The sequence below is a fragment of the Micromesistius poutassou genome (genome assembly GCF_964030765.1).
Source record: "Micromesistius poutassou genome assembly, chromosome: 3".
NCBI lineage: Eukaryota > Metazoa > Chordata > Actinopteri > Gadiformes > Gadidae > Micromesistius > Micromesistius poutassou.
The window spans coordinates 19,385,238-19,529,416 of record NC_140273.1 but is presented as its reverse complement, the minus strand read 5'-3'; the positions used below and the strand labels follow the sequence as shown (position 1 = coordinate 19,529,416).

The window sequence follows — 144,179 nt, the reverse complement described above, 5'->3', positions numbered from 1 at the left end:
GGTACACACCCAGGTCACACAGCTGGTACATACAGGTCACACACCTGGTACCCAGGTCACACACCTGGTACCCAGGTCACACCTGTTTCCTTGTTGGTTCTCAGGAGCTGGAGCTCCGTTCAGGCAGCCTGTCCTCTCTCTCCAGCGGCTCCAGCACCTCCTCCCTTCACCCCAGCTTCGCCTCATCCGCCTCTGCTATGGCGGCCATGTTGAACCCGCCCCTGGTCTCCATGGTGACCACGCCTCCCGACCTGGAGCCCTTGAGCTTTGCGGAGCTGGAGGACCCCCGGGGAGCCCCGCCCGTGTTCTCCCTGGACCTGCTGGGTCTGGGGGTCCTGGAGGACCTCCTGATGGAGGAGGCTGGAGGGGCCGCCCCCCTCCCCCACGGAGCGTCCAGGGGCCGCGGCAGGAGGAGCCGCTTCAGTGTGGAGCAGCAGGACTGAGGAGCCGCGGTGCCGCGCCGCGCCACCAGGGTTCACCTGCAGTGCGTTTACGCGGGGAAGCCATTGTTACCTGTACACCGCCATAGACATCTTATAAGTAGACGCAGCATTGGCTGCTGTGACGCGAGAAATTCGGCCGCCGTCTTGGAGTGGTGATGAGCAGCCTGAGCTGACAGCTGACAGGTCGCGTCTACAGAAGAGAACAAGGATGCCGGACTGGTGTTCCTGCTCAAATGAGCGGACCGTCGAAAATAGGAATCAGGGGATTACTTTTCACAAGTAAGATTTAACATTAACGTACTATTGGTTGTATTTTGTGAAAAAAATATTACCACTGAGTTGAGAAGGAGCGAAGATCTTCAATAGTACTGAAATCGTAGCCGCTAGCAAACAAGAGTATGACCATAATTGAATTGTTTGTCAATGAAATGAAAAAATTACGTAGGCCTACTTCAGTGTTTCCCACAGACCAGGTAGCAATGTGCCAGTTCAATGTGCCAATTCAGACCAAAGATTTGCGACGCAACTGCTTGCAACTCGCAACTCCTTGCGACTCCTTGCGACGAGACGGGCTGAGACGTTCTAAAAACCGGGCAGTTCACACTGCTGCACCGGGCGGCGATTATTTTTATTTTGGTTGAGAGTAGGCTAGAGTTGCTGTGTTTCGCCATTCTCCACTACTTCTGCATTTTAGTAATTCGCTGGAGCTTAGTTTGTTTAGATCCTGCTAGTTGCATTGCATTCTTTCGTAGTGGCGACTTCTCGACTGCAAGGGAAGCTCGGCTTCACCTAAAATTTCGAAAATTAAATGGTCAGAATTTTTTTTTGATTAAAAATGCGTTAGAACACATCCATCTCGAAGACGAGTTCGTTCAGAATCAGCTGCTTATCGCAGGTCGACTGACTCGATTTCCTTCTCATACACTTAGGCCCTACCCAGCAAACATTTTCTCGACCTGCGTCGAAGCGAACAAGTCCAGTCGACGTTGAGTCACGACGTGACTTCATTTCGACATGAAAACATAATCATTAGAGGAAATAATAAAGTCACAACGTGACTTTATTTCGACCATTTGGCGACATGAAAACATATATGCGTACGGAAATGTTGTTTTTGATTAAAGCTTGTTTGACAGTGGTGTAACTGAATAAACACTGTTTATATCGCTATTTAACTTAACAACGATGTAACTTTGTAACATTAGTGTGAACGGTAATGTTTACACATTAATTATGTTATTAAAAAGTGTTATTAATCCAAACGCAATATGCTATCATGTATATGGCCAATATTGGTGCTAAAATGTTTTATTCCAGCATTTACTCAAGTTCCATTTAGGAACTATTTTTCCTTGCGCACCAACACGTAATCCCAACAACAAATTATCACTTTGTCCTCTAACGCGTGCACACAGTCGTCACACTGCGCACCAGGTGATTTGTTCGCAGTCAAGGCAAGCGTCGAAGTTCCAGGTGAGTTCCGAAAATACACTCTTATTTAAAATGAAAATGTATTTGTAAAGACATTATCCTTTTTTCATTTGCATGCTTAACTGTTTAAGTCTACATGGCATATTCTCATGGATAGCTTGTTTTCGTATTTGTAACGTTACATACGAACGGGGAAGGGAAAGCTAGCATGCTAACATTAGCTTAGCTCAAAAACGGCCCGCTTTGGAGCCCCAAAGCGGCCTGCTGGGGGGTAGCAGCATCCCGTTTCGGGGCTAACGTTAGCTGTGTGTTCTTGAAAATAAAAGACGTGCATAGTCGGGTGGGAAAGCACTTTTCTCGTGCATTAGTCCTGTGAATGTGGTTAATGTGAGGACCGATTCTTCTCTATTTATTCGTCATTATTCAAAGAGGGAGGGGTGATAGCTACTGATGTTGCTAGCTAAATGGACTTGATGTAGCAGACAGTTGCTGTTTAGGCTGGGGGGCTAGAAGGCGCATGCCCTACACCTTTTACAATAAATCACAGGAAGGTGCATTATCAGGATTTAACAGATATAGTTTATATTCATACAAATGTAATTAAATAGTCTGCTTACTGTTTTGAATATTTAAGTTGATGTTTAAATAAAATGTGAAAATGTTAAAATGTGAGATTTGCAATTATGAAACACATTTTACAAATGGGTCTATACAGTTTATTCATTAAATATTTTTTAAATGTCTGCTATTAAAGGTAGTATTCAATGTGTTAATTCGGATTTAAATATGCAACTGTTTATCATAAAAAAATATTATAAACATGGATAATAGGCTATGCTACATGTAAAGCACAGTCTCCAACCAGGAAGACCATGGAAGCTACTGATGAAAGACACTGATGGCACCAGTATAAACTTGTATCTTTTGTATCATCTTTTGTTTTGGCGTAGCGTTGCAGCTTTGTTTTATAACATAGCACAATGGCTTCAAACTACTTGCGTGACTGGAGAAGACTGAAGTCGAGAGCAAATGATGAAGCACAAGACAGTGATGCAGAAGATGATGCTGCGGAAGATAATGCTGCACAGGAATGTACCTCCTTGCACGACTCTGAGGAGTCACTGGAAGCAACCACTTCACAGCAGGGAGAACTGTCCCTGGTACAGCAAGGGTTGTCAGATGATTCAGAACTCCCTGGTACTTCAACTGATGAACAATTGATGGCTACATGCAGTCATTCCGATTCTGACGAAGAGCAAACATTGGACTTTGAGCATGATGTCGTTGATTCGAGTCAGTCTGATGTAGATCATTTTGAGACAGACGATTTAGATATTGAGACTGGAACTCTAGCTGGAGATTTGGCTCAATGGGCAACATCCAACAATCAAACTCTAACAGCTGTTAATGGTTTGTTGACTATTCTGAGAAAACATGGCCACCGTCTTCCCAAAGACGCCCGGACACTTCTCCAAACTCCCAAAGATGTAGAATGCCAGTTCAAGTGCAATGGGCAGTATGCATATTACGGTCTTGAGTCAGGCATTCTTGACTATCTTACCAAAAATGCAACTTTCACAGGAGACATAGAATTGACGTTCAACGTTGATGGGGTTCCTGTTTTCAAGTCCAGCAAAAATCATTTTTGGCCCATCTTGGCCACTTGTAATGGTGCAGATCCATTTATTGTGGCGCTGTATTTCGGAAAGGGCAAACCCGAACCACTAACTGACTACGTACAAGCCTTGCTCGAGGATTTAGCTGGTTTGCTGGAAAAAGGAGTTGAACACCAGAACGTAGTTCACAAAGTGAGCATTAGGGCATTTATCTGTGATGCACCAGCTAGAGCTTTTCTCAAGTGCATTAAAGGCCACAACGCAAGCCAAGGTTGTGAGAGATGTGAAGCTACAGCAACACGCATAGAGAGTAGGATGGTTTACACCTCTACAGATGTCAGTCCCAGCAGAACGGATGAAATGTTCAGCCAATTGAAGTATGCGATCCATCAGAAAACGCCATCTCCTCTTCTTGATGTGGGGATTATGTGCGTAAATCAGTTTCCTCTGGATTACATGCATCTGGTGTGCCTTGGTGTTGTGAAACGCATCCTGGTCTTTCTAATTCGAGGACCCTCAAAGTGCAAACTGCTACGGAGGCAGCAGGAGGAATTATCAGAAAGGCTGCTTAGCCTTAAGGGAGCAATGCCAGGGGAATTTGCAAGGCAGCCCCAGGCTCTTGATGAAATTGACCGTTGGAAGGCAACTGAATATCGCCAGTTTCTCTTGTACACAGGGCCAGTTGTCTTGCGCAGTGTTCTTCCACAACCCCTCTACAGCCATTTCTTGACATTAACAGTTAGTATGTCTATTCTGCTAGAAAGTGACGCAGAGAAGAGAAATGAGTACTTGGATTATGCAAGGGATCTCTTGATTCACTTTGTCGATGCAAGCATTGACTTGTACGGACAGATATTCCCCACGTACAATGTTCATTCTTTGAAACACTTGCACGAAGACGTCAGATTCTTCAAGTGCTCGTTGAATGATCTGTCGTGTTTCCCTTTCGAGAACCATCTTCAGGTCATTAAGAAAATGGTTCGCAACAGCCGCAACCCTGTAGTGCAGGTCACAAAAAGGGTTGCAGAGAAGGCAGAGACCCATCAACTGCATAAACGGCGAAGACATACTCGTGTCATTTCTGCTAAACCACAAGACAGATGCTTTCTGCTTCGGAACGAGGACTTTGCCTTCATCAATGAGAAAAGAGGGGATGGAACAGCAGTGGTTGACGTTCTCAGCCCAGATGACACGGCTGATCTCTTCCAGGATCCCTGCAGTTCTAAACTCTTTAACATTGTTTATGTGGGGAGCTTTGAAAGAGCTAAGCGGAAACTCATGAGGATTGAAGATCTGGACAGGAAAGCGGTTTGCCTTCCCTATCAGGATGGGTTTGCCATCTTCCCTCTACTGCATGCAGTGGAGAAATAAAGTTTGCATTTGGTGGTATGTTAAATGTCACACCGTCGTTAATAAAGCATCTGACCGATGCTTACCTAACCCTAGCATGTTTTCTGTGTTAATGAATTATCCCCATTATTTCTGTAATTTTTATTTTTCTCTTTGATCTTTCACTAACCCTTTCTGTACCACTAGGTAGCTTGTGGGCTTTCCCTAATGAGTATATTTAATTAGTGGAATGCCTCAGTAGGTGAATTGGTTTGGTGACTTTAATAATAATTGTTGGGATACTGGCACTGATGATGTGGTGGAGCACAGTCATTTTTCGCATGTCCTTGTCTATTGTTGTGCAAGCATGGATTGCTGACGTTGATTAACAGCTTACTTGACTCGTATGGCATATGTTGTCTGTATACTCACACTTTGTCTGTCAATGCTATTTATATTTTTGTTTAGGCTGTCATGGAATTTGTCCAAGCCACGTGGATAGCAAAAGGTGTCACACAACAAGGTGCGGTGCCAATTACCTGGATTGATGAAGAAAAACGAACATTGAGATGGCCCAAGTGTGGTGCCACCACTGCCCTCAATAGGAAACTTGAACCTGATGATGGCTGGAATGCTTTTCCCCTCATCAAATATAAAAAAGATAAGGGTAAGGACATTGTTTCTACATCAAGGTACTCCTGGACTCTTGTACTCAAGAGTTGCCTGGCACACAAGTGAAGAAATGTTACATAACACATCACATCTCAAGTCCCTCATCACCCCTTTAATTATATTTATTTATCTTTTGAGTCGTTTTTTTCTTTTGGTTGCTGTGTTATGTTTTAGGGAGGTTAACTCTCCTGTGCTTGCCTCAAACGGTCTGATGAAATATATTTTTCCACAGATTCTGCAGAAATCGAGGTGAATACTCAACTTCTATTTGAGGAACCTGAAGAGGAGAAGCCCAAAAGAATCCGAAAGAAACGTCTTTTTGAAGACTTCGTTCAAGGTGAGTTTTTGGTATTTGTAGTATTGCTTTTCACTTGTTGTTGATGACGGAGTAGGGATGCTTGTCATGTCTTTTAATAGTGTATGACCCATGTTTAATGCTAATTCAAAAATGCTCATGCTGTGATACATGCAGATATGCCTTCTCCAGAATCCCCAACAGTTTCTGGTAAGCATTAAAGTGGAACCCCCCCAACCCCCCTGTTATACTTTATACATGGCATAAGTAACATCTTACTTCCAACTCTTAACATTTGTTCAGATGCCTATGTATGTATATGAGAAAATATATCTTCTTCCACACAGAGAAAAAAACTCTAAAGCCGTTACCACAACCACCGAAGAAATTTAAGCGGAAGGTGACCGACATGGCAGGTAAAAGTTTAATGTGGGTGGACATGGAGAGCATTGTTAAGGTTAAGTTAATGTTTAGCTTCGGTAGACTCAAATAAGAAAGCGAAGCAAAGCCTTCAAATGCACTTCAGGCAGACAACTCGAGTCACGTTGCATGCAAGTGATACACACACTACTCCTACACAACTTATCAAGTGCCCCCCTCTCAACAAGGCAGGCAAGATCTATTTAAGCTTCCCGTACCTGCTAACGCACTTTCACATTGCCATGTTGCCGCTACACTGCTCAGACGGATAGTTACTGATGGTTACTGCTGCACAGTATTTCTGCTGCTTACCACACATCATCTCACCCCCCTCCACCCCAGCATCCACCTGTAGGCTCTGATTAAGGTTTCCGGGGGGGGGGGGGGGGGTCCCTATTGTCACTCCCTGCTCTCTTAGGCTAGACAGGTGTGTGCTGCAGGGACTGACAGGATCAGTGCCTACACACCAAACTAAACTCTGTATATATTTGCATTCATTCTCAATATTCTTTTTACGCAAGTTGGCAGACTGAAGATATTATTTATTGTGATGGGATTTTAATTGGAATGCAGTATAGGATCTACATTTCACCAAAATGTATTGTGTTACAAGGTGTGCTAATTCACATTGTGTATTCCAGGTCAAAGATACTCTAAAAGGCAAATTTTGCTTGTTTGTTTTTGGCTTGAGCTCACTAGTGATGTGTGTTACGGTAGCGTCATCGCACAACAACATTCATAAAGTAAAGATAATTTATATCTATAGGTTCCCAAGGGCTCCAGAGACCTTCATTTCAGACCGCCACATCATCCAAAACCCCAACTGCCAGCTGCACCGCAGTAAAGGATCGCACACGTAAAATATTTTTTTGATGATTGTGCAAAAGTGAACTTGGCAGGAACCGTGTTGCAGTTCTATGTAGTCATCCTTTATTTATTTGAAATTGTTTGTTTTCATGTATGCAGATAGTAAGAGTCAAATGCAACACACAAGCAGTACAGGTACTTTGGGAATTGCCCCTAGCAAATACAACCTTCAAGGTAAGTGCAATTTTATTGTTAAATCTTAATGCTGCCGTCACAATGTTTGATATCCAGATTTGAACATTCCCCAATTAAGGCCAGTGTTGTATAAAAGATTTTAAAATTATGTATAGCCACAGGTTCCCGAGGCTTCCAGAGACCTTCAATTCAGACCGCCACATCATCCGAAACCCCAACTGCTAGCTGCACCGCAGTAAAGGATCGCACACGTAAAATATTTTTTTGATGATTGTGCAAAAATGAACTTGGCAGGAACCGTGTTGCAGTTCTATATAGTCATCCTTTATTTATTTGAAATTGTTTGTTTTCATGTATGCAGATAGTAAGAGTCAAATGCAACATACAAGCAGTACAGGTACTTCGGGAATTGCTACTAGCATATACAACCTTCAAGGTAAGTGCAATTTTATTGTTAAATCTTAATGCTGCCGTCACAATGTTTGACAGTTTACATCCAGGTTTGAACATTCCCCAATTAAGGCCAGTGTTGCATTTATTAATTTAAAATGATGTATAGCCACAGGTTCCCAAGCCTCCAGACTCCTTCTTCAGACTTCTTTTCAGATTGGTCATCCGTTTCAAAGACCAACTGCTACCTTTACAGCAGCGGAGGCTCTAGCACATAAATCGTCTTTGCTAAAGATGTGCACAACCTTATTGTGCTGGATTTGTTATTGTTTTTAGGCTTGATGTAGTACTTTATTTGACCTGTTTTGTTGTCAGAGCTTGTAAGGCGGTCCCCACGCCTTGAAGATAAGAGGACCCTTGCATCACCACCTACTCGTGGGAGAGTCACCTTAAGAAGTAACCATATTTTCTTTACTGCCATATCCATATCATTTAATGATTTTTATTGGTATTTGTTGAATGACATATTTCTCTAACTGCAGTATTCAGTGTATGGTATGCATGTTTTGTCAGGGTCACCAAGACTCCAGACTCCTTCGCCTGTGATTGGCTCACCATGGAAGAGTGTTGCAGTGGAGACCCCAATACGTAATTACTTTTCAGTATAGGAAGTGCACTTGCTAACCTAATGTTGCTAGGTTATTTATTTTTCTGTGACAGCAGATCTGTTATGATTATTCTAATCTGCGTCAATGCCAGGAAGACATGCGCACACCCGACATCAGAGCTTGAGAAGTAGTTCATGTGATCTTTCATTATAAAGCTGGAGCATTTACTTGTGTGATTTTTGTCTTTTAACCTGCTGTGATTTGTTATAGGGAGCCCAACTCAAGGAGAATTTGATTTGAGCCAGGGCAGTTCCACTCCCACACGTGACTTCTCATAATGGCCGAATTGCAGTTAGTAATGGACTTTTGAAATAAGTTTGGTTTGTGACCCACTTTTACTTTCACTTTTACAAGCTACTCAAGTGAGGAAATGGTTATGGCTGTGAATTCTGAGTACACCACAGAGCTGCTTCATAGGCTAATGTTTGTAAAGTTTGTCATCGGAAATACAGCTTAGATAACACACTCGTAGCTCTACAAATATGTTGGTGTCTTCCAAATATTATAATTTTCGGTCGTGTACTAATTAGTAATTTCTTTTCCAAGATTTGAGCATTGCCTCCCCCAATGTGTTAGCGATGGGTCCACCTTCGAGAGTCCAAGAAGGGGACACCGAGACGTAAGTGCTATTTTAGCTCCTTCAACTTTAAGAAGCATGAATGTTTTCAAATCTCAAGCTGCACTCAATTGTAAAGGGATCCAAGTCAGACTGTTTTAACAAAACATCATACATGTATGCAGCTGTCATACCAGTAGAGTTCTTTTGTTTGAAGCACAACACTAACTAACAACACTGTCAATGTCAATCGCAGTTAAGGTATTTTGGATGATTGCTCTGGGTGTGAATGTATTACTGATTTGTAAGGGAAGGTCAAGATGTTATGTTAGTTCTTGTCTTGCCTTGGTATATCTACAATCTGTCCTTTTTGTTTCAGGTGGTGCGAGCCAATTTCATAGACGTACTTCAACCCCAGTGTCTGCATTGAAGGGGAAGAAAAGTAGGTGAAACTTCTCCCTTGTTGCAATTCTGCTGCCATTTCATTGTAATTTGGATTTATTTTTATTTTACATATCCACTTATGTGCTGTATAAAGTTATTGTTCCTGCAATGTGGGTCTTGTAGTATTACAATGTTTTGGTAATTGTACTTTGCCTGTGACCCACAGCAAATCTGAGAAGCAACCCATACCCAATGTCAGCAGAAAGTAAGACAATCTTTATGTTGCTGTGTCATTACTCATGTTGGAATAATATCTCAAAAGCTTTGCTCTGGCTGAGTAGTTGTTAACGTCTTATAACATTTCAGAATTCCAGAGGAAGGTGATGACGATGTTTATCCAAGTGAAGGACCAGCTGCAGCGCATAGAAGCCTCACTGGGGACACACACTCTATGCACAATTCAGCAACTCAAAACAGAACAGGAGGTTCTGGAATTTGAGGAAAGCCTTCAAAATCGGGAGACACGAGTGACAATGGCAAGTTGAAATAAGTGCTGATACTAACGATTATTTTTATTGTTGATTATTTTATCAATGAGTTGTTTGGTCTATAAATTGTCAGAAAATGGTGAAAAATGTTTATCAGTGTTTCCCAAAGTCCAAGATGACGTCCTAGAATGTCTTGTTTTATCCACAACCCAAAGATATTCAGTTCACTGCCAGAGGATGACATTCTTGTTCTGCCATTACAGATAACCTTGTTGTCCAAAGTTGGGGGAAGCAGCATCAAGGATTGCACTGCGAAGTGAACAGTGAACATGAACAGGTATGTGTAATTTGAATTATTTAAATAAATATGATTTAGTGTGCCGTATCAATTGAATTACAGTAGGTAATAAAGGTAAAGGGAATATGTGGAAATTTGGCTAAAATTATAAAGAATTTAAGCTACACGTCTTTAAAATGTTATGTATATATTACACACTTTTTATATTCAGTTATTGTCACTGATTCAATGATGTAAACAGAACACCTTTTTGATGCATTGCATTTTTAGGGATATAACATACAGCATACTGACCAAATGTGTCTTACAGGCTCATGTCCAACAGAGTCATGTCAATCTTCAACATGCTTGGAGGGGGACAGCGTGACAAACGCTCCTTTCGGCGAACAAAGCTGTTTGAGTTGATCTTGGGTAAGACAGCAAAGATTAACATTACTAAAATTAGGTTTCTTTTGCCTCCATCTATCTGAGACTGCTTCATAATGCCACTCCTGAGTTGCTCCATTGTTGTTATTATATCACAAGTTATTAGTAAACAGCAGCTCCGGTCTAAAGTGTGGGTTAGAGAACCGTCTGTGTGCATCTGTAGAAAGAAGCTTCCACAAATATCTTCATTATTGCAGACAATTCTATTGAGAAATGATTGTTTTTATATTTCAGCTGATTATGCTCTAAACAGTTAATTACATAGATTTCAAAGTAAAGCCTGTATGTACTTAGACTTGTCATCGTATGTTATAGTTCAAATGGAATTTATTAAGTTCTATGTGGGGCTCATTGACAAACACTTTTCTATTTTCAAATATTGTCAAACTTCTTACTATCCCCCATCCTTGTACTGGTGTTTTCATGCACAAGATTATAGGCAGGAAATCTTTCTTTCGGGGGTTGACAGACCAAAATTGCAACATCAGAAGAGGTGCTCTGTAAAGATGAATATTAACTTTTTGTTGTGACTTCTTTCCAGCTGCTGTTAAGAGATGGAACTGTAAGGCCACAGACACGGAGATCGAAGCAGCCATGGGTCTGCATCTTAAACATGCGCCAGCAAGGACTGGGGGCATGGAAGTTTTGTCTTACTAAGTTTTATTTTCATTTTGTCTTGTTCTTGTTCATCTTGTTCTTGTAGGCCTTGTTCTTGTAGGCCTACTTTGGTAATAATAAATGTTTTGTTAGTGCACTTTATACCCTGAAATCCGTCTTTCTTTTAAGAGTATTAGGACATGTATTAATGCTTGATTTAGAGTATTCATAACTAAACAAAATATTATAGATGGATCTATCTAGCCAAATATTGCTATCCTTTTGATGTGACCAAATGCTCTAGGCTACATTTGGTTATATCATGTCTCATGTCGGCAAAGGGTCGAAATAAAGTCACGTTGCGACTCGACGTCTATTGGACTTGTTGACGACACGGTTTGAGGTAATGTTGGCTGGAATTGGTCGTTAATATGTTTACAACAGATTGAGAAATGTTCAATTATCTACATGCAGCACAAGAACTGCTTGTAGGTTCAGTGGGTAGCTATACTGAAAACCGTAAATTGGGGCACACTACAAGGTAACTGAAATGTAGCTTAATACTACTACTTTTTTCATAATTAAGTGTATAATTTAGTGTATTGGCTTAAAAGTAAATTTCATGTAGGTTGAAATGTCGTCTATACAACGTCGAGACGGCGTGGATTGATGTCGTCTATGAGACGTCGAAACGACGTCGGTCGAAAGACTATGGGCTTAAATTTGTCTCATTAATATCTGTAAACGCACAGATGGTGATCTACAAATATTTTTGATTTGCACACGTGGTTTGCTATCCACAAATACAAATTTATAATTTGTAACTTGTATTTTGGTTTTTACATACTTGTAAATATATTGTGTTTTTGTAAATACACAATTTTCCATTTGTAAAAACAAAAAGCCATTTGCAAAACTGAAAATTCTGCTCGTGAAGTATGACTCAGCATTTGTGGATCACTACTCACGCACGCGCATCTCTTTCCTCACTTACGCATTTTTGAGACATTCTTGTCGAAGATCCGCACAGATCCACAAGCAAATAGCTCGTGATTCGCAAGTGGCCTGCCCCTCCTCACAAGTAGGTGGCAGTGTTGTTGTATGCATACAAATATTCCTTCCACAAACACAAATTTAGGATTTGTAACTTGTGTGTTGGTTTTTACAAATAAATGTGTATTCGTAAAAAAAAAAAGGCATTCGTAAAACTGAAAATTCTGCTCGTGAAGTGTGATTCAGCATTTGTGGATCATTACTCACGCACACGCATCTCTTTCCTCACTTACGCATTTTTGAGACATTCTTGTCGAAGATCCGCACAGATCCACAAGCAAATAGCTCGTGATTCACAAATGGCCCGCCCTCCTCAACCAGTAGGTGGCAGTGTTGTTCTATGCATTGATGTAGCTATGGTTTGCACTGAGGGAACCTGACGTCGTTGAAACATCCTTAGCGAGACCGAAAAAAATAAATCAATTATCAAACTAAAGATCAGACACATTCACTGACTGAAGATTATGCAAGTTAAAAGTATATTTTTCGCTAGAAATGTTATTAGAAACACGTTTAGTGAATCTGCCCTAAAATATTGCATTTCCCCGTCAGATAATAAAGACTACGTAAACATTTCACCAAATGTTGGGAGAATGTCTCGCCCCCTGTTGGTGCTATTCCTCCATTCATTTAGATGGGCGGAAGAAAGCGTGTACTCTTCACGCTTTGATCAGGCAAGACGTTACACGTACACGCTTTGCGAGGTGGACCAACGTATCTATTTCACGCTTTGGCGTGATACCGGGTTGCTCCATCTTCAGCCATGGTTTTACAGCGAAATCGAAAGTCCGCTTAAGCAGAATGCAAACCATAGCTACATCAATGCATAGAACAACACTGCCACCTACTGGTTGAGGAGGGCGGGCCATTTGTGAATCACGAGCTATTTGCTTGTGGATCTGTGCGGATCTTCGACAAGAATGTCTCAAAAATGCGTAAGTGAGGAAAGAGATGCGTGTGCGTGAGTAATGATCCACAAATGCTGAATCACACTTCACGAGCAGAATTTTCAGTTTTACGAATGCCTTTTTTTTTTTACGAATACACATTTATTTGTAAAAACCAACACACAAGTTACAAATCCTAAATTTGTGTTTGTGGAAGGAATATTTGTATGCATACAACAACACTGCCACCTACTTGTGAGGAGGGGCAGGCCACTTGCGAATCACGAGCTATTTGCTTGTGGATCTGTGCGGATCTTCGACAAGAATGTCTCAAAAATGCGTAAGTTAGGTTAGGTTAGGTTAGGTTAGTTTATTAGTCTCCACCAGGGAGAAATTTGTCGTGGAGACAGGGAACATGTTGCATACATAAAAACACATACAGTACAAAAAGAACATCAAGTTAGAAAACTGGTGGAGTAAACAGACCACTGGACAATCCTGCACATGCAGCAAGCCGACATGAACGTCATTCACATGCATCCACACCGCTACTCTAACTGTAATCATAAATATACATTCATATCAGCATCACATAACCTCAAGCATACATTAATCAATTCACTCACATATGTCCATAGTTTGACTCATAATACATTCATTTCCATATACACATAGCCTATGTTCGTATGCATATACAGAGACATCGCAATCATTTCCTGCTGTTGAGAAGCTTGGTTGATACAGGCACAAAGGAATGTTTGTATCGATTGTGCCTGCACAAGGGAAGCCTATATCTCCTTCCAGAGTTCAGGAGAGTATATTCACTATTCAGCACATGAGAACTATCTGTTAAAATGGCATTTGCCTGTCTGATCGTCGCCTGCTCAAAAAGGTCCTGTGGATTTAGGGGGGGTGTTATTCCCATAATCTTGCCAGCAGTTTTGACAAGGCTTGAGATTTCAGCTCTAGATTTAACAGTTAAATTACCAAACCAGCTGGTGATACCATAGCGGAGTATTGACTCAATTGCTGCTCTATTAAAAATTAGCATAATATTTTTGCAAACTCCAAATACTCTGAGCCTACGTAGGAAATGGAGACGTTGGTGAATTTTGGCACAAACATTGGCCACCTGTGTGCCCCAGCTCAAATCGCTGTCAACACGGACACCAAGGTACCTAAATGTTTTAACCTGCACAATGTCCTGGCCGTGGACGGCCACAGGGCTCTGGTCTCCCATTGATCTAGGATCCAGCAACATCTCAACAGTTTTAGTTGTATTAATGAGCAGCGAGTGGGCATCACACCAGTTGACAAACTTGTCAACCGCAAGTTGATGAACACTCGAATTAGTATGTTTGGTGAGCAGGCTAAGTATGACAGTGTCATCAGAAAATTTTATTGTGAATTGATTTGGCTCAGAACTGACACAGTCGTTGGTATACAACGTGAACAGAAAAGGTGAACTAACACACCCCTGGGGGGCACCAGTGCTGCATACAGCCAGGTCAGACAGAGCTGAGTTAAACTTAACCTGCTGTGGCCTATTCGATAAAAAATAATAGTACCACCGAATTAAGAAAGGATTGACATTTAGCTGAACTAATTTCTTCAAAAGAATGTGTGGTTGAATGAGATTAAAAGCGGAACTAAAATCAACAAAAAGAAGTCTAGCATATCCAGCTGGATTTTCTAGGTGCTTCAGAACAAGATGCATTACAGTCGCTATGGCATCACTTGTGCTGCGGTTTTTGGTGTAGGCAAATTGATATTTATCAAGCGCTGGTTGCACAGCTGTACGGAGCTTCTCTATCATGATCTTCTCTAATGATTTAAAAACATTTGAGGTGATGGCCACCGGCCGGTAATCATTGTCCTCCTGGGGACTGACCTTTTTAGGTATGGGTAATATAATAGATTTTTTCCATAGTCTTGGCACTGTATAAGTGTCCATGGAAAACTGGAATAGTTTCACCCAGACCGGGGACAGTTCCTCAGCAAAAGATTTCAAAATAAAAGCTAACAGGCCGTCTGGACCTGTTGCCTTTTTAGTCTGAATAGTTTTAAAAGTTTTAAGGACTGTTTCCAGATCAATTTCAATTCTATCCACATTTAAATCACAAATCACAGATTCTAAAACATCAGCACAATCTGCACTGTTATCAACATTAAAACGCATATAAAAATTGTTCAGTTCATTTGCCCTGGTAATTTCGTTATGAGCAAACAGAGGTTTCTTTTTCGCGTCCATGTTCGTCATATGTCTAATTGAGTCCCAAAGTTTCTTAGTATTGCATTCCGCCAAGTTTTGCTCTGCCCGTTCTTTATGTTGATGGCGCGCTGCTGTTATCTTCAGATTTAGGTCCTTTTGGGCCGCTCGGACCGCCGCTTTATCCCCCAACTTGAAAGCGCCTTTTTTCCTTTTAATACAGTCCATAATGTCAGGGGTAAAATAAGATTTATTGTTGGGATACCGTTTAATTGTCTTTGTGGGTATGACAGACTCAATGCAAAAATTGATGTAGTCAGTAGTTGCTTCTGTAGCACTGTCTATATCCGTATCCTTGAGAAAGATATCCCAATCCGTACAAAGGAAGCATCCCTTCAGCTCCTCCAATTTATCATTAGTCCATACCTTCACCGTCTGAGTGACCGGTTTGGTAGATTTAAAAACAGACCGATATGTGGGAAGCAGCTGAATTACGTTATGGTCTGAGTTTTTAAGTGGAGGTCTGGCTCTGGCAGTATATGCATCTTTTATATTCCCATAACATTTGTCCAGTATATTATTATTCCTGGTGCTGCACTTCACATATTGGTCAAATCCTGGCAGCGTTTTATTTAAGCTGCAATGATTGAAATCCCCAAGTATCATCATTGGGGCATCAGGCTTGCTTTCGAGATGACGGTGAACACAGTCTGCGATTAGATTTGCTGCCCTGCCCGCATTACCGCTGGGTGGGACATAGACAACGCACACAAACAAATTGGTAAATTCCCGGGGGAGATAGTGTGGCCGCAAGGTGACACACAAAAGCTCTAAATCAGGGGTGCATATTCTGTCCCTCACTGCAAGGTTTCGGCACCAGCTGTCATTGATGTAGATACACACGCCCCCTCCGCGGAGTTTACCTGAGTTTGCGTCTCTGTCCAAACGTACATGGGAAAACCCCTCAATCTGAATAAAATTGTCCGGAACATCCTTACCGAACCAAGTCTCCGTAAAAGCCATAATGCCCGACTCCCGATATTCATAGCAGGCTCCCACCTGTTGACGCAGATCATCCAGCTTATTTTTAAGGGAGCGGGGATTGCATAGGAGCATTGGCGGTAGCGGTAGCTTGGTGGCTGATCGTATGCGCCGTCTGATGCCACCTCTCCTGCCACGCTTCCTAGCCCTGCTTCGCCGATACTTCCCCCCTGGTGTCGGCACAGTCCGCCAGGGACATCCTGCAGAAGACCAGGCGATGGTAGTGCGCCGCTCTCCCGCAGTCCCAGCAGCTCTGAACAGCTGTATGTCCTCAGGCCGCTGTTATTGATAGGATCCTCCGCCATGCATTGGGTGACGGGTCCGGCCAGGATCATCCACGCCAACACCAGTGCCTTAATTCCTCGCCAATTCACTCCACATACACGCATCCTACAGCTCAAAGCATGAGCGGTCATCTCCAATAAATCTGCGCATTTAATCCACCGAAGCCAGACATTAAACAGGGACATGACAAACGAACAAAGGACATGCAACAGGTGAGGAAAGAGATGCGCGTGCGTGAGTAATGATCCACAAATGCTGAGTCATACTTCACGAGCAGAATTTTCAGTTTTGCAAATGGCTTTTTGTTTTTACAAATGGAAAATTGTGTATTTACAAAAACACAATATATTTACAAGTATGTAAAAACCAAAATACAAGTTACAAATTATAAATTTGTATTTGTGGATAGCAAACCACGTGTGCAAATCAAAAATATTTGTAGATCACCATCACCAACAGATATTAATGAGACAAATTTAAGCCCATAAAAGACCGACGTCAGAAAAACTTTCATATCAGCCCCTCGACCTCCATGACCAACGTCGATTAGACGTCTAATCGACGTCGAAATGTTTGCTGGGTACGTGTTTAATTTGCGTGTGTTTAGACAGATGGGCGCGCACCAAGCATCACCCGCATTCATTCATTCTATTAAATACTCACTCGCGGTAAAACTATGTTTTCTCACGATCAAATACTCATCAATCCTAAAAGTTAATTGCGCCGGTCACAAGATAGGGCCCTTCTTCTGTTTGGCGCACATGGCTAATTTGCATACGCGCACAGGACTGTTGGAATGGGAACATGTCGGACTGGCAGCATTACGGGGGCGCGATTACGGGCTGGCGGAGTTACATTTAAAAATCGCGTTCAAGTAAAAATAAATAAGAAAAGCGGAATCAATTTGTGGCGGTTGTTGTTCAATCTGTGGCGCAGCGCCACACATTGGCCTATGTGTGGGAAACACTGCAATCAATTCGTTTTTTTTATTTGTTTGTCCATGCATTATGTAACAGGCAATAAATGTCTTCGTTATGAATTGGGTGTGACTGTACGGATATTTGATGTATGACTATAATGTCATCGCCTTGTTTTTGTTTGTATAAAATATGTACAGATATAGATTTAATACATGTAAATGTTTGACTAATATATTGGAACACTGTTCAAATATACAATATAAGAATATTAAAGTAACAATATAATGTATTCTTTTATTAATGTCATTTGAAACATTTAGTGTCATTTGGATTTCTGTACGTTTTGATAACTTCATCACTTTGACAATAAATATCTGAGCTGATTGATTTTATTATTTTTTATGCCGTTATAGCATTTCTATTTTGTGAATAAACAAACGCAACTATAAAGACTTTCATAGTTGCATAATTTGCCCAAATGTTGTAATTTGCATATTTAAGTTAAGTAAGTTGTGTTCTATTTTTTTATGTTCTATAATAGTAATTGTATCAATACAGTTATAGTTAATTAGTTATGTTACACATTAGGCATTTATTTTTTTATTATTTGTATTACTTACATCAAAAGGAAATACACCATCATACGGTGTAATTTCATACTTCAATCAGCATACAATTCCTGGTAGTAACAGTATTCCTCTACTCCATATGGTTTTAAGCCACACTCACACATCCACATAATATATACCATTTATTCCCACTCATCCACATATCGTTCACCTTTTAAACACACAAACCCAAACACACACCCACAGTTTGTAACCCAAACCCACCCACCCACTCCCACCCCCGCTCAACACACACACACACACACACACACACACACACACACACACACACACACACACACACACACACACACACACACACACACACACACACACACACACACACACACACACACACACACACCTATGGCGGCGCACACCTGCATGTAGTTCCGCTGATTATTCGCTGATTATTTCGCGGGTCTCGGTGCGGTTCGCGCTGCGTCTCCATTGAGCCTCACTGTGCTGCTGCTGCTCGCGCTCCGTCAGCTGTTGGCTCCACCACATCAAACAGGTTAGATTGAAAAAGACGCTGAGCCGTCTCCATTACACGGTTAATATTGACGTTATTTTAGTAGTTTAACCGAAACATGGTTAGAAACGTCCGGTTGAAGTTATAAAAGTAACTAATGATCCGTCTGGTCCTTTTGTTTTCCAGGTTGACCGTCGGGTTAATTAACGAACACTTTTTGAAGTAAAACGGCCCGCTACATCCGGACCTGCTGTGAGTAGGACACTTATTTATAATTTATCTTATTGTTTTTTACTCTAGGCCTACTTGATAAGTTGAATAATAGTAGTTCTGGATGTATGTCGTCGTAAGCTGTTTTTAATTGAGTTAATTGATATTTTTCGCCGGGTGACGCGGCTGCAGATATTTATCAATGACTCGATGACTGAGTTGGCGGCTGAAGACGTAGGGGGGCGGGGCCATGACGTCACACAATGAATGCACTCGGTTACCGTCGTAGTTAGATGGGAAAAATAACTTATTTTAATAATTTATTTGGATTTATTGGATTAATCACTAATTAAAACACACACACACACACACACACACACACACACACACAGCCACACACACACAAGCCGTAAAACTAATCTTGTTGCTCTCCTTCACAGCTCAAGAAGAAGAAGATTCTGTGAGTATCACGATCGAACCACGAAGAAGAAGAAACTGCGAACTGTAAGTCACAACATTTTCTTTTAATGCTGTGGGCTGACAGTGTTTAGTTTGAACCGCTTCTCAGGCCCCGCCCCACGTAGGCCATGCCCCGCCCCACATAGGCCATGCCCCGCCCCCTCTCTGGCCCCGCCCCCTCTATGGCCCCGCCTCCTCTGGTCTCTCTCTCTCTCTCTCGCTCTCTCTCTTCCCCCCCCCCCCCCCTCCTTTCTCATGCCTCTCATTCGTCCCTAGTAGATACTTTATCCGTCCACTTTCCTACTACATTCCTCATCATTGCAACACATCCCATGTGTGTTGTCCTGCTGATAAGGGTGTGTGACTGACGGGTTCTGCACTGTTTGAGGCCTTCAGTTGTGTAGACGTTCCCCCTCAGGGGAACCTAGTGTTTAAGAGGCCGTCGTCACGTCAGTTACATGAACTGGAACGTCCTTCAGGATGGAGACAGGGACTCCTCAAGGAGACACGCCAAGGGGTGAGATGTGAGGGCTGTCCCTCTCAGCAACTAGAACCCAACCTAGTTCCTGCACCTGAGAACCACGGAGCATGTTCCAACGCTTCCCTCCGTTCGCTTTGAAGCCCTAGCCCCCCCACCACTGGTCTCTCCATCAAACCCTCCACTGGTCTCTCCTCTCTCAAAGACCTACAAACCCAGCGCTGGTCTCTCCGTCAAACCCACCACTGGTCTCGCCGCTCTCAAGTACCTACAAACCCACCACTGGTCTCTTCTCTCAAAGACCTACAAACCCACCACTGGTCTCTCCGTCAAACCCACCACTGGTCTCTTCTTAAAGACCTACAAACCCACCACTGGTTTCTCTTCTCTCAAAGACCTACAAACCCACCACTGGTCTCTCCGTCAAACCCACCACTGGTTTCTCCTCTCAAAGACCTACAAACCCACCACTGGTTTCTCCTCTCAAAGACCTACAAACCTTCCACTGGTCTCTCGTCTCTGCGGGGCGATGGCCTCCGTCGCCCCCGGTCAATCGAAAGGGAGTCGGGTTCAGATTCCCAAATCTGGAGAGGCAGAGATAGGCGCCGCGAGGCGTCCAGTGCGGTAACGCAAACGACCCCGGAGAAGCTGGCGGGAGCCCCGGGAAGAGTTCTCTTTTCTTTGTGACGGGCAGGGCGCAAAGACCTACAAACCCAGCACTGGTATCGTCTCTCAAAGACCTACAAACCCAGCACTGGTTTCTCCGTCAATCCCGCCACTGGTCTCGTCTCAAAGACCTACAAACCCAGTGCTGGTCTCTGTCAAAACCTCCGCTGGTCTCTCCTCTCTCAAGGACCTAAAAACCCACCACTGGTCTCTCAAAGACCTACAAAACCTCCACTGGTCTCTCTGTCAAACCCAGCACTGGTCTCTCCGTCAAACCCTCCACTGGTCTCTCAAAGACCTACAAACGCAGCACTGGTCTCTCAGTCAAACCCTCCACTGGTCTCGTCTCTCAAAGACCTACAAAGCCACCACTGGTCTCTCCTCTCTCAAAGACCTACAAACCCTCCACTGGTCTCTCCTCTCGTTTGGCTTTGTATTCCTTTGAGTATTGTCATTGTTTGTGTAAATACACAATCTAATAACTGAAAATAAAGAGGTGTGATCTTTAACCTGGTACTGGTCAATCTTTGCGTGTCATGGGGTACTAAGTGTGAGGGGCAATCTTTGCATGGCATGGGGCACTACTTCATGTGAGGGGCAATATTTAACCTGGTATGGGGCACTAAGTGTGAGCGGGGCAATTGTTGACTTTGCACGGGGCATTAAGTGTGAGAGGGGTGATCTTTAACCTTGCATGTGGCACTAAGTGTGAGAGGGGCAATCTTTAACCTGGTACTGGGCACCACATGTGTGAGGGGAAATTTTTCTACTTGGCTTGTATTACCTGAACATTTTAATTTTCAGCTATAGGAGGATGCTACTCTTCCTGAAACACCCTTGAGTGTCAATTGGTCGGATGTTTCTGATGACTCAAGTCTGTGGCCTAAATCAAAGAGGATAACAAAGTGGGTGTTCAATACAGCAAGAGCCTGGAGCGATCTAGCATCTGGATCTCAATTCGACCTTCTACACACTGGACAGGATGACTTGAGTGTCATGCAGCTTGGACTGTAGTGTGACTGAATCATGCAAACAATGGGAAGCGACAATGGCTACTTGGTACAATGGATGATGGACTAACGGCATTCCGAATGGACAGAATCGGATGAGAAACCAACCAACTAACTGAAGATGGAAGATGAACATTCTGCAAAGTGGCTTCCGTACCTAACCTCAACATGATGGACTGCTGGCAAGCCCTCTGGATCTCCTGTACTCCTGCCGAGATCCAAGTATTTCTCGGGCTGAATGGGAAACCATCTTGGAAACATCCCAACTAGCGTCCCTGTCGAGCTGCAGTTGTGCTCTTCTTCAGAAGAGGTGAAGAAAGCCTCACTGGGGCTTCAAGGTCTATGAAGAGGAACGTTGAAATGTGCGCCATGATTCCCTCCTGTAAGAGCTGTTGTATTCTAGTCGCCGAGAGGGGGAGCCTCACAGCCTACCCTTTGGCGTTTCTCCTTGGAGAGTCCCTGTCACGGTCTTGACGGACGTTCCAGGTCATGTAACTGATGTCACGACAGCCTTTTGAAAACTTGGTTTCTCCTGAGGGGGAACCTCTACAGAACTGTAGGCGTCAGATTGCACAGTATCCCAGCATGTATCTCTGGTCACTCGGATCACACCCTGATCAGTAAGGCAACACTCATGCGATGTTTTAGAGAGTAGTAAGGAAGTAGACAAAAGGCATGAGAACAGTTTGTTATTTTGTACGGTTGTCAGCCTTGTTTATGGGTGGGAATTATTTGCTAAATGGGGGGGATATGAAATGTATAGTCAATTATTTGTACATGAACCAACAGCAACAAACTACTAGATCTGCTCAAGGTAAGTCTGTTGGCTGTATTTTGCAACAAGACGACCAAAGCACCCCAAGATCTCCATCGTCGTTCCAGCTCAAGGTAAGGGGCTCCTGCGGGGGGGTTGGTAGTTAGATTCGAGACTGCGATGTGCACGGGTCTATAAAGATGCTGTCTGACTTCACAGGATCTCCTGGACCAGGGTGGACCAGAGGCTGAGGACCAGCAGGTGACCAGATCCCACTGGACCAGGTATGGGTAATGGATAATAATAATAATAATTATTATTATTATTATTATTATTATGTGGATGTGTCTAGTGCTTTTCTCGCACTTAATTATAATGTAGGGTAACTAGATCCCCTAGACCAGGCATGGGGCACCAGGCTGGACCAGAGGGTATCCAGATCCCCCTGGACCAGGAATGGGGCACCAGGCTGGACCAGAGGGTATCCAGATCCCCCTGGACCAGGAATGGGGCACCAGGCTGGACCAGAGGGTATCCAGATCCCCCTGGACCAGGAATGGGGCACCAGGCTGGACCAGAGGGTATCCAGATCCCCCTGGACCAGGAATGGGGCACCAGGCTGGACCAGAGGGTATCCAGATCCCCCTGGACCAGGAATGGGGCACCAGGCTGGACCAGAGGGTATCCAGATCCCCCTGGACCAGGAATGGGGCACCAGGCTGGACCAGAGGCTGTGGACCAGAGGGTAACCATAACCAAACCCTTGACACCTGGAGGTTCTTTTTAATTATTTCAAACGATCGTAGAGGGTCTTCATTCGTTTTTCCTTCAGATTTTTCATTCTGTGAATTTTAGCCAAAGCTGTGATTTGAAGTAATTAAGGTCACATCAGCTGCTACTACTATAGTTTATCCAGCGTACATCAAGGTGGACACTAAAACGTAACAGCTGGTCACACTCACACTTGGTAACGTAACATCACCCTTTTAATGTGTTTGTATTGTGAACAGATTAAGCTGACGACCCACCAGGAGCGAGACGAGGACTACGATGGGACTGCTCAAGTCTTTGGAAGGTTAATACCAACAGGTTTTTTTTTTTACATCGTTTCACCACCAAAGCTATGCTGTTAAATTCACAGAAAGTTTTACTATATTCCTGAATTACAAATTCCCAAGTGTGTGCATGTTTCATGTTGAAGTTGATTTGATTCAGAATTATTTAAACAAGGTGTCCAAAGAATAATAAACTACTACCACTGTTTCTAGTGTAGAATTCTCAAAACAAAAGTATTTTCTTCAACACAAATTATATAAACTAAAAAAATTATGGAGGAGGAGCCACCTATCTGGAGGGAGACCGGGAATCTGGTTAGCCGCCTAGCTGGACATCATTGGCCTCCTAGCATAATGGATATCGTTAGCTTCATAGCATAATGGGTATTGTTAGCCTCATAGTATAATTGATATTGTAGCATAATTGACATTGGTAGCCCCATAGTGTAATCAACATGGTAGCTTCATAGCGTAATCGACATAGGTAGCCTCATAGTGTAATCGACATTGGTAGCCCCATTGACATTGTTGGCCTATGGCTAGCAACATAAATTATGCTACGAGGCTAACGATTTGTGTTTTTCCTCTTGCAACTTTTCAGTGACCCACTGACGGCGCCTTGTCGGCGCTGGACGGTGGAGACTTCAGATGCAACTTCTACCTCGCAGGACGTGACTTAAGTCACGGGTTGTCAAGGGTTCCTTGTTTCTCAAGGGTTCCTTTGCGGGTTCCTCATGGTTCAGTGTTAGGGACAGAGTTAGGGTCAGATGGTCTCACGATGAACCATTGTTTTTTTTAATCACGTCCCAGAATTGTTTCACTGTGTGCACAGAAGTTGAAATGTATACTGATGTTTTATGATATAAAATCATTTAAAATGACCTGGTTGTGTGGCTTGTTGTATGGTAATTTTTATTATACACATGCATGTTACCCTAATGAGGTAAGGTTACCTCTCCCCTATATCCTAACCTCCCCCATCCCCCCTCCCATATCCTCTCCCAACCTCCCTCCCCTATACCCTAACCTCCCCCTCTATACCCTGACCTCTGTCCTCCCCCCCCCCCCCCCCCATACACCCTTACCTCCCCCTCCTTTACTCATACCTCCCCCCCCTCCTCTAACCCTAACCTCTCCCCTCACCTATACCCTAACCGCCCGCCTCCCTTACCCTCACCCCCAACCTTACCCTAATCCTCACCCTTATCCTCATCCCTAAGCCTAACCTTAACCATAGCAGCGAATATCAAGCCAGTAAAAGCACGTATGATATTAGCTAACTAGACAATCAGATGGACAGTGGCTATACAGTATAGCTAGTTTAGCTTTCCAACACAATTTTGTGTAGTCCACCTTCGTGAAATGTGTGATAAACAGGAAAAGGTCCTGCCACACTTACCTGACAACTGGAATGGGGTATTTTCTTGGGATTACTGTTTAACTACTGTGTTCACCCGGCTATGAACTGAGACTTGATAAATCATATTATCAATATATAACATTTCTTGCCTTTTCTCTCTAGTGTAACACTATATAGTACCATTGATACACTTAATACTAACGAATGTATAGCAATACTAACCCACTCTATATCTCTCTCTTCCCCCTTACCTCACTTGTGAGGTAAACCATTACCAGTCATTAGCCATCCTTGTATTTGGCCCTCATCGCACCTGAAGTCCCATCCCTATGACTGCCCTACCATCGCCTGTTGCTGTCCCCTTGACCGGATTCCTGGCCTGCGCTGCCTAGCGATCCACTACTGCCCTATGACAATTCCTAATCCCTATGACAATTCATCCCTACACTAGACTATTTGAACTTTCTGACACTAAATGGGATTCATGCATTATCATACTGGTAAGGTAACCATCCCACCTCTTTGTAACATACACCCCAGGTGGCTCTAAACACCATGTTCTATTCTCTACACCTAACTAACCTATTCATTTATCATGTATACAAACCTCACTGCCCTATAACTGACCCTAGGCAGATGGGTCAGGCCCTCGGGTCGTGGATCTGCTCGAGGTTTCTTCCTATATGTATCTCCAATTCTAGGGAGTTTTTCCTCGCCCCTGTTACTCATGGGCTCTCTCTGAATGTTCAATACTGTGTAAAGCGCCGTGAGACGTGTAATGTTTTGGCACTCTGTTAACTTGTGTATAATTCCCAATTTTTATTGATATATTTGCACTTTTAATCTTGCTGAATTCTACAAGGCAAATATTAAGTTAAAACTTAGTTCCCCGGCCCCATTCGTCTTTGTAAGGAAATGTTCTATTTTGTCTAATTTTAGGCAAAGTATAAGACAATACTTTCTTAACAGTATAATTGGAACCATGAATAAGTCGTTCAAGTAACAATATTGAAAACTAACATTGTTGGGTAAGACAGATTTTGGTTTTATTCTGAATCCAGTGAAACAGATTGGTGGTTTTAGCTGATATAAAAACTTTCAGGTGTTTATTTATGTTTAAGTATTTGGCAGACGCTTTTATCCAAAGCGACATACATAAAAATTACATATAAAACAATCACTCTAAACTTAATTTAAGGGAAGAATGTAATACAAAATATCAATACAAAGTGTCAAGACAGAATAAACTCTGCTGCTGCAGCAACAGAGATACAGTCTATAAGTCCCTAAGATATCTAATGTATTCATACATTGTTTATGTAGGATATACGTATATGTATATATAACCTAATCATATTGTTTCTTCTACTTAAAAATAGCTGACCGTTTTTTTCCCCTTCTCGGGGAATATATTCCCAGTTTTGATCTCAGACGTCTGGTCACTTATAGCATATAAGAATATTCTATTACTGTTAAGCCAACTATGAATAATAAAACACGCCAAAACATGTGTCCTTTATCATAGCTACACGTATGACAAAAAAAACGCGTGAAAATCAGTGGTATTCAGTGAGGTAAGATTAATTAAATGAGCTAACAGTTCATTGCTCCTGCCAAATGAATTACACTGAGTGGAGCGGATCACCACTCCAAGATGGCGGCCCCGCGTCTCGTCAGCGCCAGTAGGCAGTAGCGGTCGATGCTGCGTCTACTTATAAGATGTCTATGGGTGTGCCATGCTACAGGCTTCTGCCCTGACAGGGTGGTGGTGTTCTGGAGGAGAGACGGCCAGGAGCTCCATGAGCAGGTGGACCCCAGGGAGGTCCTCCCCAACCACGACGGGACCTTCCAGCTCAGCGTGGACCTGGACCTCACGGCCGTCCCACTGGAGGACTGGGGGAGGTACGAGTGTGTGGTCCAGCTGAAAGGCATCGAGGACATCCCCACCCGCCTGGACCCCAAACTCATCAGGACCAACTGGGGGAAGACCGGTAGGGACCGCACTATTATATATATACATTTCAATCTGTTATCATTGTTTTACTCCTTGTTGAATGTTATTGATCAAATTCCATTTAATTTCAAGTCAGATTAATGTAACTATAACTTTATCACAATAAAATGAAGCGCGCTCTCTCTCTCTCTCTCTCTCTCTCTCTATGTATATATATATTTACGCAATAGATCACAGGCTGTGGTATACTCTCATTAGACCACAGTTAAGGGGCGTTGTCCGTCCCGATGCGCAGCGGAGTTGGGAACCAATCACATCGCTTGATTTAAGCCACCCGTTTTATAATATATATATATATATATATATATATAAATATATATATATAGGCCTATATATAATTATATCAATTTGTATATAATATAATGTATATAATATATATATATATTTATTTATTTTTATATGTAGGCCTATATACTATGCGTACTATGTATATATATAAATACATAAAGACACGGATACAAATTGAGCGTTCCCGGCAGCCAAATAGTAAACTATGATTGGATCGAACAATGCTGGTTGCAATGTTTGGTGTAACCAAGGCCGCCACTAGATGTCGCTATAAACGCCGCGAGCCAAGCTTCGTCAGAGATCTTCTTGAGGTAACTTCTGCAGTTTGTTGAGTTATTCAAGATTACTTTTGCCGCGTGACCATGTTGCCCAAAAAAATAAGATTCATGTGGAACCTGTAAGTATAAGTTAATTTAAATGTAATATATTATAAAAAAGTAAATGAACTTGAATGGTCAAAGCGTTGTGTTCTGTGCCATCACCACAGCTGGACGCTCACCCCCCCAGAGACCAGCAGCAGTCATAGGGAGGAAAATAAGATTCATGTGGAACCTGTAAGTATGTGTTAATTTAAATATACATTGTATTTTCCTTTTTTTGTGTTGTTGGGTTAACCTAATATCAATGCTAATGATTCATTATGATGTATTCATTCATTATATATATATATATATATACTCTCAATCTCACTCTCCCCGTGCTGTTTGCTTGTTGCGTTGCTAAAGGACTGGTCCTCTTTTGTGCCCCTCGTTTGGGAAATGATGTGTTTTTGGAGGGTTAAAAAAAAACTATTGCTGTCGGTTCTTGCGAGTGACGTAATAATGGGTTTAGAAAATAAAAGCCCCCTACTTTTTTCATGTTTATATTTGGGGGGACAAATGCATGTGTTCTAAAAAGTTCCTACAAAGGACCGTATCCCTGTGTCCCCCTGAAATCAACGCCTGTTTGTGTTTGGGTGTGGATGCATGCATGTATGTAGGTGTGTATGTAAACACACTTATTGCCGCACAATTTAGTGATTGGGTGAAAACTGGAATTATTTGTGGTATGTCTGACAGTTGATGTGAACTGAATGACAGTTCTGTTAAAAAGCTGTACTGTTCTGACACCGTTGTGCTTTCCCTCCCAAAGGTCGAGGTCCTTACTCCAGAAGAAGAAATCGACGGCCCCTCGACTCACTGTGGCCCCTCCTCCGCATTGTGGCCCCTAAACTCACTGTGGCCCCTCCTCCACAGTGTGGGCCCTCCTCCTCACTGTGGCCCCTAGACTCACTGTGGCCCCTCCTCCACAGTGTGGGCCCTCCTCTTCACTGTGGCCCCTAGACTCACTGTGGCCCCTCCTCCACAGTGTGGGCTCTCCTCTTCACTGTGGCCCCTAGACTCACTGTGGCCCCTCGACTCACTGTGGCCCCTAGACTCTCTGTGGCCCCTCCTCCACAGTGTGGGCCCTCCTCCTCACTGTGGCCCCTAGACTCACTGTGGCCCCTCCTCCACAGTGTGGGCCCTCGATTCACTGTGGCCCCTAGACTCACTGTGGCCCCTCCTCCACAGTGTGGGCCCTCCTCTTCACTGTGGCCCCTAGACTCACTGTGGCCCCTCCTCGTCAGTGTGGGCGCTCCTCTTCACTGTGGCCCCTCGACTCACTGTGGCCCCTAGACTCACTGTGGCCCCTCGACTCACTGTGGCCCCTCGACTCACTGTGGCCCCTAGACTCACTGTGGCCCCTCCTCCACAGTGTGGGCCCTCCTCCTCACTGTGGCCCCTCGACTCACTGTGGCCCCTCGACTCACTGTGGCCCCTCCTCTGCATTGTGGCCCCTAGACTCACTATGGCCCCTCCTCCACAGTGTGGGCGCTCCTCTTCACTGTGGCCCCTCGACTCACTGTGGCCCCTAGACTCACTGTGGCCCCTCGACTCACTGTGGCCCCTAGACTCACTGTGGCCCCTCCTCCACAATGTGGGCCCTCCTCTTCACTGTGGCCCCTAGACTCATTGTGGCCCCTCCTCCACAGTGTGGGCCCTCCTCCTCACTGTGGCCCCTAGACTCACTGTGGCCCCTCGACTCACTGTGGCCCCTCCTCTGCATTGTGGCCCCTAGACTCACTATGGCCCCTCCTCCACAGTGTGGGCCCTCCTCCTCACTGTGGCCCCTCGACTCACTGTGGCCCCTCGACTCACTGTGGCCCCTAGACTCACTGTGGCCCCTCCTCCACAGCTTGGGCCCTCCTACTCACTGTGGCCCCTCGACTCACTGTGGCCCCTCCTCCGCATTGTGGCCCCTAGACTCACTGTGGCCCCTCCTCCACAGTGTGGGCCCTCCTCCTCACTGTGGCCCCTAGACTCACTGTGGCCCCTCGACTCACTGTGGCCCCTCCTCTGCATTGTGGCCCCTAGACTCACTGTGGCCCCTCCTCCACAGTGTGGGCCCTCCTCCTCATTGTGGCCCCTAGACTCACTGTGGCCCCTAGACTCACTGTGGCCCCTCCTCCACAGTGTGGGCCCTCCTCCTCACTGTGGCCCCTAGACTCACTGTGGCCCCTCCTCCACAGTATGGGCCCTCCTCTTCACTGTGGCCCCTAGACTCACTGTGGCCCCTCCTCCACAGTGTGGGCCCTCCTCCTCACTGTGGCCCCTCCTCCGCATTGTGGCCCCTAGACTCACTGTGGCCCCTCCTCCACAGTGTGGGCCCTCCTCTTCCCTGTGGCCCCTAGACTCACTGTGGCCCCTTCTCCACAGTGTGGGCCCTCCTCCTCACTGTGGCCCCTCGACTCACTGTGGCCTCTCGACTCACTGTGGCCCCTAGACTCACTGTGGCCCCTCCTCCGCATTGTGGCCCCTAGACTCACTGTGGCCCCTCGACTCACTGTGGCCCCTACACTCACTGTGGCCCCTCCTCCACAGTGTGGGCCCTAGACTCACTGTGGCCCCTCGACTCACTGTGGCCCCTAGACTCACTGTGGCCCCTCCTCCACAGTGTGGGCCCTCCTCTTCACTGTGACCCCTAGACTCACTGTGGCCCCTCCTCCTCACTGTGGCCCCTCGACTCACTGTGGCCCCTCCTCCACAGTGTGGGCTCTCCTCTTCACTGTGGCCCCTAGACTCACTGTGGCCCCTCGACTCACTGTGGCCCCTCCTCCACAGTGTGGGCCCTCCTCCTCACTGTGGCCCCCAGACTCACTGTGGCCCCTCCTCCACAGTGTGGGCCCTCCTCTTCACTGTGGCCCCTAGACTCACTGTGGCCCCTCCTCCACAGTGTGGGCCCTCCTCCACAGTGTGGCCCCTCGACTCACTGTGGCCCCTCCTCCGCACTGTGGCCCCTCGACTCACTGTGGTCCCTCCTCCACAGTGTGGGCCCTCCTCTTCACTGTGGCCCCTAGACTCACTGTGGCCCCTCCTCCGCACTGTGGCCCCTAGACTCACTGTGGCCCCTCCTCCACAGTGTGGGCCCTAATCCTCACTGTGGCCCCTAGACTCACTGTGGCCCCTCGACTCACTGTGGCCCCTCCTCTGCATTGTGGCCCCTAGACTCACTGTGGCCCCTCCTCCACAGTGTGGGCCCTCCTCCTCACTGTGGCCCCTAGACTCACTGTGGCCCCTCCTCCACAGTGTGGGCCCTCCTCTTCACTGTGGCCCCTAGACTCACTGTGGCCCCTCCTCCACAGTGTGGGCCCTCCTCTTCACTGTGGCCCCTAGACTCACTGTGGCCCCTCCTCCACAGTGTGGGCCCTCCTCCTCACTGTGGCCCCTCGACTCACTGTGGCCCCTAGACTCACTGTGGCCCCTCCTCTGCATTGTGGCCCCTAGACTCACTGTGGCCCCTCGACTCACTGTGGCCCCTACACTCACTGTGGCCCCTCCTCCACAGTGTGGGCCCTCCTCTTCACTGTGACCCCTAGACTCACTGTGGCCCCTCCTCCTCACTGTGGCCCCTCGACTCACTGTGGCCCCTCCTCCACAGTGTGGGCTCTCCTCTTCACTGTGGCCCCTAGACTCACTGTGGCCCCTCGACTCACTGTGGCCCCTAGACTCACTGTGGCCCCTCCTCCACAGTGTGGGCTCTCCTCTTCACTGTGGCCCCTAGACTCACTGTGGCCCCTCGACTCACTGTGGCCCCTCCTCCACAGTGTGGGCCCTCCTCCTCACTGTGGCCCCTAGACTCACTGTGGCCCCTCCTCCACAGTGTGGGCCCTCCTCCTCACTGTGGCCCCTCGACTCACTGTGGCCCCTCGACTCACTGTGGCCCCTCCTCCACAGTGTGGGCCCCTAGACTCACTGTGGCCCCTCCTCCACAGTGTGGGCCCCTAGACTCACTGTGGCCCCTCCTCCACAGTGTGGGCCCTCCTCTTCACTGTGGCCCCTAGACTCACTGTGGCCCCTCGACTCACTGTGGCCCCCCCTCCGCATTGTGGCCCCTAGACTCACTGTGGCCCCTCCTCCACAGTGTGGGCCCTCCTCCTCACTGTGGACCCTCCTCCTCACTGTGGCCCCTCGACTCACTGTGGCCCCTTGACTCACTGTGGCCCCTCCTCCTCACTGTGGCCCCTCGACTCACTGTGGCCCCTCGACTCACTGTGGCCCCTCGACTCACCCCCTTCTGTTTACCCTAAATAAATAAATTTTAAATTCAAAACGACTGTCTTTAAAAAAAGTTACTTATACAGTTTCATAGAATATTAAATCGCCACAGTGTGATGTTTGTGCAGTACAGTGCAGTGTCTGTAATCTGATTGGATGTAAATTGATCAAATGTTGTGTTGAGCAAAATTATGACCAGTTAAAATTAGCATACAATTACAGTTCAAGTTGAGTTAAAGATGCGATCAACATGGGACTATCAGGTTCAAAACAATGAAGAATGAAGAATGAAGAGCATTAGAGGATGAAGGATTACAGAGGATTATAGAATATTTGATTAGAATCAAAATGGACAGATATATTGGCAGCATAACAAGTAAAACCATTTAGGTAAAGAGGGTGGGTGAATATTAAAGCAGTGAAGCAACACAAGAAATTTCTCAGGCACTTAGAGACAGAAGGAACGACCGGGAAGTCACTCACTCACTCATCAAATACATATCATAAAAAGTTCATGAAATGTGATAATTCACAACAATTACACAAACTAAAATCTGGGTCCAAGGTTGAAATAACATAAAATGATATTAAGGCTTGAACTGGGGGTTGAGAATTCGTACACGAGTTTGCGACTCGGTACTTTGATTTTTACCAGTAGGAGGCCGGAGTTTCCGACCTCTAAGGGACATCGAACTGCATGGAACAATACCTGGACGATAGAGCGCAACAGTGTGGTTCCAGAAGACGAGGTTTTGATCAAAAGCCACAAGTCAAGTCGTCGATGACTGCTGCCACTGAAGTCGATGGCTGGAGTTGGAGAGCTGGAGTAGGAGATGAGCTCTACATGATGAAAAATATGTTGATATAGAATATCTAATAAAAATAAAAGTACAAATATATGATATAGTACTAGCAGTGCTTTTTTTTTTTTGACAGGGTGGTTCAAGACCCCTGAAGGTTACATTATCACGCTTATTATATGACTTCTTAATAAAGAATTCCACCAAAAATGGTTGTATTGCTCCTGCTAATGAAAAGATCAGTAAGATGGGATGTTGTGAAATAGCGACCATAGCAACGGTCTGCTATACAGAGATAACAGGCCGCTGAATGACCAATCAGAATCTGACATAATACGCAGTCGAGAGACGGCGGAGATTCAACATCAATGACCGGATCCAGGAGCTCGGGGCTATGATCCCAAGATCAGCTGACCAGTAAGTGTCTCTCTTTCTCACACAAGCACACACACACACACACACACACACACGGGTGGTGTTGAGGGTTTTGTGCAGTGGTGTTTACAGTGTTGTGTGTGGTGTTGATGGTATTACACTTTGGATGGTGTTGATGTTATGTGGTGGATGCTGTTTACAGTACTGTGGCTGGTGTGGATGGTCCTGGTGGTGGTGTTGATGGTGTAACAATCTAGGTGGTGTGGTTGGTGGTGTTGATGGAGTTATACTGGGTGGGGTTGATGGTGTTATACTGGGTGGGGTTGATGGTGTTATACTGGGTGGTGTTGATGGTGTTCTACTGGGTGGTGTTGATGGTGTTATACTGGGTGGTGTTGATGGTGTTCTACTGGGTGGTGTTGATGGTGTTCTACTGGGGGGTGCTGATGGTGTTCTACTGGGTGGTGTTGATGGTGTTCTACTGGGTGGTGTTGATGGTGTTTAGGGAGCTGTGCTGGAACAAGGGGACCATCCTGAAGGCGTTGGTGGATTACATCCGCCGGCTGCAGGAGGAGCAGCAGAGAACCAGAGACCTGGAGGTCCGACAGAGGACCCTGGAGACCAGCAGCAGAGCCCTGGAGCGACGGGTCCAGGTACCACACCTGGTACACGCCCAGGTACCACTCCTGGTACACACCCAGGTCACACACCTGGTACACACCCAGGTTACACCTGTTTCCTTGTTGGTTCTCAGGAGCTGGAGCTCCGTTCAGGCAGCCTGTCCTCTCTCTCCAGCGGCTCCAGCACCTCCTCCCTTCACCCCAGCTTCGCCTCATCCGCCTCTGCTATGGCGGCCATGTTGAACCCGCCCCTGGTCTCCATGGTGACCACGCCTCCCGACCTGGAGCCCTTGAGCTTTGGTTCTGAGTCTCAAGATCCATGCCATCACTCTCGTGAGACGTTTCCAAGATGAGCTGCGGTTGATCAGTCTCAGCACAGCATCCTCCTCTTGTTCCACAGAGACAACGGCAGCCGACACCTTGACCTCTGGGTCCCCAGGTGGAAGTTCTCCCAAGTTGTCTGGGTTAACAGGCCAAGTCTCCTCTTCCTGCATGAGAAATGAAGGTCCAGATATCCATGTCTCATTCTTGAGGAACAGCTCCGCTCTCATGCCTCTGGAGGCAAGATCTGCAGGGTTGTGTGCGGTACTCACATACCTCCACTGTGATGCTTCAGACATTTTGAGGATCTCTGCGACTCTGTTCGCTACGAAGATGCGAAACCTTGATGTTTGGTTCTTGATGTATTTCAGCACCGATGTACTGTCTGACCAGAAAACGCTGTCTTGCAGCTGCAGTCTCAGCTCCTTCCTCCATAGCGTGTCCATGCGAGCTGCCACCACAGCCACAATCAACTCCATACGTGGGATTGTCACAGGCTTTAAAGGTGTCACCCTGGATTTTCCCATTATGAAGGCAACGTGGATCTGAGAACAGTCATTGTGCAACAGCAGGTAGGTGACGGTACCGTATCCCTCCTCACTTGCGTCAGCAAAGTGATGCAACTGGGCGCTGGTTGCTTCTCCAAAGTTGGGCGGTTTTAAACATCGTCCAACGCTGAAGCCCTCCAACAGGTGTAACTCCTTGAGCCAGTTGACCCACTCCTGGGCTACAGATGTTGTTATGACATCGTCCCATCCTAGCCCCTGCCGGCATAGGTCTTGAATGATCCTCTTGGCTGTGAAAACCACAGGGGACAAGATTCCAAGAGGGTCGTAGAAAGAACTGACAGTAGAAAAGATTCCTCTGCGTGTCAGTGGTCTGTCCTGAAAGCTTATACTGAACTTAAAGGTGTCAGACTGGACACACCAACTCACTCCCAGTGCCCTGTCTTTAACGTCCTTCGCTCTTTCCTCCTCCGGTATTGCTGCCAGCACACGACGACTATTACTCAGCCACTTCGTCAAATGAAAGCCTCCCTTGGCACAGAGCTTTACCAAATCCTGGTAAAGGGTTATGGCTTCATCCTCTGAGGCTATTGAAGCCAGGCAGTCGTCGACATAGAAACTGTGCATGATGGTGTCAAACACTTTCTGGTTAAAGAGCTGTTTGTTATCTTCAGCACACTTTCGGAGAGCGAAATTAGCACAGCTTGGTGATGACGTCGCGCCAAACAAATGGACCACCATCCGGTATTCCACCATCTGTTGACTGAAGTCCCCATTGGGCCACCAGAGAAATCGAGGTAGGTCTGCATCTGTCTCTGGCACTCGAACCTGATGGAACATGGCCTCAATGTCAGACATCAGAACAATGGGCTCCATCCTAAACCTGGTCAAGACTCCCACCAGTGCGCTTGTCAGGTCCTTGCAAGAGATGTGCATTTAGTGATGCGCCTTGAAATGATGCTGCGCAGTCAAAGACGATACGGATCTTCCCTTTCTTGGGATGGTATACACCGTGATGAGGGATATACCAAACCTTGCCGTCGCATCGTTCCTGACTTGTAGCTGGCACTCTCTGCATATCCACTGGATATCAGGTTGTCCATAAATGTAGTATAGTCTTTTTGGAATGCCGCATCCCTGCCAAACCTCCCCTTGAGGTTGAGAGTACGTTGCTCTGCAACTTTGCGATTGTTGGGCATGGTGATTGATTTGTCCTTCAGCGGCAATCCAACAACATAATGGCCATCAACCAGTTCCACAGTCTCGTTAGCCATTTCCAGGAACTTAGAGTCTTCCCTTGACAGCCCTTGCAGTTAATCCTGGCTGTTTTCAGGGAAGTCAGTCTTGAATTGTTGGTTCCAGAGCTCGTCAAGAGTGACAGCATAGATCCTGTTGATGCTAACTGCAGACTGAGTCACAGGATCGTCACTGCCCTCTCCTCCAAGGGGTCCATTTACAGTCCATCCAAGCATTGTTTTGACCGCATATGGCCCTCCATCCACACTTCGGATGACTTCCAGTGGTTCCAATGCTCTGGGAACATTCAAGCCAATTAACATCTCCACGTCTGCATCTATCTGTGGCAGATAGACAGGCTTCAGATGTGGCCATCTTTCCAGATCTTGCTGTCGTGGGATGTTACCTCTGTTAACAGGCATTTGATGTTGTGTGAAGATCTTCGGCATTTCACAGTACCAGTCACTGTCCAATCCAGCGACCTCCAAGTCCGATGCAATGCAACTGTCAACCACCTTCTCTTGGCCCATGGTACGTAAAAGAATCCTTGTTCTTCTCCCAGAGAGTCCCAGCTTATCCATCAGACCCATTGTGCAGAAGGACGCTGAACTCCCTGGGTCCAGAAAGGCGTAGGTTTCGACTGACCTTTGACCTTTACTGGCACGATAGCAAGCTTACAATCTTGCTCACCGGCCCCAGTAAGACCACCGGTTTGGACTTCGACTAGAGCACTGTCCACTGCTCTGTCAGAGTTGCTCCTGCCTTTCTCTGGATCTCCATTCTCCTTAGAGTGGATATGGAGCAAGCTGGGGTGTCGTGAGCCACATGTCTTGCAAGACAGACGTTTCCTGCACTCCTTGCTGATGTGCCCAGTGCACAAGCAGCCGAAGCAAACTCCATTTTTCTTCAGGAACTCCATCTTCTCACTGTGAGCTTTCTTCTCCAATAGAAAACACGACTCCAGTGTGTGTCTACCCTTTTTGCAGAAAAGGCAGGTCTTCTCGGGTCCATCTTTAACCCTGTTCTCCCAATGAGCATCTCTTTCCACAGTAGTGAAAGTTGTGGCAAAGCTGCTTCCTCTAGCCTTAGGACGAGGCACAGGTTTAGCTCTACCACTTTCTTTGAAGGCCCCTATGACTGGAGCATCTTGTATGTCTCCGAATACAGGGTCTGTAGTGATCCTAACTTCACACTCAATAAAGGTCACAATATCAGCAAACATAGCTCTTTTCCGATGCTTTTCCTGAATGTCACATGCCTTCGCTCGCCACTTGTCTCTCAACTTGTAAGGCAGCTTCTTGATCACAGAGACCATGTTTGCAGATGTGTTCAAGTCAGATAGGTTGTATACATCTTTCATGGCATTGTGACATCCTCGCAAGAATAAGCTCTATGCTTGTAAAGCTTTTCCATCCTCCGACTTTATTGCTGGCCATGCAAAGATCTTGTCCATATAAGCGGATGCTATGACGTGCTCATTTCCAAAGTGTTCCTGGAGTAAAGCCTTTGCTGTAGCATATCCAATGCCATCAGTCATGTGTTGACAACTTCTGACTAGCTGTTTAGGCTGACCCCTGGTGTATTGCTCCAGGTAATGCAGGAGGTCAACAGCATTGTCAGTCCTCAGTTCTATGGTCTGCTCAAATGACTGCATAAAGGCATGATAGTGCAGAGGATCACCGTCAAACAGTTGGATGTCTCTTTTAGGTAGTGAAGCAATGCATTGCTGATGCACCAACATCGAAGTTATGTCATTTTGTTTTTGCATTATAGACATCATGGTGTCCTGTTCACTGCTGATGTTTCCGGAAGCAGATTGTGTGTGTGTGTCTATGCAGAGACAGTGGGGCTCCTGTAGCCTTTGGGACTGTGCTCTGAGCCTGTGTGGGGGCTGAGGTCTTCTGGAGATGTTTGTTTCCATCACATTGCCTTTGTTTCGGCCTTGTGCCTCCAAACTCTGCAGGTTGTCCTCTTCCAACATCTCCAACATTTTGCCGTACAAAGGTCTCTGCATTAAAGTTGAGGCCACTTTCAAAGTAGGCTTCCATTCCATCCAATTTCTGAGAAGCAACACTCCGTACCCCTGACCCAGAGGTTCTCAAAACATTAAGCTTTGCCGCCGATGCGGCCATGTCCGTTTCAAGTTGAAGTTGTTCCTTTTGCTTTCTGACTCGAGCTTCCTGCTCTTGCAGCGCATGCCTTATTTTGGCTTCCTCTTCCTCAAGAGCATGCTTTTGTTCGAACCTTTTTCGAGCTATTAAAGCAGCCATTTCAGCTTCGGCTCTGACACGGGCAGATGCAGTTGAGGACACTTTTGACCTGATAGATTTTGAACCATGATTCTGGCTGCTATAGTTTGATATGCTGTCATCTGGCTGAATATCATCCTGAACATTATGTGACTGAGGCCCAGTCACTTCCACATTTTCCACACCTCCATTTTCCTCTTCTGCAGCCTCATGTAGCAGAGGGCTTTCATTTGAACTATTAGCCACCAGCAGAGGCCTGCTTGGGGATCCTCTGAGTTTGGTTACAGAAAACCATGCATTAACATCCTCATTAAAATCATCTTTATGTTTAATGATTTTTGAGAACCAACCGGTTTGTTTTTCTTGTTCATCATGAGGAATGAGAGGCATTAAGGAAGCATGTAGTTAATTAGAGGTGTGAGACAATTTCATCAAGCCATCAAGTTTCCCTTTAACAGCTGAAACATGTTTTCCATCTTTCATGAGCTCTTTCATAGAGCTTATCACAGTCTTTATTTCATCCACTTTCCTTTTTCGTTCCTTTTGTATGGACTCAATTTTATTTGCAAAAGCCTTTTCAGTTAGAATTACTTTCCTCTTTCCCATGTCCTGTTTCCCAACATCTGAACCAACACTTGTTCCACTCATCTTGAACGCACAAGTAAATGATCACAATGAGAGAATCCAAAGCAAAGCAGCCACATAAAACAGTCACAGCTATCGGCGATAGCATAGAGACAGAGCAGAGCACGTTAGTTTGTCACACACACAGCTTGGCCCGGCGGGCCGCGAACACGGCGTGATATCACAATTCACAATGACAGACAGTTTCCACTCAGCGGCGGGACCAGATCAAAGTGTTCCAATCAATCATGTATCACAGCAGTCACGGAACGGGTCGGGTACGTTGTGCGCGTCCTCCTTACATTGTTTGCATATCATGCATTCCTTTGTTGCTCCACGCGTCCATTTGTGACATGTCGGGTCCTTTCGTGGCTCCAATCCATGTGGTTGTGTTACAGTTTTGCTGACAAATGTATGGCGACTATCGAACCACTTATTTAGTCACCGAGAGGCTAGATCGGGAAAATATGTTTTTGCCAGACGCGCTGCTTGTTCAAAGAATCACTTAAAAATGGGTACTGTGTTTTGTTGGTTTTATTAGAGATAAGTTAAAAACGTTCCATAGTAGCATAGTCCTAAAGCAGTGGTCATCAACCTTTTTAAGCCCAAGATCACTGACCTCAGCCTTGGTGAAAGGCAAGATCTACCTATTGAAGCCTTGAGAGAAAAAACACAGCCCAGATTTTACTTCCAACTTGAGGCCTTTTATTTGGCTAATTGTATTTGAATTACATTGGCAACTCTAAGTTGCATTATATAATTTCATTCCAACACAAAAAATAAAGGCATGTGGGCTATTTTCCATTTGTATGAGGAAATTGTTTTGTTCATAGTAACCAACAAATCAACATAGATAATAATAATACATTTTACTTGCAGTTAGCAGATCATATGAAGTGCCATTGTTAACTGTTATGCTCAGTTCTGATTATATTATTATATATATATTACTGTGGAAAGTAACTATTGCAATACTTTCAAGTACATTTTTAAATGCTGAAATGTGTCTAATTTGGACAGCCCTCTTAAACGGAACTCAAAATACATGTGCATGTTTATGTTCATGTTCATGCACGCAAGCATGGAATGCATGGAAGCATGCAACGTTGAAAGATCAGATGTTTGAAATACTTGACACCGACGTGGAGAGGCACTTTTGACCAGGGCATAATGTGCATTTCACGATTACTCGTTCCAACAATTTCTTGGAGGGAAAAATAATGGCTATACTTCCATTTAAAGAAGGCTACTTTTGGATTATTTTGGCTCGTCATTCCTGTTTCTCGTTGACTCACTTGTGTCGTTGTGTGTCCGACTCTGCGTGCTTTCGAATAGTTGGCGTAGCACTTACACTGTGATACGCGAGACTCGAGTTCGCGTCCAGAGTATTTCATCGTAGGCCTATTCTTGGCGTAGGCTTCATTTTGTAATTCCCTTTATTAATTTTATTAATACCCTAATTAAGAATATTCAAAGAAATGGAAAATAAATGACATGAAAAGTTATTCGATTTCTCTAGTAGGAAGTAGGGCCTAATCCTACCTATGAACCCCGGACCACTGGATACAAGTCCGACACGTTAACTCGAGACTATCTCCCTGCATTCAAATTCGTGGTCAATATTAAATTAAAACATGTTACGATTACTACTACTTATGCATTCAACAGATCGCCGATTTTTGTGCCAGGCAGCCTCCCTGTTTGTATTAATGGTTACGGTGTTCCCTTTTTGAGTTATTATATGCGTGTAGGCCTACTCATAGACCTCCACAAACAGCTTCTGTTCGCCGCTGGAAAAGATCCCGCTCGGTCCTTTTCGGACATTTGATCCATGATTCGACATTCACGGTTATGGGCTGGTTACATATCTCGTGAACGCGCGTAATCCAGAATAACGTTAACGAGGCGTAGCCACGGGAGGGCCTGGGGCCTGCCTAATTCTCTCTCTCTCTCTCTCTCTCTCTCTCTCTCTCTCTCTCTCTCTCTCTCTCTCTCTCTCTCTCTCTCTCTCTCTCTCTCTCTCTCTCTCTCTCTCTCTCTCAAATAAATCTGGTGAGTCGCTTTGGCGGCATGTGTGATTCCGATGACTTAACTTTGTAATTTAATTCAACATTAGGGTTAGTAAAATATAAATATTTAAATTAATATGAAAAAATATGGCTACATGGCTATAAAATACAGCCTGAAATAAATAGGGATAAATGCTGTTTAAAAAAGTATTCATTGGTTAAACTATATTGACACATTTATTTATTAACATTTAACATGCCAGACACCTAGTTCGCTCATGCGCTAATACAGATCAAGCCAGGCTATGTCAAAAGTCTGACTAACCTCAATGCATTCAGCGTCATATTCAACATTTTTTGGTTCCGTGTAGGCCTTTAGCTAGACAGACAGCTGCGAAGGAATCTGAATTCGTTAAAGTGAATACATGCGTGTGGTAATACGTTTGTGTTTAAAATACCAAATTTAGACCAAACTTGTTCCAGATTAGAACTAAAAGCAATGTAATCGAAAATGCACCACTCTTAAGAGTTTCTATCGATTAGTACAGTGCATTGTGTTCTGCTTAGATTAGGTAAGGCAAGGCGACTTTATTTATTTAGCACTTCATGCTTCATATACAATAAAATTAAGTAATAAAATATATGAGTAAAATAAACAAAAGCAAAGTAAAATGAATACAATTAAATAATATAATAATAATAATAATAATAATAATAATAGCAAAGTGCAATGTAAGATTTAGAAGAAAGCTAAAGCAAACAGAAAAGTCTAGTCTAGAAAAGCAATAATAATCTATTACATTATATCATCTTGGAGCTCGGTCTCCGCTGATTGGACGAATACCAGACATTGGAATGCAGTCTTTCTGCACTGCATTGAGTTATGCGTGATGCTCTAAGATCAGGTATTTTGACGTCAACAACTCCGTAGGAGGGAAGAGCGTGAATTTGCAGGCGAATATGTCCTGGCAAGTGTATTCAGATTGAAATAATATATGTATATTGCAATAGGACACATTTGTGTGGCATCCTATTAACAATTACAGGACTGATAAGGTAAGCTTAATGATTTCCATTAAATATGATGTTATGTTATAGGGGTAGGACTATATGCGTTTGTAATCCATGGGGTATCAATGTTAATGTTGAATGTGTCTCCTCATAAGCCAATTCAAAGGAACGAATGTTTAAACGGCATACAATATCGAAATAAAGTCAGTAGTCTACACATTGCCTGTATCTGGGCCTTTTGTAGGCCTATGTGTTAAGTTGTCTTTGCCGCAATTTACATGACGAATCAGTGTTTCTGAAGTTGGAGAAGAAATCGAAATAAAGTCAGTAGTCTACACATTGCCTGTATCTGGGCCTTTATGGTAGGCCTACCCATACGACCTAAAATAAATCTCAAAGTTGCATTTGTTGACTAATTATCAAATGTGGAAGAGGTGATTGCGTTCGCTCAGGGTAATCCAGTCAGGGCAGCAGGAATTCTGGCCCCCCTGAAAGAATATCGGTGTGGGCCCCTCTCCCCCATTCATTGCCACCTTAAATGTTCTTGTTTTTCAGTGTTCTTGACGGTGCCTGGTGTAATACACCCAATTTGTTTCCTTTTTTACATTTAACGACTTAACAAGTCAGAGTATTATTATGTAAATTATGTATTATTAATTGTCTTATTCTCATTTCCCTGATTTGCAACACGTTATTACACCTCTGATTGCAAATACATTTTCAATTAACCACTCAACAAATAGGTGTGGGCAGGGCCGGAGTGGGACCCATTTTCGGCCCGGGAGTTTCAGGCCCACACTGGTCCACTTTTTTCAGTGATGGAAGAATTTGCATAAATGAACAGCACACAACTCGTACTATCCCTTTTTGGATCAACGTTTGTCAAATAAAAAATCCACCTCAAGGATCTGTTACTTTAACTATCAATTATATATATATAAATAAAATGTTAACCCATTACATATTTAGGATAATTTCAATGCATCATGTCAGTTCTATGTGTGGGTTATCTTATATCAAATATTTTTATATATTTTTTTTAGTCCTCTCTACCTGTCCCCTCAGCCCCTCAGCAGCATCAGACAGGCTGGACTGCTGCTCTGAGGCTACAAAATATTTTATATTTAATATAAATGACTATCTATCAAGTTTGTTCTGTCTTTTATATTTTCCATGAAAAATGCTGTCTAGTATTACCTGTTCAGCATCGGACTGGCTTATCTCTTCTGATGCTACAAAAAAAGAAGGGGTGACTTTATTGCTTGGACTAACTTACACAGATCATGCTGGAGTTTACATGATGATTTTCACAAATTATATTTGTGATTTGTCATATGGTTTAACAAAATTAACTAGAATAATGATGAATTGGTTTAAGCTTGTATGTTTGCAATCGGCATTGCAAACATAGCACAAATAGCTAAATGATTTATGTTGCAAATGAATCATTAGATCCACCTCTCTCTACCGGCTGCAACTTGTGTCTGTCCTCTAAACAGGTAGTTTATTTTGGCACATGTGGCGGAATCTTCCTCCAGTGCCCTTATTTTTTTAAATCAGGCTTTTTCGGCTACTCCTTGGCTTTTTCTGCCCTCCACAATCAACGACGTCGCTTCTGTTCGCTGATTCTCTTCTGTTAAAGACGCTGTTAAAGACGCAACGTGGGCCAAACCAACTAAAATAATTGGGAGGGGTGAACTACCGTACATTGTATAATCCATATTATATATACTGCGATGCTGGGGCTGAAATTTCAGATGAATTAAGTCTACTTTAGGAGAAGATAAAATTATGGTCAAAGTATTTTTTTTCTTTCACCCAAGCAGCCCAAAATACATTTGAAAGTGGACCGGCCCAACGGGAAACCTCCCGAACGTCCCGATGGCCACTCCGGGCCTGGGTGTGGGTATTTTATTGTATTTAACAATCAAGCACTGATATGCAAAAAACTAAGTGTCCTGGCTCAAGATAGTCCACAGGTAAATATGTAGCATTTAACTTAAATGTGCAAGTGAAACAAAGAGCACATGGAATACGTTGTTGTAAAACAAATATCCAAAACAACAACAAGCCTCATCTAATCTCAATTAAAGTTTAAATTGGCTTGATTGTTCACCGTAAGTCTCATCGCTCACTCACTTCCGATGAGGAAGAACCATGGGAAGAACCAGGCACGTGCACACATAGGGCCCTAGGGGTGCTTGAGCCCCTGCCCTTTTTGCCTCGTATTAAAAAGTGCCCTCTGAGTGTTCTTCAACAATCGCGCCCGCAATAGCGCTCGTCCGCGATCCAACCCCCGTTAACAATAGCCCCTCAAAACTCCTGAGTGTGCACGTCCCTGGGAAGAACGAACCGCGGTGTGGACCAAACCATTTTTTAAGAAGGGGCCAAGGGGATTATTGAAATTATTAAAATTACAATATTGTATGATTTGTGGCTTTGTTTTAATTCGGATTCATTCATAGGAATATATATTAGTTCAGTGTATGCATAATCATTTTGTCATAGAGGCTACTGGGGGCTGTGTGTGGGCCCTTATAATTGTCATAACCTTTCCCCCCTATACGACGGCGCTGCTGGTTACATATCTCGTGAACGCGCGTAATCCAGAATAACGTTAACGAGGCGTAGCCACGGGAGGGCCTGGGGCCTGCCTAATTCTCTCTCTCTCTCTCTCTCTCTCTCTCTCTCTCTCTCTCTCTCTCTCTCTCTCTCTCTCTCTCTCTCTCTCAAATAAATCTGGTGAGTCGCTTTGGCGGCATGTGTGATTCCGATGACTTAACTTTGTAATTTAATTCAACATTAGGGTTAGTAAAATATAAATATTTAAATTAATATGAAAAAATATGGCTACATGGCTATAAAATACAGCCTGAAATAAATAGGCATAAATGCTGTTTAAAAAAGTATTCATTGGTTAAACTATATTGACACATTTATTTATTAACATTTAACATGCCAGACACCTAGTTCGCTCATGCGCTAATACAGACTAGTAAGCCAGGCTATGTCAAAAGTCTGACTAACCTCAATGCATTCAGCGTCATATTCAACATTTTTTGGTTCCGTGTAGGCCTTTAGCTAGACAGACAGCTGCGAAGGAATCTGAATTCGTTAAAGTGAATACATGCGTGTGGTAATACGTTTGTGTTTAAAATACCAAATTTAGACCAAACTTGTTCCAGATTAGAACTAAAAGCAATGTAATCGAAAATGCACCACTCTTAAGAGTTTCTATCGATTAGTACAGTGCATTGTGTTCTGCTTAGATTAGGTAAGGCAAGGCGACTTTATTTATTTAGCACTTCATGCTTCATATACAATAAAATTAAGTAATAAAATATATGAGTAAAAGAAACAAAAGCAAAGTAAAATGAATACAATTAAATAATATAATAAAATAGCAAAGTGCAATGTAAGATTTAGAAGAAAGCTAAAGCAAACAGAAAAGTCTAGTCTAGAAAAGCAATAATAATCTATTACATTATATCATCTTGGAGCTCGGTCTCCGCTGATTGGACGAATACCAGACATTGGAATGCAGTCTTTCTGCACTGCATTGAGTTATGCGTGATGCTCTAAGATCAGGTATTTTGACGTCAACAACTCCGTAGGAGGGAAGAGCGTGAATTTGCAGGCGAATATGTCCTGGCAAGTGTATTCAGATTGAAATAATATATGTATATTGCAATAGGACACATTTGTGTGGCATCCTATTAACAATTACAGGACTGATAAGGTAAGCTTAATGATTTCCATTAAATATGATGTTATGTTATAGGGGTAGGACTATATGCGTTTGTAATCCATGGGGTATCAATGTTAAACGGTGAATGTGTCTCCTCATAAGCCAATTCAAAGGAACGAATGTTTAAACGGCGTACAATATCGAAATAAAGTCAGTAGTCTACACATTGCCTGTATCTGGGCCTTTATGGTAGGCGTAGGCCTATGTGTTAAGTTGTCTTTGCCGCAATTTACATGACGAATCAGTGTTTCTGAAGTTGGAGAAGAAAACGCTATTCCATGTGTGAATTATGCCTATTATTTGGCCATAAACTGAGCCATTTGAAGTTTGAATTTCATGTGGTCATGAATCTGTCTCAGCGGAGACTGCAAACGCGCTGTTAAAATATCAACTCGCTAAGTGAAATGCGCTGGGTCTTAAAGGGGATGGCAGGTGGTTTATTGGTTTATTGCACGTTACGCCTAAAACACACCTACAGGTTTCAGCCCAACCCTTTTTAGATTTGCGCTGGGCGGAAAGCTCATTTATCTCGCCATCATAATAGCAACAGCGCCGTAGAACCGCCCACAAAGTACTTTGACTTTGCGCCTTGACGTCTGCGTTTTAGACCGTCTAACTAGGGCCCAATATGTCGAATGGCTGAAATCAAGTGAAGAGATTTGAACAGAGTTCAATAGTTTAAATGGAGTAAACAATGTTAGCATGCACACCAATTTAAAAATAAAAATATATAAAATGGTTGGAAACAAATAAACTAAAGAGTTAAACAAATATCAAAAGTGATACATTTTGAATACATTTGAAATTAAATATAGAATAGCTGGGCTGTTCCGATAAAGTTTCAAATGGTTGACTAAAGTCAGTGTTACAGTAAAGTGTGTGTGTGTGTGTGTGTGTGTGTGTGTTTGAGAGAGTGTGTGTATTATTGACTTTATTCTTTCACATTTAGTTAATCGAGATGAGCTCACAAAATAATAGCTCGTAATGTTGGACTCCATTGAGTCTCAGCTTTCATATGACATGAAAGACGTGAAAAATATTGTATTTTTGCACATTAGCATTTAGCTTCTACCGGAAGTACATCAGATAATTAGGAAGCACTTATAACACATAAGTGGGGTTCCCCACATACAAACGGCTGAGATATAACAATCATACTTCCAACCGATTAATAATTGTAGAGCCAGTGAAACAAGAATACCGTAATCGTTTAACACATTTTGTTTCTAGGTTAAATATTGGTAAGGCTCTGCGACGTCCGAAATGGTTAGCTTTTGTGATAGCCTCCTTGGGCTAGAGCAGGTGGAATTCTCACGCTCTAGCCTCAGCGTAGATCAATGAGACCCACTGAAAATATATGTAGCAGGTTAAAAATTAAACAATTGATTCTGAAAAAAGTATAAATTATGAAAAAAAATCTGTTTTGATATATTTGAAGATCAAAGTGTGTTGATTTGTTAAATATTTTAACAAAGGTTAACGGTTAAAAATTTACCAAGTTGCGAAGTAGTTGAAGTGTCAAAGAATGGGCAGACGGCTTCACAGTCCTCTCATTGACTTCCATTATAAAAAATAATATTTTCAAAGTAGGATATCTTAAAAAGCTGAAAACATAAAAAAAACGGTACTGTACGACTCAAAGCTAATATGAATATTTTAGAAGTGGAATGGACTCTCTCTGGAAATTGTGGATGGAGTAGGTTCCCAAAATGTGTAGAGAATAATAAATAAAGAAAGAAAGAATTAAGCTTAAGAACAACAACAGTTGAGCTCCTTGCAGCACTCACCTAATAAGAAACAGAACCAGATTAATAGTTGTTGAATTGCTAAATATAGAATGTGGACTATAAATGATCTAAATGACCAACCACATTATTGAGTGTGTGAGTAGGGGGAGAGTGTGTGTGTGTGTGTGTGTGTGTGTGTGTGTGTGTGTGTGTGTTTGTGTCCAAGGCTAAGTTACCGTGGCCCATGGGTGACAGCCAGCCTCCCCGTTATGGTTGCAAATTAAAGGGTGGGGCCCGTTGTACTCCTATTTCACTTTTATGTGAATGAGGGCATTGAACTAACTAAAATTATATGTTTGGTGGTTCCAGCCCAACCTGAACTGGTGTAACCCTCGCTGAGTGGATATAGGAAGATTAGGGCTGTCAAGCGATTATTGAATTATCGAAAAAATTATGGAATTAATTACAGGCTCTGTGATTAATTAATCTAAATTAATCGCATACTTACATTTTGCCGAGAAAGTATTTCAAAGTAATTGAATTCAAATAAATTATGGCAAATGAGTGATTCAATGAATAATAGACATAATAGACTTCAAAGTTCAATGTCTCTTTTATTTAAAACATGTCTTTCATTAACATACAGTGCATTTTAAGATCAAATTAATAACATTTCCATCTCACTCAAGATGCAATGCATTTCAGGCAAAAAAATATACAATACTTTGTTTTGACTTTAACACTTTTTCTTGAATACTGCCAAAAAAAACTCAATCTGAAAAAAAATAAAATAAAAAAATAATAATCTGCGTTAATTTTTTGAACGTGTTGTTTTTTCTATGATTAATTAATCGAAATTAACACATTAATTTGACAGCCCTAAGGAAGATATAAAAAAACACACCATTAATGTGAGCCTAGAATGAATAAGATAGAGACATGTGCTCTTGTATATGAATCAGGGCATACATTTGGATGCTCTAGCCCTACAGGAAAGGCTAAAAAAGCATAATCAAATGCTCCATTGAAATGCATTGGAAACACAAGCTAGATATTCATCCAATTTCATAGCCAAGGGATCGTAATTTAGCCATAAGACCTTTCAATCAGGGGGCATCTTGAAAATGCTCTGTGAAAATCTTTGGTCGCTTAGTGAACACTTGGACCCTATCCCTAACCCTAACACTAACCTTAACCTAGCATTTGCTTTATGAGTCACTTCTTTTAGGGCTGGAGCCCCAAAATTGAGAATAGTCTATATTTACTAATCTTATTAAATGATTAAATGATTTAGCCGGCTTTTTCCTCAAACCACAGTGCACTGGTTGCCATAATGACATTATGTGGCCGGAAATGGTTTTGTTTTTGACGCAATCTAGGTTTCACATTTCTCTTAGTGACATATATAGCCCTCAGACTGATTTATAAAGTATTTTATTAATTAAAATGTAATGCCGCCTCCAAAACGCTCAGAGTTTCCGGGAGTTTCGGAGGTTCAGACCTTAAAAGGAAAGTGCTTTGAACACTCCGTTGGGTCGGAGTTTTCGCTCAGAGTTTCGTGCGGAAGCAAAGCAACCGGAGTCCTCCGAGTTCACGTCACAACAATGGATGCCCATTTCGCTGTCATTACATTGATAGACTAAAGTGAACTTGCATTAAGCATTAAGAGGCAAACTTAACACCCATTCTAACATTTGCATTGCAATACATTGCTTACAATTATAAACAACCCCCTGATAAATTCTCAACCATCACAAGCAGTTCTAATAACTGATTCATCTGATTCAGCAAAGAAGCGCAAAGAGGCCCCTGCGGGCATCCATACTTGTTGTTGTTAGAGTAAGAGCTTCCGAAATGCCAAGCTGTTTTGAAGGCAATTTTTTATCTTTAGATTAGTAAATGACTGAAGTGCACTATTGGAGATAAAGAAAAAGAAAAAAGTGAACTGTGTTTACATTGTATACATATATATATATATATATATATATATATATATATATATATATGTACCTCATCACAGCATTCCAATCCTATCACAGGAAACAAGAATCAATCATTTCAGGGGTTGTTCCAAATATTGTGTTCATATTACATGTTCACGCTCATGTATTAAATACAGGATGTATGTGCATGTTACAGAAAATTGAATAATGGCCATTGGTCGCCAGTGGCCACAAACACATGGATATATACGAGAACTTGGGTGCAGGGGAATTCCGAACAAAAAGGTAGCTCATGGTTCCACATGTTTTAAATACATGTTGTGTAATAAAATATATAATTTTGGTAATTTCTTAAAGAGAATTTATCCTACTCCGATTTTATTCCCTCAAGACCCCAAATGAGCATGAAAAACGCCACGAGCAGTTTAACTAACCAATTAAACATCATATACAATCAATACAAAATTCTGGCAAGACCCAAAATAATATTTGTAATAACTTACAAACTGAATAACTTTTCGTACCATTGTATGAGGATACATCGCTGCAAAATGACCAAAGGTTTAGAGCGAGGAGTGTAGCAATTTTAATAATTGTGTTATTGTGCTTCAATCGCTTGAAGTTTGTATCACTTTCGCTATACTGCTATCCTGTGGTTGATTTAGAAAAAATGGTGCGATGAGTAATCACTTTGACAAACGATTAAATGTTGGCTTATAGGTGTTGCATGACTAGAATGTCCCGCGGGAACTAGCTACGCATATAAACTTAACCTCATCCATGTTGACGTGTGTGTGTGTGTGTGTGTGTGTGTGTGTGTGTGTGTGTGTGTGTGTGTGTGTGTGTGTGTGTGTGTGTGTGTGTGTGTGTGTGTGTGTGTGTGTGTGTGTGTATAGGACTTAGAACAAAACTTGGACAATATTAAAATCATAAATTATATAAAGAGATGAAGTGACAATGGCTATTTAATGAAATGTATTCCACTGAATAATTTAGAAAGTGGAAACTAAATAATGAAGATATGCATGCACATTTAAAAATAACTTACCAACTAAGGGAAATAGGCATTGTTGTCGTCGCTGAACATAGGCTGTAAAAGGGATGCAAATGAACAGTAAGAACAAAATGATTTTTTTTAAATGAATGATTAAAAAAATCAATGGGGAATGTAATACATTTCTTTAACTAATTTAATCGTTGGTAAAATGTTTAGCTTCATTCTCAAATACACAACTCACAAAGGGAGACCTTTCTGTGCAATAGTTAAAGCAGCTACGGACAACAATACTAGCCTGGGGACCTTCCTGATAACCTGACCTCACAATCTGTTTTGCTACACGGATCATTCTGAACATTCTGAAAACATGTGCCGCGATCACGGTGCACTATTCAGAATGGCGAAAATGAATTTTCCGTCAAGAAACTCTGCTAATGGATACCCTGTTATTTCTTAATAGTTTTGATTAAGTATATTTCTGCAATAACTGCACTTAAAGCTGTGTTTACTTGACTTAGGTTAACGTTGATGCTCCTTGCTTCAGAAAACTCCATTTCTGTTTTATCAGCATTGGCCTGTATTTGACAACAGCAACTATGATGCAGTCCCTGAATGGCAGTAACATCATCAACTATGACTCAGTGCCTTATTGGCCCCATTTGAATTGTAATTTTAGGAAATCGGTGTGGGCAAAGAATGCTTCAGACTGATTAGTGTAGCGAAACAGCACAGCCTCCAGGCTACAAGAATACATTAGTTGTCATCTTTATGATTATTACATTATTGATACATATTTCTACAAACATTGAATAACATTTTAATGTGTCCTTAGGTTCAAAAGTAACACGTTTAAATATGAAAGCATTCAGAATCATATTTATAGGTAAGTCTTATAACAAAGAAAATATTTTCAGGTTGATGGTTAAATGAAAAAAAAATCTAAAACAAACATGCATTTACCAACCCAAGCAGTTTTAGGAATCGCAAATGCTACAGCAGAGGGTCCCACGACAGCTAATGCAGGGCTGACCTCTAGAACTGAAAGACCAACAAGTACATCTGAGGAAATCAAGACTAGTACAATGGGACCCCCCGTCATCACTCCAATACCATCAACAATAATCCAACCCGCAACTACAAGACCAACAAAAACTAAAGGACTCACAACAACTGCTGAATCAAAAATGGCAACTGAGAGACAAACTATGACAAGTGTAACGACAGCAACGACAACTGCTGCACCAACATCGACAACTGCTGCACCGACGACAACTGCTGCACAAACGACAACAACTGCACCATCTACAACTGCTGCACCAACAAAAACAACTGCTGCACCAACGACCACAACTGTTACACCAACGACAATAACTGCTGCACCAACAACAACTGCTGAACCAACGACAACAACTGCTGCACCAACAACAACTTCTGCACCAACAACAACAACAACTGATGCAAAAACAACAACAACTGCTGCACCAACAACTGCTAAACCAACAATGACAACTGCTGCACCAAGGACAGCAACTGCTGCACCAACGAGAACAACTGCTGCATCAACGACGACATTTGCTGAACCAACAACTGCTGAACCAACAACAGCTGTGGCACCAAGGACGACAACTGCTTCACCAATGACAACAACTACTGCCCCAACAATGACAACTGCTGCTCCAACAACTGCTGCACCAACAACAACAACTGCTGCACCAATGACGACAACTGCTTCACCAACTACAACAACTGCTGCTCCAACAACTGCTGCACCAACAACAACAACTGCTGCACCAACGACAACAACTGCTTCACCAACTGCTGCCCCAACAATGACAACTGCTGCTCCAACAACTGCTGCCCCAACAACGACAACTGCTGCTCCAACAACTGCTGCACCAACAACAATTGCGGGACCAATGACAACAACTGCTGCACCAACAACCACAACTGCTGTACCAACGACTCCAACTGCTGCACCAACGACAACAGCTGCACCAACAACGACAACAGCTGCTCCAACAACTGCTTCACCAACAACAACAACTGCGGGACCAATGACAACAATTGCTACACCAACAACCACAACTGCTGCACCAACAACAACTACTGCACCAACGACCACAACTGCTGCACCAACGACAACAAATGTTGCACCAACAATAACTACTACTGCAACAATGACAACAACTGTTCCATCAACAACAGCAACGGCTGAACCAACAACAACTGCTGCACCAACAACGACAAATGCTGTACCAACTACAACAATTGCTGCACCAACGACAAAAACTGATGCACCAACGACGACAACTGCGGCACCAATGACAACAACTTTGGCACCAAAAACTACAACTGCTGCACCAACGAAAACAACTGATGCACCAACAACGACAACTGCTGAACCAACGACAACAACTGCTGCACCAACAACAACTGCAGCACCAACGACTACAACTGCTTCACCAACAAAAACAACTGATGCACCAACGACAACAACTTCTGAACCAACGATGACAACTGCTGCACCAACAACAACAACTGCGGTACCCACAACAACAACTGCTGCACCAAGAACTGCGGCACCGACGACAACAACTGTTGCACCAACGACTACAACTGCTGCACCAACGACGACAACTGCTTCACTAACAACAACTGCTGCATCAACGACAACATCTGCTGCACTAACAACGATAACTGCTGCACCAACAACAACAACAACTGCTGCACCAACAACGACTTCTGCTGCAACAACAACAACAACTGCTCCACAAACAACAACTGTCGAACCAACAACTGCTGCACCAACAATGAAAACTGCTGCAGCAACGACAACAAATGTTGCACCAACAACGACAACTGCTGCAACAATGACAACAACTGTTCCACCAACAACAACAAATGCTGCACCAAGAACAACACCTGCTGAACCAACGGCAATAACTGCTGCAACAACAACGGCTGAACCAACAACAACTTCTGCACCAACAGATGCTGCACCAACGACAACAACTGCTACGCCAACCACAACAACTGCTGCACCAACAACGACAACTGCTGAAGCAACAATGACAACTGCTGAACCAACGACAACAACTGCTGCACCAACAACTGCAGCACCACCGACAACAATTGTTGCACCAACAATAACAACATCTGCACCAACATTAACAACTGCTGCACCAACAACAACAACAACTGCTGCACCAACAACGTCAACTGCAGGACCAACAACAACTGCTGCACCAACAACAAAAACTCCTGCACCAACAAGAAATGCTGCACCAACGACGACAACTGCTTCACCAACGACAACAACTGCTGCACCAACGACAACAATTGTTGCACCAACGACTCCATCTGCTGCACCAACAACGATAACTGCAGCACAGACACCGACAACTTCTAAACCAACAACGACAACTGCTTCACCAAAGACAACAACTGCTGCCCCAACAACGACAACTGCTAAACCAACAACCACAAATGCTGCAACAACGAATACAATTGCTGTACCAACAACTGCTGCAGCAAGAACGACAACTGCAGCACCGACAACTGTTGCACCAACGACAGCAACTGATGCACCAACAAAAACAACTGCGGTACCTACAACAACAACTGCTGCACCAACAACTGCGGCACCAACGACAACATCTGCTGCATCAACAACAACAACTGCTGCACCAACAACGACAACTGCTGCACCAACAACAACAAGTGCTGCACCAACAACGACAACTGCTGCACCAACAACAACAAGTGCTGCACCAACAACAACAACTTCTGAACCAACAACAACTGTTGCACCAACAACGACAAATGCTGCACCAACTACAACAACTGCTGCACCAACGACAGCAACTGATGCACCAACGACGACAACTGCGGCAACAATGACAACAACTGCTGCACCAACAACGACAACTGCTGAACCAATGACAACAACTGCTGCACCAACAACAACTGCAGCACCAATGACAACAATTGTTGCACCAACGACTACAACTGCTGTACCAAGGACGACAACTTCTGCACCAACGATGACAACTGCTGCACCAACAATAACAACTTCTGCACCAACGATAACAACTGCTGCACCAACAACAACAAGAACTGCTGCACCAACAACGTCAACTGCAGGACCAACAACGTCAACTGCAGGACCAACAACGACAACTGCTGCACCAACAACTGCTGTACCAACAACAACTACTGCACCAACAATGACAACTGCTTCACCAACGACAACAATTGCTGCAGCACCGACGACAACTGCTGTACCAACAACAACTGTAGCACCAACGACGACAACTGCTTCATCAACAACAACTACTGCCCCAACAAGGACAACTGCTGCTCCAACAACTGCTGCACCAACAACAACTGCTGCACCAACAACAACAACTGCTTCAACAACTACAACAACTGCTGCCCTAACAACGACAACTGCTGCACCAACGACAACAGCTGCACCAACAACGACAACTGTTTCACGAAAGACAACAACTGCTGCCCCAACAACAATTGCGGGACCAATGACAACAACTGCTGCACCAACAACCACAACTGCTGCACCAATGACTCCAACTGCTGCACCAACGACAACAGCTGCACCAACAACGACAACAGCTGCTCCAACAACTGCTTCACCAACAACAACAACTGCGGGACCAATGACAACAATTGCTACACCAACAACCACAAATGCTGCACCAACAACGACAAATGCTGAACCAACAACGACAACTGCGGCACCAATGACAACAACTTTGGCACCAAAAACTACAACTGCTGCACCAACGAAAACAACTGATGCACCAACGACAACAACTGTTCCATCAACAACAGCAACGGCTGAACCAACAACAACTGCTGCACCAACAACGACAACTGCTGAACCAACAACGACAACTGCTGAACCAACGACAACAATTGTTGCACCAACGACTACAACTGCTTCACCAACAAAAACAACTGATGCACCAACGACAACAACTTCTGAACCAACGATGACAACTGCTGCACCAACAACAACAACTGCGGTACCCACAACAACAACTGCTGCACCAAGAACTGCGGCACCGACGACTACAACTGCTGCACCAACGACGACAACTGCTTCACTAACAACAACTGCTGCATCAACGACAACATCTGCTGCACTAACAACGATAACTCCTGCACCAACAACAACAACAACTGCTGCACCAACAACGACAACTGCTCCACAAACAACAACTGTCGAACCAACAACTGCTGCACCAACAATGAAAACTGCTGCAGCAACGACAACAAATGTTGCACCAACAACGACAACTGCTGCAACAATGACAACAACTGTTCCACCAACAACAACAAATGCTGCACCAAGAACAACACCTGCTGAACCAACGGCAATAACTGCTGCAACAACAACGGCTGAACCAACAACAACAACTTCTGCACCAACAGATGCTGCACCAACGACAACAACTGCTGCACCAACGACAACAACTGCTGCACCAACGACGACAACTGCTGAAGCAACAACGACAACTGCTGAACCAACGACAACAACTGCTGCACCAACAACTGCAGCACCACCGACAACAATTGTTGCACCAACAATAACAACATCTGCACCAACATTAACAACTGCTGCACCAACAACAACTGCTGCACCAACAACGTCAACTGCAGGACCAACAACAACTGCTGCACCAACAACAAAAACTCCTGCACCAACAAGAAATGCTGCACCAACGACGACAACTGCTTCACCAACGACAACAACTGCTGCACCAACGACAACAATTGTTGCACCAACGACTCCAACTGCTGCACCAACAACGATAACTGCAGCACAGACACCGACAACTTCTAAACCAACAACGACAACTGCTTCACCAAAGACAACAACTGCTGCCCCAACAACGACAACTGCTAAACCAACAACCACAAATGCTGCAACAACGACTACAATTGCTGTACCAACAACTGCTGCAGCAAGAACAACAACTGCAGCACCGACAACGACAACTGTTGCACCAACGACAGCAACTGATGCACCAACAAAAACAACTGCGGTACCTACAACAACAACTGCTGCACCAACAACGACAACTGCTGAACCAATGACAACAACTGCTGCACCAACAACAACTGCAGCACCAACGACTACAACTGCTGCACCAACAACAACAACTGCTGCACCAACAACAACAAGAACTGCTGCACCAACAACGTCAACTGCAGGACCAACAACGACAACTGCTGCACCAACAACAACAACTGCTGTACCAACAACAACTACTGCACCAACAATGACAACTGCTTCACCAACGACAACAATTGCTGCACCAACGACAACAACTGCTGTACCAACAACAACTGCAGCACCAACGATGACAACTGCTTCATCAACAACAACTACTGCCCCAACAAGGACAACTGCTGCTCCAACAACTGCTGCACCAACAACAACAACTGCTGCCCTAACAACGACAACTGCTGCACCAACGACAACAGCTGCACCAACAACGACAACTGTTTCACGAAAGACAACAACTGCTGCCCCAACAACTGCGGCACCAACAACAACGACAACAATTGTTGCACCAACGACTACAACTGCTGCACCAACGATGACAACTGCTGCACCAACAACAACAACTTCTGCACCAACGATAACAACTGCTGCACCAACAACAACAACAACTGCTGCACCAACAATGTCAACTGCAGGACCAACAACTGCTGCACCAACAACAACAACTGCTGCACCAACAACAACTGCTGCACCAACGAAAACTGCTTCACCACCAACAACAACAACAACAACTACTGCCCCAACAACAACGACAACTGCTGCTCCAACAACTGCTGCACCAACAACAACAACTGCTGCACCAACGACAACAACTGCTTCACCAACTGCTGCCCCAACAATGACAACTGCTGCTCCAACAACTGCTGCCCCAACAACGACAACTGCTGCCCCAACAACTGCTGCCCCAACAACGACAACTGCTGCTCCAACAACTGCTGCACCAACAACCACAACTGCTGTACCAACGACTCCAACTGCTGCACCAACAACAACAGCTGCACCAACAACGACAACAGCTGCTCCAACAACTGCTTCACCAACAACAACAACTGCGGGACCAATGACAACAATTGCTACACCAACAACCACAAATGCTGCACCAACGACTACAACTGCTGCACCAACAACAACTACTGCACCAACGACCACAACTGCTGCACCAACGACAACAAATGTTGCACCAACAATAACTACTACTGCAACAATGACAACAACTGTTCCATCAACAACAGCAACGGCTGAACCAACAACAACTGCTGCACCAACAACGACAAATGCTGCACCAACTACAACAATTGCTGCACCAACGACAAAAACTGATGCACCAACGACGACAACTGCGGCACCAATGACAACAACTTTGGCACCAAAAACTACAACTGCTGCACCAACGAAAACAACTGATGCACCAACAATGACAACTGCTGAACCAACAACGACAACTGCTGAACCAACGACAACAACTGCTGCACCAACAACAACTGCAGCACCAACGACAACAATTGTTGCACCAACGACTACAACTGCTTCACCAACAAAAACAACTGATGCACCAACGACAACAACTTCTGAACCAACGATGACAACTGCTGCACCAACAACAACAACTGCGGTACCCACAACAACAACTGCTGCACCAAGAACTGCGGCACCGACGACAACAACTGTTGCACCAACGACTACAACTGCTGCACCAACGACGACAACTGCTTCACTAACAACAACTGCTGCATCAACGACAACATCTGCTGGACTAACAACGATAACTGCTGCAGCAACGACAACAAATGTTGCACCAACAACGACAACTGCTGCAACAATGACAACAACTGTTCCACCAACAACAACAAATGCTGCACCAAGAACAACACCTGCTGAACCAACGGCAATAACTGCTGCAACAACAACGGCTGAACCAACAACAACAACTTCTGCACCAACAGATGCTGCACCAACGACAACAACTGCTACGCCAACCACAACAACTGCTGCACCAACAACGACAACTGCTGAACCAACGACAACAACTGCTGCACCAACAACTGCAGCACCACCGACAACAATTGTTGCACCAACAATAACAACATCTGCACCAACATTAACAACTGCTGCACCAACAACAACAACAACTGCTGCACCAACAACGTCAACTGCAGGACCAACAACAACTGCTGCACCAACAACAAAAACTCCTGCACCAACAAGAAATGCTGCACCAACGACGACAACTGCTTCACCAACGACAACAACTGCTGCACCAACGACAACAATTGTTGCACCAACGACTCCAACTGCTGCACCAACAACGATAACTGCAGCACAGACACCGACAACTTCTAAACCAACAACGACAACTGCTTCACCAAAGACAACAACTGCTGCCCCAACAACGACAACTGCTAAACCAACAACCACAAATGCTGCAACAACGACTACAATTGCTGTACCAACAACTGCTGCAGCAAGAACGACAACTGCAGCACCGACAACGACAACTGTTGCACCAACGACAGCAACTGATGCACCAACAAAAACAACTGCGGTACCTACAACAACAACTGCTGCACCAACAACTGCGGAACCAACGACAACATCTGCTGCATCAACAACAACAACTGCTGCACCAACAACAACAAGTGCTGCACCAACAACAACAACTTCTGCACCAACAACAACTGTTGCACCAACAACGACAAATGCTGCACCAACTACAACAACTGCTGCACCAACGACAGCAACTGATGCACCAACGACGACAACTGCGGCAACAATGACAACAACTGCTGCACCAACAACGACAACTGCTGAACCAATGACAACAACTGCTGCACCAACAACAACTGCAGCACCAACGACAACAATTGTTGCACCAACGACTACAACTGCTGTACCAAGGACGACAACTTCTGCACCAACGATGACAACTGCTGCAACAACAATAACTTCTGCACCAACGATAACAACTGCTGCACCAACAACAACAAGAACTGCTGCACCAACAACGTCAACTGCAGGACCAACAACGTCAACTGCAGGACCAACAACGACAACTGCTGCACCAACAACAACAACTGCTGTACCAACAACAACTACTGTACCAACGACAACAATTGCTGCACCAACGACGACAACTGCTGTACCAACAACAACTGCAGCACCAACGGGAATAACTGCTGCAACAACAACAGCTGAACCAACAACAACAACTTCTGCACCAACAACAACTGTTGCACCAACAACTACAACTGCTTCACCAACGAAAACAACTGATGCACCAATGACAATAACTGCTACACCAACCACAACAACTGCTGCACCAACAACGACAACTGCTGCACCAACAACAACTGCAGCACAAACGACAACAATTGTTGCAACAACGACTACAACTGCTGCACCAACGATGACAACTGCTGCACCAACAACAACAACTTCTGCAACAACGATAACAATTGCTGCATCAACAACTACAACTGCTTCACCAACGAAAACAACTGATGCAACAATGACAATAACTGCTACACCAACCACAACTGCAGCACAAACGACAACAATTGTTGCACCAACGACTACAACTGCTGCACCAACGATGACAACTGCTGCACCAACAACAACAACTTCTGCACCAACGATAACAACTGCTGCACCAACAACAACAACAACCGCTGCACCAACAATGTCAACTGCAGGACCAACAACTGCTGCACCAACAACAACAACTGCTGCACCAACAACAACTGCTGCACCAACGAAAACTGCTTCACCAACAACAACAACAACTACTGCCCCAACAACGACAACTGCTGCTCCAACAACTGCTGCACCAACAACAACAACTGCTGCACCAACGAGAACAACTGCTTCACCAACTTCTGCCCCAACAATGACAACTGCTGCTCCAACAACTGCTGCCCCAACAACGACAACTGCTGCTCCAACAACTGCTGCACCAACAACAACAACAACTGCTGCACCAACGACGACAATTGCTTCACCAACTACAACAACTGCTGCACCAACAATGACAATTGCTTCACCAACTACAACAACTGCTGCACCAACAATGACAACTGCTGCCCCAACAACGACAACTGCGGGACCAATGACAACAACTGCTGCACCAACAACCACAACTGCTGCACCAACGACTCCAACTGCTGCACCAACGACAACTGCTGCACCAACAACGACAACAGCTGCTCCAACAACTGCCTCACCAACAACAACAACTGCGGGACCAATGACAACAATTGCTACACCAGCAACCACAAATGCTGCACCAACGACTACAACTGTTGCACCAACAACAATTACTACACCAACGACCACAACTGCTGCACCAACGACAACAAATGTTGCACCAACAATAACTACTACTGCAACAATGACAACAACTGTTCCATCAACAACAGAAACGGCTGAACCAACAACAACAACTGCTGCACCAACGACAAAAACTGATGCACCAACGACAACAACTGCGGCACCAACAACTACAACTGCTGCACCAACGAAAACAACTGATGCACCAACGACAACAACTGCTACACCAACCACACCAACTGCTGCACCAACAACGACAACTGCTGAACCAACAACGACAACTGCTGAACCAACGACAACAACTGTTGCACCAACAACAACAACAACTGCTGCACAAAAAACAACAACTGATGCACCAACAACTGCTAAACCAACAATGACAACTTCTGCACCAAGGACAGCAACTGCTGCACCAACGAAAACAACTGCTGCAGCAACGTCAACAACTGCTGCATCAATGACGACATTTGCTGAACCAACAACTGCTGAACCAACAATGACAACTGCGGCACCAATGAAAACAATTGCTGCAACAACGACAACTGCTGCACCAACGACAACAACTGCTGCAACAACAAACACAACTCCTGCAACAACAACAACTGCTGCACAGACAATAACTGCAAGAACAACTACAACGGCTTCACCAACAACGACAACTGCTGCACCAATGACCACAAATGCTGCACCAACAACTGCTGAACCAACGACAACTGCTGCAACAACAACTGCTGCATCAACAACAACTTCTGCACTAACAACAACAATTGCTGCAACAATTACGACAACTGCTGCACCAACGACAACAACTGCTGCACCAACAACTGCTAAACCAACAATGACATCCGCTGCACCAAGGACAGCAACTGCTGCACCAACGAAAACAATTGCTGCACAAGCGTCAACAACTGCTGCACCAACGATGACAACTTCTGCACCAACGATGACAACTGCTGCACCAACAATAACAACTGCTGCATCAACAACAACAACTGCTGCGTCAACAACAACTGTGGCAACAACGACGACAACTGCTTCACCAACGACAACTACTGCACCAACGACGACATCTGCTTCACCAACTACAACTGCTGCCCCAACAACGACAACTGCTGCACCAACAACCACAACTGTGGCACCAATGATAACAACTGCTGCACCAACGACAACTGCTGCACCAATGACAACTACTGCACCAACAACGACGACAGCTGCTCCAACAACTGCTTCACCAACAACAACAACTGTTGCACCAACGACTGCAACTGCTGCACCAACGACGACAACTGCTTCACTAACAACAACTGCTCCACCAACGACAACATCTGCTGCACTAACAACTACAACTGCTGCACCAACAACAACTGCAGCACTAACGACAACAACTGCTGCACCAACGACGACAACTTCTTCACCAACGATGACAACTGCTGCACCAACAACAACAACTTCTGCACCAACGATAACTGCTGCACCAACAACAACAACTGCTGAACCAACAACAGCTGTGGCAACAATGACGACAACTGCTTCACCAATGACAACAACTACTGCCCCAACAATGACAACTGCTGCTCCAACAACTGCTGCACCAACAACAACAACTGCTGCACAAATGACGACAACTGCTTCACCAACTACAACAACTGCTGCCCCAACAATGACAACTGCTGCTCCAACAACTGCTGCCCCAACAACGACAACTGCTGCTCCAACAACTGTTGCACCAACTACAACAACTGCTGCACCAACGACAACAACTGATGTACCAACGACGACAACTGCGGCACCAATGACAACAACTTTGGCACCAACAACTACAACTGCTTCACCAACAAAAACAACTGATGCACCAATGATAACAACTGCTACACCAACCACAACAAATGCTGCACCAACAACGACAACTGCTGAACCAACAGCGACAACTGCTGAACCAACGACAACAACTGCTGCACCAACAATGAAAACTGCTGCAGTAACGACAACAATTGCTGCACCAAAGACGGCAACTGCTGAACCAACAACAACAAATGTTGCACCAACAACGACAACTGCTGCAACAATGACAACTGTTCCACCAACAACAACAACTGCTGCACCAACAACAACACCTGCTGAACCAACGGGAATAACTGCTGCAACAACAACGGCTGAACCAACAACAACAACTTCTGCACCAACAACAACTGTTGCACCAACAACTACAACTGCTTCACCAACGAAAACAACTGATGCACCAATGACAATAACTGCTACACCAACCACAACAACTGCTGCACCAACAACGACAACTGCTGCACCAACAACAACTGCAGCACAAACGACAACAATTGTTGCACCAACTGCTGCACCAACGATGACAACTTCTGCACCAACGATAACAACTGCTGCACCAACAACTACAACTGCTTCACCAACGAAAACAACTGATGCACCAATGACAATAACTGCTACACCAACCACAACAACTGCTGCACCAACAACGACAACTGCTCCACCAACAACAACTGCAGCACAAACGACAACAATTGTTGCACCAACGACTACAACTGCTGCACCAACGATGACAACTGCTGCACCAACAACAACAACTTCTGCACCAACGATAACAACTGCTGCACCAACAACAACAACAACTGCTGCACCAACAATGTCAACTGCAGGACCAACAACTGCTGCACCAACAACAACAACTGCTGCACCAACAACAACTGCTGCACCAACGAAAACTGCTTCACCAACAACAACAACAACTACTGCCCCAACAACGACAACTGCTGCTCCAACAACTGCTGCACCAACAACAACAACTGCTGCACCAACGACAACAACTGCTTCACCAACTGCTGCCCCAACAATGACAACTGCTGCTCCAACAACTGCTGCCCCAACAACGACAACTGCTGCTCCAACAACTGCTGCACCAACAACAATTGCGGGACCAATGACAACAACTGCTGCACCAACAACCACAACTGCTGCACCAACGACTCCAACTGCTGCACCAACGACAACAGCTGCACCAACAACGACAACAGCTGCTCCAACAACTGCTTCACCAACAACAACAACTGCGGGACCAATGACAACAATTGCTACACCAACAACCACAAATGCTGCACCAACGACTACAACTGCTGCACCAACAACAACTACTGCACCAACGACCACAACTGCTGCACCAACGACAACAAATGTTGCACCAACAATAACTACTACTGCAACAATGACAACAACTGTTCCATCAACAACAGCAACGGCTGAACCAACAACAACTGCTGCACCAACAACGACAAATGCTGCACCAACGACAAAAACTGATGCACCAACGACGACAACTGCGGCACCAATGACAACAACTTTGGCACCAAAAACTACAACTGCTGCACCAACAACGACAAATGCTGCACCAACAACGACAAATGCTGAACCAACAACAACAACTGCTGAACCAACGACAACAACTGCTGCACCAACAACAACTGCAGCACCAACGACAACAATTGTTGCACCAACGACTACAACTGCTTCACCAACAAAAACAACTGATGCACCAACGACAACAACTTCTGAACCAACGATGACAACTGCTGCACCAACAACAACAACTGCGGTACCCACAACAACAACTGCTGCACCAAGAACTGCAGCACCGACGACAACAACTGTTGCACCAACGACTACAACTGCTGCACCAACGACGACAACTGCTTCACTAACAACAACTGCTGCATCAACAATAACAACATCTGCACCAACATTAACAACTGCTGCACCAACAACAACAACAACTGCTGCACCAACAACGTCAACTGCAGGACCAACAACAACTGCTGCACCAACAACAAAAACTCCTGCACCAACAAGAAATGCTGCACCAACGACGACAACTGCTTCACCAACGACAACAACTGCTGCACCAACAACGACAACTGCTGAAGCAACAACGACAACTGCTGAACCAACGACAACAACTTCTGCACCAACAACTGCAGCACCACCGACAACAATTGTTGCACCAACAATAACAACATCTGCACCAACATTAACAACTGCTGCACCAACAACAACAACAACTGCTGCACCAACAACGTCAACTGCAGGACCAACAACAACTGCTGCACCAACAACAAAAACTCCTGCACCAACAAGAAATGCTGCACCAACGACGACAACTGCTTCACCAACGACAACAACTGCTGCACCAACGACAACAATTGTTGCACCAACGACTCCAACTGCTGCACCAACAACGATAACTGCAGCACAGACACCGACAACTTCTAAACCAACAACGACAACTGCTTCACCAAAGACAACAACTGCTGCCCCAACAACGACAACTGCTAAACCAACAACCACAAATGCTGCAACAACGACTACAATTGCTGTACCAACAACTGCTGCAGCAAGAACGACAACTGCAGCACCGACAACTGTTGCACCAACGATGACAACTTCTGCACCAACGATGACAACTGCTGCACCAACAATAACAACTGCTGCATCAACAACAACAACTGCTGCGTCAACAACAACTGTGGCAACAACGACGACAACTGCTTCACCAACGACAACTACTGCACCAACGACGACATCTGCTTCACCAACTACAACTGCTGCCCCAACAACGACAACTGCTGCACCAACAACCACAACTGTGGCACCAATGATAACAACTGCTGCACCAACGACAACTGCTGCACCAATGACAACTACTGCACCAACAACGACGACAGCTGCTCCAACAACTGCTTCACCAACAACGACAACTGCTGAACCAACAACGACAACTGCTGAACCAACGACGACAACTTCTGCACCAACAACAACAACTGCGGTACCTACAACAACAACTGTTGCACCAACGACTGCAACTGCTGCACCAACGACGACAACTGCTTCACTAACAACAACTGCTCCACCAACGACAACATCTGCTGCACTAACAACTACAACTGCTGCACCAACAACAACTGCAGCACTAACGACAACAACTGCTGCACCAACGACGACAACTTCTTCACCAACGATGACAACTGCTGCACCAACAACAACAACTTCTGCACCAACGATAACTGCTGCACCAACAACAACAACTGCTGAACCAACAACAGCTGTGGCAACAATGACGACAACTGCTTCACCAATGACAACAACTACTGCCCCAACAATGACAACTGCTGCTCCAACAACTGCTGCACCAACAACAACAACTGCTGCACAAATGACGACAACTGCTTCACCAACTAGAACAACTGCTGCCCCAACAATGACAACTGCTGCTCCAACAACTGCTGCCCCAACAACGACAACTGCTGCTCCAACAACTGTTGCACCAACTACAACAACTGCTGCACCAACGACAACAACTGATGTACCAACGACGACAACTGCGGCACCAATGACAACAACTTTGGCACCAACAACTACAACTGCTTCACCAACAAAAACAACTGATGCACCAATGATAACAACTGCTACACCAACCACAACAAATGCTGCACCAACAACGACAACTGCTGAACCAACAGCGACAACTGCTGAACCAACGACAACAACTGCTGCACCAACAATGAAAACTGCTGCAGTAACGACAACAATTGCTGCACCAAAGACGGCAACTGCTGAACCAACAACAACAAATGTTGCACCAACAACGACAACTGCTGCAACAATGACAACTGTTCCACCAACAACAACAACTGCTGCACCAACAACAACACCTGCTGAACCAACGGGAATAACTGCTGCAACAACAACGGCTGAACCAACAACAACAACTTCTGCACCAACAACAACTGTTGCACCAACAACTACAACTGCTTCACCAACGAAAACAACTGATGCACCAATGACAATAACTGCTACACCAACCACAACAACTGCTGCACCAACAACGACAACTGCTGCACCAACAACAACTGCAGCACAAACGACAACAATTGTTGCACCAACTGCTGCACCAACGATGACAACTTCTGCACCAACGATAACAACTGCTGCACCAACAACTACAACTGCTTCACCAACGAAAACAACTGATGCACCAATGACAATAACTGCTACACCAACCACAACAACTGCTGCACCAACAACGACAACTGCTCCACCAACAACAACTGCAGCACAAACGACAACAATTGTTGCACCAACGACTACAACTGCTGCACCAACGATGACAACTGCTGCACCAACAACAACAACTTCTGCACCAACGATAACAACTGCTGCACCAACAACAACAACAACTGCTGCACCAACAATGTCAACTGCAGGACCAACAACTGCTGCACCAACAACAACAACTGCTGCACCAACAACAACTGCTGCACCAACGAAAACTGCTTCACCAACAACAACAACAACTACTGCCCCAACAACGACAACTGCTGCTCCAACAACTGCTGCACCAACAACAACAACTGCTGCACCAACGACAACAACTGCTTCACCAACTGCTGCCCCAACAATGACAACTGCTGCTCCAACAACTGCTGCCCCAACAACGACAACTGCTGCTCCAACAACTGCTGCACCAACAACAATTGCGGGACCAATGACAACAACTGCTGCACCAACAACCACAACTGCTGCACCAACGACTCCAACTGCTGCACCAACGACAACAGCTGCACCAACAACGACAACAGCTGCTCCAACAACTGCTTCACCAACAACAACAACTGCGGGACCAATGACAACAATTGCTACACCAACAACCACAAATGCTGCACCAACGACTACAACTGCTGCACCAACAACAACTACTGCACCAACGACCACAACTGCTGCACCAACGACAACAAATGTTGCACCAACAATAACTACTACTGCAACAATGACAACAACTGTTCCATCAACAACAGCAACGGCTGAACCAACAACAACTGCTGCACCAACAACGACAAATGCTGCACCAACGACAAAAACTGATGCACCAACGACGACAACTGCGGCACCAATGACAACAACTTTGGCACCAAAAACTACAACTGCTGCACCAACAACGACAAATGCTGCACCAACAACGACAAATGCTGAACCAACAACAACAACTGCTGAACCAACGACAACAACTGCTGCACCAACAACAACTGCAGCACCAACGACAACAATTGTTGCACCAACGACTACAACTGCTTCACCAACAAAAACAACTGATGCACCAACGACAACAACTTCTGAACCAACGATGACAACTGCTGCACCAACAACAACAACTGCGGTACCCACAACAACAACTGCTGCACCAAGAACTGCAGCACCGACGACAACAACTGTTGCACCAACGACTACAACTGCTGCACCAACGACGACAACTGCTTCACTAACAACAACTGCTGCATCAACAATAACAACATCTGCACCAACATTAACAACTGCTGCACCAACAACAACAACAACTGCTGCACCAACAACGTCAACTGCAGGACCAACAACAACTGCTGCACCAACAACAAAAACTCCTGCACCAACAAGAAATGCTGCACCAACGACGACAACTGCTTCACCAACGACAACAACTGCTGCACCAACAACGACAACTGCTGAAGCAACAACGACAACTGCTGAACCAACGACAACAACTTCTGCACCAACAACTGCAGCACCACCGACAACAATTGTTGCACCAACAATAACAACATCTGCACCAACATTAACAACTGCTGCACCAACAACAACAACAACTGCTGCACCAACAACGTCAACTGCAGGACCAACAACAACTGCTGCACCAACAACAAAAACTCCTGCACCAACAAGAAATGCTGCACCAACGACGACAACTGCTTCACCAACGACAACAACTGCTGCACCAACGACAACAATTGTTGCACCAACGACTCCAACTGCTGCACCAACAACGATAACTGCAGCACAGACACCGACAACTTCTAAACCAACAACGACAACTGCTTCACCAAAGACAACAACTGCTGCCCCAACAACGACAACTGCTAAACCAACAACCACAAATGCTGCAACAACGACTACAATTGCTGTACCAACAACTGCTGCAGCAAGAACGACAACTGCAGCACCGACAACTGTTGCACCAACGACAGCAACTGATGCACCAACAAAAACAACTGCGGTACCTACAACAACAACTGCTGCACCAACAACTGCGGCACCAACGACAACATCTGCTGCATCAACAACAACAACTGTTGCACCAACAACGACAACTGCTGCACCAACGACAGCAACTGATGCACCAACGACGACAACTGCGGCAACAATGACAACAACTGCTGCACCAACAAAGACAACTGCTGAACCAATGACAACAACTGCTGCACCAACAACAAGTGCAGCACCAACGACAACAATTGTTGCACCAACGACTACAACTGCTGTACCAAGGACGACAACTTCTGCACCAACGATGACAACTGCTGCACCAACAATAACAACTTCTGCACCAACGATAACAACTGCTGCACCAACAACAACAAGAACTGCTGCACCAACAACGTCAACTGCAGGACCAACAACGTCAACTGCAGGACCAACAACGACAACTGCTGCACCAACAACAACAACTGCTGTACCAACAACAACTACTGCACCAACAATGACAACTGCTTCACCAACGACAACAATTGCTGCACCAACGACGACAACTGCTGTACCAACAACAACTGCAGCACCAACGGGAATAACTGCTGCAACAACAACGGCTGAACCAACAACAACAACTTCTGCACCAACAACAACTGTTGCACCAACAACTACAACTGCTTCACCAACGAAAACAACTGATGCACCAATGACAATAACTGCTACACCAACCACAACAACTGCTGCACCAACAACGATAACTGCTGCACCAACAACAACTGCAGCACAAACGACAACAATTGTTGCACCAACGACTACAACTGCTGCACCAACGATGACAACTGCTGCACCAACAACAACAACTTCTGCACCAACGATAACAACTGCTGCACCAACAACTACAACTGCTTCACCAACGAAAACAACTGATGCACCAACGACTCCAACTGCTGCACCAACAACGATAACTGCAGCACAGACACCGACAACTTCTAAACCAACAACGACAACTGCTTCACCAAAGACAACAACTGCTGCCCCAACAACGACAACTGCTGCTCCAACAACTGCTGCACCAACAACAATTGCGGGACCAATGACAACAACTGCTGCACCAACAACCACAACTGCTGCACCAACGACTCCAACTGCTGCACCAACGACAACAGCTGCACCAACAACGACAACAGCTGCTCCAACAACTGCTTCACCAACAACAACAACTGCGGGACCAATGACAACAATTGCTACACCAACAACCACAAATGCTGCACCAACGACTACAACTGCTGCACCAACAACAACTACTGCACCAACGACCACAACTGCTGCACCAACGACAACAAATGTTGCACCAACAATAACTACTACTGCAACAATGACAACAACTGTTCCATCAACAACAGCAACGGCTGAACCAACAACAACTGCTGCACCAACAACGACAAATGCTGCACCAACGACAAAAACTGATGCACCAACGAAGACAACTGCGGCACCAATGACAACAACTTTGGCACCAAAAACTACAACTGCTGCACCAACAACGACAAATGCTGCACCAACAACGACAAATGCTGAACCAACAACAACAACTGCAGCACCAACGACAACAATTGTTGCACCAACGACTACAACTGCTTCACCAACAAAAACAACTGATGCACCAACGACAACAACTTCTGAACCAACGATGACAACTGCTGCACCAACAACAACAACTGCGGTACCCACAACAACAACTGCTGCACCAAGAACTGCAGCACCGACGACAACAACTGTTGCACCAACGACTACAACTGCTGCACCAACGACGACAACTGCTTCACTAACAACAACTGCTGCATCAACAATAACAACATCTGCACCAACATTAACAACTGCTGCACCAACAACAACAACAACTGCTGCACCAAAAACGTCAACTGCAGGACCAACAACAACTGCTGCACCAACAACAAAAACTCCTGCACCAACAAGAAATGCTGCACCAACGACGACAACTGCTTCACCAACGACAACAACTGCTGCACCAACAACGACAACTGCTGAAGCAACAACGACAACTGCTGAACCAACGACAACAACTTCTGCACCAACAACTGCAGCACCACCGACAACAATTGTTGCACCAACAATAACAACATCTGCACCAACATTAACAACTGCTGCACCAACAACAACAACAACTGCTGCACCAACAACGTCAACTGCAGGACCAACAACAACTGCTGCACCAACAACAAAAACTCCTGCACCAACAAGAAATGCTGCACCAACGACGACAACTGCTTCACCAACGACAACAACTGCTGCACCAACGACAACAATTGTTGCACCAACGACTCCAACTGCTGCACCAACAACGATAACTGCAGCACAGACACCGACAACTTCTAAACCAACAACGACAACTGCTTCACCAAAGACAACAACTGCTGCCCCAACAACGACAACTGCTAAACCAACAACCACAAATGCTGCAACAACGACTACAATTGCTGTACCAACAACTGCTGCAGCAAGAACGACAACTGCAGCACCGACAACTGTTGCACCAACGACAGCAACTGATGCACCAACAAAAACAACTGCGGTACCTACAACAACAACTGCTGCACCAACAACTGCGGCACCAACGACAACATCTGCTGCATCAACAACAACAACTGCTGCACCAACAACGACAACTGCTGCACCAACAACAACAAGTGCTGCACCAACAACAACAACTTCTGCACCAACAACAACTGTTGCACCAACTACAACAACTGCTGCACCAACGACAGCAACTGATGCACCAACGACGACAACTGCGGCAACAATGACAACAACTGCTGCACCAACAACGACAACTGCTGAACCAATGACAACAACTGCTGCACCAACAACAAGTGCAGCACCAACGACAACAATTGTTGCACCAACGACTACAACTGCTGTACCAAGGACGACAACTTCTGCACCAACGATGACAACTGCTGCACCAACAATAACAACTTCTGCACCAACGATAACAACTGCTGCACCAACAACAACAAGAACTGCTGCACCAACAACGTCAACTGCAGGACCAACAACGTCAACTGCAGGACCAACAACGACAACTGCTGCACCAACAACAACAACTGCTGTACCAACAACAACTACTGCACCAACAATGACAACTGCTTCACCAACGACAACAATTGCTGCACCAACGACGACAACTGCTGTACCAACAACAACTGCAGCACCAACGGGAATAACTGCTGCAACAACAACGGCTGAACCAACAACAACAACTTCTGCACCAACAACAACTGTTGCACCAACAACTACAACTGCTTCACCAACGAAAACAACTGATGCACCAATGACAATAACTGCTACACCAACCACAACAACTGCTGCACCAACAACGACAACTGCTGCACCAACAACAACTGCAGCACAAACGACAACAATTGTTGCACCAACGACTACAAGTGCTGCACCAACGATGACAACTGCTGCACCAACAACAACAACAACTTCTGCACCAACGATAACAACTGCTGCACCAACAACTACAACTGCTTCACCAACGAAAACAACTGATGCACCAACGACTCCAACTGCTGCACCAACAACGATAACTGCAGCACAAACACCGACAACTTCTAAACCAACAACGACAACTGCTTCACCAAAGACAACAACTGCTGCCCCAACAACGACAACTGCTAAACCAACAACCACAAATGCTGCAACAACGACTACAATTGCTGTACCAACAACTGCTGCAGCAAGAACGACAACTGCAGCACCGACAACGACAACTGTTGCACCAACGACAGCAACTGATGCACCAACAAAAACAACTGCGGTACCTACAACAACAACTGCTGCACCAACAACTGCGGCACCAACGACAACATCTGCTGCATCAACAACAACAACTGCTGCACCAACAACGACAACTGCTGCACCAACAACAACAAGTGCTGCACCAACAACAACAACTTCTGCACCAACAACAACTGTTGCACCAACTACAACAACTGCTGCACCAACGACAGCAACTGATGCACCAACGACGACAACTGCGGCAACAATGACAACAACTGCTGCACCAACAACGACAACTGCTGAACCAATGACAACAACTGCTGCACCAACAACAAGTGCAGCACCAACGACAACAATTGTTGCACCAACGACTACAACTGCTGTACCAAGGACGACAACTTCTGCACCAACGATGACAACTGCTGCACCAACAATAACAACTTCTGCACCAACGATAACAACTGCTGCACCAACAACAACAAGAACTGCTGCACCAACAACGTCAACTGCAGGACCAACAACGTCAACTGCAGGACCAACAACGACAACTGCTGCACCAACAACAACAACTGCTGTACCAACAACAACTACTGCACCAACAATGACAACTGCTTCACCAACGACAACAATTGCTGCACCAACGACGACAACTGCTGTACCAACAACAACTGCAGCACCAACGGGAATAACTGCTGCAACAACAACGGCTGAACCAACAACAACAACTTCTGCACCAACAACAACTGTTGCACCAACAACTACAACTGCTTCACCAACGAAAACAACTGATGCACCAATGACAATAACTGCTACACCAACCACAACAACTGCTGCACCAACAACGACAACTGCTGCACCAACAACAACTGCAGCACAAACGACAACAATTGTTGCACCAACGACTACAACTGCTGCACCAACGATGACAACTGCTGCACCAACAACAACAACTTCTGCACCAACGATAACAACTGCTGCACCAACAACTACAACTGCTTCACCAACGAAAACAACTGATGCACCAACGACACCATCTGCTGCACCAACGACAACATCTGCTGCATCAACAACAACAAGTGCTGCACCAACAACAACAAGTGCTGCACCAACAACAACAACTTCTGCACCAACAACAACTGTTGCACCAACAACGACAAATGCTGCACCAACTACAACAACTGCTGCACCAACGACAGCAACTGATGCACCAACGACTACAACTGCTGTACCAAGGACGACAACTTCTGCACCAACGATGACAACTGCTGCACCAACAATAACAACTTCTGCACCAACGATAACAACTGCTGCACCAACAACAACAAGAACTGCTGCACCAACAACGTCAACTGCAGGACCAACAACGTCAACTGCAGGACCAACAACGACAACTGCTGCACCAACAACAACAACTGCTGTACCAACAACAACTACTGCACCAACAATGACAACTGCTTCACCAACGACAACAATTGCTGCACCAACGACGACAACTGCTGTACCAACAACAACTGCAGCACCAACGGGAATAACTGCTGCAACAACAACGGCTGAACCAACAACAACAACTTCTGCACCAACAACAACTGTTGCACCAACAACTACAACTGCTTCACCAACGAAAACAACTGATGCACCAATGACAATAACTGCTACACCAACCACAACAACTGCTGCACCAACAACGACAACTGCTGCACCAACAACAACTGCAGCACAAACGACAACAATTGTTGCACCAACGACTACAACTGCTGCACCAACGATGACAACTGCTGCACCAACAACAACAACTTCTGCACCAACGATAACAACTGCTGCACCAACAACTACAACTGCTTCACCAACGAAAACAACTGATGCACCAATGACAATAACTGCTGCACCAACGACACCATCTGCTGCACCAACGACAACATCTGCTGCATCAACAACAACAAGTGCTGCACCAACAACAACAAGTGCTGCACCAACAACAACAACTTCTGCACCAACAACAACTGTTGCACCAACAACGACAAATGCTGCACCAACTACAACAACTGCTGCACCAACGACAGCAACTGATGCACCAACGACGACAACTGCGGCAACAATGACAACAACTGTTCCACCAACAACAACAAATGCTGCACCAAGAACAACACCTGCTGAACCAACGGCAATAACTGCTGCAACAACAACGGCTGAACCAACAACAACAACTTCTGCACCAACAGATGCTGCACCAACGAAAACAACTGCTACGCCAACAACGACAACTGCTGAACCAACGACAACAACTGCTGCACCAACAACTGCGGCACCACCGACAACAATTGTTGCACCAACATTAACAACATCTGCACCAACAACAACAACAACTGCTGCACCAACAACGTCAACTGCAGGACCAACAACAACTGCTGCACCAACAACAAAAACTCCTGCACCAACAAGAAATGCTGCACCAACGACGACAACTGCTGCACCAACGACAACAATTGTTGCACCAACGACTCCAACTGCAGGACCAACAACGTCAACTGCAGGACCAACAACGACAACTGCTGCACCAACAACAACAACTGCTGTACCAACAACAACTACTGCACCAACAATGACAACTGCTTCACCAACTACAACAATTGCTGCACCAACGACGACAACTGCTGTACCAACAACAACTGCAGCACCAACGGGAATAACTGCTGCAACAACAACGGCTGAACCAACAACAACAACTTCTGCACCAACAACAACTGTTGCACCAACAACTACAACTGCTTCACCAACGACAATAACTGCTACACCAACCACAACAACTGCTGCACCAACAACAACTGCAGCACAAACGACAACAATTGTTGCACCAACGACTACAACTGCTGCACCAACGATGACAACTGCTGCACCAACAACAACAACTTCTGCACCAACGATAACTGCCGCACCAACAACTACAACTGCTTCACCAACGAAAACAACTGATGCACCAATGACAATAACTGCTACACCAACCACAACAACTTCTGCACCAACAACAACTGTTGCACCAACAACGACAAATGCTGCACCAACTACAACAACTGCTGCACCAACGACAGCAACTGATGCACCAACGACGACAACTGCGGCAACAATGACAACTGCTGCACCAACAACAACTGCTGCACCAACAACAACAACTGCTTCAACAACTACAACAACTGCTGCCCTAACAACGACAACTGCTGCACCAACGACAACAGCTGCACCAACAACGACAACTGTTTCACGAAAGACAACAACTGCTGCCCCAACAACTGCGGCACCAACAACAACAACTGTTGGACCAACGACTACAACTGCTGCACCAACGACGACAACTGCTGCACCAACGACAACTGCTGCACCAAAGACAAAAACTGCTGCAACAACAAACACCACTCCTGCAACAACAACAACTGCTGCACAGACAATTACTGCAAGAACAACTACAACGGCTTCACCAACAACGACAACTGCTGCACCACTAACCACAACTGCTGCGCCAACAACTGCTGAACCAACGACAACTGCTGCGCCAACAACTGCTGAACCAACGACAACTGCTGCACCAACAACGACAACTGCTGCACCAACAACAACTGCAGCACAAACGACAACAATTGTTGCACCAACGACTACAACTGCTGCACCAACGATGACAACTGCTGCACCAACAACAACAACTTCTGCACCAACGATAACAACTGCTGCACCAACAACTACAACTGCTTCACCAACGAAAACAACTGATGCACCAATGACAATAACTGCTACACCAACCACAACAACTGCTGCACCAACAACGACAACTGCTCCACCAACAACAACTGCAGCACAAACGACAACTGCTGCACCAACAATGTCAACTGCAGGACCAACAACTACTGCACCAACGACCACAACTGCTGCACCAACGACAACAAATGTTGCACCAACAATAACTACTACTGCAACAATGACAACAACTGTTCCATCAACAACAGCAACGGCTGAACCAACAACAACTGCTGCACCAACAACGACAAATGCTGCACCAACTACAACAATTGCTGCACCAACGACAAAAACTGATGCACCAACGACGACAACTGCGGCACCAATGACAACAACTTTGGCACCAAAAACTACAACTGCTGCACCAACGAAAACAACTGATGCACCAACAACAACAACTGCTGAACCAACAACGACAACTGCTGAACCAACGACAACAACTGCTGCACCAACAACAACTGCAGCACCAACGACAACAATTGTTGCACCAACGACTACAACTGCTTCACCAACAAAAACAACTGATGCACCAACGACAACAACTTCTGAACCAACGATGACAACTGCTGCACCAACAACAACAACTGCAGTACCCACAACAACAACTGCTGCACCAAGAACTGCAGCACCGACGACAACAACTGTTGCAAGAACTGCTGCACCAACGACAACAACTGCTGCACCAACGACAACAACTTTGGTACCAACAACGACAACGGCTGCACAGACGAAAACAACTGATGTACCAACAACTACAACAACTCCTGCACCAACAACAACAACATCTGCTGCACCAACAAAGACAACTGCTGCACCAAGGACAACAACTGCTGCACTAACGACCACAACTGTTACACCAACGACAACAACTGCTGCATCAACAACAAATGCTGAACCAACGACAACAACTGCTGCAACAACAACTGCTGCACCAACAACAACTTCTGCACCAGCAAAAACAACAACTGCTGCGCAAACAACAACTGCTGCACCAACAACTGCTAAACCAACAATGACAACTGCTGCACTAAGGACAGCAACTGCTGCACCAACAACGACAACTGCTGTACCAACGACAACTTCTGCATCAACGACGACATTTGCTAAACCAACAATGACAACTGCGGCACCAATGAAAACAACTGCTACACTAACAACGACAACTGCTGCAACATCAACTGCTGCACCAACAACAACTTCTGCACCAACAACAACTTCTGCACCAACAACAACATTTGCTGCAACAATTACGACAACTGCTACACCAACGACAACAACTGCTGCACCAACAACAACAACTGCGGCACCAACAACTGCGGCACCAACGACAACAACTGTTGCACCAACGACTACAACTGCTGCACCAACGATGACAACTGCTTCACTAACAACAACTGCTGCACCAACGACAACATCTGCTGCACTAACAACGATAACTGCTGCACCAAGAACAACAACAACTGCTGCACCAACAACGACAACTGCTGCAACAACAACAACTGCTGAACCAACAACAACAACTGCTGCACCAACAATAAAAACTGCTGCAGCAAAGACAACAATTGCTGCACCAAAGACGACAACTGCTGCACCAACGCCAAATGCAGCACCAACGACAACAAATGTTGCACCAACAACGACAACTGCTGCAACAATGACAACAACTGTTCCACCAACAACAACAAATGCTGCACCAAGAACAACACCTGCTGAACCAACGGCAATAACTGCTGCAACAACAACAACTTCTGCACCAACAACTGCTACACCAACCACAACAACTGCTGCACCAACAACTGCAGCACCAACGAAAACAATTGTTGCACCAATGACTACAACTGCTGCACAAACAACAACAACTTCTGCACCAACAATGACAACTGCTGCACCAACAATAACAACATCTGCACCAACAATGACAACTGCTGCAACAACAACGTCAACTGCAGGACCAACAACAACAACTGCTGCACCAACAACAACAACTGCTGCACCAACAACAAATTCTGCACCAACGACGACAACTGATTCACCAACGACAACAACTGCTGCACCAACGACGACAACTGTTGCACCAACAACAACTGCGGCACCAACAACAATAACTTCTGAACCAACAACAACTGCGGCACCAACGACAACAACTGTGGCACTAACAACTATAAATGCTGCACCAACGACGACAACTGCTTCACCAACGACAACAACTACTTCCCCAACAACTGCTGCACCAACAACAACAACTTCTGCACTAACAACAACTGCGGCACCAACGACAACTGTTGCACCAACGACTACAACTGCTGCATTATCTACGACAACTGCTTCTCCAACGACAACAACTACTTCCCCAACAACGACAACTACTGCTCCAACAACTGCTGCACCAACAACAACAACTGCGGCACCAATGACAACAATTGCTGCACCAACAACCACAACTGTTGCACCAACAACTACAACTGCTGTACCAACAACAACTTCTAAACCAACAACGACAACTGTTAGACTGACAAGAACTGCCAGATTTAAATTTACTACTGCAGGGCCAACCATGACAACTGCAGGACTAACAACTTCTCAAGCACGACCTTCAACCACAACTGCAGTACCAACAACGACAACTGCAGGACAAACAACGATAACTGCTAAACCAACAACAACAATACCAGGATTAACATCTACTACTGCAGGACCAACCACAACAATTGCAGGATCTATCACAACTGCAAGACCAACAATAAGAATTGCAGGACCCACAACAAGAATGGCAGGCCCCACAACTATAACTGCAGGACCCACTTACACTTCAGAAGAAGGGACTTTGGAGATGACATTTAGTTTAATGCAGAGATTTATAGAACAATACTCAGACCCTACTTCCACAGAATATCAGGTCCTTCATAATAATGTTACAACAGAGGTGAGATATTAATGGTCTTTTGACGTTTTACTCAAATCAATAATTAGCATTTTCTAGTCATTATTGCATGAATTTGATTATTAATCACAATATTATATTATTTACATTAGGTAGACAAAGGCTTCAAAGCACATTTCCCACAGAGTTTTTCCAGGTGTGAAGTTACATCTTTCAGGTACATATTTAATAATTGTTTTAATCTTTTATTAAATGTCATAATCACCATCATAACGACGTCATTTACCCTTTCAGAAATATACATTATACAAATAATAAAAATTCTGACGAATAAACTTAAGATGATTAACTTGAAAAAATGCTTTTCCTCTATTTCTTGTTTCTAGTAATGGATCAGTCGTTGTGGACTTGAAACTGATCTTTGAAAACACATCAGTTGTTCCCAGTGAAAGCAATGCAGTGGAGGCATGGAGGGACTCAATATCCAGTCGCTTTGTTAACCTTAATGTTGACATATCCACTATTGTGACAAGTAATCATGACACTACAACCACAACCATAACAATAGGACCAACCATTATTACTGCAGGACTCGCCGTTACTACTGTCAGACCATCAATAATTAGTGCAGCACCAACAACTACTACAACTGGACACACGACAACTGATGAACCATTAACCACAACAACTGCTGCACCAACGACAACAACTGCTACATCAACGACAACAACTGCTGAACCAACGACAACAACTGCTGGACCAACGACAACAACTGCTGAACCAACGACAACAACTGCTGGACCAACGACAACAACTGCTGAACCAACGACAACAACCGCTGCATCAACGACAACAATTGCTGCAGCAACAACAACTGCAGGACCAATAAGGACAGCTGCTGCACCCACTACAACAACTGCTGCACCAACGACAACAACTGCTGCACCAACGACAACAACTGCAACAGCAACAACGAGAAATGCAGGACCAACCACCACAACTGCTGGACCCACCACAACATCTGCGGGGCCCACAACAACTGCTGCACCAATGACAACAACTGCTGCACCGACCACAACTACTGCAGGACCAACAACCACAGCTGCTGCACCAACAACAACTGCTGCACCAACAAAGACAACTTCCGGACCAACAACGACAACTGCTGGATCCACCACAATAACTGCAGGACCCACAACAACAACTGCAGGACCCACAACAACAACTGCTGCACCAACGACAACAACTGCTGCACCAACGACAACAACTGCTGCACCAATGACAACTACTGCTGAACCAACGACAACAACTGCTGGACCAACGAAAACAACTGCTACACCAATGACAACAGATGCTGCACCAACAACCACAACTGCTGCACCAACAACCATAACTGCTGCACCAACTACGACAACTGCAGGACCAACAACAATTGCTGCAACAACGGAAACAACTGCTGCACCAACGACATCAATTGCTACACCAAAAACAACAACAACTATTGCTGCACCAACGACAACAACTGCTGGACCAACGACAACAACTGCTGCACGAACGACAACGACTACAGGACCAACAACAACAACTGCTGGACCAACGACAACAATTGCTGCAGCAACAACAACTGCTGCACCAACAACAACAACTGCTGCACCCACTATAACAACTGCTGCACCAACAACAACAACTGCTGCACCAACAACTGCTGTCCCAACGACAACAACTGCTGCACCAATGACAACTGCTACACCAACAACAACTGCTGCACCAACAAAGACAAGTTCAGGAACAACAACGACAACTGCTGGACCCACCAAAATAACTGCAAGAACCACAACAACAACTGTTGCACCAACGACAACAACTGCTGCACCAACGTCAACAACTGCTGGACCACCGAAAACAACTGATTCACCAATATCAACAACCGCTGCACCAACGACAAAAATTGCTGCAGCAACAACAACTGCAGGACCAACAACAACAACTGCTGCACCCACTACAACAACTGCTTCACCAACAACAACAACTGCTGGACCAACGACAACAACTGCTGCACCAACGACAAAAATTGCTGCAGCAAAAACAACTGCCGGACCAACAACAACAACTGCTGCACCCACTACAACTACTGGAGGAGCAACAACCACAACTGCTGCACCAATGAAAACAACTGCTGCACCAACGACAACTGCTGCACCAACAACAACAATTGCTGCACCAACGAAAACAATTTTTGCACCAACGACAACAACTGCTGAATCAACAACAAGAACTGCTGCACCAACGACAACAATTGCTGCAGCAACAACAACTGCAGGACCAAAAACAACAACTGCTGCACCCACTACAACAACTGCTTCACCAACAACAGCAACTGCTGCACCAACGACAACAACTGCTGCACCAATGACAACAACTGCTGCACCAACAACAACAATTGCTGCACCAACGAAAACAATTGCTGCACCAACGACAACAACTGCTGAACCAACGACAACAACTGCTGAACCAACAACAAGAACTGCTGCACCAACGACAAGAACTGCTGCACCAACGACAACAACTGCTGAACCAACAACAAGAACTGCTGCACCAATGACAACAATTGCTGCAGCAACAACAACTTCAGGACCAACAACAACAACTGCTACACCGACGACAGCAACTGCTGGACCAACGAAAACAACTGCTGCACTAACGACAACAACTGCTGCACCAACACCAACTGCTGGACCCACCACAACATTTGCAGTACCCACAACAACTGTTGAACCAACGACAACAACTGCTGGACGAACGAAAACAACTTCTGCACCAACATCAACAACTGCAGCACCAACGACAACAACTGCTGGACCACCGAAAACAACTGCTTCACCAACATCAACAGCTGCTGCACCAATGACAACAACCGCTGCACCAACGACAACAATTGCTGCAGCAAAAACAACAACTGCTGCACCAACGACAACAACTGCTGCACTAACGACAACAACTGCTGCACCAACACCAACTGCTGGACACACCACAACATTTGCAGTACCCACAACAACTGTTGAACCAACGACAACAACTGCTGGACGAACGAAAACAACTTCTGCACCAACATCAACAACTGCTGGACCCACCAAAATAACTGCAGGACCAACGACAACAGCTGCTGGACCACCGAAAACAACTGCTTCACCAACATCAACAACTGCTGCACCAACGACAACAACTGCTCAACCAACGACAACAATTGCTGCAGCAACAACAACTGCAGGACCAACAACAACAACTGCTGCACCAACGACAACAACTGTTGCAGCAACAAGGACAACTGCAGGACCGACCACCACAACTGCTGGACCCACCACAACATCTGCAGGGCCCACAACTGCTGCACCAATTACAACAACTACTGCACCAACAACAACTGCTGCACGCACCACAACTGCTGCACCAATGACAACAACTGCTACACCAACAACAACAACTGTTGCACCAACAACAACTGCTGGACCCACCACAATAACTGCAGGACCCACAACAACAACTGCTGCACCAACGACAAAAACTGCTGCACCAACGACAACATCTGCTACACCGACGACAACAACTGCTGGACCAACGAAAACAACTGCTGCACTAACGACAACAACTGCAGCACCAATGACAACAGATGCTGCACCAACAAAAACAACTGCTGCAGCAACAACGACAACTGCAGGACCAACCACCCCAACTGCTGGACCCACCACGACATCTGCAGGGCCCACAACAACTGCTGCATCAAGGACAAAAACTGCTGCACCAACAAGAACAACTGCTGCACACACCACAACTATTGCAGGACCAACAACCACAACTGCTGCACCAACGACAACAACTGCTGAACCAACAACAACAACTGTTGCAGCAACAAGGACAACTGCAGGACCGACCACCACAACTGCTGGACCCACCACAACATCTGCAGGGCCCACAACTGCTGCACCAATTACAACAACTACTGCACCAACAACAACAACTGTTGCACCAACAACAACTGCTGGACCCACCACAATAACTGCAGGACCCACAACAACAACTGCTGCACCAACGACAAAAACTGCTGCACCAACGACAACATCTGCTACACCGACGACAACAACTGCTGGACCAACGAAAACAACTGCTGCACTAACGACAACAACTGCAGCACCAATGACAACAGATGCTGCACCAACAAAAACAACTGCTGCAGCAACAACGACAACTGCAGGACCAACCACCCCAACTGCTGGACCCACCACGACATCTGCAGGGCCCACAACAACTGCTGCATCAAGGACAAAAACTGCTGCACCAACAAGAACAACTGCTGCACACACCACAACTATTGCAGGACCAACAACCACAACTGCTGCACCAACGACAACAACTGCTGAACCAACGACAACAACTGCTGGACAAACGAAAACAACTGCTAAACCAACGACAACAACTGCTGCACCAACGACAACAACTGTTGAACCAACAACAACAACTGTTGGAACAACGAAAACAACTGCTGCACCAACAACAACAACTGCTGCACCAACGACGACAACTGGACGACCAACGACAACAAATGCTGAACCAACAACAACAACTACTGCACCAACGACAACAATTGCTGCAGCAACAACAACTTCCGGACCAACGACAACAACTGCTGCACCAACAACAACAACTGCTGCACCAATGACGACAACTGCTGAACCAACGACAACAGCTGCTGCACCAACGACAACTGCTGCACCCACCACAATTGCTGCACTAATGACAAAAACTGCTACACGAACAACGACAGCTGCACCAAAAACGACAGCTTCAGGACCAACAATGACAATTGCTGGACCCACCACAATAACTGCAGGACCCACAACAACAACTGCTGCACTAACGACAACAACTGCTACACCAACAACGACAATTGCTCGACCAACTATAACAAATGATGCACCAACGACAACAACTGCTGCAGCAACAACGACAACTGCAGAACCGACCACCACAACTCCTGGACCCACCACATCTGCAGGACCCACAACAACTTCTGCACCAACAACATCAACTGCTGCACCAACGACAACTGCTGCACCAATGACGACAACTGCTGAACCAACGACAACAGCTGCTGCACCAACAACATCAACTGCTGAAGCAACAACGACAACTGCAGGACCAACAACCACAACTGCTGCATCAACGACAACTGCTAAACAAACAACAACTGCTAAACCAACAACAACAACTGCTGGACCAACGAAAACAACTGCTGCACCAACAACAACTGCTCTACCAACAACAACAACTGCTGGACCAACAACGACAACTGCGGCACCTAAAACAACAACTGCTGTAACAACGACAACAACTGGTGCACCAACGACAACTGCTTCACCAACCACAACTGCTTCACCAACGACAACTGCTTCACCAACCACAACTGCTTCACCAACCACAACTACTGCAGGACCAGCAACCACTACTTCTGCACCAATGACAACAAATGCTGAACCAACGACAACAACTGCTGGACCGACGAAAACAACTGATGCACCAACGACAACAACTGCTGCATCAACGACAACAACTGCTGTACCAACAACAACTGCTGGACACACCACAACATTTGCAGTACCCACAACAACTGCAGGACCAACAACCACGACTGCTGCACCAACAACGACAACTGCGGCACCAACAACAACAACTGCTGCAGCAACAACGACAATTGCAGAACCAACAACAACAACTGTTGGACCCACCACAACACCTGCAGCACCAACAACAATTGCTGCACCAACGACAACAACTGCTGCACCAACGACAACAACTGCTGCACCAACGACAACTGCAGAACCAACCACCACAACTCCTGGACCCACCACAACATCTGCAGGACCCACAACAACTGCTGCACCAACGACAACAACTGCTGCACCAACGACAACTGCTGCACCAACGAAAACAATTGCTGCACCAACGACAACAACTGCTGAATCAACAACAAGAACTGCTGCACCAACGACAACAATTGCTGCAGCAACAACAACTTCAGGACCAACAACAACAACTGCTACACCGACGACAGCAACTGCTCAACCAACGACAACAACTGCTGCACCCAGTACAACTACTGCTGGACCAATGAAAACAACTGCTGCACCAACGACAATAACTGCTGCAGCAACAAGGACAACTGCAGGACCGACCACCACAACTGCTGGACCCACCACAACATCTGCAGGGCCCACAACTGCTGCACCAATTACAACAACTACTGCACCAACAACAACTGCTGCACGCACCACAACTGCTGCACCAATGACAACAACTGCTACACCAACAACAACAACTGTTGCACCAACAACGACAACTGCTGGACCCACCACAATAACTGCAGGACCCACAACAATAACTGCTGCACCAACGACAACATCTGCTACACCGACGACAACAACTGCTGGACCAACGAAAACAACTGCTGCACTAACGACAACTGCAGCACCAATGACAACAGATGCTGCACCAACAAAAACAACTGCTGCAGCAACAACGACAACTGCAGGACCCACCACGACATCTGCAGGGCCCACAACAACTGCTGCATCAAGGACAAAAACTGCTGCACCAACAAGAACAACTGCTGCACACACCACAACTATTGCAGGACCAACAACCACAACTGCTGCACCGATGACAACAACTGATGCACCAACGACAACAACTGCTGAACCAACGACAACAACTGCTGGACAAACGAAAACAACTGCTGCACCAACGACAACAACTGCTGCACCAACGACAACAACTGTTGGAACAACGAAAACAACTGCTGCACCAACAACAACAACTGCTGCACCAACGACGACAACTGGACGACCAACGACAACAAATGCTGAAGCAACAACAACAACTACTGCACCAACGACAACAATTGCTGCAGCAACAACAACTTCCGGACCAACGACAACAACTGCTGCACCAACAACAACAACTGCTGCACCAATGACGACAACTGCTGAACCAACGACAACAGCTGCTGCACCAACGACAACTGCTGGTGCACCAACGACAACTGCTTCACCAACCACAACTGCTTCACCAACCACAACTACTGCAGGACCAGCAACCACTACTTTTGCACCAATGACAACAAATGCTGAACCAACGACAACAACTGCTGGACCGACGAAAACAACTGATGCACCAACGACAACAACTGCTGCATCAACGACAACAACTGCTGTACCAACAACAACTGCTGGACACACCACAACATTTGCAGTACCCACAACAACTGCAGGACCAACAACCACGACTGCTGCACCAACAACGACAACTGCGGCACCAACAACAACAACTGCTGCAGCAACAACGACAATTGCAGAACCAACAACAACAAATGTTGGACCCACCACAACACCTGCAGCACCAACAACAATTGCTGCACCAACGACAACAACTGCTGCACCAACGACAACAACTGCTGCACCAACGACAACTGCAGAACCAACCACCACAACTCCTGGACCCACCACAACATCTGCAGGACCCACAACAACTGCTGCACCAATGACAACAACTGCTGCACCAACGACAACTGCTGCACCAACGAAAACAATTGCTGCACCAACGACAACAACTGCTGAATCAACAACAAGAACTGCTGCACCAACGACAACAATTGCTGCAGCAACAACAATTTCAGGACCAACAACAACAACTGCTACACCGACGACAGCAACTGCTGGACCAAAGAAAACAACTGCTGCACTAACGACAACAACTGCTGCACCAACACCAACTGCTGGACCCACCACAACATTTGCACGACCAACAACAACAACTGCTGCACCCACTACAACTACTGGAGGAGCAACAACCACAACTGCTGCACCAATGACAACAACTGCTGCACCAACGACAACTGCTGCACCAACAACAACAATTGCTGCACCAACGAAAACAATTGCTGCACCAACGACAACAACTGCTGAACCAACAACAAGAACTGCTGCACCAACGACAACAATTGCTGCAGCAACAACAACTTCAGGACCAACAACAACAACTGCTACACCGACGACAGCAACTGCTGGACCAATGAAAACAACTGCTGCACTAATGACAACAACTGCTGCACCAACACCAACTGCTGGACCCACCACAACATTTGCAGTACCCACAACAACTGTTGAACCAACGACAACAACTGCTGGACGAACGAAAAGAACTTCTGCACCAACATCAACAACTGTTGCACCAACGACAACTACTGCTGCACCAACATCAACAGCTGCTGCACCAACGACAACAACCGCTGCACCAACGACAACAATTGCTGCAGCAAAAACAACTGCAGGACCAACAACAACAACTGCTGCACCCACTACAACAACTGCTTCACTAACAACAACAACTGCTGGACCAACGACAACAACTGCTGCACCCACTACAACTACTGGAGGAGCAACAACCACAACTGCTGCACTAACGACAACAACTGCTGGACCCACCACAACATTTGCAGTACCCACAACAACTGTTGAACCAACGACAACAACTGCTGCACCAACGACAACAACTGCTGCACCAATGACAACAACTGCTGCACCAACGACAACTGCTGCACCAACAACAACAATTGCTGCACCAACGAAAACAATTGCTGCACCAACGACAACAACTGCTGAACCAACGACAACAACTGCTGAACCAACAACAAGAACTGCTGCACCAATGACAACAATTGCTGCAGCAACAACAACTTCAGGACCAACAACAACAACTGCTACACCGACGACAGCAACTACTGGACCAACGAAAACAACTGCTGCACTAACGACAACAACTGCTGCACCAACACCAACTGCTGGACCCACCACAACATTTGCAGTACCCACAACAACTGTTGAACCAACGACAACAACTGCTGGACGAACGAAAACAACTTCTGCACCAACATCAACAACTGCTGCACCAACGACAACAACTGCTGGACCACCGAAAACAACTGCTTCACCAACATCAACAGCTGCTGCACCAACGACAACAACCGCTGCACCAACGACAACAATTGCTGCAGCAAAAACAACAACTGCTGCACCAACGACAACAACTGCTGCACCAACGAAAACAACTGCTGCACTAACGACAACAACTGCTGCACCAACAACAACAACTGCTGCACCAACGACAACATCTTCTACACCGACGACAACAACTGCTAGACCAACGAAAACAACTGCTGCACTAACGACAACAACTGTTGGAACAACGAAAACAACTGCTGCACCAACGACAAAAACTGCTGCACCAACAACAACAACTGTTGAACCAACGACAACAACTGCTGCACCAACGACAACAACTGCTGCACCAATGACAACAACTGCACCAACAACAACAATTGCTGCACCAACGAAAACAATTGCTGCACCAACGACAACAACTGCTGAACCAACGACAACAACTGCTGAACCAACAACAAGAACTGCTGCACCAATGACAACAATTGCTGCAGCAACAACAACTTCAGGACCAACAACAACAACTGCTACACCGACGACAGCAACTGCTGGACCAACGAAAACAACTGCTGCACTAACGACAACAACTGCTGCACCAACACCAACTGCTGGACCCACCACAACATTTGCAGTACCCACAACAACTGTTGAACCAACGACAACAACTGCTGGACGAACGAAAACAACTTCTGCACCAACATCAACAACTGCTGCACCAACGACAACAACTGCTGGACCACCGAAAACAACTGCTTCACCAACATCAACAGCTGCTGCACCAACGACAACAACCGCTGCACCAACGACAACAATTGCTGCAGCAAAAACAACAACTGCTGCACCAACGACAACAACTGCTGCACCAACGAAAACAACTGCTGCACTAACGACAACAACTGCTGCACCAACACCAACTGCTGGACACACCACAACATTTGCAGTACCCACAACAACTGTTGAATCAACGACAACAACTTCTGGACGAACGAAAACAACTTCTGCACCAACATCAACAACTGCTGGACCCACCAAAATAACTGCAGGACCAACGACAACAGCTGCTGGACCACCGAAAACAACTGCTTCACCAACATCAACAACTGCTGCACCAACGACAACAACTGCTCAACCAACGACAACAATTGCTGCAGCAACAACAACTGCAGGACCAACAACAACAACTGCTGCACCCAGTACAACTACTGCTGGACCAATGAAAACAACTGCTGCACCAACGACAATAACTGCTGCAGCAACAAGGACAACTGCAGGACCGACCACCACAACTGCTGGACCCACCACAACATCTGCAGGGCCCACAACTGCTGCACCAATTACAACAACTACTGCACCAACAACAACTGCTGCACGCACCACAACTGCTGCACCAATGACACCAACAACAACAACTGTTGCACCAACAACGACAACTGCTGGACCCACCACAATAACTGCAGGACCCACAACAACAACTGCTGGACCAACAAAAACAACTGCTGCACTAACGACAACTGTTGGAACAACGAAAACAACTGCTGCACCAACGACAAAAACTGCTGCACCAACAACAACAACTGCTGCACCAACGACGACAACTGGACGACCAACGACAACAAATGCTGAACCAACAACAACAACTACTGCACCAACGACAACAATTGCTGCAGCAACAACAACTTCCGGACCAACAACAACAACTGCTGCACCAACGACAACAACTGCTGCACCAACAACAACAACTGCTGCACCAATGACGACAACTGCTGAACCAACGACAACAGCTGCTGCACCAACGACAACTGCTGCACCCACCACAATTGCTGCACTAATGACAACAACTGCTACACGAACAACGACAGCTGCACCAAAAACGACAGCTTCAGGACCAACAATGACAATTGCTGGACCCACCACAATAACTTCAGGACCCACAACAACAACTGCTGCACTAACGACAACAACTGCTACACCAACAACGACAACTGCTCGACCAACTATAACAAATGATGCACCAACGACAACAACTGCTGCAGCAACAACGACAACTGCAGAACCGACCACCACAACTCCTGGACCCACCACATCTGCAGGACCCACAACAACTGCTGCACCAATGACATCAACTGCTGCACCAACGACAACTGCTGCACCAATGACGACAACTGCTGAACCAACGAAAACAGCTGCTACACCAACGACAACAGCTGCTGCACCAACAACATCAACTGCTGAAGCAACAACGACAACTGCAGGACCAACAACCACAACTGCTGCATCAACGACAACAACTGCTAAACAAACAACAACTGCTAAACCAACAACAACAACTGCTGGACCAACGAAAACAACTGCTGCACCAACAACAACTGCTCTACCAACAACGACAACTGCGGCACCTAAAACAACAACTGCTGTAACAACGACAACAACTGGTGCACCAACGACAACTGCTTCACCAACCACAACTACTGCAGGACCAGCAACCACTACTTCTGCACCAATGACAACAAATGCTGAACCACCAACGACAACTGCTGCACCAACGACGACGACTGCTGAATCAATGACAACAACTGCTGAATCAATGACAATAACTGCTGCACCAATGACAACAACTGCTACACCAACAACAACAACTGTTGCACCAACAACGACAACTGCTGGACCCACCACAATAACTGCAGGACCCACAACAACAACTGCTGCACCAACGACAACATCTGCTACACCGACGACAACAACTGCTGGACCAACGAAAACAACTGCTGCACTAACGACAACAACTGCAGCACCAATGACAACAGATGCTGCACCAACAAAAACAACTGCTGCAGCAACAACGACAACTGCAGGACCAACCACCCCAACTGCTGGACCCACCACGACATCTGCAGGGCCCACAACAACTGCTGCATCAAGGACAAAAACTGCTGCACCAACAAGAACAACTGCTGCACACACCACAACTATTGCAGGACCAACAACCACAACTGCTGCACCGATGACAACAACTGATGCACCAACGACAACAACTGCTGAACCAACGACAACAACTGCTGGACAAACGAAAACAACTGCTGCACCAACGACAACAACTGCTGCACCAACGACAACAACTGTTGGAACAACGAAAACAACTGCTGCACCAACAACAACAACTGCTGCACCAACGACGACAACTGGACGACCAACGACAACAAATGCTGAAGCAACAACAACAACTACTGCACCAACGACAACAATTGCTGCAGCAACAACAACTTCCGGACCAACGACAACAACTGCTGCACCAACAACAACAACTGCTGCACCAATGACGACAACTGCTGAACCAACGACAACAGCTGCTGCACCAACGACAACTGCTGGTGCACCAACGACAACTGCTTCACCAACCACAACTGCTTCACCAACCACAACTACTGCAGGACCAGCAACCACTACTTTTGCACCAATGACAACAAATGCTGAACCAACGACAACAACTGCTGGACCGACGAAAACAACTGATGCACCAACGACAACAACTGCTGCATCAACGACAACAACTGCTGTACCAACAACAACTGCTGGACACACCACAACATTTGCAGTACCCACAACAACTGCAGGACCAACAACCACGACTGCTGCACCAACAACGACAACTGCGGCACCAACAACAACAACTGCTGCAGCAACAACGACAATTGCAGAACCAACAACAACAAATGTTGGACCCACCACAACACCTGCAGCACCAACAACAATTGCTGCACCAACGACAACAACTGCTGCACCAACGACAACAACTGCTGCACCAACGACAACTGCAAAACCAACCACCACAACTCCTGGACCCACCACAACATCTGCAGGACCCACAACAACTGCTGCACCAATGACAACAACTGCTGCACCAACGACAACTGCTGCACCAACGAAAACAATTGCTGCACCAACGACAACAACTGCTGAATCAACAACAAGAACTGCTGCACCAACGACAACAATTGCTGCAGCAACAACAATTTCAGGACCAACAACAACAACTGCTACACCGACGACAGCAACTGCTGGACCAAAGAAAACAACTGCTGCACTAACGACAACAACTGCTGCACCAACACCAACTGCTGGACCCACCACAACATTTGCACGACCAACAACAACAACTGCTGCACCCACTACAACTACTGGAGGAGCAACAACCACAACTGCTGCACCAATGACAACAACTGCTGCACCAACGACAACTGCTGCACCAACAACAACAATTGCTGCACCAACGAAAACAATTGCTGCACCAACGACAACAACTGCTGAACCAACAACAAGAACTGCTGCACCAACGACAACAATTGCTGCAGCAACAACAACTTCAGGACCAACAACAACAACTGCTACACCGACGACAGCAACTGCTGGACCAATGAAAACAACTGCTGCACTAATGACAACAACTGCTGCACCAACACCAACTGCTGGACCCACCACAACATTTGCAGTACCCACAACAACTGTTGAACCAACGACAACAACTGCTGGACGAACGAAAACAACTTCTGCACCAACATCAACAACTGTTGCACCAACGACAACAATTGCTGCAGCAAAAACAACTGCAGGACCAACAACAACAACTGCTGCACCCACTACAACAACTGCTTCACTAACAACAACAACTGCTGGACCAACGACAACAACCGCTGCACCAACGACAACAATTGCTGCAGCAAAAACAACTGCAGGACCAACAACAACAACTGCTGCACCCACTACAACAACTGCTTCACTAACAACAACAACTGCTGGACCAACGACAACAACTGCTGCACCCACTACAACTACTGGAGGAGCAACAACCACAACTGCTGCACTAACGACAACAACTGCTGGACCCACCACAACATTTGCAGTACCCACAACAACTGTTGAACCAACGACAACAACTGCTGCACCAACGACAACAACTGCTGCACCAATGACAACAACTGCTGCACCAACGACAACTGCTGCACCAACAACAACAATTGCTGCACCAACGAAAACAATTGCTGCACCAACGACAACAACTGCTGAACCAACGACAACAACTGCTGAACCAACAACAAGAACTGCTGCACCAATGACAACAATTGCTGCAGCAACAACAACTTCAGGACCAACAACAACAACTGCTACACCGACGACAGCAACTACTGGACCAACGAAAACAACTGCTGCACTAACGACAACAACTGCTGCACCAACACCAACTGCTGGACCCACCACAACATTTGCAGTACCCACAACAACTGTTGAACCAACGACAACAACTGCTGGACGAACGAAAACAACTTCTTCACCAACATCAACAACTGCTGCACCAACGACAACAACTGCTGGACCACCGAAAACAACTGCTTCACCAACATCAACAGCTGCTGCACCAACGACAACAACCGCTGCACCAACGACAACAATTGCTGCAGCAAAAACAACAACTGCTGCACCAACGACAACAACTGCTGCACCAACGAAAACAACTGCTGCACTAACGACAACAACTGCTGCACCAACAACAACAACTGCTGCACCAACGACAACAACTGCTGCACCAACGACAACATCTTCTACACCGACGACAACAACTGCTAGACCAACGAAAACAACTGCTGCACTAACGACAACAACTGTTGGAACAACGAAAACAACTGCTGCACCAACGACAAAAACTGCTGCACCAACAACAACAACTGTTGAACCAACGACAACAAGTGCTGCACCAACGACAACAACTGCTGCACCAATGACAACAACTGCACCAACAACAACAATTGCTGCACCAACGAAAACAATTGCTGCACCAACGACAACAACTGCTGAACCAACGACTACAACTGCTGAACCAACAACAAGAACTGCTGCACCAATGACAACAATTGCTGCAGCAACAACAACTTCAGGACCAACAACAACAACTGCTACACCGACGACAGCAACTGCTGGACCAACGAAAACAACTGCTGCACTAACGACAACAACTGCTGCACCAACACCAACTGCTGGACCCACCACAACATTTGCAGTACCCACAACAACTGTTGAACCAACGACAACAACTGCTGGACGAACGAAAACAACTTCTGCACCAACATCAACAACTGCTGCACCAACGACAACAACTGCTGGACCACCGAAAACAACTGCTTCACCAACATCAACAGCTGCTGCACCAACGACAACAACCGCTGCACCAACGACAACAATTGCTGCAGCAAAAACAACAACTGCTGCACCAACGACAACAACTGCTGCACCAACGAAAACAACTGCTGCACTAACGACAACAACTGCTGCACCAACACCAACTGCTGGTCACACCACAACATTTGCAGTACCCACAACAACTGTTGAATCAACGACAACAACTTCTGGACGAACGAAAACAACTTCTGCACCAACATCAACAACTGCTGGACCCACCAAAATAACTGCAGGACCAACGACAACAGCTGCTGGACCACCGAAAACAACTGCTTCACCAACATCAACAACTGCTGCACCAACGACAACAACTGCTCAACCAACGACAACAATTGCTGCAGCAACAACAACTGCAGGACCAACAACAACAACTGCTGCACCCAGTACAACTACTGCTGGACCAATGAAAACAACTGCTGCACCAACGACAATAACTGCTGCAGCAACAAGGACAACTGCAGGACCGACCACCACAACTGCTGGACCCACCACAACATCTGCAAGGCCCACAACTGCTGCACCAATTACAACAACTACTGCACCAACAACAACTGCTGGACCCACCACAACATCTGCAAGGCCCACAACTGCTGCACCAATTACAACAACTACTGCACCAACAACAACTGCTGCACGCACCACAACTGCTGCACCAATGACACCAACAACAACAACTGTTGCACCAACAACGACAACTGCTGGACCCACCACAATAACTGCAGGACCCACAACAACAACTGCTGCACCAACGACAACAACTGCTGCACCGACGACAACAACTGCTGGACCAACAAAAACAACTGCTGCACTAACGACAACTGTTGGAACAACGAAAACAACTGCTGCACCAACGACAAAAACTGCTGCACCAACAACAACAACTGCTGCACCAACGACGACAACTGCTGAACCAACGACAACAACTGCTGAACCAACAACAAGAACTGCTGCACCAATGACAACAATTGCTGCAGCAACAACAACTTCAGGACCAACAACAACAACTGCTACACCGACGACAGCAACTGCTGGACCAACGAAAACAACTGCTGCACTAACGACAACAACTGCTGCACCAACACCAACTGCTGGACCCACCACAACATTTGCAGTACCCACAACAACTGTTGAACCAACGACAACAACTGCTGGACGAACGAAAACAACTTCTGCACCAACATCAACAACTGCTGCACCAACGACAACAACTGCTGGACCACCGAAAACAACTGCTTCACCAACATCAACAGCTGCTGCACCAACGACAACAACCGCTGCACCAACGACAACAATTGCTGCAGCAAAAACAACAACTGCTGCACGAACGACAACAACTGCTGCACCAACGAAAACAACTGCTGCACTAACGACAACAACTGCTGCACCAACACCAACTGCTGGACACACCACAACATTTGCAGTACCCACAACAACTGTTGAATCAACGACAACAACTTCTGGACGAACGAAAACAACTTCTGCACCAACATCAACAACTGCTGGACCCACCAAAATAACTGCAGGACCAACGACAACAGCTGCTGGACCACCGAAAACAACTGCTTCACCAACATCAACAACTGCTGCACCAACGACAACAACTGCTCAACCAACGACAACAATTGCTGCAGCAACAACAACTGCAGGACCAACAACAACAACTGCTGCACCCAGTACAACTACTGCTGGACCAATGAAAACAACTGCTGCACCAACGACAATAACTGCTGCAGCAACAAGGACAACTGCAGGACCGACCACCACAACTGCTGGACCCACCACAACATCTGCAAGGCCCACAACTGCTGCACCAATTACAACAACTACTGCACCAACAACAACTGCTGCACGCACCACAACTGCTGCACCAATGACACCAACAACAACAACTGTTGCACCAACAACGACAACTGCTGGACCCACCACAATAACTGCAGGACCCACAACAACAACTGCTGCACCAACGACAACAACTGCTGCACCGACGACAACAACTGCTGGACCAACAAAAACAACTGCTGCACTAACGACAACTGTTGGAACAACGAAAACAACTGCTGCACCAACGACAAAAACTGCTGCACCAACAACAACAACTGCTGCACCAACGACGACAACTGGACGACCAACGACAACAAATGCTGAACCAACAACAACAACTACTGCACCAACGACAACAATTGCTGCAGCAACAACAACTTCCGGACCAACAACAACAACTGCTGCACCAACGACAACAACTGCTGCACCAACAACAACAACTGCTGCACCAATGACGACAACTGCTGAACCAACGACAACAGCTGCTGCACCAACGACAACTGCTGCACCCACCACAATTGCTGCACTAATGACAACAACTGCTACACGAACAACGACAGCTGCACCAAAAACGACAGCTTCAGGACCAACAATGACAATTGCTGGACCCACCACAATAACTTCAGGACCCACAACAACAACTGCTGCACTAACGACAACAACTGCTACACCAACAACGACAACTGCTCGACCAACTATAACAAATGATGCACCAACGACAACAACTGCTGCAGCAACAACGACAACTGCAGAACCGACCACCACGACTCCTGGACCCACCACATCTGCAGGACCCACAACAACTGCTGCACCAATGACATCAACTGCTGCACCAACGACAACTGCTGCACCAATGACGACAACTGCTGAACCAACGAAAACAGCTGCTACACCAACGACAACAGCTGCTGCACCAACAACATCAACTGCTGAAGCAACAACGACAACTGCAGGACCAACAACCACAACTGCTGCATCAAAGACAACAACTGCTAAACAAACAACAACTGCTAAACCAACAACAACAACTGCTGGACCAACGAAAACAACTGCTGCACCAACAACAACTGCTCTACCAACAACGACAACTGCGGCACCTAAAACAACAACTGCTGTAACAACGACAACAACTGGTGCACCAACGACAACTGCTTCACCAACCACAACTACTGCAGGACCAGCAACCACTACTTCTGCACCAATGACAACAAATGCTGAACCACCAACGACAACTGCTGCACCAACGACGACGACTGCTGAATCAATGACAACAACTGCTGAATCAATGACAATAACTGCTGCACCAACGACAACAACTGCTGCAGCAACAACGACAACTGCAGGACCAACCATCACAACTGCTGGACCCACCACAACATCTGCAGGGCCCACAACAACTGCTGCACCTACGACAACAACTGCTGCACAAACGACAACTGCTGCACCAACAACAACAATTGCTGCACCAACGAAAACAATTGCTGCACCAACGACAACAACTGCTGAATCAACAACAACAACTGCTGGACCAAAGAAAACAACTGCTGCACTAACGACAACAACTGCTGAACCAACAACAAGAACTGCTGCACCAATGACAACAATTGCTGCAGCAACAACTTCAGGACCAACAACAACAACTGCTACACCGACGACAGCAACTGCTGGACCAACGAAAACAACTGCTGCACTAACGACAACAACTGCTCCACCAACACCAACTGCTGGACCCACCACAACATTTGCAGTACCCACAACAACTGTTGAACCAACGACAACAACTGCTGGACGAACGAAAACAACTGCTTCACCAACATCAACAGCTGCTGCACCAACGACAACAACCGCTGCACCAACGACAACAATTGCTGCAGCAAAAACAACAACTGCTGCACCAACGACAACAACTGCTGCACCAACGAAAACAACTGCTGCACTAACGACAACAACTGCTGCACCAACACCAACTGCTGGACACACCACAACATTTGCAGTACCCACAACAACTGTTGAACCAACGACAACAACTGCTGGACGAACGAAAACAACTTCTGCACCAACATCAACAACTGCTGGACCCACCAAAATAACTGCAGGACCAATGACAACAGCTGCTGGACCACCGAAAACAACTGCTTCACCAACATCAACAACTGCTGCACCAACGACAACAACTGCTCAACCAACGACAACAATTGCTGCAGCAACAACAACTGCAGGACCAACAACAACAACTGCTGCACCCAGTACAACTACTGCTGGACCAATGAAAAGAACTGCTGCACCAACGACAATAACTGCTGCAGCAACAAGGACAACTGCAGGACCGACCACCACAACTGCTGGACCCACCACAACATCTGCTGGGCCCACAACTGCTGCACCAATTACAACAACTACTGCACCAACAACAACTGCTGCACGCACCACAACTGCTGCACCAATGACAACAACTGCTACACCAACAACAACAACTGTTGCACCAACAACGACAACTGCTGGACCCACCACAATAACTGCAGGACCCACAACAACAACTGCTGCACCAACGACAACAACTGCTGCACCAACGACAACATCTGCTACACCGACGACAACAACTGCTGGACCAACGACAACAACTGCTGCACCAACGAAAACAACTGCTGCACCAACGAAAACAACTGCTGCACCAACACCAACTGCTGGACACACCACAACATTTGCAGTACCCACAACAACTGTTGAACCAACGACAACAACTGCTGGACGAACGAAAACAACTGCTTCACCAACATCAACAACTGCTGCACCAACGACAACAACTGCTCAACCAACGACAACAATTGCTGCAGCAACAACAACTGCAGGACCAACAACAACAACTGCTGCACCCAGTACAACTACTGCTGGACCAATGAAAAGAACTGCTGCACCAACGACAATAACTGCTGCAGCAACAAGGACAACTGCAGGACCGACCACCACAACTGCTGGACCCACCACAACATCTGCAGGGCCCACAACTGCTGCACCAATTACAACAACTACTGCACCAACAACAACTGCTGCACGCACCACAACTGCTGCACCAATGACAACAACTGCTACACCAACAACAACAACTGTTGCACCAACAACGACAACTGCTGGACCCACCACAATAACTGCAGGACCCACAACAACAACTGCTGCACCAACGACAACAACTGCTGCACCAACGACAACATCTGCTACACCGACGACAACAACTGCTGGACCAACGAAAACAACTGCTGCACTAACGACAACAACTGCAGCACCAATGACAACAGATGCTGCACCAACAAAAACAACTGCTGCAGCAACAACGACAACTGCAGGACCCACCACGACATCTGCAGGGCCCACAACAACTGCTGCATCAAGGACAAAAACTGCTGCACCAACAAGAACAACTGCTGCACACACCACAACTATTGCAGGACCAACAACCACAACTGCTGCACCGATGACAACAACTGATGCACCAACGACAACAACTGCTGAACCAACGACAACAACTGCTGGACAAACGAAAACAACTGCTGCACCAACGACAACAACTGCTGCACCAACGACAACAACTGTTGGAAAAATGAAAACAACTGCTGCACCAACGACAAAAACTGCTGCACCAACAACAACGACTGCTGCACCAACGACGACAACTGGACGACCAACGACAACAAATGCTGAACCAACAACAACAACTACTGCACCAACGACAACAATTGCTGCAGCAACAACAACTTCCGGACCAACAACAACAACTGCTGCACCAACGACAACAACTGCTGCACCAACAACAACAACTGCTGCACCAATGACGACAACTGCTGAACCAACGACAACAGCTGCTGCACCAACGACAACTGCTGTACCCACCACAATTGCTGCACTAATGACAACAACTGCTACACGAACAACGACAGCTGCACCAAAAACGACAGCTTCAGGACCAACAATGACAATTGCTGGACCCACCACTATAACTGCAGGACCCGCAACAACAACTGCTGCACTAACGACAAAAACTGCTACACCAACAACGACAACTGCTCGACCAACTATAACAAATGATGCACCAACGACAACAACTGCTGCAGCAACAACGACAACTGCAGAACCGACCACCACAACTCCTGGACCCACCACATCTGCAGGACCCACAACAACTTCTGCACCAACAACATCAACTGCTGCACCAACGACAACTGCTGCACCAATGACGACAACTGCTGAACCAATGATGACAACTGCTGAACCAACGACAACAGCTGCTACACCAACGACAACAGCTGCTGCACCAACAACATCAACTGCTGAAGCAACAATGACAACTGCAGGACCAACAACAACAACTGCTGGACCAACGAAAACAACTGCTGCACCAACAACAACTGCTCTACCAACAACAACAACTGCTGGACCAACAACAACAACTGCGGCACCTAAAACAACAACTGCTGCACCAACGACAACTGCTTCACCAACCACAACTGATGCACCAACGACAACAACTGCTGCACCAACGACAACAACTGCTGGACACACCACAACATTTGCAGTACCCACAACAACTGCAGGACCAACAACCACGACTGCTGCACCAACAACGACAACTGCGGCACCAACAACAACAACTGCTGCAGCAACAACGACAATTGCAGAACCAACAACAACAACTGTTGGACCCACCACAACACCTGCAGCACCAACAACAATTGCTGCACCAACGACAACAACTGCTGCACCAACGACAACAACTGCTGCAGTAACAACGACAACTGCAGAACCAACCACCACAACTCCTGGACCCACCACAACATCTGCAGGACCCACAACAACTGCTGCACCAACGACAACAACTGCTGCACCAACGACAACTGCTGCACCAACGACGACAACTGCTGAATCAATGACAACAACTGCTACGACAACAACTGCTGCAGCAACAACGACAACTGCAGGACCAACGACAACAACTGCTGGACCCACCACAACATTTGCAGTACCCACAACAACTGTTGAACCAACGACAACAACTGCTGGACGAACGAAAACAACTTCTGCACCAACATCAACAACTGCTGCACCAACGACAACAATTGCTGCAGCAAAAACAACTGCAGGACCAACAACAACAACTGCTGCACCCACTACAACTACTGGAGGAGCAACAACCACAACTGCTGCACTAACGACAACAACTGCTGGACCCACCACAACATTTGCAGTACCCACAACAACTGTTGAACCAACGACAACAACTGCTGGACGAACGAAAACAACTTCTGCACCAACATCAAAAACTGCAGGACCAACAAGGACAACTGCTGGACCCACCAAAATAACTGCAGGACCAACGACAACAGCTGCTGGACCACCGAAAACAACTGCTTCACCAACATCAACAACTGCTGCACCAACGACAACAACTGCTCAACCAACGACAACAATTGCTGCAGCAACAACAACTGCAGGACCAACAACAACAATTGCTGCACCCAGTACAACTACTGCTGGACCAATGAAAACAACTGCTGCACCAACGACAATAACTGCTGCAGCAACAAGGACAACTGCAGGACCGACCACCACAACTGCTGGACCCACCACAACATCTGCAGGGCCCACAATTGCTGCACCAATTACAACAACTACTGCACCAACGACAACAACTGCTCAACCAACGACAACAATTGCTGCAGCACCAACAACTGCAGGATCAACAACAACAACTGCTGCACCCACTACAACTACTGGAGGAGCAACAACCACAACTGCTGCACCAATGACAACAACTGCTGCACCAACGACAACTGCTGCACCAACAACAACAATTGCTGCACCAACGACAACAACTGCTGAACCAACAACAAGAACTGCTGCACCAACGACAACAATTGCTACAGCAACAACAACTTCAGGACCAACAACAACAACTGCTACACCGACGACAGCAACTGCTGGACCAATGAAAACAAATGCTGCACTAACGACAACAACTGCTGCACTAACGACAACAACTGCTGCACCAACACCAACTGCTGGACCCACCACAACATTTGCAGTACCCACAACAACTGTTGAACCAACGACAACAACTGCTGGACGGACAAAAACAACTTCTGCACCAACATCAACAACTGCTGCACCAACGACAACTGCTGCTGCACCAACATCAACAGCTGCTGCACCAACGACAACAACCGCTGCACCAACGACAACAACCGCTGCACCAACGACAACTGCTGCTGCACCAACATCAACAGCTGCTGCACCAACGACAACAACCGCTGCACCAACGACAACAATTGCTGCAGCAAAAACAACTGCAGGACCAACAACAACAACTGCTGCACCAACTACAACAACTGCTTCACTAACAACAACAACTGCTGGACCAACGACAACAACTGCTGCACCCACTACAACTACTGGAGGAGCAACAACCACAACTGCTGCACTAACGACAACAACTGCTGGACCCACCACAACATTTGCAGTACCCACAACAACTGTTGAACCAACGACAACAACTGCTGGACGAACGAAAACAACTTCTGCACCAACATCAACAACTGCAGGACCAACAAGGACAACTGCTGGACCCACCAAAATAACTGCAGGACCAACGACAACAGCTGCTGGACCACCGAAAACAACTGCTTCACCAACATCAACAACTGCTGCACCAACGACAACAACTGCTCAACCAACGACAACAATTGCTGCAACAACAACAACTGCTGCACCCAGTACAACTACTGCTGGACCAATGAAAACAACTGCTGCACCAACGACAATAACTGCTGCAGCAACAAGGACAACTGCAGGACCGACCACCACAACTGCTGGACCCACCACAACATCTGCAGGGCCCACAATTGCTGCACCAATTACAACAACTACTGCACCAACGACAACAACTGCTCAACCAACGACAACAATTGCTGCAGCAACAACAACTGCAGGACCAACAACAACAACTGCTGCACCCACTACAACTACTGGAGGAGCAACAACCACAACTGCTGCACCAATGACAACAACTGCTGCACCAACGACAACTGCTGCACCAACAACAACAATTGCTGCACCAACGACAACAACTGCTGAACCAACAACAAGAACTGCTGCACTAACGACAACAACTGCTGCACCAACACCAACTGCTGGACCCACCACAACATTTGCAGTAACCACAACAACTGTTGAACCAACGACAACAACTGCTGGACGGACAAAAACAACTTCTGCACCAACATCAACAACTGCTGCACCAACGACAACTGCTGCTGCACCAACATCAACAGCTGCTGCACCAACGACAACAACCGCTGCACCAACGACAACTGCTGCTGCACCAACATCAACAGCTGCTGCACCAACGACAACAACCGCTGCACCAACGACAACAATTGCTGCAGCAAAAACAACTGCAGGACCAACAACAACAACTGCTGCACCAACTACAACAACTGCTTCACTAACAACAACAACTGCTGGACCAACGACAACAACTGCTGCACCCACTACAACTACTGGAGGAGCAACAACCACAACTGCTGCACTAACGACAACAACTGCTGGACCCACCACAACATTTGCAGTACCCACAACAACTGTTGAACCAACGACAACAACTGTTGGACGAACGAAAACAACTTCTGCACCAACATCAACAACTGCAGGACCAACAAGGACAACTGCTGGACCCACCAAAATAACTGCAGGACCAACGACAACAGCTGCTGGACCACAGAAAACAACTGCTTCACCAACATCAACAACTGCTCCACCAACGACAACAACTGCTCAACCAACGACAACAATTGCTGCAGCAACAACAACTGCAGGACCAACAACAACAACTGCTGCACCCAGTACAACTACTGCTGGACCAATGAAAACAACTGCTGCACCAACGACAATAACTGCTGCAGCAACAACGACAACTGCAGGACCGACCACCACAACTGCTGGACCCACCACAACATCTGCAGAGCCCACAACTGCTGCACCAATTACAACAACTACTGCACCAACAACAACTGCTGCACCCACCACAACTGCTGCACCAATGACAACAACTGCTACACCAACAACAACAACTGTTGCACCAACAACGACAACTGCTGGACCCACCACAATAACTGCAGGACCCACAACAACAACTGCTGCACCAACGACAACAACTGCTGCACCAACGACAACATCTGCTACACCGACGACAACAACTGCTGCACTAACGACAACAACTGCAGCACCAATGACAACAGATGCTGCACCAACAAAAACAACTGCTGCAGCAACAACGACAACTGCAAGACCAACCACCCCAACTGCTGGACCCACCACGACATCTGCAGGGCCCACAACAACTGCTGCATCAAGGACAAAAACTGCTGCACCAACAAGAACAACTGCTGCACACACCACAACTATTGCAGGACCAACAACCACAACTGCTGGACCAATGAAAACAACTGCTGCACTAACGACAACAACTGCTGCACTAACGACAACAACTGCTGCACCAACACCAACTGCTGGACCCACCACAACATTTGCAGTACCCACAACAACTGTTGAACCAACGACAACAACTGCTGGACGGACAAAAACAACTTCTGCACCAACATCAACAACTGCTGCACCAACGACAACTGCTGCTGCACCAACATCAACAGCTGCTGCACCAACGACAACAACCGCTGCACCAACGACAACAACCGCTGCACCAACGACAACTGCTGCTGCACCAACATCAACAGCTGCTGCACCAACGACAACAACCGCTGCACCAACGACAACAATTGCTGCAGCAAAAACAACTGCAGGACCAACAACAACAACTGCTGCACCAACTACAACAACTGCTTCACTAACAACAACAACTGCTGGACCAACGACAACAACTGCTGCACCCACTACAACTACTGGAGGAGCAACAACCACAACTGCTGCACTAACGACAACAACTGCTGGACCCACCACAACATTTGCAGTACCCACAACAACTGTTGAACCAACGACAACAACTGCTGGACGAACGAAAACAACTTCTGCACCAACATCAACAACTGCAGGACCAACAAGGACAACTGCTGGACCCACCAAAATAACTGCAGGACCAACGACAACAGCTGCTGGACCACCGAAAACAACTGCTTCACCAACATCAACAACTGCTGCACCAACGACAACAACTGCTCAACCAACGACAACAATTGCTGCAGCAACAACAACTGCAGGACCAACAACAACAACTGCTGCACCCAGTACAACTACTGCTGGACCAATGAAAACAACTGCTGCACCAACGACAATAACTGCTGCAGCAACAAGGACAACTGCAGGACCGACCACCACAACTGCTGGACCCACCACAACATCTGCAGGGCCCACAATTGCTGCACCAATTACAACAACTACTGCACCAACGACAACAACTGCTCAACCAACGACAACAATTGCTGCAGCAACAACAACTGCAGGACCAACAACAACAACTGCTGCACCCACTACAACTACTGGAGGAGCAACAACCACAACTGCTGCACCAATGACAACAACTGCTGCACCAACGACAACTGCTGCACCAACAACAACAATTGCTGCACCAACGACAACAACTGCTGAACCAACAACAAGAACTGCTGCACTAACGACAACAACTGCTGCACCAACACCAACTGCTGGACCCACCACAACATTTGCAGTAACCACAACAACTGTTGAACCAACGACAACAACTGCTGGACGGACAAAAACAACTTCTGCACCAACATCAACAACTGCTGCACCAACGACAACTGCTGCTGCACCAACATCAACAGCTGCTGCACCAACGACAACAACCGCTGCACCAACGACAACTGCTGCTGCACCAACATCAACAGCTGCTGCACCAACGACAACAACCGCTGCACCAACGACAACAATTGCTGCAGCAAAAACAACTGCAGGACCAACAACAACAACTGCTGCACCAACTACAACAACTGCTTCACTAACAACAACAACTGCTGGACCAACGACAACAACTGCTGCACCCACTACAACTACTGGAGGAGCAACAACCACAACTGCTGCACTAACGACAACAACTGCTGGACCCACCACAACATTTGCAGTACCCACAACAACTGTTGAACCAACGACAACAACTGTTGGACGAACGAAAACAACTTCTGCACCAACATCAACAACTGCAGGACCAACAAGGACAACTGCTGGACCCACCAAAATAACTGCAGGACCAACGACAACAGCTGCTGGACCACAGAAAACAACTGCTTCACCAACATCAACAACTGCTCCACCAACGACAACAACTGCTCAACCAACGACAACAATTGCTGCAGCAACAACAACTGCAGGACCAACAACAACAACTGCTGCACCCAGTACAACTACTGCTGGACCAATGAAAACAACTGCTGCACCAACGACAATAACTGCTGCAGCAACAACGACAACTGCAGGACCGACCACCACAACTGCTGGACCCACCACAACATCTGCAGAGCCCACAACTGCTGCACCAATTACAACAACTACTGCACCAACAACAACTGCTGCACCCACCACAACTGCTGCACCAATGACAACAACTGCTACACCAACAACAACAACTGTTGCACCAACAACGACAACTGCTGGACCCACCACAATAACTGCAGGACCCACAACAACAACTGCTGCACCAACGACAACAACTGCTGCACCAACGACAACATCTGCTACACCGACGACAACAACTGCTGCACTAACGACAACAACTGCAGCACCAATGACAACAGATGCTGCACCAACAAAAACAACTGCTGCAGCAACAACGACAACTGCAAGACCAACCACCCCAACTGCTGGACCCACCACGACATCTGCAGGGCCCACAACAACTGCTGCATCAAGGACAAAAACTGCTGCACCAACAAGAACAACTGCTGCACACACCACAACTATTGCAGGACCAACAACCACAACTGCTGCACCGATGACAACAACTGATGCACCAACGACAACAACTGCTGAACCAACGACAACAACTGCTGGACAAACGAAAACAACTGCTGCACCAACGAAAACAACTGCTGCACCAACGACAACAACTGCTGCACCAACGACAACAACTGTTGAACCAACGACAACAACTGTTGGAACAACGAAAACAACTGCTGCACCAACGACAAAAACTGCTGCACCAACAACAACAACTGCTGCACCAACGACGACAACTGGACGACCAACGAAAACAAATGCTGAACCAACAACAACAACTACTGCACCAACGACAACAATTGCTGCAGCAACAACAACTTCCGGACCAACAACAACAACTGCTGCACCAACAACAACAACTGCTGCACCAATGACGACAACTGCTGAACCAACGACAACAGCTGCTGCACCAACGACAACTGCTGCACCCACCACAATTGCTGCACTAATGACAACAACTGCTACACGAACAACGACAGCTGCACCAAAAACGACAGCTTCAGGACCAACAATGACAATTGCTGGACCCACCACAATAACTGCAGGACCCACAACAACAACTGCTGCACTAACTACAACAACTGCTACACCAACAACGACAACTGCTCGACCAACTATAACAAATGATGCACCAACGACAACAACTGCTGCAGCAACAACGACAACTGCAGAACCGACCACCACAACTCCTGGACCCACCACATCTGCAGGACCCACAACAACTGCTGCACCAACGACATCAACTGCTGCACCAACGACAACTGCTGCACCAATGACGACAACTGCTGAACCAACGACAACAGCTGCTACACCAACGACAACAGCTGCTGCACCAACAACATCAACTGCTGAAGCAACAACGACAACTGCAGGACCAACAACCACAACTGCTGCATCAACGACAACAACTGCTAAACAAACAACAACTGCTAAACCAACAACAACAACTGCTGGACCAACGAAAACAACTGCTGCACCAACAACAACTGCTCTACCAACAACAACAACTGCTGGACCAACAACGACAACTGCGGCACCTAAAACAACAACTGCTGTAACAACGACAACAACTGGTGCACCAACGACAACTGCTTCACCAACCACAACTACTGCAGGACCAGCAACCACTACTTCTGCACCAATGACAACAAATGCTGAACCAACGACAACAACTGCTGGACCGACGAAAACAACTGATGCACCAACGACAACAAATGCTGAACTAACAACAAAAACTGCTGGACCGATGAAAACAACTGCTGCACCTACGACAACAACTGCTGTACCAATGACAACTGCTGCACCCACCACAACATCTGCAGGGCCCACAACAACTGCTGAACCAACGACAACAACTGCTGCACCAACGACAACTGCTGCACCCACCACAATTGCTGCACTAATGACAACAACTGCTACACGAACAACAACAGCTGCACCAACAACGACAGCTTCAGGACCAAGAACGACAACTGCTGGACCCACCACAATAACTGCAGGACCCACAACAACAACTGCTGCACCAACTACAACAACTGCTGCAGTAACAAGGACAACTGCAGAACCGACCACCACAACTCCTGGACCCACCACATCTGCAGGACCCACAAAAACTGCTGCACCAACGACAACAACTGCACCAAGGACAACAACTGCTGCACCAACAACAACAACTGCTGCACCAACAACAACAACTGCTGCACCAACGACAACAAATGCTGAAATAACGACAACAACTGCTGCAGTAACGACGACAACTACCACACCAACAACGAAAACTTTAGGACCAACAACAATAACTGCTGAACCAACAACGACAATTGCTACACCAACGAAAACAACTGCTGCAACAACAGTGACAACTGCTGCACCAACAATGAGAACTTCAGGACCAACAACGACAACTGCTGCACCAACGACAACAACTGCTGGACCACCAGCGACAACTGCTGAATCAACAACAACAATTGCAGGACCAACAACAACAACTGCTGAACTAACGCCAACAACTGCTGCACCAACAACAACATTTGCTGCAGCAACAACAACAATTGCAGGACCAACAACAACAACTGTAGGACCCACAGCCACAACAGAAGGACAGAAAACTGCAGGACCAATAACAACAAATGCAATACACACAACTACTACAGCACGATCCACAACTGCTACAGCAGGACTCATTACAACTGCAGGCCCAACAACTACAACAGCAAAACCATCAAGAACAGCTGCAGAACAAACAACAACTACTGGACTATTAACTACTACCGTGGGATCCACAACATCAACAACTGCTGCACAGACGACAACAACTGCTAAACCAACGACAACAACTGCTTTACCAATGACGACGACTGCTCGACGAACGATAACAGCTGCACCAACGACAACAATTGCTGAAGCAACAACGACAAATGCAGAACCAACCACCACAACTGCTGGACCCACCACAACATTTGCAGTACCCGCAGCAACTGCTGCACCAACGACAACAACTGCTGCACCAACAACAACTGCTGCACCCACCACAACTACTCCTGAACCAACAACCACAACTGCTGCACCAACGACAACAACTGCTAAACCAACAACAACTGCTGGACCAACGAAAACAACTGCTGCACCAACAACAACTGCTGAACCAACGACAACAACTGCTGCACCAGCGACAACAACTGCTGGACAAACAACGACAACTTCTGCACCAACAACAACAACTGCTGCAGCAACAACGACAAATGCAGAGCCAACCACTTTAACTGCTGGACCCACCACAACATCTGCAGTACCCACCACAACTACTCCTGAACCAACGACAACAACTGCTAAACCAACAACAACTGCTGGACCAACGAAAACAACTGCTGCACCAACAACAACTGCTGAACCAACGACAACAACTGCTGCACCAGCGACAACAACTGCTGGACAAACAACGACAACTTCTGCACCAACAACAACAACTGCTGCAGCAACAACGACAAATGCAGAGCCAACCACTTTAACTGCTGGACCCACCACAACATCTGCAGTACCCACAACAACTGCTGCACTAAAGACAACAACTGCTGCACCAACGACAACAACTGCTGCACCAGCGACAACAACTGCTGGACAAACAACGACAACTTCTGCACCAACAACAACAACTGCTGCAGCAACAACGACAAATGCAGAGCCAACCACTTTAACTGCTGGACCCACCACAACATCTGCAGTACCCACAACAACTGCTGCACTAAAGACAACAACTGCTGCACCAACGACAACAACTGCTGCACCAGCGACAACGACTGCTGGACAAACAACGACAACTTCTGCACCAACAACAACAACTGCTGCAGCAACAACGACAAATGTAGAGCCAACCACTTTAACTGCTGGACCCACCACAACATCTGCAGTACCCACAACAACTGCTGCACTAAAGACAACAACTGCTGCACCAACGACAACAACTGCTGCACCAACGACATCTGCTGCACCAACAACAACTGCTGCACTAACGACAACAACTGCTGCACCAACAACTGCTGCACCAACAACGACAACTGCTGCACCAACAACGACAACTGCTGCACCAACAACGACAACTGCAGGACCAACAACGACAACTGCTGCACCAACAACGACAACTGCTGCACCAACAGCAACAACTGCAGCACCAACAACTGCCTCACCCACAACTACCAATGCAGCACCAGTGGACCCTCAAGACCCTCCTAAAGTAAACGAAGGTTCTCAAGATGTGTCATTCAGTTTGCAACGCACGTTTGACAACTCTTTCTCAGATTCTACTTCTGCAGAGTTCCAGACATTGGCTGATGAAGTCACAAGAGAGGTGAGAATTTTTTTTTTACATTTGCATTAGCCTTACAACAATCACTATTTCCATGCAGCTCATTTCGATAAAAATGATTTGCTTATTTATTGACCTCAGGTAAACAAAGGCTACAAAAAGAGATTTCCTGACACTTTTTCCCGCTCTGTAGTTAGGTCTTTCAGGTAAGCATTTCATTTGATTCCTAAAATGTAATGTTCAACGATGGTTCAACATTTGTTATACATATTGTATATATATATATATATATATATATATATATAAATATTTGTTATTGACTTCCTTTGTGGTTCTAGGAGAGGCTCAGTCATTGTGGATTTGACTCTGGTCTACACCAACCAAACAGTTGTTCCGAATGGAACCGTTGCAGTGGAGACACTGACTGAAGCATTAGCCACCGGCACCACCAACCTCAATGTGGACAGTTCTACTATTACCTCGAGTAGGTTCAACACTATATTGACAATTTTAGAGTAAAACCCAGTAGCACTGGCTGTCTTGAATAACACATATATCCTACAGATTAGGATTGATTATGATTGATGAGAACAAAATCTCTACATAGTTTATTCAAACAGCATTAACAATACTAACCCTAACTACTGCAGGACAAACAACAACAACTGCAGCACCAACAACGACAATTGCGGGACCAACAATGACAACTGCTGCACCAACAACTGCTGCACCAACAACAACAACTGCTGCACCAACAACAACTGCGGCACCAACGACAACAACTGTTGCACCAACGACGACAACTGCTTCACCAACGACAACAACTGCTTCCCCAACAACCATAACTGCTGCTCGAACAACTGCTGCACCAACAACTGCGGCACCAAGAACAGCAACTGCTGCACCAACGACTACAACTGCTGCACTAACAACGACAACTGCAGCACCAACAACGACAACTTCTAAACCAACAACGACAACTGCTGCACCAAGAACGACAAATGCAGCACGAACAACAACTGCGGCACCAACGATGACAACTGCTCCAACAACTGCTGCCCCAAGAACGACAACTGCTGCTCCAACAACAACAATTGCGGCACCAACAATGACAACTTCTAAACCAACAACGACAACAGCTGCACCAACAACGACAACTGCGGCACCAACAACAACAATTGCTGAACCAACAACGACAACTGCTGCACCAACGACAACAATTGCTGAACCAACGACGACTACTGTTGCACCAACGACGACAACTGCTGCACCAACAACAACTGCTGCACCAACAACGACAACTGCTGCACCAACAACGACAACTGCTGCACCAACGACAACTGCTGCACCAACAACGACAACTGCTGCACCAACGACAACTGCTGCACCAACAACAACAACTGCTGCACCAACAACGACAACTGCTGCACCAACAACAACTGCTGCACCGACAACAACTGATGCACCAACGACAACAATTGCTGAACCAACGACGACTACTGTTGCACCAACATCAACTGCTGCACCAACAACAACTGCTGCACTAACGACAACAACTGCTGCACCAACAACAACAACTGCTGAACCAACAACAACAACTGCGGCACCAATAACAGCAACTGCTGCACCAACGACCACAACTGCTGCACCAACAACGACAACTTCTAAACCAACAACGACAACTGCTGCACCAAGAACAACAACTGCCGCACCAACAACAACTGCGGCACCAACGACGACAACTGCTCCAACAACTGCTGCCCCAAGAACGACAACTGTTGCTCCAACAACAACAATTGCGGCACCAACAACGACAACTTCTAAACCAACAACGACAACAGCTGCACCAACAACGACAACTGCGGCACCAACAACAACTGAGGCAACAACGACAACTGCTGCTCCAACAACTGATGCACCAACAACAACTGCTTCACCAACGACAACAACTGCTGCCCCAACAACGACAACTGCTGCACCAACAACAACAACTTCTGTACCAACAAGAACAACTGCTGCATCAACAACAACAACTGCTGCACCAACGACAACAACGGTTGCACCAACGACAACAACTGCGGCACCAATGACAACAACTGCTGCACCAACAACCACAACTGCTGCACCAACAATGACAACTGCTGCACCAACAACGACAACTGCGGCACCAATGACAACAACTGCTGCACCAACAACCACATCAGCTGCACCAACGTCAACTGCTGCACCAACAACGACAACTGCAGCACCAACAACGACAACTTCTAAACCAACAACAACTGCTGCACCAACAACAACAACTACAGCACCACCAACAGCAACTGCTGCACCAACAACAACAACTGCTGCACCAACAACAACAACTACAGCACCAACAACTGCTGCACCAACAACGACAACTGCTGCACCAACAACAACTGCTACACCAACAACAACTGCTGCACCGACAACAACTGATGCACCAATGACAACAACTGCTGCACCAACAACGACAACTGCTGCACCAACAACGACAACTGCTGCACCAACAACAACAACTGCTGCACCAAGAACGACAACTGCGGCACCAACGACAACTGCTGCACCAACAACAACTGCTGCACCAACGACAACAACTGCTGCACCGACAACAACTGATGCACCAACAACAACAATTGCTGAACCAACGACGACTACTGTTGCACCAACATCAACTGCTGCACCAACAACAACTGCTGCACTAACGACAACAACTGCTGCACCAACGACAACAACTGCTGAACCAACGACAACAAATGCTGGACCAATGACAACAACTGCTGCACCAACAACGATAACTTCAGGACCAAAGAAAACAACTGCTGGACCCACCACAACATCTGCAGCACCCACAACTGCTGCACCAAGGACAACAACTGCTGCACCAACAACAACAACTGCTGCACCAACAACAACAACTGCTGCACCAACGACAACAAATGCTAAAATAACGACAACAACTGCTGCAGTAACAACGACAACTACCACACCAACAACGAAAACTTTAGGACCAACAACAATAACTGCTGAACCAACAACGACAATTGCTGCACCAACGAAAACAACTGCTGCAACAACAGTGACAACTGCTGCACCAACAATGAGAACTTCAGGACCAACAACGACAACTGCTGCACCAACGACAACAACTGCTGCATCAACAACAACAATTGCAGGACCAACAACAACAACTGCTGAACTAACGCCAACAACTGCTGCACCAACAACAACATTTGCTGCAGCAACAACAACAACAATTGCAGGACCAACAACAACAACTGTAGGACCCACAGCCACAACAGAAGGACAGACAACTGCAGAACCAATAACAACAAATGCAATACACACAACTACTACAGCAAGATCCACAACTGCTACAGCAGGACTCACTACAACTGCAGGCCCAACAACCGCAAAACCATCAAGAACAGCTGCAGAACAAACAACAATTACTGGACTATTAACTACTACCGTGGGATCCACAACATCAACAACTGCTGCACAGACGACAACAACTGCTAAACCAACGACAACAACTGCTTTACCAATGACGACGACTGCTCGACGAACGACAACTGCTGCACCAACGACAACAACTGCTGCACCAACGACAACTGCTGCACCCACCACAACTACTGCGGGACCAACAACCACAAATGCTGTACCAATGACACCAACTGATGCACCAGCGACAACAACTGCTAAACCAACAACAACTGCTGGACCAACGAAAACAACTGCTGCACCAACGACAACAACTGCTGCACCAACGATAACAACTGCACCAACAACGACAACTGCGGCACCAACAACAACAACTGCTGCAGCAACAACGACAAATGCAGAACCAATCACTTTAACTGCTGGACCCACCACAACATCTGCAGTTCCCACAACAACTGCTGAACCAACGACAACAACTGCTGTACCAATGACAACAACTGCTGCACCAACGACAATAACTGCTGCAGCAACAAGGACAACTGCAGGACCGACCACCACAACTGCTGGACCCACCACAACATCTGCAGGGCCCACAACTGCTGCACCAATTACAACAACTACTGCACCAACAACAACTGCTGCACCCACCACAACTGCTGCACCAATGACAACAACTGCTACACCAACAACAACAACTGTTGCACCAACAACGACAACTGCTGGACCCACCACAATAACTGCAGGACCCACAACAACAACTGCTGCACCAACGACAACAACTGCTGCACCAACGACAACATCTGCTACACCGACGACAACAACTGCTGCACTAACGACAACAACTGCAGCACCAATGACAACAGATGCTGCACCAACAAAAACAACTGCTGCAGCAACAACGACAACTGCAAGACCAACCACCCCAACTGCTGGACCCACCACGACATCTGCCGGGCCCACAACAACTGCTGCATCAAGGACAAAAACTGCTGCACCAACAAGAACAACTGCTGCACACACCACAACTATTGCAAGACCAACAACCACAACTGCTGCACCGATGACAACAACTGATGCACCAACGACAACAACTGCTGAACCAACGACAACAACTGCTGGACAAACGAAAACAACTGCTGCACCAACGAAAACAACTGCTGCACCAACGACAACAACTGCTGCACCAACGACAACAACTGCTGCAGCAACAACGACAACTGCAGAACCGACCACCACAACTCCTGGACCCACCACATCTGCAGGACCCACAACAACTGCTGCACCAACGACATCAACTGCTGCACCAACGACAACTGCTGCACCAATGACGACAACTGCTGAACCAACGACAACAGCTGCTACACCAACGACAACAGCTGCTGCACCAACAACATCAACTGCTGAAGCAACAACGACAACTGCAGGACCAACAACCACAACTGCTGCATCAACGACAACAACTGCTAAACAAACAACAACTTCTAAACCAACAACAACAACTGCTGGACCAACGAAAACAACTGCTGCACCAACAACAACTGCTCTACCAACAACGACAACTGCGGCACCTAAAACAACAACTGCTGTAACAACGACAACAACTGGTGCACCAACGACAACTGCTTCACCAACCACAACTACTGCAGGACCAGCAACCACTACTTCTGCACCAATGACAACAAATGCTGAACCAACGACAACAACTGCTGGACCGACGAAAACAACTGATGCACCAACGACAACAAATGCTGAACCACCAACAACAACTGCTGCACCAACGACAACAACTGCTGCACCAACGACAACTGCTGAATCAACGACAACAACTGCTGCAGAAACAACGACAACTGCAGGACCAACCATCACAACTGCTGGACCCACACCAACATTTGCAGTACCCACCACAACATCTGCAGGACCCACAACAACTGCTGCACCAATGACAACTGCTGCACCCACCACAACTATTGCAGGACCAACAACCACAACTGCTGCACCAATGACAACAACTGATGCACCAACGACAACGACTGCTGGACCAACGAAAACAACTGCTGAACCAACGACAACAACTGCTGCACCAAAGACAACAACTGCAGGGCCCACAACTACTGCTGCACCAACGACAACAACTGCTGCACCAACGACAACTGCTGCACCCACCACAATTGCTGAACTAATGACAACAACTGCTACACGAACAACAACAGCTGCACCAACAACGACAGCTTCAGGACCGAGAACGACAACTGCTGGACCCACCACATTAACTGCAGGACCCACAAAAACAACTGCTGCACCAACTACAACGACTGCTGCAGTAACAAGGACAACTGCAGAACCGACCACCACAACTCCTGGACCCACCACATCTGCAGGACCCACAAAAATTGCTGCACCAACGACAACAACTGCTACACCAACGACAACTGCTGCACCAATGACGACAACTGCTGAACCAACGACAACAACTGCTGCACCAACAACGAAAACTTCTGCACCAACAACGACAACTTCTGCACCAACAACGACAACTGCGGCACCAACAACAACAACTGCTGCAGCAACAACGACAATTGCAGAACCAACCACTTTAAGTGCTGGACCCACCACAACATCTGTAGTACCCACAACAACTGCTGAACCAACGACAACAACTGCTGCACCAACGACAATTGCTGCACCCACCACAACTACTGAAGGACCAACAACCACAACAACTGCTGCACCAATGACAACAACTGCTACACCAACAACAACAACTGTTGCACCAACAACGACAACTGCTGGACCCACCACAATAACTGCAGGACCCACAACAACAACTGCTGCACCAACGACAACATCTGCTACACCGACGACAACAACTGCTGGACTAACGACAACAACTGCAGCACCAATGACAACAGATGCTGCACCAACAAAAACAACTGCTGCAGCAACAACGACAACTGCAGGACCAACCACCCCAACTGCTGGCCCCACCACGACATCTGCAGGGCCCACAACAACTGCTGCATCAAGGACAAAAACTGCTGCACCAACAAGAACAACTGCTGCACACACCACAACTATTGCAGGACCAACAACCACAACTGCTGCACCGATGACAACAACTGATGCACCAACGACAACAACTGCTGAACCAACGACAACAACTGCACCAACAACAACAACTGCTGCACCAACGACAACAACTGTTGAACCAACGACAACAACTGTTGGAACAACGAAAACAACTGCTGCACCAACGACAACAACTGCTGCACCAACGACAACAACTGCTGCACCAACAACAACTGCTGGACACACCACAACATTTGCAGTACCCACAACAACTGCAGGACCAACAACCACGACTGCTGCACCAACAACGACAACTGCGGCACCAACAACAACAACTGCTGCAGCAACAACGACAATTGCAGAACCAACAACAACAACTGTTGGACCCACCACAACACCTGCAGCACCAACAACAATTGCTGCACCAACGACAACAACTGCTGCACCAACGACAACAACTGCTGCACCAACGACAACAACTGCTGCAGTAACAACGACAACTACAGAACCAACCACCACAACTCCTGGACCCACCACAACATCTGCAGGACCCACAACAACTGCTGCACCAACGACAACAACTGCTGCACCAACGACAACTGCTGCACCAACGACGACAACTGCTGAATCAACAACAAGAACTGCTGCACCAACGACAACAATTGCTGCAGCAACAACAACTTCAGGACCAACAACAACAACTGCTACACCGACGACAGCAACTGCTGGACCAAAGAAAACAACTGCTGCACTAACGACAACAACTGCTGCACCAAAACCAACTGCTGGACCCACCACAACATTTGCAGGACCAACAACAACAACTGCTACACCCACTACAACTACTGAAAGACAAACAAGCACAACTGCTGCACCAACGACAACAACTGTTGCACCAACGACAACAACTGCTGTCCCAACGACAACAACTGCTGCACAAATGACAATAACTGCTGCAGCAACAACGACAAATGCAGGACCAACCACCACAACTGCTGCACCAATGACAACTGCTACACCAACAACAACTGCTGCACCAACAAAGACAACTTCAGGAACAACAACGACAACTGCTGGACCCACCAAAATAACTGCAAGACCCACAACAACAACTGTTGCACCAATGACAACAACTGCTGCACCAACGTCAACAACTGCTGGACCACCGAAAACAACTGATTCACCAATATCAACAACCGCTGCACCAACGACAACAATTGCTGCAGCAACAACAACTGCAGGACCAAAAACAACAACTGCTGCACCCACTACAACAACTGCTTCACCAACAACAACAACTGCTGCACCAACGACAACAACTGCTGGACCACCGAAAACAACTGATTCACCAATATCAACAACCGCTGCACCAACGACAAAAATTGCTGCAGCAAAAACAACTGCCGGACCAACAACAACAACTGCTGCACCCACTACAACTACTGGAGGAGCAACAACCACAACTGCTGCACCAATGACAACAACTGCTGCACCAACGACAACTGCTGCTGGACGAACGAAAACAACTTCTGCACCAACATCAACAACTGCTGCACCAACGACAACTGCTGGACCCACCAAAATAACTGCAGGACCAACGACAACAGCTGCTGCACCAACGTCAACAACTGCTGCACCAACGACAACAATTGCTGCAGCAAAAACAACTGCAGGACCAACAACAACAACTGCTGCACCCACTACAACAACTGCTTCACTAACAACAACAACTGCTGCACCAACGACAACAACTGCTGGACCAACGACAACAACTGCTGCACCCACTACAACTACTGGAGGAGCAACAACCACAACTGCTGCACTAACGACAACAACTGTTTTACCAACGACAAAAACTGCTGGACCACCAAAAACAACTGCTTCACCAACATCAACAACTGCTGCACCAACGACAACAACTGCTCAACCAACGACAACAATTGCTGCAGCAACAACAACTGCAGGACCAACAACAACAACTGCTGCAGCAACAACAACTGCAGGACCAACAACAACAACTGCTGCACCCAGTACAACTACTGCTGGACCAATGAAAACAACTGCTGCACCAACGACAATAACTGCTGCAGCAACAAGGACAACTGCAGGACCGACCACAACATCTGCAGGGCCCACAACTGCTGCACCAATTACAACAACTACTGCACCAACAACAACTGCTGCACCCACTACAACTGCTGCACCAATGACAACAACTACTGCACCAACAACAACTGCTGCACCCACCACAACTGCTGCACCAATGACAACAACTGCTACACCAACAACAACAACTGTTGCACCAACAACGACAACTGCTGGACCCACCACAATAACTGCAGGACCCACAACAACAACTGCTGCACCAACGACAACAACTGCTGCACCAACGACAACATCTGCTACACCGACGACAACAACTGCTGGACCAACGAAAACAACTGCTGCACTAACGACAACAACTGCAGCACCAATGACAACAGATGCTGCACCAACAAAAACAACTGCTGCAACGACAACTGCAGGACCAACCACCCCAACTGCTGGACCCACCACGACATCTACAGGGCCCACAACAACTGCTGCATCAAGGACAAAAACTGCTGCACCAACAAGAACAACTGCTGCACACACCACAACTATTGCAGGACCAACAACCACAACTGCTGCACCGATGACAACAACTGATGCACCAACGACAACAACTGCTGAACCAAGGACAACAACTGCTGGACAAACGAAAACAACTGCTGCACCAACGAAAACAACTGTTGCACCAACGACAACACCTGCTGCACCAACGACAACAACTGTTGAACCAACGACAACAACTGTTGGAACAACGAAAACAACTGCTGCACCAACGACAAAAACTGCTGCACCAACAACAACAACTGCTGCACCAACGACGACAACTGGACGACCAACGACAACAAATGCTGAACCAACAACAACAACTACTGCACCAACGACAACAATTGCTGCAGCAACAACAACTTCCGGACCAACAACAACAATTGCTGCACCAACGACAACAACTGCTGCACCAACAACAACAACTGCTGCACCAATGACGACAACTGCTGAACCAACGACAACAGCTGCTGCACCAACGACAACTGCTGCACCCACCACAATTGCTGCACTAATGACAACAACTGCTACACGAACAACGACAGCTGCACCAAAAACGACAGCTTCAGGACCAACAATGACAATTGCTGGACCCAGCACAATAACTGCAGGACCCACAACAACAACTGCTGCACTAACGACAACAACTGCTACACCAACAACGACAACTGCTCGACCAACTATAACAAATGATGCACCAACGACAACAACTGCTGCAGCAACAACGACAACTGCAGAACCGACCACCACAACTCCTGGACCCACCACATCTGCAGGACCCACAACAACTGCTGCACCAATGACATCAACTGCTGCACCAACGACAACTGCTGCACCAATGACGACAACTGCTGAACCAACGACGACAGCTGCTACACCAACGACAACAGCTGCTGCACCAATAACATCAACTGCTGAAGCAACAACGACAACTGCAGGACCAACAAACACAACTTCTGCATCAACGACAACAACTGCTAAACAAACAACAACTGCTAAACCAACAACAACAACTGGTGCACCAACGACAACAACTGCTGCACCCACTACAACTACTGCAGGACCAGCAACCACTACTTCTGCACCAATGACAACAAATGCTGAACCAACGACAACAACTGCTGGACCGACGAAAACAACTGATGCACCAACGACAACAAATGCTGAACTAACAACAAAAACTGCTGGACCGATGAAAACAACTGCTGCACCAACGACAACAACTGCTGCACCAACGACAACAACTGCTGCACCAACGACAACAACTGCTGCAGTAACAACGACAACTGCAGGACCAACCATCACAACTGCTGGACCCACCACAACATCTGCAGGGCCCACAACAACTGCTGCACCTACGACAACAACTGCTGCACAAACGACAACTGCTGCACCCACCACAATTGCTGCACTAATGACAACAACTGCTACACGAACAACAGCTGCACCAACAACGACAGCTTCCAGACCAAGAACGACAGCTTCCGGACCAAGAACGACAACTGCTGGACCAACCACAATAACTGCAGGACCCACAACAACAACTGCTGCACCAACTACAATGACTGCTGCAGCAACAAGGACAACTGCAGAACCGACCACCACAACTCCTGGACCCACCACATCTGCAGGACCCACAACAACTGCTGCACCAACGACAACAACTGCTGCACCAACGACAACAACTGCTGCACCCACTACAACTACTGGAGGAGCAACGACAACAACTGCTGCACCAACGACAAAAACTGCTGGACCCACCAAAATAACTGCAGGACCAACGACAACAGCTGCTGGACCACCGAAAACAACTGCTTCACCAACATCAACAACTGCTGCACCAACGACAACAACTGCTCAACCAACGACAACAATTGCTGCAGCAACAACAACTGCAGGACCAATAGCAACAACTGCTGCACCCAGTACAACTACTGCTGGACCAATGAAAACAACTGCTGCACCAACGACAATAACTGCTGCAGCAACAAGGACAACTGCAGGACCGACCACCACAACTGCTGGACCCACCACAACATCTGCTGGGCCCAAAACTGCTGCACCAATTACACCAACTACTGCACCAACAACAACTGCTGCACGCACCACAACTGCTGCACCAATGACAACAACTGCTACACCAACAACAACAACTGTTGCACCAACAACGACAACTGCTGGACCCACCACAATAACTGCAGGACCCACAACAACAACTGCTGCACCAACGACAACAACTGCTGCACCAACGACAACATCTGCTACACCGACGACAACAACTGCTGGACCAACGAAAACAACTGCTGCACTAACGACAACAACTGCAGCACCAATGACAACAGATGCTGCACCAACAAAAACAACTGCTGCAGCAACAACGACAACTGCAGGACCAACCACCCCAACTGCTGGACCCACCACGACATCTGCAGGGCCCACAACAACTGCTGCATCAAGGACAAAAACTGCTGCACCAACAAGAACAACTGCTGCACACACCACAACTATTGCAGGACCAACAACCACAACTGCTGCACCGATGACAACAACTGATGCACCAACGACAACAACTGCTGAACCAACGACAACAACTGCTGGACAAACGAAAACAACTGCTGCACCAACGAAAACAACTGCTGCACCAACGACAACAACTGCTGCACCAACGACAACTGCTGCACCAACGACAAAAACTGCTGCACCAACAACAACAACTGCTGCACCAACGACGACAACTGGACGACCAACGACAACAAATGCTGAACCAACAACAACAACTACTGCACCAACGACAACAATTGCTGCAGCAACAACAACTTCCGGACCAACAACAACAACTGCTGCACCAACGACAACAACTGCTGCACCAACAACAACAACTGCTGCACCAATGACGACAACTGCTGAACCAACGACAACAGCTGCTGCACCAACGACAACTGCTGCACCCACCACAATTGCTGCACTAATGACAACAACTGCTACACGAACAACGACAGCTGCACCAAAAACGACAGCTTCAGGACCAACAATGACAATTGCTGGACCCACCACAATAACTGCAGGACCCACAACAACAACTGCTGCACTAACGACAACAACTGCTACACCAACAACGACAACTGCTCGACCAACTATAACAAATGATGCACCAACGACAACAACTGCTGCAGCAACAACGACAACTGCAGAACCGACCACCACAACTCCTGGACCCACCACATCTGCAGGACCCACAACAACTGCTGCACCAACGACATCAACTGCTGCACCAACGACAACTGCTGCACCAATGACGACAACTGCTGAACCAACGACAACAGCTGTTACACCAACGACAACAGCTGCTGCACCAACAACATCAGCTGCTGGACCAACAACCACAACTGCTGCATCAACGACAACAACTGCTAAACCAACAACAACAACTGCTGGACCAACGAAAACAACTGCTGCACCAACAACAACTGCTCTACCAACAACGACAACTGCGGCACCTAAAACAACAACTGCTGTAACAACGACAACAACCGGTGCACCAACGACAACAACTGCTGCACCCACCACAACTACTGCAGGACCAGCAACCACTACTTCTGCACCAATGACAACAAATGCTGAACCAACGACAACAACTGCAGGACCGACGAAAACAACTGATGCACCAATGACAACAAATGCTGAACTAACAACAAAAACTGCTGGACCGATGAAAACAACTGCTGCACCAACGCCAACAACTGCTGCACCAATGACAACAACTGCTGGACACGCCACAACATTTGCAGTAACCACAACAACTGCAGGACCAACAACCACGACTACTGCACCAACAACGACAACTGCGGCACCAACAACAACAACTGCTGCAGCAACAACGACAATTGCAGAACCAACAACAACAACTGTTGGACCCACCACAACACCTGCAGCACCAACAACAATTGCTGCACCAACGACAACAACTGCTGCACCAACGACAACAACTGCTGCAGCAACAACGACAACTGCAGGACCAACCATCACAACTGCTGGACCCACCACAACATCTGCAGGGCCCACAACAACTGCTGCACCTACGACAACAACTGCTGCACAAACGACAACTGCTGCACCCACCACAATTGCTGCACCAATGACAACAACTGCTACACGAACAACAACAGCTGCACCAACAACGACAGCTTCCGGACCAAGAACGACAACTGCTGGACCAACCACAATAACTGCAGGACCCACAACAACAACTGCTGCACCAACTACAACGACTGCTGCAGCAACAACTGCAGCGACCACCACAACTCCTGGACCCACCACATCTGCAGGACCCACAACAACTGCTGCACCAACGACAACAACTGCTGCACCAACGACAACAACTGCTGCACCAACAACAACAATTGCTGAACCAACGAAAACAATTGCTGCACCAACGACAACAAATGCTGAACCACCAACAACAACTGCTGCACCAACGACAACTGCTGCACCAACGACGACAACTGCTGAATCAACGACAACAAATGCTGCACCAACGAAAATAACTGCTGCACCAACGACAACAACTGCTGCAGCAACAACGACAACTGCAGGACCAACCATCACAACTGCTGGACCCACCACAACATCTGCAGGACCCACAACAACTGCTGAACCAACGACAACAACTGCTGCACCAACGACAACTGCTGCACCAACGACGACAACTGCTGAATCAACGACAACAAATGCTGCACCAACGAAAATAACTGCTGCACCAACGGCAACAACTGCTGCAGCAACAACGACAACTGCAGGACCAACCATCACAACTGCTGGACCCACCACAACATCTGCAGGGCCCACAACAACTGCTGCACCAACGACAACTGCTGCACCCACCACAATTGCTGCACTAATGACAACAACTGCTACACGAACAACAACAGCTGCACCAACAACGACAGCTTCAGGACCGAGAACGACAACTGCTGGACCCACCACAATAACTGCAGGACCCACAACAACAACTGCTGCACCAACTACAACGACTGCTGCAGTAACAAGGACAACTGCAGAACCGACCACCACAACTCCTGGACCCACCACATCTGCAGGACCCACAAAAATTGCTGCACCAAGGACAACAACTGCTACACCAACGACAACTGCTGCACCAATGACGACAACTGCTGAACCAACGACAACAACTGCTGCACCAACAACGACAACTTCTGCACCAACAACGACAACTGCGGCACCAACAACAACAACTGCTGCAGCAACAACGACAATTGCAGAACCAACCACTTTAACTGCTGGACCCACCACAACATCTGTAGTACCCACAACAACTGCTGAACCAACGACAATTGCTGCACCCACCACAACTACTGAAGGACCAACAACCACAACTTCTGCACCAATGACAACAACTGATGCACCTACGACAACAAATGAACCAACGACAACAACTGCTGCAGCATCAACCACAACTGCCGCACCAACAACAAAAACTTTAGGATCAACAACAATAACTGCTGCACCAACAACGACAATTAATGCACCAACTAAAACAACTGCTGGATCACCGACAACTGCTGTACCAACGACGACAATTGCTGCAACAACAATGACAACTGCTGCACCAACAATCACAACTGCTGCACCAACAACGACAACTGTTGCATTAACAACGGCAACTGCTGGACCAACGACAACAAATGCCGCACCCAAAACAACTTTTGTAGGAACAACAACAACAAATGCTGCACCAACGACAAATGCTGCACCAACAACAACTGCGCCACCAACAATGACAACTTCAGGAACAACAACGACAACTGTTGGACCCACCACAACAACTGCTGCCTCAACGACATCAACTGCTGAACTAATGACAACAACTGCTGCACCAATGACAACATTTGCTGCAGCAAAAACAACAATTGCAGGACCAACAACAACAACTGTAGGACCCACAGCCACAATAGAAAGACAGACATCTGCAGGACCAATAACAACAAATGCAATACACACAACTACTACAGCACGATCCACAACTGCTACAGCAGGACTCACTACAACTGCAGTACAAAGAACAACTGCAGGCCCAATAACTACAACAGAAAAACCAGCAAGAACAGCTGCAGGATCAACAACAACTACTGGACTATTAACTTCTACCGTGGGATCCACAAAAACGGCAAGACCCACAACAACAACTTCAGGATCATCAACAACGGCAGGAAAAACCACAACAACAACTGCAGCACCAAAAACAACAACTGCAGTACCCACAACTACTTCTGTAGGGTCCACAACTACTAAAGCAGGACACACAACAACAAATTCAGGACCACCGACTGCTACAGCAGGATCAACTGAAACTGCAGAACCGACAACACCAGCTGCAAGACCATCAACTACTTCAGCAGGACTAGCAACAACAACTGCAGGACCATCAACCACAACTACTGAAACAAAATCAACAACTGCAGGGCCAACAACTACCAAAGCAAAACCCTCAACAACTGCAGGACCAACAACCACTGAGCAACAAATAACGACTGAAAAACGATCAACTACTGCAGCAGGACCAACAACAAAGACTAAAGGACCAACAACAACAGTTAAAGGACCACCAGTTACAACAGCAGAACACACAACTGCAGGACCAACATCAACTACAAACACAGAACTAACAACAACGGAAGGACCAACACAAACAACTGCAGGATCAACAACTTCAGGAGCAACAACGCCAAATCCTGAACCAACAACAATTCATGGATCAGAAGCTACAACTGCAGGACCCACGACAGCAACTGCGGGATCATCGACAACTGCAGTGTCAACAACGACAACTTCAGGACCTATAATGACAACTGCTTTACCAACACCAACTGCAGGACCATCAACAACAACATTAACTACTACTGCAGGATCAACAACAACAACAGCAGGACCAACAACGCCAAGTCCTGAACCAACAACAATTCATGGATCAGAAGCTACAACTGCAGGACCCACAACAGCAACTGCAGGATCATCGACAACTGCAGTGTCAACAACGACAACTGCTGATCCCCCTTCAGAAAATGAAGGGACTATTGATTTAAGATTCAGCATGAGACGTACATTTATAGACGACTACTTAGATACAAGCTCCACAGCCTATGAGGAGCTGGCTGCTAATGTTACAACAGAGGTGAGATAATGATTTGAAGATTTATTTCAGTTTGAATTATAAAAAATATTGAATTCCTGCATTTTAACATGAAAAACATAAAACATGTTGAATATTAATACATTTTATATCTTATAATAGGTTAACAATGGCTTCAAACCTAGTTTTCCTGCAACATATTCCAGGAGTACAATCAACTCTTTTGCGTAAGTACAACCAATTTTATTGAAATATTTTTTGCGTAAGTACCACCACTTTTATTGAATTACTTTCATGCTCTTTATGTATATAACATAGATGATTGCCAATCAATATGATAGTGATAGAAAAGCTAAAAAGCTTTGAAACTAGTTTATCCTAATTCTGGTGTTTTTGTTTCATTATCACATTTCTAGTAAGGGATCAGTCTTTGTGGACTTGAGGCTGATCTTCAACAAAGAATCTGCTGTTCCCACTGAAAGCCTTGCAGTGCAGGTATTGAAGGATGCACTGCATGAACAAATCACCTTCCTCGATGTGGACACTACTACTATTGCTGCAGGTAACTATAACACTACAATTATAATTTCACATAAATTGCTAGTTTAAACACTTCATTAGCAAAGCAAGATGGGTGGGTTGTAAATAGTACTGTAAAAGGTTTCATTCACCTCAAGATAATATATTTAAATATAAAATCACTCCCTCTGCATGACCTACCTTAATAGGACCAACTACAACAACTTCAGGACAAACAACCACTGCAGGACGAGCAACAACAACTGCAGGACCATTAACTACTATCACGGGACCCACAACAACAACAACTACAGGACCAACAACGGCAACTGCTGAACCAACAACAACTGCTGGTCCAACAGCTACAACTGCATTGCCAAAAACAACGACTGCAGGACTGACAACGACAACTGCTGAACCAACAACAATTGCTGGACCAACAGCTTCAAATGCAGGACCAATATCGACAACTGCTTTACCAACAACTGCAGGACCAACAACAACAACAACTGCTGGTCCAAGAGCTACGACTGCAGGACCAACAACATCCACTGCAGGACCTACAACGGCAACTGATGAACCAACAACAATTCATGGATCTGGAGCTACAACTGCAGGACCCACGACAACAACTGCGGGATCATCGACAACTGCAGTGTCAACAACGACAACTTCAGAAGCTATAATGACAACTGCTTTACCAACACCAACTGCAGGACCATCAACAACAACAACATTAACTACTACTGCAGGATCAACAACAACAACTGCAGGACCAACAACGCCAAATCCTGAACCAACAACAATTCATGGATCAGAAGCTACAACTGTAGGACCCACAACAGCAACTGCAGGATCATCGACAACTGCAGTGTCAACAACGACAACTGCTGATCCCCCTTCAGAAAATGAAGGAACTATTGATTTAAGATTCAGCATGAGACGTACATTTATAGACGACTACTTAGATACAAGCTCCACAGCCTATGAGGAGCTGGCTGCTAATGTTACAACAGAGGTGAGATAATGATATGAAGATTTATTTCAGTTTGAATTATAAAAAATATTGAATTCCTGCATTTTAACATGAAAAACATAAAACATGTTGAATATTAATACATTTTATATCTTATAATAGGTTAACAATGGCTTCAAACCTAGTTTTCCTGCAACATATTCCAGGAGTACAATCAACTCTTTTGCGTAAGTACAACCAATTTTATTGAAATACTTTTTGCGTAAGTACCACCACTTTTATTGAATTATTTTCATGCTGTTTATTTATTAATGAATACCTTCATGTATATAACATAGATGATTTCCAATCAATATGATAGTGATAGAAAATCTAAAAAGCTTTGAAACTAGTTTATCCTAATTCTGGTGTTTTTGTTTCATTTTCATTATCACATTTCTAGTAAGGGATCAGTCTTTGTGGACTTGAGGCTGATCTTCAACAAAGAATCTGCTGTTCCCACTGAAAGCCTTGCAGTGCAGGTATTGAAGGATGCACTGCATGAACAAACCACCTTCCTCGATGTGGACACTACTACTATTGCTGCAGGTAACTATAACACTACAATTATAATTTCACATAAATTGCTAGTTTAAACACTTCATTAGCAAAGCAAGATGGGTGGGTTGTAAATAGTACTGTAAAAGGTTTCATTCACCTCAAGATAATATATTTAAATATAAAATCACTCCCTCTGTATGACCTACCTTAATAGGACCAACTACAACAACTTCAGGACAAACAACCACTGCAGGACGAGCAACAACAACTGCAGGACCATTAACTACTATCACGGGACCCACAACAACAACAACTGCAGGACCAACAACGCCAACTGCAGGGCCAACAACTAATAAAGTAGGACCTACAACAATGACAACTGCTGAACCAAAAACAACAACCACAGGACCAACAACAACAACAACTGCAGGACCAACCATTACTACAGCAGGACCCACAACCACAATGGCAGGACCAGCAACAATGACAACTGCTGAACCAAAAACAACATCCGCAGGACCAACCATTACTACAGCAGGACCCACAACAACAATGGCAGGACCAGCAACAACACATGTAGGGTCAACAACCGCAGGATCAACAACAATAACAATAATGAGTTCCAATGTTGGATCCACTTCTGCTACAACAACAAGAACAGGTGGAACAACAAAAACAAATGTTGTAACTTCTTCAAAATCCAGAGCAAGACACTCTACTACAACTGCGATCGTAGAAACTATGACATCAGTATCTTCAGCTACAACTAGAAGGTCTACAACTAGCCAAGCAGGACTCATAACTACAACTGAAGGATCTACTGCTATCAGAGTAGAGCCCACATCTATGTTGAGGACCACATTTTCTACAACTTCTGTAGTTGGACAAACAAGTCATGCTATAGCTCCCACAGTAGGACCAACTACAATAACTTCAGGACAAGCAACCACTGCAGGACCCACTTCTACTCAAGGGCAGAGTACAACTGCTGGACCAACATCCAGTGTGGCTACCACCTCAGGAGGACCAACTCTGAAATTTACCATCAGAACTGGTGTTTGTTTACCCATCTTCTTTATGTTCATCAAAGGTCTGCTTTACAATATGTAGAACCCTGCTGGATACCAGTGTACCAAAATCTGAAAAGTTAATCTAATTTACAGATTTGACTCTGTGGTAACACATCTAATTCAAGGAGATTTTGTTGATAAGTATTGTTTAAAATATGTTTGTAAATAAGGCTCTGTTCAGATCTGAAAAGAAGGGTAGGCTATTCCATCAAAGTCGCTAACGAAAGCGGCGCTTAGTTGATTAAGCCCGGTTAGAACTAGCGCCAACTTCCACTTGAGGCTTAAGCCATTGCATCAACGCAGTTTAGCTGCGCCTTTCTCAGGTTAGTTCAAGCAAGGCTAACGTTATCCTCGATTACGCGCATTCACGAGATATATAACCAGCCCATAACCGTGAATGTGGAATCATGGATCAAATGTCCGAAAAGGACCGAGCGGGATCTTTTCCAGAAGCATATAATAACTCAAAAAAGGAACACCGAAACCATTAATAGAAACAGGGAGGCTGCCTGGCACAAAAATCGGCGATCTGTTGAATGCATAAGTAGGCCTAGTAATAAGCGTAACATATTTAAATTTAATATTGACCATGGATTTGAAAGCAGGGAGATCTCGAGTTAACGTGTCGGACTTGCACCCGGTCGTCTGGGGTTCAATCCCCACGCAATTAGTAATATAGGTAGGATTACTAGAGAAATCAAATAACTTTTCATACCATTTATTTTCCATTTCTTTGAATATTCTTAATTAGGGAATTAATAAAATGAATAAAGGGAATTACAAAATGAAGCCAACGCCAAGAATACTATGAAATACTCAAAACTATGAAAAAGTTCATAATTGCTGCACAAATAACTCTGAAACCAAGGATTTATGGTACCCTTAAAAGTTCAGCTCATACTAGACGCGCAGCTTGTGAACAGGCAACTGAAAGGTTGCCTAAGGATCGGTAAAGACATCAGACCGATGTTGACCCTTAATTTTTATTAAGAAATGAATGCATCCGCAGCAGACCACAGACGTGCAACGCGGAAGGTATGTACGTGCCTTTTAAACAGCCAACATGGACATCTCAGTAGGATACCACCCTCGAGAGGCCCTAGGTCCAACGATGGATTACCAGTGGCGGTTCTAGGATTTTTCTGAAACAGGGGCCATTAAGGGGCCACACGTTACATTCAGGGGCCAAGTAGGCCTAGGCTACATCATAAAATCTATTCAGTACGGTGAACACAGCCTTTCTTAGCCCCTCCCCCCTGCACCCAGGTGCATTATAAAAAGGGCCAAGATGGTCGAACTCGACCTCTGCTGGTTGCCTACCAGGGTGGATCTCCTGCTGCTGTTCTGTTTTGGTTTTGTTTTGGTTCTGTTTTGATATTTTCTTTTGTTTGCTTTGGTTAAGTTTGCGTTGTGTTATTTCCCCTTTTTTGTTTCATTGTTTTTGACAATTGGGTTGTTGGTTTGCATAACCTTTGTTTTGTTTGGTTTAGTTTGGTTTTACTCCAGTTTTCTTTATTTAGTGTTTCATCATTCCATCATTATTGTATTAAAATAAACATTATATATATATATATATCGTCTCTGCCTCTTTTAGATTTTCGAACCTGTGTCCTTATAATTTCTGTATCGTAATAGTTTAATTTTCTTTGTTTTATTTCCTGGGGTGCAATTCCCCAGGTGGCGTTGTCGGTCCCTCTTTAGTTACCTTCCCTCCCCTTTATATTGAGTTTTTATAGAGTCCCGCCACATATAGAAAATGTAGAAACAGCGGAGGAGGCAATCACATCCTTAATTACATCTGTCGCAGCCGTTCAAATGAAACATACATCCCTTACGTGCCCCTGTTCCGTCAATCAATTGACGAGAAGAACAACCGGAGAATTCAACGTTCACAGATGCAATTCCACACCCAACTATTGGCGGCAGTAATGTGTCAATGCAACTTAGGAGAAGAAGTGGACCTGTAAAGGTCTTGGCTTTATATTATCTTTTGCTTGAAACGTTTACTGTTAGTGGCTGAACGTTACCAGAGCCTGACATTCTCGGACATTATGCTAGGCGGGAGAAAGAATTAATCCAACTTGAAGAAAATTCTTGGTGAGTCACAAATCTTCGTGTTGGTCATTAATATATGAAAGAGTTTTTAGCTGCTGCTCTGTGCTGTACTCAGCGCCGTCGTATAGGGGGGAAAGGTTATGACAATTATAAGGGCCCACAGCAGTGGCGGTTCTAGGGGGGGGGCCAGTGCCCCCGTAACTCTGAGTCCGGCCCCCAGAAAAGCCGGCCCTATCTCGGCCCCCCCATTAAAACCGGTCTAGAATCGCCACTGGCCCACAGCCCGCTAGGGCCCACACACAGCCCCAGTAGCCTCTATGACAAAATGATTATGCATACACTGAATTAATATATATTCATATGAATGAATCAGAATTAAAACCAAGCCACAAATCATACAATATTGTAATTTTAATAATTTCAATAATCCCCTTGGCCCCTTCTTAAAAAATGGTTTGGTCCACACCGCGGTTCGTTCTTCCCAGGGACGTGCACACTCAGGAGTTATGAGGGGCAGGTGCCGAATTGTTGACTGCCATTATACACCTCTGATTGCACCTCTTGCAATCAGAGGTGTAAAAACGTGTAGCAAATCAGGGAAATGAGAATAAGACAATTAATAATACATAATTTACATAATAATACTCTGACTTGTTAAGTCGTTAAATGTAAAAAAGGAAACAAATTGGGTGCACACATAGGGCCCTAGGGGTGCTTGAGCCCCTAACCTTTTTGCCTCGTATTAAAAAGTGGCCTCTGAGTGTTCTTCAACAATCGCGCCCGCAATAGCGCTCGTCCGCGATCCAACCCCCGTTAACAATCGCCCCTCAAAACTCTTGAGTGTGCACGTCCCTGGGAAGAACGAACCGGTGTGGACCAAACCATTTTTTAAGAAGGGGCCAAGGGGATTATTGAAATTATTAAAATTACAATATTGTATGATTTGTGGCTTTGTTTTAATTCGGATTCATTCATAGGAATATATATTAGTTCAGTGTATGCATAATCATTTTGTCATAGAGGCTACTGGGGGCTGTGTGTGGGCCCTAGCGGGCTGTGGGCCCTTATAATTGTCATAACCTTTCCCCCCTATACGACGGCGCTGCTGGTTACATATCTCGTGAACGCGCGTAATCCAGAATAACGTTAACGAGGCGTAGCCACGGGAGGGCCTGGGGCCTGCCTAATTCTCTCTCTCTCTCTCTCTCTCTCTCTCTCTCTCTCTCTCTCTCTCTCTCTCTCTCTCTCTCTCTCTCTCTCTCATAGCCAGGCTATGTCAAAAGTCTGACTAACCTCAATGCATTCAGCGTCATATTCAACATTTTTTGGTTCCGTGTAGGCCTTTAGCTAGACAGACAGCTGCGAAGGAATCTGAATTCGTTAAAGTGAATACATGCGTGTGGTAATACGTTTGTGTTTAAAATACCAAATTTAGACCAAACTTGTTCCAGATTAGAACTAAAAGCAATGTAATCGAAAATGCACCACTCTTAAGAGTTTCTATCGATTAGTAGGCTACAGTGCATTGTGTTCTGCTTAGATTAGGTAAGGCAAGGCAACTTTATTTATTTAGCACTTCATGCTTCATATACAATAAAATTAAGTAATAAAATATATGAGTAAAAGAAACAAAAGCAAAGTAAAATGAATACAATTAAATAATATAATAAAATAGCAAAGTGCAATGTAAGATTTAGAAGAAAGCTAAAGCAAACAGAAAAGTCTAGTCTAGAAAAGCAATAATAATCTATTACATTATATCATCTTGGAGCTCGGTCTCCGCTGATTGGACGAATACCAGACATTGGAATGCAGTCTTTCTGCACTGCATTGAGTTATGCGTGATGCTCTAAGATCAGGTATTTTGACGTTAACAACTCCGTAGGAGGGAAGAGCGTGAATTTGCAGGCGAATATGTCCTGGCAAGTGTATTCAGATTGAAATAATATATGTATATTGCAATAGGACACATTTGTGTGGCATCCTATTCACAATTACAGGACTGATAAGGTAAGCTTAATGATTTCCATTAAATATGATGTTATGTTATAGGGGTAGGACTATATGCGTTTGTAATCCATGGGGTATCAATGTTAAACGGTGAATGTGTCTCCTCATAAGCCAATTCAAAGGAACGAATGTTTAAACGGCATACAATATCGAAATAAAGTCAGTAGTCTACACATTGCCTGTATCTGGGCCTTTATGGTAGGCCTACCCATACGACCTAAAATAAATCTCAAAGTTGCATTTGTTGACTAATTATCAAATGTGGAAGAGGTGATTGCGTTCGCTCAGGGTAATCCAGTCAGGGCAGTAGGAATTCTGGCCCCCCTGAAAGAATATCGGTGTGGGCCCCTCTCCCCCATTCATTGCCACCTTAAATGTTCTTGTTTTTCAGTGTTCTTGACGGTGCCTGGTGTAATACACCCAATTTGTTTCCTTTTTTTACATTTAACGACTTAACAAGTCAGAGTATTATTATGTGAATTATGTATTATTAATTGTCTTATTCTCATTTCCCTGATTTGCAACACGTTATTACACCTCTGATTGCAAATACATTTTCAATTAACCACTCAACAAATAGGTGTGGGCAGGGCCGGAGTGGGACCCATTTTCGGCCCGGGAGTTTCAGGCCCACACTGGCCCACTTTTTTCAGTGATGGAAGAATTTGCATAAATGAACAGCACACAACTCGTACTATCCCTTTTTGGATCAACGTTTGTCAAATAAAAAATCCACCTCAAGGATCTGTTACTTTAACTATCAATTATATATATATATATATATATATATAAATAAAATGTTAACCCATTACATATTTAGGATAATTTCAATGCATCATGTCAGTTCCATGTGTGGGTTATCTTATATCAAATATTTTTAAATATATTTTTTAGTCCTCTCTACCTGTCCCCTCAGCCCCTCAGCAGCATCAGACAGGCTGGACTGCTGCTCTGAGGCTACAAAATATTTTATATTTTATATAAATGACTATCTATCACGTTTGTTCTGTCTTTTATATTTTCCATGAAAAATGCTGTCTAGTATTACCTGTTCAGCATCGGACTGGCTTATCTCTTCTGATGCTACAAAAAAAAGAAGGGGTGACTTTATTGCTTGGACTAACTGCGTAGCCACGGGAGGGCCTGGGGCCTGCCTAATTCTCTCTCTCTCTCTCTCTCTCTCTCTCTCTCTCTCTCTCTCTCTCTCTCTCTCTCTCTCTCTCTCTCTCTAAAATAAATCTGGTGAGTCGCTTTGGCGGCATGTGTGATTCCGATGACTTAACTTTGTAATTTAATTCAACATTAGGGTTAGTAAAATATAAATATTTAAATTAATATGAAAAAATATGGCTACATGGCTATAAAATACAGCCTGAAATAAATAGGCATAAATGCTGTTTAAAAAAGTATTCATTGGTTAAACTATATTGACACATTTATTTATTAACATTTAACATGCCAGACACCTAGTTCGCTCATGCGCTAATACAGACTAGTAAGCCAGGCTATGTCAAAAGTCTGACTAACCTCAATGCATTCAGCGTCATATTCAACATTTTTTGGTTCCGTGTAGGCCTTTAGCTAGACAGACAGCTGCGAAGGAATCTGAATTCGTTAAAGTGAATACATGCGTGTGGTAATACGTTTGTGTTTAAAATACCAAATTTAGACCAAACTTGTTCCAGATTAGAACTAAAAGCAATGTAATCGAAAATGCACCACTCTTAAGAGTTTCTATCGATTAGTACAGTGCATTGTGTTCTGCTTAGATTAGGTAAGGCAAGGCGACTTTATTTATTTAGCACTTCATGCTTCATATACAATAAAATTAAGTAATAAAATATATGAGTAAAAGAAACAAAAGCAAAGTAAAATGAATACAATTAAATAATATAATAAAATAGCAAAGTGCAATGTAAGATTTAGAAGAAAGCTAAAGCAAACAGAAAAGTCTAGTCTAGAAAAGCAATAATAATCTATTACATTATATCATCTTGGAGCTCGGTCTCCGCTGATTGGACGAATACCAGACATTGGAATGCAGTCTTTCTGCACTGCATTGAGTTATGCGTGATGCTCTAAGATCAGGTATTTTGACGTCAACAACTCCGTAGGAGGGAAGAGCGTGAATTTGCAGGCGAATATGTCCTGGCAAGTGTATTCAGATTTAAATAATATATGTATATTGCAATAGGACACATTTGTGTGGCATCCTATTCACAATTACAGGACTGATAAGGTAAGCTTAATGATTTCCATTAAATATGATGTTATATAGGACTATATGCGTTTGTAATCCATGGGGTATCAATGTTAAACGGTGAATGTGTCTCCTCATAAGCCAATTCAAAGGAACGAATGTTTAAACGGCGTACAATATCGATAAAGTCAGTAGTCTACACATTGCCTGTATCTGGGCCTTTATGGTAGGCCCAGCGCCGTCGTATAGGGGGGAAAGGTTATGACAATTATAAGGGCCCACACACAGCCCCCAGTAGCCTCTATGACAAAATGATTATGCATACACTGAACTAATATATATTCCTATGAATGAATCCGAATTAAAACAAAGCCACAAATCATACAATATTGTAATTTTAATAATTTCAATAATCCCCTTGGCCCCTTCTTAAAAAATGGTTTGGTCCACACCGCGGTTCGTTCTTCCCAGGGACGTGCACACTCAGGAGTTTTGAGGGGCTATTGTTAACGGGGGTTGGATCGCGGACGAGCGCTATTGCGGGCGCGATTGTTGAAGAACACTCAGAGGGCACTTTTTAATACGAGGCAAAAAGGGCAGGGGCTCAAGCACCCCTAGGGCCCTATGTGTGCACGTGCCTGGTTCTTCCCATGGTTCTTCCTCATCGGAAGTGAGTGAGCGATGAGACTTACAGTGAACAAACAAGCCAATTTAAACTTTAATTGAGATTAGATGAGGCTTGTTGTTGTTTTGGATATTTGTTTTACAACAACGTATTCCATGTGCTCTTTGTTTCACTTGCACATTTAAGTTAAATGCTACATATTTACCTGTGGAATATCTTGAGCCAGGACACTTCGTTTTTTGCATATCAGTGCTTGATTGTTAAATACAATAAAATACCCACACCCAGGCCCGGAGTGGCCATCGGGACGTTCGGGAGGTTTCCCGTTGGGCCGGTCCACTTTCAAATGTATTTTGGGCTGCTTGGGTGAAAGAAAAAAAATACTTTGACCATAATTTTATCTTCTCCTAAAGTAGACTTAATTCATCTGAAATTTCAGCCCCAGCATCGCAGTATATATAATATGGATTATACAATGTACGGTAGTTCACCCCTCCCAATTATTTTAGTTGGTTTGGCCCACGTTGCGTCTTTAACAGCGTCTTCAACAGAAGAGAATCAGCGAACAGAAGCGACGTCGTTGATTGTGGAGGGCAGAAAAAACCAAGGAGTAGCCGAAAAAGCCTGATTAAAAAAAATAAGGGCACTGGAGGAAGATTCCGCCACATGTGCCAAAATAAACTACCTGTTTAGAGGACAGACACAAGTTGCAGCCGGTAGAGAGAGGTGGATCTAATGATTCATTTGCAACATAAATCATTTAGCTATTTGTGCTATGTTTGCAATGCCGATTGCAAACATACAAGCTTAAACCAATTCATCATTATTCTAGTTAATGAAAATCATCATGTAAACTCCGGCATGATCTGTGTAAGTTAGTCCAAGCAATAAAGTCACCCCTTCTTTTTTTTGTAGCATCAGAAGAGATAAGCCAGTCCGATGCTGAACAGGTAATACTAGACAGCATTTTTCATGGAAAATATAAAAGACAGAACAAACGTGATAGATAGTAATTTATATTAAATATAAAATATTTTGTAGCCTCAGAGCAGCAGTCCAGCCTGTCTGATGCTGCTGAGGGGCTGAGGGGACAGGTAGAGAGGACTAAAAAATATATTTAAAAATATTTGATATAAGATAACCCACACATAGAACTGACATGATGCATTGAAATTATCCTAAATATGTAATGGGTTAACATTTTATATTTATATATATAATTGATAGTTACAGATAACAGTAACAGTAATAGTAACAGATCCTTGAGGTGGATTTTTTATTTGACAAACGTTGATCCAAAAAGGGATAGTACGAGTTGTGTGCTGTTCATTTATGCAAATTCTTCCATCACTGAAAAAAGTGGGCCAGTGTGGGCCTGAAACTCCCGGGCCGAAAATGGGTCCCACTCCGGCCCTGCCCACACCTATTTGTTGAGTGGTTAATTGAAAATGTATTTGCAATCAGAGGTGTAATAACGTGTTGCAAATCAGGGAAATGAGAATAAGACAATTAATAATACATAATTCACATAATAATACTCTGACTTGTTAAGTCGTTAAATGTAAAAAAGGAAACAAATTGGGTGTATTACACCAGGCACTGTCAAGACCACTGAAAAACAAGAACATTTAAGGTGGCAATGAATGGGGGAGAGGGGCCCACACCGATATTCTTTCAGGGGGCCCAGAATTCCTAGCAACTGCCCTGCATGTATGTTAAGTTGTCTTTGCCGCAATTTACATGACGAATCAGTGTTTCTGAAGTTGGAGAAGAAAACGCTATTCCATGTGTGAATTATGCCTATTATTTGGCCATAAACTGAGCCATTTGAAGTTTGAATTTCATGTGGTCATGAATCTGTCTCAGCGGAGACTGCAAACGCGCTGTTAAAATATCAACTCGCTAAGTGAAATGCGCTGGGTCTTAAAGGGGATGGCAGGTGGTTTATTGGTTTATTGCACGTTACGCCTAAAACACACCTACAGGTTTCAACCCAACCCTTTTTAGATTTGCGCTGGGCGGAAAGCTCATTTATCTCGCCATCATAATAGCAACAGCGCCGTAGAACCGCCCACAAAGTACTTTGACTTTGCGCCTTGACGTCTGCGTTTTAGACCGTCTAACTAGGGCCCAATATGTCGAATGGCTGAAATCAAGTGAAGAGATTTGAACAGAGTTCAATAGTTTAAATGGAGTAAACAATGTTAGCATGCACACCAATTTAAAAATAAAAATATATAAAATGGTTGGAAACAAATAAACTAAAGAGTTAAACAAATATCAAAAGTGATACATTTTGAATACATTTGAAATTAAATATAGAATAGCTGGGCTGTTCCGATAAAGTTTCAAATGGTTGACTAAAGTCAGTGTTACAGTAAAGTGTGTGTGTGTGTGTGTGTGTGTGTGTGTTTGAGAGAGTGTGTGTATTATTGACTTTATTCTTTCACATTTAGTTAATCGAGATAAGCTCACAAAATAATAAGGCTCGTAATGTCGGACTCCATTGAGTCTCAGCTTTCATATGACATGAAAGACGTGAAAAATATTGTATTTTTGCACATTAGCATTTAGCTTCTACCGGAAGTACATCAGATAATTAGGAAGCACTTATAACACATAAGTGGGGTTCCCCACATACAAACGGCTGAGATATAACAATCATACTTCCAACCGATTAATAATTGTAGAGCCAGTGAAACAAGAATACCGTAATCGTTTAACACATTTTGTTTCTAGGTTAAATATTGAATATTGGTAAGGCTCTGCGACGTCCGAAATGGTTAGCTTTTGTGATAGCCTCCTTGGGCTAGAGCAGGTGGAATTCTCAAGCTCTAGCCTCAGCGTAGATCAATGAGACCCACTGAAAATATATGTAGCAGGTTAAAAATTAAACAATTGATTCTGAAAAAAGTATAAATTATGAAAAAAAATCTGTTTTGATATATTTGAAGATCAAAGTGTGTTGATTTGTTAAATATTTGAACAAAGGTTAACGGTTAAAAATTTACCAAGTTGCGAAGTAGTTGAAGTGTCAAAGAATGGGCAGACGGCTTCACAGTCCTCTCATTGACTTCCATTATAAAAAATAATATTTTCAAAGTAGGATATCTTAAAAAGTTGAAAACATAAAAAAAAAATGAATGGTACTGTACGACTCAAAGCTAATATGAATATTTTAGAAGTGGAATGGACTCTCTCTGTGAAAATTGTGGATGGAGTAGGTTCCCAAAATGTGTAGAGAATAATAAATAAAGAAAGAAAGAATTAAGCTTAAGAACAAAAACAGTTGAGCTCCTTGCAGCACTCACCTAATAAGAAACAGAACCAGATTAATAGTTGTTGAATTGCTAAATATAGAATGTGGAATATAAATGATCTAAATGACCAACCACATTATTGAGTGTGTGAGTAGGGGGAGAGTGTTTGTGTGTGTGTGTGTGTGTGTGTGTGTGTGTGTGTGTGTGTGTGTGTGTGTGTGTGTGTGTGTGTGTGTGTGTGTGTGTGTGTGTGTGTGTGTGTGTGTGTGTGTGTCCAAGGCTAAGTTACCGTGGCCCATGGGTGACAGCCAGCCTCCCCGTTATGGTTGCAAATTAAAGGGTGGGGCCCGTTGTACTCCTATTTCACTTTTATGTGAATGAGGGCATTGAACTAACTAAAATTATATGTTTGGTGGTTCCAGCCCAACCTGAACTGGTGTAACCCTCGCTGAGTGGTTATAGGAAGATTAGGGCTGTCAAGCGATTATTGAATTATCGAAAAAATTATGGAATTAATTACAGGCTCTGTGATTAATTAATCTAAATTAATTGCATACTTACATTTTGCCGAGAAAGTATTTCAAAGTAATTGAATTCAAATAAATTATGGCAGATGAGTGATTCAATGAATAATAGACATAATAGACTTCAAAGTTCAATGTCTCTTTTATTTAAAACATGTCTTTCATTAACATACAGTGCATTTTAAGATCAAATTAATAACATTTCCATCTCACTCAAGATGCAATGCATTTCAGGCAAAAAAATATACAATACTTTGTTTTGACTAACACTTTTTCTTGAATACTGCCAAAAAAAATAATAATCTGCATTAATTTTTTGAACGTGTTGTTTTTTCTATGATTAATTAATCGAAATTAACACATTAATTTGACAGCCCTAAGGAAGATATAAAAAAAACACACCATTAATGTGAGCCTAGAATGAATAAGATAGAGACATGTGCTCTTGTATATGAATCAGGGCATACATTTGGATGCTCTAGCCCTACAGGAAAGGCTAAAAAAGCATAATCAAATGCTCCATTGAAATGCATTGGAAACACAAGCTAGATATTCATCCAATTTCATAGCCAAGGGATCGTAATTTAGCCATAAGACCTTTCAATCAGGGGGCATCTTGAAAATGCTCTGTGAAAATCTTTGGTCGCTTAGTGAAAAGTTGGACCCTATCCCTAACCCTAACACTAACCTTAACCTAGCATTTGCTTTATGAGTCACTTCTTTTAGGACTGGAGCCCCCAAATTGAGAATAGTCTATATTTACTAATCTTATTAAATGATTAAATGATTTAGCCGGCTTTTTCCTCAAACCACAGTGCACTGGTTGCCATAATGACATTATGTGGCCGGAAATGGTTTGGTTTTTGACGCAATCTAGGTTTCACATTTCTCTTAGTGACATATATAGCCCTCAGACTGATTTATAAAGTATTTTATTAATTAAAATGTAATGCCGCCTCCAAAACGCTCAGAGTTTCCAGGAGTTTTGGAGGTTCAGACCTTAAAAGGAAAGTGCTTTGAACACTCCGTTGGGTCGGAGTTTTCGCTCAGAGTTTCGTGCGGAAGCAAAACAACCGGAGTCCTCCGAGTTCACGTCACAACAATGGATGCCCATTTCGCTGTCATTACATTGATAGACTAAAGTGAACTTGCATTAAGCATTAAGAGGCAAACTTAACACCCATTCTAACATTTGCATTGCAATACATTGCTTACAATTATAAACAACCCCCTGATAAATTCTCAACCATCACAAGCAGTTCTAATAACTGATTCATCTGATTCAGCAAAGAAGCGCAAAGAGGCCCCTGTGGGCATCCATACTTGTTGTTGTTAGAGTAAGAGCTTCCGAAATGCCAAGCTGTTTTGAAGGCGATTTTTTATCTTTAGATTAGTAAATGACTGAAGTGCACTATTGGAGATAAAGAAAAATAAAAAAGTGAACTGTGTTTACATTGTATACATATGTATATATATGTACCTCATCACAGCGTTCCACTCCTATCACAGGAAACAAGAATCAATCATTTCAGGGGTTGTTCCAAATATTGTGTTCATATTACATGTTCACGCTCATGTATTAAATACAGGATATATGTGCTGTATTTATGTATGTATGTGCATGTTACAGAAAATTGAATAATGGCCATTGGTCGCCAGTGGCCACAAACACATGGATATATACGAGAACTTGGGTGCAGGGGAATTCCGAACAAAAAGGTAGCTCATGGTTCCACATGTTTTAAATACATGTTGTGTAATAAAATATATAATTTTGGTAATTTCTTAAAGAGAATTTATCCTACTCCGATTTTATTCCCTCAAGACCCCAAATGAGCATGAAAAACGCCACGAGCAGTTTAACTAACCAATTAAACATCATATACAATCAATACAAAATTCTGGCAAGACCCAAAATAATATTTGTAATAACTTACAAACTGAATAACTTTTCGTACCATTGTATGAGGATACATCGCTGCAAAATGACCAAAGGTTTAGAGCGAGGAGTGTAGCAATTTTTATAATTGTGTTATTGTGCTTCAATCGCTTGAAGTTTGTATCACTTTCGCTATACTGCTATCCTGTGGTTGATTTAGAAAAAATGGTGCGATGAGTAATCACTTTGACAAACGATTAAATGTTGGCTTATAGGTGTTGCATGACTAGAATGTCCCGCGGGAACTAGATACGCATATAAACTTAACCTCATCCATGTTGACATGTCTGCCAATGTGTGTGTGTGTGTGTGTGTGTGTGTGTGTGTGTGTGTGTGTGTGTGTGTGTGTGTGTGTGTGTTTGTATAGGACTTAGAACGAAACTTGGACAATATTAAAATCATAAATTATATAAAGAGATGAAGTGACAATGGCTATTTAATGAAATGTATTCCACTGAATAATTTAGAAAGTGGAAACTAAATAATGAAGATATGCATGCACATTTAAAAATAACTTACCAACTAAGGGAAATAGGCATTGTTGTCGTCGCTGAACATAGGCTGTAAAAGGGATGCAAATGAACAGTAAGAACAAAATGATTTTTTTGGGGGGAATGTAATACATTTCTTTAACTAATTTAATTGTTGGTAAAATGTTTAGCTTCATTCTCAAATACACAACTCACAAAGGGAGACCTTTCTGTGCAATAGTTAAAGCAGCTACGGACAACAATACTAGCCTGGGGACCTTCCTGATAACCTGACCTCACATTCTGTTTTGCTACACGGATCATTCTGAACATTCTGAAAACATGTGCCGCGATCACGGTGCACTATTCAGAATGGCGAAAATGAATTTTCCGCCAAGAAACTCTGCTAATGGATACCCTGTTATTTATTAATAGTTTTGATTAAGTATATTTCTGCAATAACTGCACTTAAAGCTGTGTTTACTTGACTTAGGTTAACGTTGATGCTCCTTGCTTCAGAAAACTCCATTTCTGTTTTATCAGCATTGGCCTGTATTTTACAACAGCAACTATGATGCAGTCCCTGAATGGCAGTAACATCATCAACTATGACTCAGTGCCTTATTGGCCCCATTTGAATTGTAATTTTAGGAAATCGGTGTGGGCAAAGAATGCTTCAGACTGATTAGTGTAGCGAAACAGCACAGCCTCCAGGCTACAAGAATACATTAGTTGTCATCTTTATGATTATTACATTATTGATACATATTTCTACAAACATTGAATAACATTTTAATGTGTCCTTAGGTTCAAACGTAACACGTTTAAATATGAAAGCATTCAGAATCATATTTATAGGTAAGTCTTATAACAAAGAAAATATTTTCAGGTTGATGGTTAAATGAAAAAAAAATCTAAAACAAACATGCATTTACCAACCCAAGCAGTTTTAGGAATCGCAAATGCTACAGCAGAGGGTCCCACGACAGCTAATGCAGGGCTGACCTCTAGAACTGAAAGACCAACAAGTACATCTGAGGAAATCAAGACTAGTACAATGGGACCCATCACTCCAATACCATCAACAATAATCCAACCCGCAACTACAAGACCAACAAAAACTAAAGGACTCACAACAACTGCTGAATCAAAAATGGCAACTGAGAGACAAACTATGACAAGTGTAACGACAGCAACGACAACTGCTGCACCAACATCGACAACTGCTGCACCGACGACAACTGCTGCACAAACGACAACAACTGCACCATCTACAACTGCTGCACCAA

The 144,179-nt window shown here is 45.4% G+C and overlaps 8 protein-coding genes and 2 long non-coding RNA genes across 10 annotated transcripts in view; all 10 read left to right on the top strand.

Moving 5' to 3' along the window:
* LOC311341122 (uncharacterized protein) overlaps window positions 1-5,331 on the top strand; it is a gene marked incomplete at its 5' end in the record, with an annotated part of 5,551 nt that extends 220 nt beyond the window's left edge. The window contains 2 exons of the mRNA XM_084466023.1: window positions 105-722; window positions 5,288-5,331. Coding sequence (XP_084322149.1) covers window positions 105-443 — 339 coding nt within the window. The 3' untranslated portion in view covers window positions 444-722; window positions 5,288-5,331. The remainder of the gene's footprint in view (window positions 1-104; window positions 723-5,287) is intronic.
* A 3,445-nt stretch (window positions 5,332-8,776) lies between these two features.
* Window positions 8,777-9,736, top strand: LOC311340762. The gene is made up of 4 exons (XR_014633278.1): window positions 8,777-8,885; window positions 9,202-9,264; window positions 9,433-9,471; window positions 9,573-9,736. It is a non-coding gene; the product is annotated as an uncharacterized lncRNA (long non-coding RNA).
* Window positions 9,737-9,958: 222 nt separating this feature from the next.
* Window positions 9,959-11,068, top strand: LOC311340366. Its single transcript, XR_014633256.1, has 3 exons — window positions 9,959-10,031; window positions 10,303-10,403; window positions 10,960-11,068. It is a non-coding gene; the product is annotated as an uncharacterized lncRNA (long non-coding RNA).
* Window positions 11,069-36,529: 25,461 nt separating this feature from the next.
* LOC311341121 (uncharacterized protein) lies at window positions 36,530-58,715 on the top strand (the record flags this gene model as incomplete). Its single annotated transcript, XM_084466022.1, has 5 exons — window positions 36,530-36,549; window positions 53,639-54,569; window positions 55,413-56,037; window positions 56,611-56,789; window positions 57,939-58,715. Coding segments are annotated over 5 exons (2,532 nt in total), but the record flags the coding sequence as incomplete, so codon positions are not given.
* A 405-nt stretch (window positions 58,716-59,120) lies between these two features.
* LOC311341119 (uncharacterized protein) lies at window positions 59,121-59,960 on the top strand (the record flags this gene model as incomplete). Its single annotated transcript, XM_084466021.1, has 1 exon — window positions 59,121-59,960. A coding segment is annotated over one exon (840 nt), but the record flags the coding sequence as incomplete, so codon positions are not given.
* Window positions 59,961-60,776: 816 nt separating this feature from the next.
* LOC311341118 (uncharacterized protein) lies at window positions 60,777-61,676 on the top strand (the record flags this gene model as incomplete). Its single annotated transcript, XM_084466020.1, has 1 exon — window positions 60,777-61,676. A coding segment is annotated over one exon (900 nt), but the record flags the coding sequence as incomplete, so codon positions are not given.
* A 621-nt stretch (window positions 61,677-62,297) lies between these two features.
* On the top strand, window positions 62,298-65,073 carry LOC311341117 (uncharacterized protein; the record flags this gene model as incomplete). Its single annotated transcript, XM_084466019.1, has 3 exons — window positions 62,298-63,608; window positions 63,846-64,601; window positions 65,059-65,073. The coding sequence occupies 3 exons, from the start codon at window positions 62,298-62,300 to the stop codon at window positions 65,071-65,073; spliced, it is 2,082 nt and encodes a 693-aa protein (XP_084322145.1).
* Window positions 65,074-65,912: 839 nt separating this feature from the next.
* LOC311341116 (uncharacterized protein) lies at window positions 65,913-66,632 on the top strand (the record flags this gene model as incomplete). The annotated part of the gene is made up of 1 exon (XM_084466018.1): window positions 65,913-66,632. A coding segment is annotated over one exon (720 nt), but the record flags the coding sequence as incomplete, so codon positions are not given.
* Window positions 66,633-66,905: 273 nt separating this feature from the next.
* On the top strand, window positions 66,906-84,010 carry LOC311341115 (uncharacterized protein; the record flags this gene model as incomplete). Its single annotated transcript, XM_084466017.1, has 4 exons — window positions 66,906-67,169; window positions 68,457-69,338; window positions 74,793-75,688; window positions 83,968-84,010. 4 exons carry the CDS (start codon window positions 66,906-66,908, stop codon window positions 84,008-84,010), a joined length of 2,085 nt encoding a protein of 694 aa, XP_084322143.1.
* A 32,576-nt stretch (window positions 84,011-116,586) lies between these two features.
* LOC311341114 (uncharacterized protein) lies at window positions 116,587-140,409 on the top strand (the record flags this gene model as incomplete). Its single annotated transcript, XM_084466016.1, has 2 exons — window positions 116,587-117,567; window positions 140,380-140,409. 2 exons carry the CDS (start codon window positions 116,587-116,589, stop codon window positions 140,407-140,409), a joined length of 1,011 nt encoding a protein of 336 aa, XP_084322142.1.
* Window positions 140,410-144,179: the final 3,770 nt, after the last annotated feature.